General features: G+C 45.7%; 1 long non-coding RNA gene, 2 other non-coding genes and 1 pseudogene across 7 annotated transcripts; 1 reads left to right on the top strand and 3 right to left on the bottom strand.

Moving 5' to 3' along the window:
- Window positions 1–31,344: 31,344 nt before the first annotated feature.
- Window positions 31,345–112,409, bottom strand: LOC144819034 (uncharacterized). Of its 5 annotated transcripts, none has more exons than XR_013607203.1 (8): window positions 112,170–112,409; window positions 111,240–111,305; window positions 50,302–50,412; window positions 49,799–49,938; window positions 44,250–44,360; window positions 43,748–43,887; window positions 40,632–40,690; window positions 31,345–32,266 (listed from the first exon to the last, which is right to left on the bottom strand). It is a non-coding gene; the product is annotated as an uncharacterized LOC144819034 (long non-coding RNA). The 5 variants fall into 5 exon arrangements; XR_013607202.1 differs by having other exon boundaries at window positions 40,636–40,690; window positions 112,170–112,408; XR_013607206.1 differs by lacking the exon at window positions 43,748–43,887 and having other exon boundaries at window positions 112,170–112,408.
- LOC144819153 (egl nine homolog 1-like) lies at window positions 87,438–88,288 on the top strand (annotated as a pseudogene).
- On the bottom strand, window positions 106,009–106,128 carry LOC144820602 (small nucleolar RNA SNORA26). Its single transcript, XR_013607881.1, has one exon. It is a non-coding gene; the product is annotated as a small nucleolar RNA SNORA26 (small nucleolar RNA).
- Window positions 112,410–112,623: 214 nt separating the features above from the next.
- On the bottom strand, window positions 112,624–112,743 carry LOC144820603 (small nucleolar RNA SNORA26). The gene has a single exon (XR_013607882.1). It is a non-coding gene; the product is annotated as a small nucleolar RNA SNORA26 (small nucleolar RNA).
- Window positions 112,744–144,179: the final 31,436 nt, after the last annotated feature.

A 144,179-nucleotide genomic window follows, 5' to 3' on the forward strand; every position in this document is an offset into this window, starting at 1 on the left:
TCTTGAAAGTTTAGGGGTGATTCTTCAAGCAGGGGCTGAGAAAAACGGGGCTCCCAAAACAGGTTTTCCCCATGTTAATTTTCATAGGAATTTTGGAACAGGCTACAGCCTACTGCCTGAACTGCTGAACGGAATTATACCAAATTCGGCAAAAAGGTAGCTCTTGGTTCAGACAGCGCCCTTTTTAGGTCTCGGCTAGCCGCGCGAAGCGCGTCTCCGCCGAGCCCCTTTTGTCGGCATGTGTGCTTCCCAGGAGACAGTCCTGGCCGCGCGCATCGCCTTGGAGGCGATTTGAAAGTGACACGCGCACGCGAACGAGCGCTGCGGCCAGGCGCTGGCTCCTGGGAAGCACACACGCATGCGCATACACACACAAGCGGCCACGCACATATATACAGAGAGACACCCCCCCCCCACATACACATACGCGCATACAAGCTGCATTCATGGACTGGGGGGTCTCGTTTAACAAGCACCCTTCTCTCCCTGCTCCCCGAACACCAGCCCAGCTCCCTCCCAAGCTCCGGCTGCGGCTTTACCTTTCCAGCGGCGCCGAGCCGGATGCGCGCTCAGATGTGAAGGAACAGATCCCACGGAAATGGAACCGGGAGAGCGAGCGAGCTCCGCCGGGAGGCTCACATCGAGAGGCGCGGGGAGTGGGGCAGCTGCAGTGCGCTTCCACGACTGCAGGGGTGCACCACCGAGCGGCTTGCCGAGAAAAGCGGTGGGAGGCAGGGGCCGAGCTTGCGGGAGGAGGTAAGGGGAGGAGGGAGGAGAAACGAGAGCGCGCTCGAGGGCCTGACTGACAGAAGCACGAGGAGGCAGGACTTCTCACGAAAAACAGAATTGAGCTCTAGTTGACACCCCCGGGGTACCAAAGAGTTGTCGGCGTGAAGGAGTAGAAACGTCTCGCCCTGTGGGCATTGAATTCATGAAACCTTGAGGTAAAGAGACACAATAAGGAAGGAAGTTAAGGGTACATTCAGTCTTATACCAATTTGGTGTGGTGACATTACACCCTCAATTTGTGATGCCATGAGGTGTTGATTGTAGCTGGTGCACCCCTACCAGACCTATAGGAATATCACAGATAAGAACAATCAGCTAATTGTCTGCGTTCTTCCCCAGTTTCGAGGTGAACAAAATCAGGCTGTGCGCTTGAGTACACAGTCTGCACTAGAAGTTTTATGCCATAAATTGTGCGACCAAAACCTACGGTGTACAGTTAGCACCCCATTTATAATCCCAATTTACGCCTGAATCGGGATTTGTGTGGAGCTTGGACTGAGCCCTCAGTGGGTACGTCTCTCCGGAAAAATATTGCACTTACCATTTTAAAAAGGATTGTAAAGTAATTTTATGACATTGTAGTATGTAATGGGCATGGTAATATAACGTTAATACTTATTGATGGAGCGCACCTTGGTGCTCGCTAGATTAATACAGCACCAGACTAAAACCAAATAAAACAAACGGAACTCGATAAAAGAAACAAAACGGGTGAAGACGGAGCTCAAGGGGGTAACTGCCATGATTTGATGTGGTCCTAATTTATTCCATGAGGCCAAGAGCCACACTTTGATGTACAGAGAAGTCAACAAAATTGATTTCCGCCCACAGTGTACACTGACATCATTGCAATATGGCCCCTTATGTAGGAGCTGCCTGCCCAGGGAAACATAAGCACCTTAACCTTTACAAGATCTGTGGATCATTGTGAACCATTGTGAATCCAGTTTAGCAATGGCTCTTGTAGACAAAGAAAAACTGGAACTAAAAAGTAGTAAGTGAGTAGTGAGTGCAGAGTAGTGAGTGCAGAGTGAGTGTGCAGAGTAGTGAGTGCAGAGTAGTGAGTAGTGAGTGCAGAGTAGTGAGTGCAGAGTAGTGAGTAGTGAGTGCCGAGTAGTGAGTGCCGAGTAGTGAGTGCAGAGTGGTGAGTAGTGAGTGCAGAGTAGTGAGTAGTGAGTGCAGAGTAGTGAGTAGTGAGTGCAGAGTAGGTAGTAGTGAGTGCAGAGTAGTGAGTAGTGAGTGCAGAGTGGTGAGTAGTGAGTGCAGAGTAGTGAGTGCAGAGTAGTGAGTGCAGAGTAGTGAGTAGTGAGTGCAGAGTAGTGCGTGCAGAGTAGTGAGTGCTGAGTGCAGAGTGAGTGTGCAGAGTAGTGAGTGCAGAGCGGTGAGTAGTGAGTGCAGAGCAGTGAGTAGTGAGTGCAGAGTAGTGAGTAGTGAGTAGTGAGTGCAGAGTAGTGTGTAGTGAGTGCAGAGTAGTGAGTAGTGAGTGCAGAGTGGTGAGTAGTGAGTGCAGAGTAGTGAGTGCAGAGTAGTGAGTGCAGAGTAGTGAGTGCAGAGTAGTGAGTAGTGAGTGCAGAGTAGTGCGTGCAGAGTAGTGAGATCTGAGTGCAGAGTGAGTGTGCAGAGTAGTGAGTGCAGAGTAGTGAGTAGTGAGTGCAGAGTAGTGAGTGCCGAGTAGTGAGTGCCGAGTAGTGAGTGCAGAGTAGTGAGTGCAGAGTAGTGAGTGCAGAGTAGTGAGTGCCGAGTAGTGAGTGCAGAGTGGTGAGTAGTGAGTGCAGAGTAGTGAGTAGTGAGTGCAGAGCGGTGAGTAGTGAGTGCAGAGCAGTGAGTAGTGAGTGCAGAGCAGTGAGTAGTGAGTGCAGAGTAGTGAGTAGTGAGTGCAGAGTAGTGAGTAGTGAGTGCAGAGTAGTGAGTAGTGAGTGCAGAGTGGTGAGTAGTGAGTGCAGAGTAGTGAGTGCAGAGTATTGAGTGCAGAGTAGTGAGTGCAGAGTAGTGAGTAGTGAGTGCAGAGTAGTGAGTGCAGAGTAGTGAGTGCTGAGTGCAGAGTGAGTGTGCAGAGTAGTGAGTGCAGAGTAGTGAGTGCCGAGTAGTGAGTGCAGAGTAGTGAGTAGTGAGTGCAGAGTAGTGAGTGCCGAGTAGTGAGTGCAGAGTGGTGAGTGCAGAGTAGTGAGTAGTGAGTGCAGCGCGGTGAGTAGTGAGTGCAGAGCAGTGAGTAGTGAGTGCAGAGCAGTGAGTAGTGAGTGCAGAGTAGTGAGTAGTGAGTGCAGAGTAGTGAGTAGTGAGTGCAGAGTAGTGAGTAGTGAGTGCAGAGTAGTGAGTAGTGAGTGCAGAGTGGTGAGTACTGAGTGCAGAGTACTGAGTGCAGAGTAGTGAGTGCAGAGTAGTGAGTAGTGAGTGCAGAGTAGTGCGTGCAGAGTAGTGAGTGCAGAGTGAGTGTGCAGAGTAGTGAGTAGTGAGTGCAGAGTAGTGAGTAGTGAGTGCTGAGTAGTGAGTGCAGAGTAGTGAGTAGTGAGTGCAGAGTAGTGAGTAGACTAGTGAGTAGAGTAGTGAGTAGAGTAGTGAGTAGTGAGTAGAGTAGTGAGTAAAGTAGTGAGTAGTGAGTGCAGAGTAGAGTAGTGAGTAGAGTAGTGAGTAGAGTAGTGAGTAGAGTAGTGAGTGCAGAGTAGTGAGTAGAGTAGTGAGTAGAGAGTGCAGAGTAGTGAGTAGTGAGTAATGAGTGCAGAGTAGTGAGTAGTCAGTAGAGTAGTGAGTAGAGTAGTGAGTAGTGAGTAAAGTAGTGAGTAGAGTAGTGAGTAATGAGTGCAGAGTAGTGAGTGCAGAGTAGTGAGTACAGAGTAGTGAGTAAAGTAGTGAGTAGAGTAGTGAGTGCAGAGTAGTGAGTAGTGAGTGCAGAGTAGTGAGTAGTGAGTAATAAGTGCAGAGTAGTGAGTAGTGAGTGCAGAGTAGTGAGTAGTGAGTAGTGAGTAATGAGTGCAGAGTAGTGAGTGCAGAGTAGTGAGTGCAGAGTAGTGAGTGCAGAGTAGTGAGTGCAGAGTAGTGAGTGCAGAGTAGTGAGTAGTGAGTGCCGAGTAGTGAGTGCAGAGTGGTGAGTAGTGAGTGCAGAGTAGTGAGTAGTGAGTGCAGAGTAGTGAGTAGTGAGTGCAGAGTAGTGAGTAGTGAGTGCAGAGTGGTGAGTAGTGAGTGCAGAGTAGTGAGTGCAGAGTAGTGAGTGCAGAGTAGTGAGTAGTGAGTGCAGAGTAGTGCGTGCAGAGTAGTGCGTGCAGAGTGCAGAGTGAGTGTGCAGAGTAGTGAGTGCAGAGCGGTGAGTAGTGAGTGCAGAGCAGTGAGTAGTGAGTGCAGAGTAGTGAGTAGTGAGTAGTGAGTGCAGAGTAGTGAGTAGTGAGTGCAGAGTAGTGTGTAGTGAGTGCAGAGTAGTGAGTAGTGAGTGCAGAGTGGTGAGTAGTGAGTGCAGAGTAGTGAGTGCAGAGTAGTGAGTGCAGAGTAGTGAGTGCAGAGTAGTGAGTAGTGAGTGCAGAGTAGTGCGTGCAGAGTAGTGAGATCTGAGTGCAGAGTGAGTGTGCAGAGTAGTGAGTGCAGAGTAGTGAGTAGTGAGTGCAGAGTAGTGAGTGCCGAGTAGTGAGTGCAGAGTAGTGAGTAGTGAGTGCAGAGTAGTGAGTGCCGAGTAGTGAGTGCCGAGTGGTGAGTAGTGAGTGCAGAGTAGTGAGTAGTGAGTGCAGAGCGGTGAGTAGTGAGTGCAGAGCAGTGAGTAGTGAGTGCAGAGCAGTGAGTAGTGAGTGCAGAGTAGTGAGTAGTGAGTGCAGAGTAGTGAGTAGTGAGTGCAGAGTGGTGAGTAGTGAGTGCAGAGTAGTGAGTGCAGAGTATTGAGTGCAGAGTAGTGAGTAGTGAGTGCAGAGTAGTGAGTGCAGAGTAGTGAGTGCTGAGTGCAGAGTAGTGAGTGCTGAGTGCAGAGTGAGTGTGCAGAGTAGTGAGTGCAGAGTAGTGAGTGCAGAGTAGTGAGTGCCGAGTAGTGAGTGCAGAGTAGTGAGTAGTGAGTGCAGAGTAGTGAGTGCCGAGTAGTGAGTGCAGAGTGGTGAGTGCAGAGTAGTGAGTAGTGAGTGCATCGCGGTGAGTAGTGAGTGCAGAGCAGTGAGTAGTGAGTGCAGAGCAGTGAGTAGTGAGTGCAAAGTAGTGAGTAGTGAGTGCAGAGTAGTGAGTAGTGAGTGCAGAGTAGTGAGTAGTGAGTGCAGAGTGGTGAGTAGTGAGTGCAGAGTACTGAGTGCAGAGTAGTGAGTGCAGAGTAGTGAGTGCAGAGTAGTGAGTGCAGAGTAGTGCGTGCAGAGTAGTGAGTGCAGAGTGAGTGTGCAGAGTAGTGAGTAGTGAGTGCAGAGTAGTGAGTAGTGAGTAGTGAGTGCTGAGTAGTGAGTGCAGAGTAGTGAGTAGTGAGTGCAGAGTAGTGAGTAGAGTAGTGAGTAGAGTAGTGAGTAGAGTAGTGAGTAGTGAGTAGAGTAGTGAGTAGAGTAGTGAGTGCAGAGTAGAGTAGTGAGTAGTGAGTAGAGTAGTGAGTAGAGTAGTGAGTAGAGTAGTGAGTGCAGAGTAGTGAGTAGAGTAGTGAGTAGAGAGTGCAGAGTAGTGAGTAGTGAGTAATGAGTGCAGAGTAGTGAGTAGTGAGTAGAGTAGTGAGTAGAGTAGTGAGTAGTGAGTAAAGTAGTGAGTAGAGTGCAGAGTAGTGATTGGATGACAAGCGCATTAAATTGATTCTACAGACACCAGTGCCACGCACCCAAAAACAGGTGCGAGCCTTTTTAGGTATGGCCAGCTATTGTCGACATTGGATTGCTAACTTCTCCTTGATTTCAAAACCCTTATTGGCCCTGACCCACAAGGACACTCCCGAACCCCTTCAGTGGTTGCCAGAACATGAACAAAGCTTCCTTGCCATTCGGCAAGCTCTCTGCTCTGCTCCTGCTTTAGGCCTACCAGACTATTCTAAGTCTTTCCTACTCTATGTTCATGAGTCTGACGGGAGTGCTCTTGGGGTTCTATGCCAGCAGTTTGGTGACCACAAAAGACCATGCGCATATTTCTCTGCCACCTTGGATACTGTAGCCAAGGCTTTACCTTCCTGTATACGTTCTGTTGCAGCAACTGCCTTAGCACTACAACGTGCAGAAAGCATAATAATGGGACATGAAGTTGATGTCTATGTTCCACATGCCGTAGAGCTGATACTGAATAAGACACGCACGCAGCACCTCACAAATGCCAGGCTCACGCAGTATGAGATCTGTTTATTCGCAGCACATGTGACACTTCACAAATGCAATGTGCTTAACCCTGCCACTCGGTTACCTGTCCCCACTGATGATTTAGTGGATTCAGACCATGATTGTATTCTGTTAACTGAAGAACAAACGAAGGGTAGAATTGACATGACTGATACACCCTATGCAGATGCTGAAGGAGAACTGTGGGTGGATGGGTCCTGCCTTAGAACAGAGGATGGAAATACATCAGCAGCCTATGCAGTTGTAACAAATAGAACTGTAGTTGAGTCCTGTAAGATACCTGAGTTGTCTGCACAAGCAGCAGAAATTGTGGCACTCACACGAGCTTGTGAATTATCTGAAGGAAGGTGTGTTAACATATATACAGACAGCCAATATGCCTTTAATGTGGCACATTCCTTTGGAAGACTCTGGAAGGAAAGAGGTTTTATTACCTCACAAGGCACAAAGATACAGCATGGAGTGCTGATCACTAAATTACTTAATTCCTTGGCACTTCCAAAGAAATTGGCCATAGTTAAATGCAGTGCTCATAAGAAAGTTACAGACAAGGTAGGCCAGGGAAATGCATTTGCTGACATTACAGCAAAACAGACAGCAAGAAATAATTCAGCACTAGTACTAACAGTCCAAGAATTACCTGATGAAGTGAAGTCATTAGATCTAACAAGTGAAGGTATAAGACTAATGCAACAAGGAGCAACAGCAGAAGAACAGATGGGTTGGTTAAAGAACGGGTCATTTGTTCAAGGATGTTGGATGAATGATGCCAAAGATAAATATATGTTACCAGACAGGATGGTCTACTCTATGTGTTTGGCCATGCATGGCCCGGCACATATATGCAGGGATGCGATTGTAAATTGCATGGATAAATTCTGGGTGAACAAGAACATAAGAAAGATAGCACAGGAGATATGTCAAACATGTATGGTATGTGCACAGTACAATGTGGGTAAGGCTGCTCCAGTACCCAAGGGACACTTTCAGAAGCCAACAATGCCATTTGAAGCCCTGCAAATAGACTATGTGGAGATGCCCCCTACAAATAAGTATAGGTATATCCTGGTGGTAGTGTGCATGTATTCAAAATGGGTAGAGGCATACCCGGTAAAATGCAATGATGCCATCTCAACAGCCAAGTGCCTGATAAAGGAGCTGATCCCACGTTTTGGGGTCCCAAAAACAATATTTTCAGACAATGGCAGTCACTTCTGTAATGAACTAATAAAACTGACATGCAAAGCCTTGGGAATACAGCAGAAGCTACACTGTGCCTACCATCCAGAGGCCGCTGGCGCAGTGGAAAGAAAAAATGGCGTGCTCAAGGCCAAAATAGCTAAAATATGTGCGGACACAAAATTGACCTGGATGGATGCCTTACCTATTGCCCTGATGAGCATGAGGAGCACACCAGATGCCAAGACCAAACTCAGTGCACACGAGATTGTCACTGGGTTGCCGATGGTAGCTTGGGGAGTTCCAGACAAAAATGCTCTGCCTATGATGACGAATGAACTGTTGAATGATTACTGCATGTCACTTACACGTACTCTTGCTTCTATCAACCAGCACGTGAAGGGAGCACTTCCAGAGCCGCTGCAGGTCGAGGGGCACAAGTTCAAGCCTGGAGACTGGGTGCTCATCAAAGCATTCCAGAGGTCCAACTGCCTCCAAGCTCGCTGGAAGGGCCCGCAGCAGGTGCTGCTCGCTACAAAGACAGCAGTGAAGTGCACCAACTACAAATCCTGGATTCACGCCAGTCATATAAAGAGGGCACCCACTGAGACGGCATCCAGTCAAGACACAGGTCAGCAACACACGCCAATACCAGAACCAGTCAAAGAGGAAAAAAGGTATAATTTGAGGTCTACAAAGAAGAAGGAGATGAAATGTCAGTGATTCCAGTACCTGATCTCCTACAGGAAGTGGGTGAAGTACTACTACTAGATATCATCCTAACAGATATTTTAACAACAATTTTTGACTTTGAGAATAGCAGTGAAGAAGATAACGAAAATGCACTCATACACCTTCAGGAAGTATTTGATCAGCTAGAATATCAATTAATGCGGGATCTAAATAGAATAGCATTACAAGAAGCTTTGAGTAGAGTACTTTCAGACTAAAAAGGATACACGCTACCACCAGGGGTAATAGCTCTTTTAAGTGTGCCAGTCCAGCATTGAGTAGATGAACTGATCCAGGAGGTATTTGCGAGTCCTCCTGTCGCTGCAAAGTGCCCGTGCCACTGCAGTAAATAGTAGATGAACTGATCCAGGAGGAATTTGCGAGTCCTCCTGTCACTGCGAGCACCCGTGCTGCTGCAGCAACCAGCAAAGAACTTTTTCCAGGTCGTCAAGACAGCTAGCTTTAGAAAATTACCTGTGGGGTGAGGTATAGTGGACACTCCTGTGAAATTAAGTGTGGCTGCACTACCAACTGATATATATGATCAAAGGGTCGTGCATTACAAAAATTACATGCATATCTTTGGGAGGCGAGAAGTACCAAGAAATTTTCAGAGACCATCTGAAATATTAACGAATAGTTGTTCGCAATATATTCTGTACTACAGCCTCACCTTATATGTGTTCATGCTTTTTGTGTGTTTAGCTTATATTATAGTAAAAATTCACAGTGATAATTCACAACAGTGTCATCAATAGCTCTACATCCAATTAACAAAAGTATAAGAATAGATAGGTATGGATAGGGAAAATACAGCTCTAAAAATGAAGAAAAAATGGTACAAGTCTAAAATGTGTATACCTGGGGTAATATTCTGTCTGTTATTGCTAGCATTAATTACTGTATATCTATTAGATGTGTTCTATCCCATGGAAAATTGATCCCAGCACCAACAACACCTGCTACAATACCTGCATACACTTTGTCACCTGAAGAAATAGCCCACAGAGAAGATATGCACCACAATACCTTTGTGACTTTGTTGCATCATACCAATAAAATATTACCAAGGGGAGATTGCTGGATATGTTTGCAATTCCCAGCTTCGGTAGACCAAAGTTTGCCCCTGGTTCAAGTCCCACTGCCTTTCGCAGCATCCTGTTATGCTATTTACGTAACAATAGTAAAGATAGAGATAATAGCAGTTTTACAGAATTTAAAGAAAAGCACCTCTGGTGGTGCAGGGGCAACTACGGCTCCGCCTGCAGGAACATTATATAACAAATATATGGCAGAGATTCTGACACTGGGAAATTGCACGGAGGTAGTAGAGCAGAATGCAACATTTCCCCTGTCTGACATCTTTACCCCGATCTTTCCAACTCAGAATACAAGCATTGGGATAGCAGGCCCATCAAAAGAGGCAAATAAGAATATACCATTTTTGAAGTTAAAATTAAGAAAACACAACGCAATAGGGAGTATTTGTATTAAGAGTAACGGGACCTATCAGGTGGGCAATAGTACAAATTGCAATATGACATTTGAAATGACGGCCGGAAATATTAGCATTCCACTTTACGTAGGTGACTCAATTTATTTCATTTGTGGAGATAAGGCTTATACATGGCTTCCAACAAGTTGGAGTGGTTGTTGTCACCTAGGTTTTGTATTACCTGCTATAGCGATAAAAGACACAAAGGAAGTACGAAGGGACATGCAAAGACATGCACCACGGCGAGGCAGAAGGAGTGTGGATCAAAGAGATACAGCAGCAGAAATAGCAGGTGATATATTTAAAGGAATAATACCATGGATTGGTCCATCTATCAACTCAGGGGATATACGTAGATTAGCCAGACTACTCGAAGCAACAATAAACGAAACTACAAGTGTACTTGAAAATATTACAGTAGAGCTTCAAGCTGTGAGATTAGTTTCATTACAAAATAGAATGATTCTTGACATGATGCTAGCAGAAAGGGGAGGAGTCTGTGCAGTTATAGGGGCGTCCTGCTGTACCTATGTCCCTGACTCCTCTGTTACTGTCAGGGAAGCAATAAAAAGATTACATCATATAGGTGTAGAAGCACATAAGGAGTCTGGTACATGGGATATAGGAGGTTCACTTTGGAGTTGGTTGAGCGCATGGGGTTGGAAGATAGGAATGGTGTTCATAACAATTTTCCTACTAATAATAGGCTGTTGTCTATTAATTAATGGCCTGCCAATGTGCTGTCAACTATTGGGACAGCTGACTAAATGCCAAGCGAGGAAATTAAAGGAAAAAGAAAGAATGCTGATGCAAACAGCCACTACTGAGTTAATGAACATAGACATTTCTGACATTGATAAGAATGAACAATATAATTATTAGACTGTGATATGCTGCGTGACGAAATTATTTTAAACTGAGGTTCAAAGGGTCGATTTGTAAAAGATGAAAAATAAGTTGGCCCTTTGTTGAATGAAAATATTAAATTGAACCGTGGTTTATATTAATTTCTGTTCTTTAACCTGCTTGCTAAAAAATAAGCCCACTAGTCATAATGAAATGTTGCTCCATGATGCACAGCTGGTGCACAGAGAGTTAAATTAAGTTGTCTGAAATTCAGCTAAAGCCAGAAAAGAATAGCTGGTGAACGTGTGCGTGCCCATTTTGCTGTAGCTCCAAGTTGTTTAATGAATCACTAGCTTTTCACCCATGTACAGAGCCAGTTCAGTCAGTTCAGCGAGACCTTTCTAAGAATCGCTCGCTGACCCAGGACGTGCCAAGTTTGTTCTGCCCCTCGCCCGGTTAAGTGAAAGGGCAGTGTTTGCTCAGCATAGATAGCATAGATAGCAAGTGCGTCATTTGTATGGAAAAGCAGAAAACACGGGCCTCTGCTGATAGTAGATCAACATTGCACATTGACATTTCAAGATAACCGGCCAAGGCAAGGCTGAAAGTCAGGAGGCGGTAGTTTAAAGATTAACCTATAGCTGCATGGTCAGATGTGTTGCAAATAATGTAAATTGTGAACGTAGACATATTTTTTAAATGCACCTTGATACTGTAATGTACACGTGAACCTAATTCTAGCATGGTCACACCATGATGTCATTGTTAATCATTAATGTATCCAGGTTCTGAAAACTGTATATAAGAACTGGCTTGCTTACTGAAAAACCAGATCACTTTGCACTCCTGCAAATTGTCTCAAGCTGCAGCTGTATTGGCAATAAAGCCACTTTCTTTTGAAACCTTGTATGTGCCCTTCTTCTTGTCCCTATTAATGAATTTGTTTGCTTTAACAGTAGTGAGTAGAGTAGTGAGTAGAGTAGTGAGTAGAGTAGTGAGTGCAGAGTAGTGAGTAGAGTAGTGAGTAGAGAGTGCAGAGTAGTGAGTAGTGAGTAATGAGTGCAGAGTAGTGAGTAGTGAGTAGAGTAGTGAGTAGAGTAGTGAGTAGTGAGTAAAGTAGTGAGTAGAGTAGTGAGTAATGAGTGCAGAGTAGTGAGTGCAGAGTAGTGAGTACAGAGTAGTGAGTAAAGTAGTGAGTAGAGTAGTGAGTGCAGAGTAGTGAGTAGTGAGTGCAGAGTAGTGAGTAGTGAGTAATAAGTGCAGAGTAGTGAGTAGTGAGTGCAGAGTAGTGAGTAGTGAGTAATGAGTGCAGAGTAGTGAGTAGTGAGTGCAGAGTAGTGAGTGCAGAGTAGTGAGTGCAGAGTAGTGAGTGCAGAGTAGTGAGTGCAGAGTAGTGAGTAGTGAGTAGAGAGTAGTGAGTAGAGTAGTGAGTAGTGAGTGCAGAGTAGTGAGTAGTGAGTGGTGAGTAGTGAGTGCAGAGTAGTGAATGGCTGGCCCTGTTTCTAGCTCAAGCGGCACCGGCACCTGTAGTCTAAAGATAATACCTCTGCCTCAAGTGAAGTACTCTGGTACCCAAGGATGACTAGCAAACAATATTATTCACAACGTTGCTTACTATTCAGCAACATTTGACAGTTTGCAAATCATCTTTATAAAACAATTCAGAGTTTGATAACAAATTAATGCAACACATTGTAATATACAATGCCACTAGCTCAAACTTTAATGCTGCGAGACCTATTGCATTGTAAATGCTTGTTTTAAATGGTGTCAATCTGTTCAGTAGTTCCTGAGAAATTAAAAAAATAAAAATCGATATCTGAGCACTGAGGAGTCGCCGTAAATCCTCCTGAGCACAAGCTTCATTCTTATTGGCTGCCAACACTCTAAAACAGAGTGTGTTGGCAGCTATTTTGTGACTTCGTAGAACCGAGTCAAATCAAAAAGGTTGCAAAACACCCTGACCCCTCAGGATTTTTTTTTTTTTTTTTTTTGGCTGAAGTCGCGCTGGGTCCGTGAATCCCAGCGAGAACTTTTTTCTTAAAATGAAGCGCGATCTCCCGTACATTGTTTTCCTTAAGCCCTGGGTGGGCTAGGTCCCGGGGACAATGTGTTGTTTATAGCGTGGACCACGGGCAGCCCCGGGGACCGCCACCTTCCTGGGGCATTATCGATAATGTGTGGGGGGCATGCAGCCCCACCTCAGCACCGGGTACTGCCACTTCCCCTGGGGCTTTATTTTTATAAGGACGGGGGGCCTCGGGGGGCCTCGCGGGCCCTCCCAAGCCCTGGGGACCACCACCTCCCCGGAGCTTTATTAAAATAGAGTGTGGGGCCTTGCAGGGCTTTGATAAATAGTCTGGGGGGCTCGAGCCCCCCATACTTCCCCAGGGACCACCACCTCCCTGGGGGCATTGACTTTCTAAATACGGGGTCCGTTGTGGACCCTTGGACCACCACCTCCCTTGCCTATTTTCACGAAGGGAGGAGGCCATGCGGCCCCCCTCCTGGATGGCTTTGGGGACCGCCACCCCCAGGGATGGCTCCTGCAATGTCCCAGGGTGCACACCCTTGGGACATTGCCGTTTGCTATGACAGGGCGGGAGCACGGCTCCCGCTCTGTGATAGCAAACTCTGCTTTGCTTTGTTGAAGCGAGAGCAGGAAATCGTCTCTCGCTTCAACAAAGGAAAGCAGAATTGCTTTTGGGCAAGGGCAGCACGCTTGCCCAAAAGCAATGCCGGTTCCCGCAGGAGTCGGTGAGCCAGCTGGGACCGTGGGGGCATTGGTGCTCCCCCCATGGTCCCATCAAAAAGGCCAGACCCCAGGGGATGGGGTCACCGGGGCCATTATTGGTCTGAGGAGGGGGGCACTAGGTCCCCCTCTTTTTAAAAAACTAAAAATAGTGGCATGCTCCGGGGAATAGGGTCCCCGGGGCAAATACTAAATAATGGAATTGGGACTTTTTTTTTCTTCCGAGTATGGAGTCGTGACCTCAACGCAGTTCTCGCAGCGGCCCCCCGTGTAACGTCGCTTTGGATTCGCGAATTCACCTTAAATAAATAATTAAGTAGTATATAATTTAGAAGGTAGTGTTTTATTTGTGAAGTTGTTTTAAAGAGTTACTAGGATTGCATTTATTTAATGACAAGATTACAATGTTTGGAGTGGGTAAAAATATATAAAATTAAAAATTAATAGTTTAAACTTGAAAATTGGTTTGTGTTGTAGTACATTGAACTATTGCTTTTGCAGATTTGCGTCGGGTGCACAAATCCACCAAACATTAAACAAAAATATGTATGTGTAAAACAAAATTATATTCCCCACTATGTTATAGGGTGTCTCTAAAAAGAGCCCATGTTTTCAATATGAGGTTGTTGTAGCCACATGTAAGTGCGAATGCACAGCTTTAGGTTGATGAGAAAGACTGTTTCCTTGATCTGTGAAGTGTACTCCATCACTTTTGTAGATTTCATCCATATCAAAACATAGATTGTTGTTATAGTTGGAGCCCATCCTATGGTCTCTGAAGTAAGCAGAAACAACGTTTTTTACATTTTTTCTAGCTTTCTCAATCTGTGGACAGAATTGATTTGACCACTTCCATTTATGTCTTTGGTGTATATTAGAGTATACTAAGACAGTTTGAGGTAAAAGCCACATCCATTGTGCAAAGGTGTCCTTCATTAGCATTTCCAGACCTACCCCAATCAATGTGCCTAGGTCATTGCCACCACAGTGCACAATCATGAGGTCAGGGGGTTGGAGATGCAAAAAGGTTTTAACCAAAGGAATCAATTTGTGCCACTTTAATCCTCTCTGTGCAATCCATTTAATATCCACATTTTACAAAGCTAGGTCTTTGACAATACCTCTGCATTCAGCATACCTTTTGCACCAGAAAACATAGCTGTGCCCAACAATTAATGCTGTAAGCATCTTGAAGGGATGTCTGGAAGTAATGAAAGGATGTCTGTAGCTGAGGTAGTCAGTTGGTAGAACGAGAGGTATCTAAAATGTTGGACAAGATGCTGTTTTTTGAAAAGTAGAGAACTGCATGGCTGTTTAAGACCATTGTACATTCAAAAATAGGGTGCATGTGACTTTCTTTAAAAAGCATGTTTCTTATTTGTTAGTAATAAGTGTATGAAAGTTACAGTAGATAGTATAAGGTCATATTTTGCAAACATCAACCACACCTGCTGTTTGCATTTGTAACCTTGTGTGCTGAACTTGAAAATATGGTGAACTTGTGACCTATCAGTTCAGTTGAATGTTCCATGAACTGTTACTATGGAAATTGGCATTAAGCAGAATGGGGGAAAGGTTGAAAAATAACTGTGGAATTAAAATGCGAAATTGTAATTTATATATAAGTGATATCTTATTAAAGTAAGATTTCCCAACTCAGTACTATCTTTAGAAGTGGTGTGTTCTTAAAAAATAGTGGTATTTTTATTTGTAATATATTTTTGAACTCCCGTATGGATTCACGGCTCCATTGCGTTGGTGCACGGTGGAGTCACAACTCCAAAAAATTCCAGAACCAGTTTGGGCACTTTTAGAAGTCAGTTGGTAAGGGTTAATATGTCTAACCAATAGAGATGTGTTTTATAATTTTAAATACTATAGAAAGCTATATGATTTGTTACTTACATGTCTTTGTGTGGAGAAATAGAGGGAAAGTTTGCCCTTACTGGTATAACCTCGCTGAAAGTAGTGCATTACATTGATCGTGTGCATAAGAAAATCATTTATGAGTTTGTGATGTTTCTAAATTCTACACATCAATTTGGAAGGTGAGTTATACATGTGTGAGGTGTATTATGTATTAGGTTTATTTTTAATTATTATTAAATGTAGAGATGTGCATTATAATTTGTTTTATTATAGTTAAATGTTGTTTGAAATAGATTCTGCATACTAATATGTGTATATTGGAAGATGGATTAGTGTTTATGGTAGTTTGTTTTAGTGTGTGAATATGTACATTTGTAATATACCGCATAATTTTAGCTGTTGCTTTAAAATTGGAGGTGGGGTCTGTCCAGTTTTAAGGTGTGCATGGACTTCTGTCTCAAGGATGTCTCTACTTGTATATGTATTTTCATATGTGTTATACATTTGACGGTGCACGATGTATAACAGAGCGGTGTTGTTGCTTTTTATGTGGTAGGCTGAAGACTGTGAGTAGTAGTGGAATGGTGAAGATGCAGCATAATAGTGTGGTTTGAAAGATGTTGACTTAAGGTATTATTGATTTGGCTTCTTTTTTTAAGTTTCTAGAGCGGTACAGTTGAACTATGCCACATAGTTTTGGGTGTTAGCTTGAAATTGGAAGTTTGTTCTGTGAATTTTTAAGGTTTGGATAGTGTTAAGGTACAGACATATTCATGTATGCTTTTAGGAATATGGTGTGACTTTTAGTAAAGACATGTGAAGGGTTCCTGCTTTGTATTTGGGTAGGTGTAATGTTATAAGTAGTTGTAGAATGGTAAAGCAGCAGCCTGAAAGTGAGGTTTGAGATGTTTGTAGAGATGTTATTTATTAGAGTAATTTGTATGATGTGAGGAAAGTTATATTTCTTATATACCGCATACTTTCAGTGTCTGTTTGAAAATTGAAGTGTAGTCTGTGAAGTTTTGAGCTGGGAATGGTGTTGTGACTGAGATATGTATCTACATACACATATATTCTGGTATGTGTTATGTGTCTGAAGATGATAGATGTAAAAAATACAGGTATACATTTATCTTTGTATTACTTTTATATATGATGCTGCTAGCAAAAGGTACATAGATATGCATACATCATTTTAGAAATATGGGGAGACTTTCATCAAAGATAAGTGAATGGGTTGTTTTGCTGTTCCCTATGCTTGATACCTGTTTAGTACTAGAATAGTGAAGCAGTAGTAGTAGAAAAGTGATATTTAAGATATGTTGGGAGAGGAATTACGGTACTTTATAAGAGCCTGTGTAAAAGTTCACTTGAAATTTGCCGCATTCATTTAGGTGTGTTTGAAATGTTAAGTGTACTCTGTCAAGTTTTCAGGCCTTTATCGTCTTGTGAGTGTGGTTATGTTTGTACTTGCACATGTATTCTAATATGTGTAATGCTTTTGGAAATAGGTATAGATAGAAGAATGCAAACACAAGGAGATGATGGACGGCGCACTGAAACTTTTCAGACACTCACCCGCAGTCACAGATCTGGGTTGAATCCATCATCATTCTTTAGCTCACTTCGCCACCTCAGTTCAGACCCAGCTATATGCAAATCAGTCTTGACCATGTGCCTCATGGGAACAGTCTAGCCCGAGCTGCCAAGCTAGGTCTTCCCTGAACCAGAAACAAGCATCCTGGTTTCTGGATAACATCCTTCATCAGCCAGGCTAGCTTAAATCCAGTGGCAAAGTGAGCAAGGGAGCCACGTCTGGGCATACCCTGCCAACTTAGTGTAAACAAAGCAAACACAAGGAGATGGGACGGAGCACTGACCCCACGTCTTGGCATACCCATGCTTGTTTCTGGTCCAGGGAAAGACATGGCTTGGCAGTTCAGCTGGACTGTTCCCATGAGGCACAGGGTCAAGACTGATTTGCAGATAGCTGTGTCTGAACTAGGGTGGTGAAGTGAGCTAAAGAACGGTGATGGATTCAACCCAGATCTTTGACTGGACGTGAGTGTCTGAAAAGTTTCAGGGCTACATCCATCATCTCCTCGTGTTTGCTTTGTTCACCCTAAATTGGCAGGGTATGCAATCACCAATGCATTAGCTATACACTGGTTCAATCACCCAGGCAATACCCTTGCACTCCTCCAATTCCTTTTCAGGATCTATGCACTCCTCCAATCATTTATCCAGTATGCATGCACTTATAAAATCATCCACTCGCTTGTACTCCAGTAATACCCCAGATATTACCCCTGCAGTCATGCAATCACCCAGGCACTAGTTATGTACTACTCCTGCATCATTCAATCATGCACGCTGTATCTATGCACTCATGTAATAACAGAGGCACTATCCTTGCAGTTGTAGAATTATCTAGGTCCTACTCTTGCATATCAAACTGCGAGACCACATCTCAACTGCCTTGAAAGCCCTGCATTGGTTACTGGTTGCCAGACGATCCACATTCAAGCTACTTTGTATCACCCACAAAGCAATAAATGGAATTGGACCGCTCTTCATCAGGAATAAAATCACCAAACACATTCAAAAAAGGAACTTCCGCTCTAAAGGGGCATCTTGCCTCAAAATCCCAAGATACAAGAAAAAAAAACATGGGTCGCACATCCTTCTCTGTTCAAGCAGCCAAACTGTGGAACTCTTTACGCCCCAACATAAGATCCACCAACAATCACCTTATTTTCAGAAAACTACTCAAGAATTGGCTCATTCCCACATAAGCACTATACACAAACAGAAATTTACAGCATATCCCCCTGTATGTAAGCATTTATTTTCACTGTAGATATGTACCTATCTTTGTGTATTGCTTAATATAAACACGTTGAATAATTATGTTGTTAAAAAAAAACATCTTTGGTCTACATGTATTGCCTTTATTGTGCATTCCACGTACTTGGATCTGTGTGTCTGTGTGTCTGTTACTGTTCTCCTGAAAAGGCATATCCAATGCACTAACCTATTGCTCATACTATACCTCTATCAATATCTTTAATCTACATAAACTTACCTCCTTTATGCATCTATATACTTTCAATGTACTTATAGAGCTATATATTTATCACTTTCTTTTAATTTTGACATTTCCAATGCACTACCCCATTTCTCAGCCTATACTTCTCTCAATATATCTTCTAGCCCAACTTTCTGACTCATCTCAAACTTCTTTTTACTACTCTTTCCAATGCACTACCCTATCTCTCACCCTATAGATCTATCAATATATCCTCTACATCCCCTCTCTCATTTATCCTAAACCCCATACTACTACTATGATCCCCAAAATAACCCTTTCTAGACTATCTCCTACTCTATCCCTCCTTGCATCATCTGACACCTCTTTTACTATACCAATCCCCCAAAACAAACCTTTATAAACTCTTCCCTCTGACTCTACCCCTACAAAAACCCTTTTTACTCATCCAAAAGCCTCCTCCTACTGCTATGACCTAAAACCTAAAAAATAAATAAAAAAATAAAAAGAAATCCTTCCCTCTTCTATCCCTCCACTATCCTTTTCACCACTAATCATTTATGAGTTACAGAGTAGCGTGCTACTCACCAATTAAGCGTGTCAAACCCCATCAGGTTTACAACTGCTATATAAATGCATTTCCCTTTTCTACCCTCCACAACCCTTCTCAATCCAAATAACTGACTAACATATCCACCACTCAAATTCATTTCATGTTTCACCATACTAATTCAACACTAATCCTTATGGGTTTCCAGAGTAGCGTGCTACTCGCCAAAAAAGCGTTTCAAAACCCCATTGGGGTAGCAAGCGCTATATAAATACAAACTTGTTTCCCTCTTCTATCCCGCCACATACCCTTCTCTATCCAAATAACTGAATAACATATCCCCCACTCAAATTACTTCATATTTCACTATACTAATTTTCAACACTAATCCTTTAGTGTGCTACTCGCCAGAAAAGCGCTTCAACGCCCATCAGGGGTAACAGGTGCTATATGAATGGAAACCTTTCTTCCCCTTCTATCCCTCTGCTATCCTTCTCACTACAAATAACTGACCAATATCAACCACTCAAATTACTTCCATATTTCACCATACTAATTCACCACTAATCCTTTATGGGTTTCCGGAGTAGAGTGCTTCAACACCTCATCAGGGGTAACAAGTGCTATATAAATACAAACCTTTTTTCCTCTTCGATCCTTCTGCTATCCTACTGAATCCAAATAACTGACTAACCTATCCACCACTTAAAATTTACTTGCATGTTTCACTATACTAATTCAACACTAATCGTCTATGGGTCCCGGAGTAGCGTGCTACTCGCCGAAAAAGCGCTTTGACTCCTTGTCAGGGGTAGTAAGCGCTATACAAATGTAATTACAATACAATACAATACTGTTGCACTCATCTATTCACCGAGGCACTAGTCAATGAGTCATCTGTCCCTTTAGGTGCTATTCATACACTTATCCTTGCACTCAATGTTTGTGTGCACTCATGGAATTAGCCAATCACGATCTATCTTCTCCTACAATTATCCAGTGACTGTCCTTGCATGCATATAATCACCCAAGCACTACCCATGAACTTATGCAATCACTGAGGCAGATTTATTACGTTTCAGTTGCAAGTTTACTATATTTCAGAAATATTGTATACATATTTATTTTAGATATGATTTGAAAACTTGGAGACATATGTATGCAAGCTTTTAACAATATGGAGAGACATATTTGAGTCATTTAATAGTCTGCTGTTTTATATTTGGCTCGGCCCAACACTCATGTAGTTTTAAAACACCTTAGTACTACCCATGAATTCTTCCAATGATCCAGGCAGTACATATACACTGATGCACTCATCCAGACATTGCCCCTGCAATCATGCAATCACCCAAAGATGTAGCCACTGCTCATGCACTTATATAATCACTCAGGCACTAACAGTGTGCTCTTTCAATCACAGAGGCACTAGCCTTGTACTTATGTAATCACTCAGCCAGTACTCATGGTATTATGAAATCACCCAAGAAGTACCCATGCAGTTATAAAATCACTAGTCATGTAAATCACCAGATATTACTCAGTGTAGTCATGCAGTCACCCAGGTGTTACCTATGTACTGCTTTAATCCCCCAGAGGTTATTTCTGTACTCATGCATTTACCAATGTATTAGCTATACAGTGCTTCAATCACCCAGGCACTATCCTTGCACTCTTTGTATCACAGAGGCACTATTCGTGTACTTATGTAATCACTCAGGCAGTACTCATGCACTTATAAAATCACCCACGCACTACCTTTGCACTCCTGTAATCACTCAGGCAGTACCTTAGTATTTCTATAATCACCCGGGAAGTACTCATGGACTTATAAATTCACCCACTCACTTCCTATGTACTCTAGTAATCCCCCAAATATTACCCCTGCTCGGACAAGACCGAGGTCATGACCTTTGGCAACCTTTCTCCGGAATGGTCCTCCATCTGGTGGCCCACTGCAATGGGCCCACACCCCACTCCGGTTGCCAAGGTCAGAAACCTCGGTATTATGTTCGATGAGAAGCTGCTATTTAAACACCACGTTAATATGGTGGTCTCATCGTCCTTCTTTACCCTCAGGAAAATCAAAAAGCTGTTGCCATATCTCCCTTCAGGGGCAGGGAAAACCTTGATCACCACTCTCGTTTTCTCTAAATTGGATTACGGCAACGCCCTCTTCCTCGGCACGCAAGAACAGATCCTAACTAAACTACAATCGGTGCAAAATGCAGCGGCCAGAGTTTTGTTAGACATTCCTAGTCGCCGCCCTACCTCGTTGGCCATACGTCACCTGCATTGGCTAAGAGTCAAAAGCCGGATAAAGTTTAAAGCATTATGCATCGCCTATAAGGCCATACATGACTCAGGACCTAGGTTCCTCAAGGACGCCTTCCGGATCTATTCTCCTCAAAGACCCCTTCGTTCAGCTTGCACCCACCTCCTTCCTGTCCCACGTACCAGAACCACCAGCTGGGGTGACAGACGCTTTTTAGTGGCAACCCCCAGGTTGTGGAATACTCTTCCTCTGTACATCAAAACTAGCCCTACTCATCATTTTTCGTAAACTCCTGAAAACCTGGTTATTTAACCAATGATACATTGGGTAGCTCTCCGCCTTGGCAGTCTGATATGCGCCGACACACCCCTAGGTATTTGTGCACAATAAAAATCTCAAAAACATAAACATAAACATAAACATATACAATCACATAGGCATTAGTTATGTACTACCTCTACAGTTATAGATTCATGCAGTCTCTACCTATGCACTCATGTAATAGCCCAAGCACTATCCTTGCAGTCATAGAATCACCCTGGTCCTACTGTTGCACTCATCTATTGTAGGTACGTGTGATCAGTCCTAACTTTGTGTGGGAAATGTCAGGTAGCATGATCTGAAAGTGTGTAACTAACTATTGTGCTTCTGTCTATCTTTCATCTAGGAGACTCAGCGTATCCCAACCAGCCATGGTTGTTGGCACCCCTGAGGAACCCTTCTATGTCAGGGGAAGTCCGCTTCAATGAGGCCCAAGGAAGAACACTGCGGCAGTGGAGCGGGCTTTAATGCTCCTGAAAGCCAGATTCAGATGTCAGGACTGGACTGGAAGAGCCCTCATCTACTCACCCAGTGTAAGTACGGTGAGAGATGTAATTACTGACTATTATTGCAACTCTTGAAGTGATGTTGTGAGGAGGATTTTAATGCCACATACTAGGAATATATGAGTCTGGAAATATCTGGGGAAAGGTGTTTGTATTGTAAGTGTAGATTTGTTCAGCTGTAAATGTTGATTTGGACTGTGTTCTCTAGTGTGATGTGTGTCCTACAAATGTTTTTCTTAGCTAATTTCTCTCTGTTAGTTTGTTGTAGGTACCTTCACCATGTCATCTTCATTTGAACATTTCAGAGTTGTGAAATTAGCAGGTTTATGATGCGGGTCCGACGTACGAAGTGGACATGGATTGGTCCTGGAAATGTCTGCCACAAAGTTTGGAAATACAAAGCTGGTACCAAGACAGCTTGCACAGCGATAAAATGGGAGTTACTTGCCTTCCACTGTACTTTTTCCTTGTGGTGCGTTGGTCCAAATGCGATATGTGTGCCGTTATGTGATCCAACACAATGTTGTGCCCAACTGATGTGATCAAGCCTTCTCATTACCTAATATCTAATTGTATATGAACTGTGTGTAGCTGTTGATGTGTCTCCTCATTGTAGGCCAAAGTGCTTGTAGCACATCACTGGTATGTGTTTGGGATATTTCACCAGATGCAAGCAACACTGGATTGAAATGACCCTGTGTTCAGAAACTATTTTACTGACGTGTTTGTTTGTATATTTGATGTAGGGTCCTTTTTTGAGGTGGGCAATATGGTTCCAGCTGATGATGTAGACCTATTATATTGCTTGGATCCAACTGATGATGTAGACCTATTTTATTGTTGCCTATTGTGAAGTATATTATAAGATGTGTCCCCTTCTTCCGTGTTGCATAAGTCTGCAAGTTATTATGTGATCACTGACACAGTCACGTCTTATTTGCTACATGTATGAAATCATGTTAGCCTATGGTGAGAACAATGGAATAAATATGTTTTCAGCCCAGAAACTTGTATGTGTGTGTTGTTGTGACATGGTAGTGATCCTGAGTAGAACACTGTTTACATACAACATATCGATGCTTCCAGATGTCCCTGGTTTTGACACTGCCAATTTCACATGGTAGTACATTCATATTGTTATATGTGAAAATTAGAAAAGGAGACAATGCTTTGGTGACATGTATTTTTAATGAAGTGAACAAGGATATGGTCAAGAAATTAACTTTACATTCACGAGTGCAAACAAAAAGTGAAGTCTTCAGTCATGGTGGATAAAATCATTGCAGTAGAATCCAAACGGTCAGGGGTCGAATGCCCAACATACTCCACCCATCACAGGCCTCTAAAAAGCATAAAAATGATTAATGACTTAAATAATCTACTCAACATATTTGTAATGCTCTTGACCCATAATCTGATTTCAAATGATGTGATCGTGGGCAAATGCTTTAATTCATTGAGCCGCCATTTTTTTCATTATCACATATGAGAGCACCTTCAAATGTGCGAGTTTAGCATGTCTGCTGTACAAAAACCTATTTTGTTTGATTTAATAGACTAAACTTTTTTCCATATATAATACAAATCAAGCCACATATAAGATACGCATGACCACTGACTTTCATCTTAGTGCATTAACACCTTTTTCATCAGGGCAGGGGCAGGAATGTTTCTCATGAAGTGGTAGCACACTGCCATTTGTAATCAGTAGATTGTACATCGAAATGGCCACAAATTTTCCCACTGACATGTGGCTTTACTGATAAAACTATACAGTGTACGTGGGGAAACATGGCGGCAGACGCTTGAGCTGCTGCGGCGCTCTGTTCATGGACTCCCGTCCGGTGCTTTTAAGTGGGAAACATGGCGGCAGCCGCTTGAGCTGCTGCGGCGCTCTGTTCATGGACTCCCGTCCGGTGCTTTTAAAACGTTACCGGGCTGAATGGAAATGCGGTTTTCCGATGTAAGGTTATTCTGTAGCATTAAACGCTGCTGAGTTCAACAAAACGAGCTCACCTTCGGAAAAAAATCGGCGTTTATTTTCTCCCACTTGCTCGTTCGCTCGCCATTACCCCATGTGTTTGGAGGGGGTGTGGCTATTCGGGAAGGCTGCTGCGGCGGTGATCATTCCGGCTGCTGTGGGCTCGGTGTGTCGGCAGAAGAGTTTGGATGTACGCCGGGGGTCTCCCCAGGTATCAGTCAGTTTTTCGGTGTGGAGCCTGGCCGCCCTGGAGCTCCGACGGGGACACCGGACTCGAAGCCTTCTCCCTGGACATCGTGGTGCCGCTGCGCGCCCCGTTTTGGAGGTGGAGGCGACTGGAAATTCTGCCAGGAGTACACTAGAGGTGGAGGTGCTGACGACGGAGCAGGAACAGGAACAGTGCGAAGGAGGTGGAGGCAGCAGCGATGGTGGTAATGGGGTAGAGGGAGTATACAACCTGAGAGGAAATAGATATAAAGTTTGCAAAGGTGAGGCCAGAAAAGTGAAGAATAAACAAACTCTGCCTCAAGTCACTAGGTTATCTGGTGATGTTGATTTAAGCTTGCCCACTGTTTCATGTTTGGGTGAGGTGGGGTCGTAACTAATTTGGTCGAATCTGTGGGGGCCAGTAACACTATTTTTGATAACGCCAGCACGAACAGCAAAAAGAAGATTTCCTCATACTTGACAGGCCAGGTTAAGGCGAAACGCGCCTATACATGTAAATCATCTAAGGGGTCTAAGGCCAAAAACTCCAGCTCTGTCTCAAAAATAACTCTGTCATTGAGGTCTTTTTTTAAGGTGATTCCGCAAGTGGTATTATTATCAGATAAGAGTCCTCCCCCTGATAACTTGGGAAAGTCACCAGCAGTGGCTGTAGGTCCTGAGAGGGCAACGAACATTGAGGTCTTGCCTAATAATAATAATACCCTAATGGATATGGCTACAGGCGGTGTAGAAAGCTCAGTGGACTTGGGAGTTAAGGTGGATGTTGGATTAGATCAAGTCAGAGTTGAAGTTGGAGTCAGAGTTGAAGTTGGAGTCGGAGTTATAGAGAGTGCTGCCGGTGATACTCTTGTTTGTACATCGGCTACACCAGGTCATCCCCCACCTCTCGCTTTGGTCCTGGCTCCCCCATTGGCTCCTCCTTTTTTGTTGGCCCCCTCATCTGTAACATCCGGTTCAAATTTACAAGACACTATGCAGGGAGCTACATCAGCCACATCGGTTACACCAGTACCCCCGTCTAGTGGCACTAATGCAGACCTGGTTGCCACTTTGCAGGCTTCTTTTCAGGGAATGTTTACATCTCTGTCGGCTGATATCAAAAAAGGGTTTGAGACTTCAGCAGCAAATCAGGCAGACATCAGGTGTTTTTGTGAATACCTGGATACAAAATTAAGTGATCTCACACTTAGAACAGAGGTACTTGAAGACAGGGTCACAGGCATGTCTTTACATCTTGATGAAGTAAAAGGGAACATCACCACGCTTAGGAAAGACAATCAAATCTTAGCAGAAAGAATGGAGACGCTGCAGAATAATGCCCGAAGGAATAATCTTCGTATCTTGAATATTCCTGAGGACAAAGAAGGTTCGGACATTAAGCAGTATGTCATCTCGCTGTTGAAAGAAGCGTTGCGATTGGACCAGTCAGAGGAAGAATTAGCCTTAGACATCCAACGCATTCATAGAGAGCCTTTCAGAAAGAATCCCTAAAGATCCAAGCCCAGAAAAGTCTTGGTTAACTTTCATACATATTCCCTTAAGGAAACTATCTTAAACCTGGCCTTAAAACAGAAATCTGTTAGTGCGAAGGGATTCAACTTTCAAATTCGATCTGATTTGTCCAGGGCTACTCTGGATAAGCAATGGGAGTTTGGGAAAAGGCTCGAGGCTTTTAGAAGTTACAGTGCAGTGGCTCAACTAGTCTTTCCAGCAGCATTGAGAGTTATGTATAACAACAGCATGCATAACATTAGATCAGTGCAGGCAGCGGACGAGCTACTGCTGACCATGGGCAAAGAAAAAGGAGGGTCCAGCTAGGCTAAGCTTCCCTGAGTGGCTAGCTAATAATATTTGGGAAACTAAAAAATATAAAGAAAGAGATTACGCGGAATATATGTGTATAAGGATAGAGGGAGAATGCGAAAAAAAAGGGCTTAATCTGTTTGAATTAAATTAAAGCAACATATATCACAGAACACAATAACTCATAATACACAATATCTATTACACAACATGTACGGATAGTATAGGGCACATAGGATAGATTTACTTTTTTTTTCATTCTCTCTTATGACATTTTTCTTCCCTCCCGGTCATAGTAATGGCGGGAGACCTTGATAGAGTGCTATCTTCTGGTTTTTCCAGATACATAGAGCAAGGGTTTCCCACGGGGGTGGGGGGTTAGGCAGGGACACAGGGGATGGGGGGACGGGTTGCAGGGGAATTGTTTTTTAAAAGTCCACATTTTCGCTTTAATTTTGCGTTATGCTTATTATTGTTTTTGTTGATGTCTAAAGGGCATCTGACTGTCCAAACTTTCTTTCTGGTTGGAGGCCTATTGCAGATTTGTTTTATTAAACTTGAGGGTACTGCTAAAGTAGGGAGGGGGGAATATCAGTATAATGAGTAAATTGGCTATTCTCTCCTGGAATACTAATGGTTTGCGAACCAGTCCAAGGAAAAATAATATTATGCAATATCTCCATGATGCAATTGCACAGATTATAGTTATCCAGGAGACACATTTGGCTGAGTCTGAAATGCTCTCCCTAGCCAAAAAGAATAGATGGATTGATTTTAGCATAACAACTTCGCAAACGATGCACACTAGAGGAGTGGCAATCCTTTTTAAAAAATCTATTAAAGCGAGATTGGTTTCTAAGTTGGTAGACTCTGCTGGCCGGTGGGTAATAGCATCAGTCATAATATCGGGGTCTCCAATCACTATAGTGGGATACTATGGTCCTAATCAGGACGACCCATCGGCTCTGAAGACTCTCTTTTCACATCTGTATCTATTCCCTGAACCGGTTATCTTAGCAGCCGATTTTAACATAGTTTTGGATCCTTTAATAGATAAATCACCCTCTAATAGAGCTAAAGCCTTATCTAAAACTAGGTCATACCTGCAAGACAGCATGAAGCAGTTAGGGTACAATGATATCTGGAGATCACTGCATGGACAGTAAAGAGGAGTCACATTTCGCAACTACAGATACCATCACCAGTCTCGAATTGATTTTATTCTGATTAGTCAATCATTAGTTAACTTGGTTAAATCAGTCTCCCATCTACCATTTCATCTATCAGACCATGCGGCTATTCTTCTAGATTTGGAAGGGTTTCCTAAGAATAGATCAAATAATTGGTCTTTTGATCGTTCATTGCTCTCCTTGCCAAATATCATCGACGCCCTCAATGTGGAGGTGCAGTTCTTTATGGAAGCAAACTTGGGTTCGGCCTCTCCAGGCGTTATATGGGATGCGCTTAAAGCATTCTTAAGGGGTTACATAACTAATAAAGCTTCACATAAGAATAAGATCTTTAGGGAAGCAGTGGCCTCCTTAGAACTGGGGATGACTAGAATTCAAACAGAAATTGCTAGGCATCCGGACACCCTCTCGGCCACAGTACATGAGTGGCAGAATAAAGTGACCTCCTTAAAAGGCGAGCTAAGCTCAGTTTTAAATGCCAGGGTTTTAGAAAGATGGGAAGCCAGCAAGTTGGCACATTTTGAATATGGCGAGGAGGCCGGAAAGTTGTTAGCCTGGAAGAAGAAGTCAGAGCAAGTTCGTAATAATATTAACTCAATTACGTCCGGGGGTGTAACATTCTCAACCGATGTTGACATTAGGAGAGCGCTTCGAGATTTCTTTAGTGAAATATACTGTGAAGATAAGAACATTGAGTCAAAACAGGTTGAAGATTGGCTGGCGGGGGTCTCTCTTCCGACACTGTCACCAGAACAAAGCATCATACTAGAAGATCCTATCTCTCAAGAGGAAGTCAGGATGGCAGTGGCTAGTAGTAAAAAAGGGAGAGCATCAGGGCCAGACGGTTTGCCATCGGAAATTTATAAAGCCCTGATTCCAACAATCGTCCCTTTCTTAACCGAATTGTTTAATAAGATCCTCCAGGAAGGGATGCCCCCCCTACTTCATGGGATAGTGCCTCAATTACACTGATATTAAAACCAGGAAAATCAGCAACTAATTGCGGGTCTTATAGACCAATTTCTATCTTAAACACAGATTATAACATTTTCACATCTGTGTTGGGAAATAGATTGGGGGCAGTTGCAACAAACATCTTGCATGTAGATCAAAAGGGGTTTGTAAGGGGGCGTCAGTTATACGAGTTGACCTACGATCTCATAGGTGCCATCGATATGGCGACATCAGCGTCACTCCCCCTTGCAGTCCTGACTTTGGATACCACCAACACCTTCGATAGGGTTAACTGGGTCTACCTATCGGAGGTCTTGGGAAAATTTAACATCGGCAAAAAATTTAGGCGCGCAGTCAAACTCCTGTATAGAAACCCGTCAGCTTCTATACTTGTCAATGGAGAACTATCAGACCCATTCAACATCACTCGTGGTACCCGTCAAGGCTGCCCCCTCTCTCCCCTTCTGTTCGATCTGTATATAGAGCCTTCTGCTCAACGGTTTCGGGACAATTGTAACATCAACCCTTTTATGTTTGAAGGTTGGGAGAGGAAGGTAGCCTTATACGCGGATGACGTTCTCATTTTTTCATCGGAATTACATTCGGCATTTCCGGCTGTAATTGCGTTGGCTGAGGAGTTTGGATCCGTGTCTGGCTATGAAGTCAATGCGGCCAAGACGGATATAATGGTCTGGAGTGACCCTGTGCCTGTGGCAGGGGTACAGTTAAGTCCAGTCCTACGTTACTGGGGTCTTAATATTTATAAGGATATAAACGAGATAGTTCCATCAAATTTCTCGCTTATTGCTAAGGAGTGTCGTAGACTTATGAAATCATGGTCTGCACTTCCGTTATCTTTATTAGGCATTTCTTCCGAAGGTTACATTTCTATTTAATACCATCCCCCTCTTTTTTGAACCTACAATGATAGCCAAACTCCAAAGTGACATATGCTCCTTTATTTGGAATAACCGTAGTCCTAGAATCGCTTGGAAGAAGATCAGGCGCCGAAGAGAGAAGGGCGGCTTGGCAGCGCCTGACCTACAGCTCTATGGGTGGGCCTTTCAGTTGTCCCATGCCAGGATGCTGTTAACATCGCCGTTAGATTCGGGGTGTGGGCACATGTTTGCAGCATTGCTTAGAGGGGAAAAGGTTGCTGATCATGAATTTTTGTTTAAGTTTGGGGATCCCAAGTTTTTAAAACAAGTAAAACTGAAGGTGTTGAGAGATTTATCTAAAACATGGGCTAAAATCAGGCGTTCAATTAAAAATGATTATTATTCTTGCAAGGCTCCATTATGGAATTCACCTGGATCACCGAGCTGGCTCTTGGATAGTCTTGCAGCGCCGTTGCATGAGGCAGGATTGGTGGTATGGGGGGATCTTTTTGTTGATGGTAGCTTACTCCCGTGGGAGGTATTGAGTTCAAAAATAGGGGCTGGGTTTTCCAGGTTTAAATACCTACAAATACAAAGCTGGGCACACTGACAGATTTCTGTTAAAGGCAGATTTCAGTTAGGGGGTGATAGTAAAATAGTGTCCCTCTTAATAGATAAGCCTCCAACCAAGAAAGAGGTCTCACTTTGGTACAATCTTTTACTTGATGAAATCGAGGGTGAATTCCAGTTGCCCGACTTGCTGTGGACCACACATATTACCAACATGTGGTTTGAGTCCTTTAAGATCATGTGGAATATTGTGAAACCATCTTGGCTACGCCGGAACCACCTGGTAAATTTACCGAATCGGTAAATTTACCGATTCTGTAAAATACCGAATCAGTAATTTTACCGATTCGGAATATTCCTGATGTAGGTAGCACTGTTTCCAGTGCTACAGGCCTTTTAGATTCGGTATTTTACCGCCCAATCCAATTGGGTGGTGAAATACCGAATCCAGGTGTGCATGCACATCTGTGCATGCACACCTGTGCCATACAGACATGCCCTTAGGGCAATTCTGTGTGCCACATGGCACACATGCCCGTCTTTGGGGTGCTAGAGGGTGTCAAAGTGACACCCCCTGCACCCTTGCAAAAATCGGTATTTACCGATTCGGTAAATACCGAATCGGTAATGCCCATTGATTCCTATGGGCTTCAATGCCCATAGGAATCAATGGGCATTACCGATTCGGTATTTACCGAATCGGTAAATACCGAATCCTTCCGATTCGGTAATTGTAGAAATACAGGGCCAGATGTAGGTCGGTCACGGCCGAAAATCGGTATTTTCGTCCGTTACCGAGCGGTATGTAAGAATTGGTATGTAGGGGCCAGATTTTACAGATTCTGTATATTTACCGATTCGGTAAATTTACAGAATCTGTAAAATACCGAATCGGTATTTTTACCGATTCGGTACCTTCCAGATGTAGGTGGGACTCTTCTGAGTCCCAAAGGCCCTACAAATTCGGTATTTTAACACACAATCCAATTGGGTGTTAAAATACCGAATTCAGGTGTGCATGCACATGTGTGCATGCACACCTAGCCATGTGACTGACAGACATGCCCTTAGGGCCACATGGCACATATGCCACATGGCGCATATGCCTATTTTTGGGGTGCCAGAGGGTGTCAAAGTGACACCCCCTGCACCCTTGCCAAATTCGGTATTTACCGATTCTGTAATTACAGAATCAGTATTGCCCATTGATTCCTATGGGCTTCAAGGCCCATAGGAATCAATGGGCAATACCGATTCTGTAATTACAGAATCGGTAAATACCGAATCTTAACGATTCGGTATTTACAGAATCTGTAATACCTACATCTCCCCCCTTCATATTTACCTACTCTTAAATACCGAATCGGTAAAATTCGGTATTTAAGAGTCGGTAAATATGAATTACCTACATCTGGCCCACAATTACCTACATCTGCCCTCCTCATTTTTACCACTTCTTAAATACCGATTCGGTATGAATCGGTATTTAAGAAGTGGTAAAAAAGATTTACCTACATCGGGCCCTAAGTTAGACTGTTGGTCCAATTTTAGACCTAAAGTCTAACTTTACTGCCAGTAAAGATAGACTTTTGGTCTAAGTTTGGACCACAAGTCTAAGTTAGACCTAAAGTCTAACTTTACTGCTACTAAGGTTAGACTTTTGGCTTAAGTTTAGACCAAAAGTCTAACTTAGATCAAAAGTCTAACTTTAGTAGTAGTATAGTTAGACTTTAGGTCTAAGTTTTCTTTTGTGACTCAGGCCCAAAGTTTGGAAATACAGTTTCTGCAAATGTGTGCCGTTTGCACATCACCAAGTAAAGTGTTCTGGCTTCTTTTGCTCCTATTTAACTCTTTGTTTGCATCACATTCAAGTACAAAATAAAATTGCTTTTGTAATTCCTGATAGATTTTGAAATATTTGTAACATTAATTTACCTGCTAGTTATTTAAATGTTATGTGTTAGAGAAAAATAACTGACATCTTCCAACAGCTTACTTGATGACAACCTCTAACTCTAGTAAGAGAGAAAAATAAACCTAATTTTCCAAGAAGTGATTAGTTAAAAGACAAACTGACATTTGACCTTTCCTTGAACAGACAGCAAATGTGTCAAGATAAAAACAAGATTTAATAGCCTTTTTATTGCTCATTCACTTTCTGAATAAACAGAACACGTGTTCCTTTCCAGCCTAAGTTTACTGGCCAGATGGGACTAGTAGGTGCTAAAAATAGGACGAGTAGACTTTGAGGCCTGCGTCAGGTGTGGAAAAGTAGGCAGGAATAGTTCAACAAAGTGACTGTGTAGCACACCCAGGAGGACATTAGGGTCGAGATCTCTAACTGGCTGTGGTATCAGTCTTGCCATTCTGAGCTCCTGGGTTTTTGCATGGTTGAGCTCTCTGTCGGACAGAAGGGGGATATGGAGCTGCTGAGACAGGGGGCCTGCACAGGGTGGTGTTTATGTCCCGCAGCACCCTAACTAGGGAGTCCACCTTGGTGTGGATGCCGGCTAATGTAGATAGCAGCAATTTCCTGGTATGTGTCGTTCTGCAGCGCCTTCATTTCACAGATTTTAGCTAATACCTGGCCCATGACACTTTGAGAGTCCTGATAGACTTCCAGGACTTGGGTGGTGGCAGCCTAGGTGTCTGTGGCCCCCAGTGGGATCACTCTGTGGGCTAACCCCATAGCACTTTGCACAGAATGCACCCTCCCACTGGGTCCTGGTTCCTCTTTGACTAGAGTGCCGTTAGCCATCCCAGATTCCAGGACTGGGGGAGCACAGGATAGAATTGACTGTGCTAGGCAGACAGGTTGGGGTAGCAGTGGTTGAGAGATGTTGCAGCAGTGGTGATAGGGGTTATAGTGGGCACAGTGAGACCCACTATTGGCGTCTGCCCAGGCTGACCAGGTGGGCCAGAACCGTCATTCACGTTGACCTCTTCAGAAGCATTGTCATCGCTGAGGGCTTCATCCTGGGGTGCAGAGGAACTCTGTTCGGTTTCCAACCTCTGTGCAGGTGCAGTGGTGGATCGACCTGTTTAGAGATAGAAAACATTGTTAATGGTAGAAGTGAGGTAACTACATCCACATTGTTTGTGTCGAAGTAAATGAGGACCTAGAATTGAACCAAATAGATAGAGATTAGTATTGTCATATATTTGCATGGAGTTGAAGTTGGTAATTAGACATTTGTTGACATTCAATAGATGTAGTAGATTTAATCGACTCATTAGATGTGAAGATGTGTAGCATTTTGGCTTTAGTGATAGACATGAAATCTCCAAATCTCTGCTACAAACACATGACGTGTAGTTGTCCATTCCAAGGCCTAGTTATGTCTAAGTCAAAAAAAGAGAGAAGACCCCACGCTTTTTACAATAGAATTCAAGCCAAGGAGATTCCTGATATTTTGCATATTGTAATACTGGAAATCCGAATGAATTTATGTAAATGCTTTTGAATCTGACAATCTGTAGCAACAAGAGTTGTTTCATTTTAGGGGTTTTTTCTCATTTTTTGCCTTAAAATATTTTCCTTGTGATGGGTTGTAGGAACTTGTTGATAATTTAGAAATTGTTTTTTCTTCATCCTTGATATGTTGTATAAATGTGAAAATGTTTTAGGTTTCTTTTTAATTTATTGTACAATATGAGATGTTTTTATTTTACATGTTTTCAGTAGATTCCAATTGATTCTATACTGAAATTTTAACCAATATGTTTTCTAATAAAAAGATTGTGAACGTTATGAATTAGTTTGTGACCAGTGATTTGAACAATTAATATAGTATATTTTGCGAGTGAATGAGATGGCATCCCTTTTAACGAAACTCTTCCAGGGATAGCCCTTTGACTTTTCTAGTTATGTCTAATACAGGCAAACACCCAGCTTGGCTGTATATTTAGCATTGCTTATCATGTGAGAAGTGCAGAGTCAAGGGGTCACCTGGCACTACTAATGAGTTGAGTCTCCTTTATGGATGACATATATTAGGGGTATACCCTTGTTATGGTGTCACTCAAGCTATCATGCTATCAATAGTTTGCTTGATGGTGTAGTGGACCCATCAACTCAAAGTATTCAGACATATATCTGAGTGGAGCATTGTCTGTAAATTGCACAGTCCATGATGAGTGTAGATCAGTTGTATTATGGTAGATAAGTGATAAGGGTCAAAAGGAGTGTAGTATCTTGTTCAGAGTTACAAACACAAGGCCGCATGGTGGTTGTAGTCACTTCAATATCACTTTAACAACACTTGACAAATGGTAACCTGCATAATGAAAGAACTTCAGTAGTGATATGACAGACAAGTGAGAAGGGGCAAAAGGATCTTGGTTAGAGTTGGAGTGACAAGGCCTCATGGTAGTTGCAGTCACTTCAATGTCACTTTAGCAACACTTGACTAATGGTAACCTACATGACTAGTGTAGAAGTTGTAAGATGGCAGACAAGTGTGAAGGGGCAAAAGAAGTGTAGCATCTATGTTAGAGTTGGAGTGAGATGGCCTCATGGTAGTTGTAGTCACTTCAATCTCACTTTACCAACACTTGACGAACAGTTAGTGTACCATGGCTGTTAGCATCATCTATTTGGGATGGACCACAGATTTACATTTTAACACATTTCACGGGTCCTGGATTGATATTATGATAGTAATGTGCTTACCGGCAGCATCGCAACATGTGGCCGGTCATGGAGTTGGATACATGTGGGCTTATATGCAGCAATACACATTGCCACAGACAAACCAACATCTCAGATACTTTGAGTATTGCATGTTAGGAACATAGACAAAGAACAGAATAGCAAAAGCAGAGTTGAGAGCAAACTGGAAATGGTGCTATTGTGGCTGTTACTTGAAGTGTAGCTCACCTGACTCCACTCCCCCCTAGTTTACTGTCAAGCCCTCATTACGCAGGATGGCCAAGACCTTCTCCTCCCAGGGTAAGAGTTGTAAGAGTACGTAGGATGGGCCACCTCCAGGTGTTGACTCTTGTACCTGGTACATACCCCCAACCTGAGGTCATTCCACCTCTTCCTAAAGTCGCCCTGTGTGTGCAGGGTGTTACCGAAAGCATTCACTCGGTTCACTATACTGTCCCACATTTCGGTTTTCCTCCTGGGAGGAGCCTGCTCCAATAATTGTGTGGCTCTACTCTAATGATTTCATCCACCATGATGGTCAACTCTTGCTCAATGAAGCTTGTTTTATTTTTCCCCGGCATGGGGAAAACATAAAATGTGAGTGCGTATATGAATGAAAAACCAACAAGTTATAGAAGAAAAAAGGTGCTAAACAAAATATTCGAGGTGGTAGAAAGTGCTAAATGGAAAGACGAAACAATGGTGCCTTATCTCAAAAAGGCAGAAAACACTTATGCCTGTCTTGTGGGCTACGGATTGGAAGCAAAAATGCTGGTCATGGATGGGGTGTTTTATAGTGTGATTTGTAGGCGTGTTCACTTGTCAAGGCACATCAGGTGTATAGTTTTTTTTTAAATCCGTGCAATCGGCATTGCTGTGTAGTATTTTTTGGCGCATATCGTGTTGGTCAACCGCTATTGGGTAACTTTCATTTGGTGACCACTGCAGGGAGAGTGCGAGTACAAATGTGTAGTTGGAATACGCTTGGAAGGTGGACTTCGGACCTGGAGGCATTTGTAGGCATACCACCGACATGGGAGACCGAATCATTCCTGCTGGGTGGAATGCCATGGCAACGGTTGGTGTTTCAGACAGCAAAACTCATAATGCAGTGGGCGGTTGATCGCCGGTGCAACCATATCGTAGATGACATGGATGCGGTTCTCGGGCGCAGTCCGACCACCAAACTCGTAATCAGCACTCTAATCTTAACTGCAGTATGCATCTTTGTACACTACGTTCCAAAGCTAATAACTTATAGGTGTGGGACATTTAAAGTTTACTAGATCAGGAAAGGTCCCGGTTTGTGTGAAAAGATATCTATTCATAAAATCATGAAAAAATACTCTAACAAAGTAGGAATACTGCTTTGTTTGCTCGAGCCACTCTGCCCCTAAATTCCACCAAATGGTTCATAATATTTCCTGCCCTTAAACGCAACCACTTTAGTTTTAGATACATTAACTTTCAAGAAATTCTCATTGGCATATAAATCTAGAGTACTGAGATTGCGCTGCAGCCCTATATAGATTTAAAAAAATGTTTAAAACACGTCATCAGTATGCATCAATATGTGAACACGTTTAGAAGAACGTTTGTGCGGGTAGTTTTGTGGCTGAAGAAAGAGGGCAGGTAAATCAGAAGGGAACTGAGAAAACAACAAAGGTGCCATTAAACATTTCAGTTTCAACCCATTTCTTATTTGTACTTTTAGGGTTCAGCCTCTACTCTAACCCAGCAAAATTCGACCTCAAGTAGATTTACGCAAATTAATTATTAGTGGGATACCTAGTTTTGTCGGTTTACTACACAAGGCAGGCCTGTGCACACGAACTAAAGCAGTTGAGAAATCTATTTAAAAAATACATGTTAAGGATTTGAGATTTAAAAGCACGTATTTGTCAGTTACATTTTGCACAGTCGCTATGTAACACACTTCTTGCGAAGATTCTTCCTGTCACATCAGGCATAGGCCCTGAAATTCTGGCTTGCTCTTTGTCTTTCTATGTCCCTACTCGCACTCTTCGCTCCCAGGGCCAGGCCTTGGCTGTAGTCCCCAGATACAGGCTTTGCCGTATGGGGGCACGTTCCTTCGGTGTTAAAGCGGCATCAGCTTGGAACTCTCTCCCGGTAGAAATCCGCCAGTTGGAGGATCTCATGGCTTTTCGGAAAGCCTTGAAAACATTCTTGTTTTAGTTCTCTTCTTTAGCCCCAGCCTGTGTGATGTACTTTTAATTTAGAGTGGTCTTTCCTGGTTTCCCTTCCTGCTGTGTTATGTTTTTATATGCACTTCCTTGTCAAATGCGCCAGGACGCTCCTTAGCTGGAGTAGCTGTGCGCACAATAAAAAGCAATAACATAACAATAACATAACATAACATCTAGCAATGCTATTTGCCTTAGTTGCCTCAATCTCTATCAGATCCATTCTTGTGTGTTAGAACTACAATACTCCCTAGCCAGGATTTTAGGATTTCACCTGTTTTATAACAGAAAAACAAATAATGAAAACAAAAACTATCCCAACGCATCCTGGTCATATTTTAGCACTGGTACTGGCACCTGATCAGGGTCCAATGCTCCAGACTATCTAGCTTTACATACATAATTTCCTATTTGTTTACTTGTTGGAGGAGAAATATCATCTGATTTATAGACCTCCACCTACATAGGGGGAAAAAAAGGTGTTTTTGAGTAGAAGCGGGATTTGCAGAGTACAATTTAGTCATGGTGGGCCAGATGTAGGTAATCTCGATTTACCTACTCTTAAATACCGAATCATACCGATTCGGTATTTAAGAGTAGGTAAATGGGATGTAGGTAATTTCACTTTTGAAATTACCGAATCGGAATGATTCGGCTCAAAGCCCATAGGAATCAATGCCAATTACCGAATCGGTAAATACCGATTTGGTAAAATTACCGAATTTGCAAGGGGGACAGGGTGTCACTTTGACACCCTGTTGCACCCCTCAATTGTGCATGGGTGCACTTGTTGCTGACATATATGCCCTTAGGGCATGTATGTCTGCAACATGGCACATATTTTAAAGCAAAAAAAATGCTTTTTGAAGGGTTTTCATTATTTACCACCAACTTCTAGTTGGTGGTAAATAACGAATTCTTAATCCCTTGTAGCACTGATTACAGTGCTACCTACATGTTAAATTACAGATTCTGTAAAATTACCGATTCTGTAATTTAACATGCCCCTACATCTCACTATCCAAATACCCGTCGGAAACGGCCGAAAATCTGTATTTTCGGCCGTTTCCGACCGGTATTTGCCTACCTACATCAGGTCCTTTGCAGGAATTAGGTAGTATGACACGGTAACTGGAGTTTTTTCTGAAGCACATTTCTCCAAATTGGTTTGGATTTTTCTTGAGGACAGCCTGCTGGAGAACGTGCCAATTTGTGTCAAATATTTCTACCATCCGATATCTTCTCCTTTTCTTCCTAAGCTGGATCTCTTTTTCCGAAAAGTACAAAACTGCAGAAATTGTTGCCATATGCTGTGATGTATTTTTGCAGATAACTTGGCATCAAAAGAGTCTCTTAAAGGTTTTGCCTTCCCTTTGATTGGATGGCTTATTGTTTTTACTTCTTTTACAGAATAAAAGATCCAATTTTCAAAGGCAAGAATTATCTCATCCTCCTGCAAAGGTCTACATTTTGAACAATTTGTTTATTGAAAGAAATTATATTAGAAGCATTCCAGTGCATTCGGCCCAGCTTTAATCCTAGTTCCAAGTGCCCAGTTAAAAATGTGCTGCAATTGACAATTGATTGTTACTTGAAGAATAACATGGTCACTAACATCAGGGAAATGCATTTTTACTTCAGTCATTAGAAAGTACAAACTAGAATCGTAAACTATCAAATCTATTATTGATGCCCAGTAATATCCTTGTCTGTCTGGACTACCGGTTCCAACTCTACCACTTACCAAATGCCCTTTTATTGTTCTTAAATATTCAAGTAGTATTTTGCCTACCTTATCTGCCTTGATATGTCCTGCTTACATAGACATTAAAATATTATATTACAAATTTTAATTCTGCCAAACTTTCAGATAGTCTTATCTGTCTGTCCATCTATCTTTGCAGCTCTATCTATCTATCTATCTATCTATCTATCTATCTATCTATCTATCTATCTATCTATCTGTCTGTGCAAGCCTCTCTAAGACTCTGTCTGTGCAAGCCCACCTGCCAGTCTGTGCAAGCCCATCTTTCAGTCTGTGCAAGCATCTGTGTCTGTCTGTGCAAGCCTCTGCCAGTCTGTCGGTCTGCGCAAGCTTGTTAGTCTGTCAGTCTGTGCAAACCTATGTCTGTTTACTTGTATGTTTATCTGTGCAAGCCTCTGTGTCTGTCTGTCTGTGCAAGCCCCTTTGTCTGTCTGGTTGTGCAAGTCTCATCTGTATGCTAAGTATCTATTTCTGGCTGTGCATGCCTCTTTTTCTGTCTGTCCAAGCTACTCTGTCTAGCTGTGCACCACTGTCTGTACAAGCTCTCTACCAGTCTGTGGTAGTCTCTCTGCCTGTGCAAACCTCATTTTTTGTCTGTCTGTGCAAGCCTCTCTGTCCGTCTGTTTGTAAGAATGTTATCCAAAAATATTGCAAACAAGTGTTAAAGACAAGAGGCTAGCAGCCAATGGCCAACCAATTGGCTTTTTTTCAGGTCTGATGTTAGCCAAGACCTGTTGATGTTTCAGCAGCTATGTGTATCACATTGTTAGAGTTGGAAAATGGCCCTCTCTGAGGGGTCACCCCAAACCTTTTGCATTCCTCCTCCTCTTTTTGATGAACTCTTGTTGTTGGCATTCGGACTCTGCACACTTTACCGCTGCTAACCAGTGCGAAAGTGCTTTACCCTAAACATGCTGACATTGGTGTGTTCCTGATTTGGCATATTTGTTGTACTGGTAAGTCCCTTGAAAGTGGTATACCATATACACAGAGTCTGTAATTCAAATGCTACTAGTGTGCTGCAGCACCGATTGTACCACCCACAGAAGCCTCCTTTCAAACCTGTCTCAGGCATGGCACTGCAGTGCCTGTGTGCAGTGCAGTGCAGTTTACTGTCACTTTGACTTGGCATTTAAACTGCTTGCTAAGCCTTAAACTCCACTTTTATTACATATACGTCACCCCTAAGTTAGGTTCTAAGTAACCCTAAGGGCAATTTGCTATCTGAACAAAACGAAGACATGTACCTTTGTGTACTAGTGGTGACAAATAACCAATTTCATTTTTCACTACTGTGAGGTCTACCCCTTTCATAGGCCAGAATTGAAAATTCCTTAATATACTTTTAAGCTATTATTTTCAGAGAGGAGTAGCTTTTTCATGTTTGACAGGTTTGGAATGAATGGTAATGATAAATCCTTCTTACTGGTGAAGTTGAATTTAACATTACTGTTTTAGAAATGCCACTTTTAGAAAGTGAATATTTCACTGTACTTACTGCCCTGTGTGCCTGACAGTCTGTCTATAACACACGTCTGGGCCGGTTGACAGCTACACCTTGTACATTCCTTCTAGACAGCTACAAACACAGGAAAGGCTGGGTCTGACAGAGAACTCATCTGCATTCTGATAGACTTGCTGGGCAGGAAGAGGGGAGATGTGGCTCACTTGCATCTGAATAGGCTGTGTCCTTTCCTCATACAAAGCACTGATTAACCCCAAAGGTTAGCCTGGCAGACAGGACTGGGTTGAAAGGGGTCCTTGTGCACTTTGGAGACTTTCTCTGAAGTCACTCCCTACAATAAAGGCATTTTTAAGTATAAGAAGTGGGGCTCTGGCCCTACCAAATGAGACACTTCTAGATCTTGAACTGAACCCTGGCAGGACTTCTGTGCTGCTTAAAGTACTCAACTGGACTGCTTTTTGGAAAAGACTACCATTATGCTTGTTGCCCTGCTGCATGCTGCTCCCTGCATCTGCTGGAAGGACAACTGGACTCCGACTTCTCTTCAAATGATCCCCAAGGGCTTGCTGGCTTGCCTCCTGTTTTCTGAAGTCTCAGGGACACAACAGACTTCCTGCAATTTTGATGGTGCTGCTGGAATCTGCTGTCTGTGAGTCCTGCCCTTGCCGGAGGTGCCCTCTCCAAGTTTTGAGCCGTAGAAGTGGGTTCTGCAGCTGCTTTCTTCAAACCGATGCATCATCACCACTGCACCAATCGGAACCGACACACAGCCCTTCAATACTGATGCAAAGGTTGTTCGACTACAGCAGTTCTACAGCCTGCGCAGCCTGACAACGACGCTCTGTGTGGGTAGAAGACAATGCATTGCCTTCACTTCAGCGAAGCTCGACCATGACGCAGCAACCAACTGAGTGGAAACGATTGACGCATCGAGCCCTTAGCATCAACGCTTTGCTCCTTCAAAGGTACTTTCTTGGCTGGCCTTGCTGGCGTCCTGTAGCCAGCCTGCTCTCCATCGACAATGTTGTGAAATACTGCATAAGCATCCACTACAGGGAAATATTGAGAAGCACCACCACTTTTATGTAGGAAGAGAAATCTACTCATCAGAAGTCCAAAGATACACTCTATTACTGCCCTTGTTCATCCGTGAGCAACATTATATTTTCTTTAATTAGGTGTTGAGGCATTTTAGATACGGTGTCACTATTGAAGTAAAGAAAGCACATGCACTGTGGCCTACCACAAGCATAATGTTACAGTTAAAATCAGTGCAAGTACAGATTTACATTAATAATCTCTACATTAAAGTAAATACCTACTATGGAGTCATCTCCAAAGTCTCCTCTAGAAAATCAGTTCCATTGGTCATACTGCCTGAAAATGTAAGAATCGTGTGAATATAGGAAGCACTTAGTAGACAAAATAAAACATGTGTACCAACCACACAGCCTATAAATTGGGAACATTTTGCAACCAAAACAAATCTATTTTTTTGTTGTGAGTCTTGTGGATTATTTGGAAATACAATGTGTTTATGTGAAGCAGCATTATATCAAGGAGATTATGGAAAACCAGGAAAGTGAGCTATAGTACACACCTCCTGCTGTGGCTACTCAATCCGGATAGCTGCCTGGTGATAAAAGATGAAGGTGACAAACAACTTGGACATGTGGTGGGATAGACAGACATCTGTGTGTGTTCCTAGACAACACTGCGTCTAAATATGTAATAAGGTCCTAAATAACATTGCTCCTCAGTTGATATTTATCATATACCGCCTCTACTCTTCTGAAATAAAGGTACTCTAACAATCTGTACCTGTCAATGGGCCTGATTACAACTTTGGTAGTGTGAGAGCAGGGCAACACGCCACTGCCCCACTCCCACATCACCAAAACTGACTGCCGACTTCCCGCCGAACTACAAGTTATAATCCGGGCGGGCGGTCCTGCAGTGGCGGGCCAACGGCGGTGCCTTTCAAAAGCTCATATGAGAGACTTACAAAAGTTAGTGCCATGGGCGCACAACAGCGCGTTCCAGTACAGCATGGACAGTGAAGTCCATGCCGTGCTGGGACAGTGGGTGCTTACAGACAGTGGGGAACACCGTGTGCCCCCCCTGCATGCTTCCCTAGCCCTTGAGGGAACAGGGGCCCTGTAGGGCCCCCTATGTTTCCTCACTGCCAGCATTTTCATGCCATGAGAACTGCTGATGAAGAGGAAACCCGTAATATGCTTGGTGGTACAGGGGTACTTACAAGGCTTCCCATTGAAATATTTAGGGAGTCCAAATACCCATTCAGACAATCGAATAATCATGAGGCTCAGAACAGATATGTAGATATTAGGTAGAGACTAAACTAATGAAAAATGGACTGTAGAGATGTATGAAGAGATATGCTCGGTTTTTCCTAATGTTCCTTTTGTTTTATATTGTGACTGTTGTGATTACCATAATTATCACTTTCTTACACAAGTTTGAGGGACATATAGCACGTATTAAATAGCTGTTATGTTGGAAAAAACTATGTAGATCTACTTTTTCTAGAAGGCAGGATGGAGATCTATATGAATGTACAATGCTCCTGCTGCAGATAAACATTACTGGATCTGGCTCATAACACACCTTTACAACAAGTTAGACTCATGCAGATAAGAGGATTGAGAGACACCTGCCATGTCTCCTTTTCTCCAAAGAGGTTACACTATGTATTATTCCTCTTGGTGCTTATGAGATCTACTCAGGCCAATGCAATTTATACAACACAGTAATGATTTATTGATATTGGTATTGGTATTGCCAAGAGAGGTTCAACAGATGGAATACTTGCTTTATAATTTGTTAAATGTAGGCGTCTTTAATGGACTGAAGAGTGGTGTTGCTGCTAGCTTGCAGGATCCCCAAACTACATTATGCATTTTATCATGTAATCTTCACTGGTCCACAAGTCACCAGTTTATAAAGATTTGAGTTAGGATGTGATAGAATTTTACTTCGGTTTGTGACCGCAACTACGGTCGCTAAACATTTATCAGTTACAATCCCCCAGTTGTAATAGTAACTAATTCACAAAGGAGAAAGACTGCTTTTAAAAATATGCCTCCTGTTTGGGAATAGAACTGCAGAGAGAGGTGTTGTTTCTTGCAGGCCTATGTCCCTGCCTTTGTAGCTAATCACAACAGTTTGTACATCGCAACCCGCTTGATTAAGATCGTTTTGCAACCCCAGCGAATGGAATATTTGTGAACTACCGACTAGTACATAAGTCACATTGTAAATTGCATTCTAATTTACAAACCAGTCAGTCTGCAAACTGCACATCCCTGGTTTTAGAATGAAAATATTACATCACGACTTTAGAACTTACGACTTTACAGGGTTCAGAACTGACTCCCGAGTACGTCAAACTTTAATCTATGATGGATCTGAATTGCTCCAGGAGAAAGCTTTTCATGGAATACTCAGTGGCGTGTATCTCTGCTTTAATTAGGAGTGTATCACTATGGGAAATACCACCCCCACGTTAAGACCATTTCTCGCAAAATTGTGCATTTTGGTGAGTTAATTTACCTGAGATGGACATGTTAGGATGAACGTTTTTTTTTTTGTATACACAAGAATTATGGGTTTGCTTACAAATGAACCACACTTCTTCAAAGTAGTGCCAATTATGCTCTGATAGTCTAATGGTATCCACGGCAACCAAGGCCAGGGTGCTTAAAGGGTATATGACACCTACCCACCAAGGTGTCAATACGTCCTTGGATTCAGCCGAATCCAGGTCACATGTAAAAATACAAAATACCCAAGGTACACCAAAGTTAATATTTTTACAAAGGGGGGCGTATAGATGTTGTTGCACACAGATCAATGATTTTTTAACGCCCTGTATTCAAAAACAAAAGACTGTAGGAAATAGAATCAATTGAATAGTCCAATCAAAGCTTCTGTCTTGAAGTTAATTATTTATTTTCCACAGGTTCATAATAATCCAAGTGACAGCCGACGCGCATTTCGCCCACAGGGCTTTCTCAAGGCTGCAAGGAAGATATACATACATGTCCATCAGACACTGTATATGTTTCGATCTCATAGAAACATTAAACCGCATAATGTCATGCAAAATCCCTTGTGAAGGTAACAAATCAACTGAGTTGTTACTCATAAGACAAAATATATTTTATATATAAATGTACATAACACCCTTGTGGACAGTGTCTCCCAGAGACCGACTGTTTGTGTTGGTGGAAAGAACAAAGTTATAGTGGAATAGCCTAATAGGTTTTTTACACAGTAAAACGAAACAGAAAAAGCAATGTTTAAAATCTATAAAGTGACTCATTGTGTTAGGCTTTCTAACCTACGTTTAAAAGACACCATGTCCGTCACCTCGTGCAATTTATATGCGTGCAATCTAGTGATGTTTCTCACCTTAGTTTTATATCTTAAAACCTGGAAATAGTTCCCTTGGTTGTTGTGTTCCTTGATATTATTAAGTAATCCAATTTCACGCAAGTGTTGTGGCACACTTATAAATCAGTGTGTATCTGTTCAGGCTTTAAGAATGTATTCTGTAAGAGATGGTAATGCCATGTTATTTGTCCTATTGGATCAGTGATGATCATAGATATGTTTAATGTCATTTGACCATTTGGGCTATCTCTTTATTCATTTGATGTTGACCCTTAGGTCCATGAGAAGTGTTACGTATTCTAAGCCACAAAAAAACTATTGTACCATATATTAATACATTGTAAAAAGTCCATAATCAAGTTGGCGAGCATTGACTTGTGGTGTATACATTGATATTTAATCATTTAGTTAAAAACATTTAAAAAAAACATTGTTTATGCCAAAATGAAAAAAAAGGACTCCTCTTTATACTTGCAACGTACTAGTACTAGTACCCTGTTTAATTTGAGAAAATCCTTACCGAAAAATCATTTGTTGTGGTCACGAAAGAAAATGTCCAATCAGGCTTGTTGGCCAAACTTCCTCATCATAATCGTAATGGATTGGGCGGGATTGTGATAGATCCCAGAGTCTGCCGGCCGATGTTCAAATTGCAGCCAGCAGGTTTTATTCACGGATAGGGAGAAAGAGTAAAAAAATATGCGTTAGCTCAGTTAGAGCCTGTTTGCACCTGAAGATACCCTTAAGAGTCAAATGGAGTAACAGCATGTATGTGCTGTCTCACATGTTTTAAAAAATAACGTATCGAGTCACCCTTCGGTGAACTCGTGATTTCGTAGCTTCATAGCAATCTCACCTTAAACTTGTCAGTTGTTATCCATGGACTGTCCTCGAGTCGTTCGTTCGCGTACTGCAATCGGGCCTCGTGTTTCCCGGCGGTTTGTTTTAAAGTCACAGTGCCCTTGTTTGTTTTAAAAACAAAGAGCGGACTTACAATGAGTATTTGTTGCGCGTCTATGAGCCATGAAATGGAGTGGCCATTTGTAAATATTTTCGTAACCATACCGCCTAGGGTGCAATTGTCATGTACTACTCGCAATTCGTACGATCCCTACTGTTTTTTGTGGATTTGAAGACAGTTTAAGTAACTCATATTTGAAACCAGTCGGATACCGAAAAAAAGGAGGAATAGAAAGTTTGTTTTTTCTACATAGTACTTTCTAAGTTATCATTCAGTTACCAAGACTCCTGTCCTTTATTCCATTAAAAATGACAAGTCCCTACCCTATGTGTATCCATATTCCTATATATAGGGAATTGAAAAGAAAAGAGAAATTTATTTAAATATTATGTCCATGATGGGACCGACTGAGTAGGATGTGGTCAATTTAAAGCTATTCCACCAACGTAACTCGCGGATCCATAGGATCCCTTGTCCACTTATACAGTCTAAATAGGAGAGAATTATTCTACAAATTACAGAGATTGAGGGGAAAGATAAGGAAACAGAGACATTTTACAAACATTGTATGAATTTACCTTTGTGCATCATTTGAATTCTTATCAGCGTTTCATATATACATTTCAGATCACATATTATCACATCAGGTTATACATTCTAGCCCATGCTACTGGGTACATGAAGGACTTAATTTTTTACAGCTGTGCATCCGCTTTCAACCACTGATCACTTACAAATTAGTTGACTTTACGTTTGTGAGACTGTGCCAGTTATAGAAATTCATGAAGGTCCTTTGTGATGTTAATGCCATGTCCCACCGCACGTAACCTAATAATCCAAAGGCTTTCTGTCTTGCGTAGACATGATGCTTGGTCCCCACCTCTTGGCCCCATATTAATGCTTTTTATGCCGTGCATTCCAAGCTTATGTAAGTCATTAGGATTATGCATACAATTGAAATGTTTTGCCAGTGGGTATCGTGCATTGTTGTTTTTGATGGCACGGATGTGTTCCTGAATTCTATCTTTGAGGGGTCTGATGGTACTCCCTATGTAGATCTTTCCGCACATACACACAATACAGTAAATTACAAACTTCGCATTGCAATTTATGAAGCTATTGATGTGGTATGTCTTTTCTGTGTTGTACTTGAACTCAGTTTTTTTGTGTAGCCCATAGCAACATATGTTGCAATTGCCACAGCGGTAGAAACCCTTTTGTGTTCCTCGTAACCAGTTCTCTTTCCTTAATGGTGGCACAAAACTCGGGCACAGGTGTTGTCTAAGTGTTTTGCCTCTAGCATGTGTAATAATTGGTTTTTTGCCAATTACAGTATTAAGATCTGGGTCATGGGTCAGAAGATGCCAATGTTTCTTCAATATTTTGAACACATCCGTACTGGCACAGGAATATGGTGCAATAAAATTCAATTTACTGAATTTATTACTTTTTGTTTTGCCATTATGGCTGGTCAGTAGAGTGGATCTTTTAATTTGATTTACTTTTTGTCTTGCTCCTTTAATGCTGGCTGGAGAGTAGCCTCTCTTCGTGAATCTACGTTCTACATTATCAAGTTCTCCAACTAGAGCTGACACCACACTACAATTACGTTTGATGCGTAGCATCTCGCCAAATGGTATCGCATTTATTTGTGATGGTGGATGTGCACTCTTCGCATGCAATGTGGCATTGCATGCTGTTTGTTGCCTGTATGGTAAGGTCATCAACCGTGTTTTGTCCACCATCATTGTGAGATCTAAAAAGTTGATCTTTTTGGTGCTTGACTCCATAGTAAAGGCTAGGTTATAACTGTTGTCATTAACAAATGTATGGAATAGGTCTAATTCCTGTTTGGATCCTGCCCAAAAGAGCAGAATATCATCGATATATCTTCCAAAGTAAAGAATATGTTCCAAAAGATGTTCCGGGCAGTTGCGCCAAATGTGTATCAATTCAAATAGTCCCATGTATAGATTGGCATAGGATGGGGAAAATTTAGCCCCCATCGCCACACCTCTTTTTTGGCGAAACCACTGACCATTGTGTAGGAAGATATTGTTATTGAGGACCAGATTTATCAAGTCGAGTAGCATGACTGTATGCTCATAGCATTCAATTGGACGACTGTCCAGAAAGTGTTCAATTGCATTGAGACCCATTTCCCCTGGTATGCAAGTGCATAATGAACACACGTCCATTGTAACCAATAGATGACCTTCTGTCCATTCGACATCAGATATCTTGCTTAGGACATCACAGGTATCCTTTATGTAGGAGGGCAGGTTTACTACATGTGGTTGCAGATACATTTGTATGGATTCCGATATTTGTTCTGTCGGTGAATTTATTCCAGAAATTATTGGTCTTCCGGGAGGAAATCTGCCCTGCTTATGTACTTTGGGAAGTACATATATACATGGGTTGGTAGGTGTGTCATTAAAAAGGTATCTAAATTCAGTTTCTGAAATGAGTCCTTTCCCTTTCCAATGCTTTAGTCGTGTTTCGATTAGTGTGATTGTTAGCCTCATTGGATTACCAGGTAGTGGTGTGTATGTAGTTTGGTCAGCTAGTTGCCTGTCTATCTCTTGGATATAGTCCACCTTATTCATGAGAACTATGTTACCTCCCTTGTCAGCCTCACGTATGACAAGGGAGGTGTTGCTGACTAGTTTTTTCAAGGCACCACACTCATCTTGGGAAAGGTTGTACTTGTCTCTACGATATCTGATCTTAAATTTGTCTTCCAAATGATATAAGTCTTCATGTACTAATTCCTGAAAAAGATCTATGGAGTTATTGCTAGGTAGTTGTGGTGTAAATTTGGACTTAGGTCGTAGCCCACTATCTGTCCCATCAAATGTATCAAGATTGAGTTCTGATGCGAGGCTTTCCAATGACAAGGATGTATCCTGATCCCCCATAGTCATCAGTAGGTGTACTGCTTTGATATCTTTAATTGAGTGTGTTTGTCCTAGTGTGTCTAGGTCTGTGTTGTTCAGACAAATCTGTTTTTTTTCCTTAAAGAATTTATGCAGTTTCAATTTTCTTGTAAATTTAAAACAACTCACATGAAATGATGTAAAGTCGGGATAAGCATATGGACAAAACCCAAGGCCTCTGCTTAGAAGATTTATTTCAGTTTTGGACAAATCATAGTCAGACAAATTGATCACATTGACATTATCTTGGTCATTTTCAACATAGGTACAATCTATGGTTGCTGGTTGCGTGTTACTGATCTTGTTGTCATTCCCACCTTTGTGTTTGGATCCCTTTCTACATTTGCCCCTCCTTGTTTTTTTGTGAATCGCTCCTTTTGTAAGGCTTGCTTGTTCCCTTTGTGGAACCTCTGTAGCTCTAAAAAAAAATGGATCCGTACTAGTGCTTGTAGTTGGTTCTGATATACCCAAGGATTCTGCACTTGTTATGCTACTCATACTTGATGCCTCTGATATACTTGGGGTCTTGGTGGTCATTGATCTTGCATCTTTGTTCCCATGTCCTGTCGTCTTGACATTATCAAATTTTCGAGCAAAGGTATAGACCCTGCCATTCTGATAGTCCCTCTCATCTCTACGTATTTTTTGTAACTTTTTCTCTTTAAGATAGAGCTGATGTTATTGTATCTCATCTTTTAGTATGGTCAGATTTTTCTGTACTACATCTGGAAGATTCATTTCCTCAATTTCTTTTTCTAATACAGAGATATCTATTAGTAGTTTTTCTCTCTTTAACTCTGCATCCCTTATCAAAATGTCTATCATACCTACAGATGAGTTGAGTAGTAATTTCTCCCATTCTTTGAGGTGACCTTTATCCAGGTCCTCAAAGGAGGGAAAAATTAGGATACGCAGCCCTCTGGGTATTTGTTCCTTAGTTATGTATTTGCGAAGGACAGTGGCATCCCACCAACGGGAGAGCTCCTGCTTCTTTAGCCTCTCCAGACGTATAAATTTTTGTTTTAGTCCTTCTTTCCCTGAGTTAGTAGCACTATTGTTGGTGTTAGTGGGATTTGTATTAAACAAATCGTCCATAAGTGCATTTCTGATGTCATCAAAAGCAGCCATAATAACAATTGATTTGTGTCAAAGAAAAAGTTTTTTGTATCCCTGATTGACTGGACTAGGATTTATATGCTGATTCACTAATCCTAACTATATACTCAACAATTTTTATAAATAGGAGATTCACAATTTATCCATCTCTTAAGATGTTTGTATAGAACAATACCAATATCACAGTTAAGGCAAGTGACAGAGTGCTGGTTCAGCAAAATTAGAATTGTATACACAAGAATTATGGGTTTGCTTACAAATGAACCGCACTTCTTCAAAGTAGTGCCAATTATGCTCTGATAGTCTAATGGTATCCACGGCAACCAAGGCCAGGGTGCTTAAAGGGTATATGACACCTACCCACCAAGGTGTCAATACGTCCTTGGATTCAGCCGAATCCAGGTCACATGTAAAAATACAAAATACCCAAGCTACACCAAAGTTAATATTTTTACAAAGGGGGGTGTATAGATGTTGTTGCACACCGATCAATGATTTTTTTAACGCCCTGTATTCAAAAACAAAAGACTGTAGGAAATAGAATAAATTGAATAGTCCAATCAAAGCTTCTGTCTTGAAGTTAATTATTTATTTTCCACAGGTTCATAATAATCCAAGTGACAGCCGACGCGCATTTCGCCCACAGGGCTTTCTCAAGGCTGCAAGGAAGATATACATACATGTCCATCAGACACTGTATATGTTTCGATCTCATAGAAACATTAAAACGCATAATGTCATGCAAAATCCCTTGTGAAGGTAACAAATCAACTGAGTTGTTACTCATAAGACAAAATATGTTTTATATATAAATGTACATAACACCCTTGTGGACAGTGTCTCCCAGAGACCGACTGTTTGTGTTGGTGGAAAGAACAAAGTTATAGTGGAATAGCCTAATAGGTTTTTTACACAGTAAAACGAAACAGAAAAAGCAATGTTTAAAATCTATAAAGTGACTCATTGTGTTAGGCTTTCTAACCTATGTTTAAAAGACACCATGTCCGTCACCTCGTGCAATTTATATGCGCGCAATCTAGTGATGTTTCTCACCTTAGTTTTATATCTTAAAACCTGGAAATAGTTCCCTTGGTTGTTGTGTTCCTTGATATTATTAAGTAATCCAATTTCACGCAAGTGTTGTGGCACACTTATAAATCAGTGTGTATCTGTTCAGGCTTCAAGAAAGTATTCTGTAAGAGATGGTAATGCCATGTTATTTGTCCTATTGGATCAGTGATGATCATAGATATGTTTAATGTCATTTGACCATTTGGGCTATCTCTTTATTCATTTGATGTTGACCCTTAGGTCCATGAGAAGTGTTACGTATTCTAAGCCACAAAAACACTATTGTACCATATATTAATACATTGTAAAAAGTCCATAATCAAGTTGGCGAGCATTGACTTGTGTTGTATACATTGATATTTAATCATTTAGTTAAAAACATTTAAAAAAAAACATTGTTTATGCCAAAATGAAAAAAAAGGACTCCTCTTTATACTTGCAACGTACTAGTACTAGTACCCTGTTTAATTTGAGAAAATCCTTACCGAAAAATCATTTGTTGTGGTCACGAAAGAAAATGTCCAATCAGGCTTGTTGGCCAAACTTCCTCATCATAATCGTAACGGATTGGGCGGGATTGTGATAGATCCCAGAGTCTGCCGGCCATTGTTCAAAGTGCAGCCAGCAGGTTTTATTCACGGATAGGGAGAAAGAGTAAAAAAATATGCGTTAGCTCAGTTAGAGCCTGTTTGCACCTGAAGATACCCTTACGAGTCAAATGGAGTAACAGCATGTATGTGCTGTCTCACATGTTTTAAAAAATAACGTATCGAGTCACCCTTCGGTGAACTCGTGATTTCGTAGCTTCATAGCAATCTCACCTTAAACTTGTCAGTTGTTATCCATGGACTGTCCTCGAGTCGTTCGTTCGCGTACTGCAATCGGGCCTCGCGTTTCCCGGCGGTTTGTTTTAAAGTCACAGTGCCCTTGTTTGCTTTAAAAACAAAGAGCGGACTTACAATGAGTATTTGTTGCGCGTCTATGAGCCATGAAATGGAGTGGCCATTTGTAAATATTTTCGTAACCATACCGCCTAGGGTGCAATTGTCATGTACTACTCGCAATTCGTACGATCCCTACTGTTTTTTGTGGATTTGAAGACAGTTTAAGTAACTCATATTTGAAACCAGTCGGATACCGAAAAAAAGGAGGAATAGAAAGTTTGTTTTTTCTACATAGTACTTTCTAAGTTATCATTCAGTTACCAAGACTCCTGTCCTTTATTCCATTAAAAATGACAAGTCCCTACCCTATGTGTATCCATATTCCTATATATAGGGAATTGAAAAGAAAAGAGAAATTTATTTAAATATTATGTCCATGATGGGACCGACTGAGTAGGATGTGGTCAATTTAAAGCTATTCCACCAACGTAACTCGCGGATCCATAGGATCCCTTGTCCACTTATACAGTCTAAATAGGAGAGAATTATTCTACAAATTACAGAGATTGAGGGGAAAGATAAGGAAACAGAGACATTTTACAAACATTGTATGAATTTACCTTTGTGCATCATTTGAATTCTTATCAGCGTTTCATATATACATTTCAGATCACATATCATCACATTCTAGCCCATGCTACTGGGTACATGAAGGACTTAATTTTTTACAGCTGTGCATCCGCTTTCAACCACTGATCACTTACAAATTAGTTGACTTTACGTTTGTGAGACTGTGCCAGTTATAGAAATTCATGAAGGTCCTTTGTGATGTTAATGCCATGTTCCACCGCACGTAACCTAATAATCCAAAGGCTTTCTGTCTTGCGTAGACATGATGCTTGGTCCCCACCTCTTGGCCCCATATTAATGCTTTCTATGCCGTGCATTCCAAGCTTATGTAAGTCATTAGGATTATGCATACAATTGAAATGTTTTGCCAGTGGGCATCGTGCATTGTTGTTTTTGATGGCACGGATGTGTTCCTGAATTCTATCTTTGAGGGGTCTGATGGTACTCCCTATGTAGATCTTTCCGCACATACACACAATACAGTAAATTACAAACTTTGCATTGCAATTTATGAAGCTATTGATGTGGTATGTCTTTTCTGTGTTGTACTTGAACTCAGTTTTTTTGTGTAGCCCATAGCAACATATGTTGCAATTGCCACAGCGGTAGAAACCCTTTTGTGTTCCTCGTAACCAGTTCTCTTTCCTTAATGGTGGCACAAAACTCGGGCACAGGTGTTGTCTAAGTGTTTTGCCTCTAGCATGTGTAATAATTGGTTTTTTGCCAATTACAGTATTAAGATCTGGGTCATGGGTCAGAAGATGCCAATGTTTCTTCAATATTTTGAACACATCCGTACTGGCAAAGGAATATGGTGCAATAAAATTCAATTTACTGAATTTATTACTTTTTGTTTTGCCATTATGGCTGGTCAGTAGAGTGGATCTTTTAATTTGATTTACTTTTTGTCTTGCTCCTTTAATGCTGGCTGGAGAGTAGCCTCTCTTCGTGAATCTACGTTCTACATTATCAAGTTCTCCATCTAGAGCTGACACCACACTACAATTACGTTTGATGCGTAGCATCTCGCCAAATGGTATCGCATTTATTTGTGATGGTGGATGTGCACTCTTCGCATGCAATGTGGCATTGCATGCTGTTTGTTTCCTGTATGGTAAGGTCATCAACCGTGTTTTGTCCACCATAATTGTGAGATCTAAAAAGTTGATCTTTTTGGTGCTTGACTCCATAGTAAAGGCTAGGTTATAACTGTTGTAATTAACAAATGTATGGAATAGGTCTAATTCCTGTTTGGATCCTCCCAAAAGAGCAGAATATCATCGATATATCTTCCAAAGTAAAGAATATGTTCCAAAAGATGTTCCGGGCAGTTGCGCCAAATGTGTATCAATTCAAATAGTCCCATGTATAGATTGGCATAGGATGGGGAAAATTTAGCCCCCATCGCCACACCTCTTTTTTGGCGAAACCACTGACCATTGTGTAGGAAGATATTGTTATTGAGGACCAGATTTATCAAGTCGAGTAGCATGACTGTATGCTCGGTCGCTAAACATTTATCAGTTACAATCCCCCAGTTGTAATAGTAACTAATTCACAAAGGAGAAAGACTGCTTTTAAAAATATGCCTCCTGTTTGGGAATAGAACTGCAGAGAGAGGTGTTGTTTCTTGCAGGCCTATGTCCCTGCCTTTGTAGCCAATCACAACAGTTTGTACATCGCAACCCGCTTGATTAAGATCGTTTTGCAACCCCAGCGAATGGAATATTTGTGAACTACCGACTAGTACATAAGTCACATTGTAAATTGCATTCTCATTTACAAACCAGTCAGTCTGCAAACTGCACATCCCTGGTTTTAGAATGAAAATATTACATCACGACTTTAGAACTTACGACTTTACAGGGTTCAGAACTGACTCCCGAGTACGTCAAACTTTAATCTATGATGGATCTGAATTGCTCCAGGAGAAAGCTTTTCATGGAATACTCAGTGGCGTGTATCTCTGCTTTAATTAGGAGTGCATCACTATGGGAAATACCACCCCCACGTTAAGACCATTTCTCGCAAAATTGTGCATTTTGGTGGGTTAATTTACCTGAGATGGACATGTTAGGATGCACGGTTTCCCACTTGTCCAGCTGCAATTTTAGATTTATCGATAAAACCAGTCCTTGTGTTTTTTATGACTGAAAAAGCTGTGTGATTTTACATGTGATTTGTGTATGGAGTTCAATCGTTGTTTTGCAGTAGGTGCAATGTCACTGAATGACAGCCTTATTACCGAGAGAATCTTTTCTTCTGTGTACTGAGGCATGCGAGTTTAAACTATGTACTTCGTCACATTATCCTTGAATATCCTCTCGTAAATGTGTGCTACAGTTACTGATCACGGTAAAGAGAAATGGACGCGGCCATTATTGGTTTTCCTCAGCTTTCCCCGAACCGCTGAGGAAAAGTCAGTTATTTTGCTTTTCTTTTAATGTAGCTTAGAATCAACCATAAATACATATACGTGCTCCCTTTCAGAAAGATCAAGTCTCTATGACTACCCAACACCCCTAAGTTGTGAAAGGACACACGAAAAAGCGAATTTATGGGGATGCTGTGCTATTCTTTGTAAGGTCTTGCATACCTTTGATACATATGGGAAAGCATTTTGTTTAAACCTGATGATAGTATAAATTGGAATTAAGGACTGATTGTTTTCTTTGAAGTTACCATCAGGATTTCGATTTCAATTAGTGTTGATATTTCATGAACTAGTCACATGTTTCAAATGATCATTGTAGACAATTTCATCCATCCTTATGTGTTCAGTTAGAAAGGTCTGGTAAAGGAAGCGGCTTTAACCAAGTCACTTCACAGCAATCTCTAAGCCAGGCCAGGGCGTGGAGCATTTTCCTAATTTATCGGGCTGAAAATCTTCCACCAGAAAAAGCTTCCTCCTGGCTTCTACGGTGGGCAAATTGTATGGCAGTTACAGGATGATGCTTTACTATGGGTTCATGGGAAGGGGTCAAATAAAATTGGTGTCAGCCACAAGTCTGGAGAAGGTGGGCAGGTAATCTGCCAACACCAGATTGTGCGGTTATTTCTTCAGTCTGCTGGGGAGCTGATGAGGTGTGAGAAATTGGGTTGTCGTTTGACTGGAGTGTGAACCTTAGTCAGGCAACATCCACAATCCCTTGCTGGGTGAACCACAAACAGTCAGTAAATTAACCTGTGATTTACCCGCAGTAGCTTGGCACAAAAATAAGTTAGGCTTAATTTAGAAGCAATGTGTAAAGTATTTATGCAGCACACAAACATTAAAGAAGTGAAAACACAATCGAAGAAAAATCCCACACCAATTTACAAACATTTGGTATATTTTATTAAATTATTTTACACCAAAGCAACAAAAACTCTGTTCAGTAGAACCGGAGTTATGAATTTCTAAAGTTTTTAGGAAAATCTAGTGAGTTAAAGATCAAAGCTCGAACTGCGGACATCTAGTTGCCCGAAACCAGATCAAAGTAAAAAAATATGACCTACTGCGATGGATGGAAGTTCGAATACAAGAAGTGGATTGGGCCCGGTCAGCACTGACCTTGGGACATTGAAGAATATTTAGAGAAAATCTTTCTGAGAAGGTAAAGTTCAGTGGGGCAAGGCAGCAGGTGGTGTCAGAGAAGGGAGCGCCATTGCCGAATCACCTTGGGCCGAAGTCTCAATGAAGGTTTCTACATTCGGACTTAGTCTCTTTTTTGAAGTAAAACATCTCTAGTGAGATGAGGTGCAGGGCTATACCCGGAGACAGCTCCATGAGGCCGGATACCCCTTTGGCGAAGAGCCGCTCATCGGATTTGCTGCTGTGGAGAAGAACATAGCGATACAAAAGGGGATGATGGACGGAGCGTTTGAGCAAATCAAACACTCACCCCCAGTCAACTGATCTGGGTTTAATCCATCACCATTCTTTTGCCCACTCCGCCACCCCATGTCAGATATAGCTATATGCAAATCAGTCTGACCCTGTGCCTCATGGGAACAGTCCAGCCCGAACTGCCAAGCCATGTCTTCTATGGACCGGAAAAAAGCATCCTGGGACCGGTTTCGGATTCATAATCCTCATCAGCCAGGCTGTCTTGAATCCAGTGGCCAAGTGAGCAAGGGACTCACGTCTGAGCATACCCTGCCACACTTAGGGCAAGCAAAGCGATACAAAAGGGGATGATGGACGGAGCGTTTGAGCAAATCAAACACTCACCCCCAGTCAACTGATCTGGGTTTAATCCATCACCATTCTTTAGCCCACTCAGCCACCCCATTTCAGACATAGCTATATGCAAATCAGTCTGACCCTGTGCCTCATGGGAACAGTCCAGCCCGAACTGCCAAGCCATGTCTTCCATGGACCGGAAACAAGCATCCTGGGACCGGTTTCGAATTCATAATCCTCATCAGCCAGGCTATCTTGACTCCAGTGGCCAAGTGAGCAAGGGACTCACGTCTGAGCATACCCTGCCACACTTAGGGCAAACAAAGCGATACAAAAGGGGATGATGGACGGAGCATTTGAGCAAATCAAACACTCACCCCCAGTCAACTGATCTGGGTTTAATCCATCACCATTCTTTAGCCCACTCAGCCACCCCATTTCAGACATAGCTATATGCAAATCAGTCTAACCCTGTGCCTCATGGGAACAGTCCAGCCCGAACTGCCAAGCCATGTCTTCCATGGACCGGAAACAAGCATCCTGGGACCGGTTTAGGATTCATAATCCTCATCAGCCAGGCTATCTTAAATCCAGTGGCCAAGTGAGCAAGGGACTCACGTCTGAGCATACCCTGCCACACTTAGGGCAAAGCGATACAAAAGGGGATGATGGACGGAGCGTTTGAGCAAATCAAACACTCACCCCCAGTCAACTGATCTGGGTTTAATCTATCACCATTCTTTAGCCCACTCAGCCACCCCATTTCAGACATAGCTATATGCAAATCAGTCTGACCCTGTGCCTCATGGGAACAGTCCAGCCCGAACTGCCAAGCCATGTCTTCCATGGACCCAAGAGGCATGCGGTGTTGGAAGACCGCAGTCCCAAACTAAGGGACGAGAAGATCTTTTTACCGTACTGCTCGTACCTCTTGGATTCCCTGTCCGGCGGAGCTGACGGGAATGCGGTCTGGGAATTGGATGCCTGGATGACCAGGCTCACGGGGGTGGGATGGGTGGACAGGAAACATGGGTCGCCCGAAGTCAGGCGAAGTGTCTATACCACTGGCCTCCCCAAGTTAACCTGCCCAGTCCTCATGAGACTGGCATTCACGTGCCAGAGGGTCCTCAGACCCCTCCCAATCCTCATCACCCATCCCCTGGTACTCAGGGTTATCAAAAGATGGGGCCGGTTCGTGAAAAGTAAACTCTCCGAACGGCGTCTGAAGCGGCGCCCAGCGGCGTTGCACCGGCGCCGGAACCGGGTCGAGGGAGGTGTCGGGGACGGCGCCGCCCGAGGACGGCGCCGGTGGTGACACCTGAGGAGACGGTGCCGGGGAGGTCGTTAAGTCCACCAGCGGCGACCCGGATCCGGAACCGGATCCAGCGGGGCCCTGAGGCGCCGGGCCCTGCGGCACCGGCTGCGTCGGAGCCGAAGCACCCGACGGCCTCGGGGCCGGAGCACCCGACCCGCGAGGATCCCCAGACGGTTCCGCTGGGCCCTAAGGCGCCGCGGAGCCCGTCGGAGGAGAGAGGGACCTCATGGCCATGAGGAACCGCTCGATCTCCTCCGGCGTCCCGTTAGGCCCAGGGACCGAAGGGTATGAAACTGGACGCGGCGCCTGCGACTCCGATGGAGCCGCGTGGGCGGTGCCACCCGAACCCCCGGCCGCGTCGCGCGAGCGTCGGGGGGTCGGAAGAGCGATGACGTCTCTTCGACTTCTTGTGCTTACCTGACGACTTAGACCCTGAGAAGTGATGTCGACTACCGGAGCTATGATGGCTCTGCTCCATCGACCGGTCCCTCGACCTCCGTCCGGACCGGGACCTCTCTTGGCGCAGGGCCGACTGCCGGAGTTCGAGTCGCTTACGGGACCGCTCCCGTCTAGCTTTCGAAGTGAGGGCCCGGCAGTCGGAACAGGCCTTGTCGTCGTGGTCGACGCCGAGACAGTGGAGACACCGAGGGTGAGGGTCCGTTACCAACATCAGTCGGTCGCAATCCTCACAGGGCTTGAAACCAGGCATCCCTACCGGCACCGAGTAGGAGTCGAAGACTCGAAAAATGAGATCAAAAAGAGTTAGTCAAAAAGTGACCAAGGTACCACTTTTTCCGGATCTGCGCTGCTGGCGCGGAAAAAAGAAGAACTGACGTCAGCACGCGGAGGCGGCGTCTAAGTACTCCGACGACATTATCACGGCGCCCACAACGCCGACGACGGACGCGGAGCTGCAGACGACGCCTACCGACGCGCAAGGGTACTGCTACGCAAAAAAATTCCGGATCCAGTCTGACGCCTGGGGATATTCTAAGGTAAGGAATCTAATACTAAGGTGTCTCTTTCAGATACCACAACCAAGGGTCCAGGACTGATGTTGATACCACTTGGGGGGTTCATGACTCACTCAGGCTGAGTCCTGGTGGAGGTTCAAGATTGTGAGAGCTGTTTATGTCCCTGCAGCTATAAACAGGAGGCCAGAACACTAGCGTTTGGAGTCACTCTGGTAGTCTCGGGTTCAGGTGAAAATGCATAGCTCAACAACAGGGCTGGGTTCTAGGCATGCTCTAGGCAGCAAAGCAGTCTTGCAGATTGCACAGTAGGGAGTCCTTCCGTAGGTCTAGGAGTGAACTGAGGGGTTGGTGTCTAAGGTCTTATTTTTATTCCCTGATGCCCTCCTTCTGGAAGGTGAGAGAAGCTTCTAGACAGCAGCTTTGAAGTGCATGGAATTTCCTGACTCCCCTGCCCTGGTTCCAAGCTGGCAAAAGTGACAATGTGGAGAGGATAGGTCTTTATGCAAAGACAGATCACTCCCTATTCAGTTGCAAGAGGGGATGTGCTCAGATCCACCCCTCCATCCTGCCAGCAGATGCCCCATTCAGGTACACCTAGTCCCACTAATGACTGTCTGGGAGGAATTCACAGTCTGTCAGTTCCACCAAGTCATGTGACTCAAGACAGGTTGCAGACACAAAAGGGCTAAAGGCTGAAAAATACCAACATTCTAAAAGTAGCATTTTCCAAATTTTAATATAAAATCTGACTTCACCATTAAATAGGAGATTTCATTACAATTCCAAAGACACCAAGCATGACACAGCTACCTGCTCCCAATTGGAAATTACGGCTTATTAAATGTAATAAGGAGTCTCCAATGTCATCCTTTGAGATGGGTAGGCCACACAGTAGTGAAAAACGAAATTAGAAGTTTTTCATTACCAAGACATGTAAAACTTAAAAGTAAATGTCACACCTTTTAATTAAAATGCACCCTGCCCTATGGGCTACCTAGGGACAATCGGAGGGGTGACATATGTAAGAAAAGGTGAGTTTAAGGCTTGGCAAGGGAGTCTTCTTGCTAAGTCGACATGGCAGTTTAAAACTGCGTTCAGGCTGCAGTGGCACTTCTAGAACATGTTTTAAGGTGCTACTTAAGTAGGTGGCACAATAAGTGCTGCAGACCCACTGTTAGAATTTAGTTTACAGGCCCTGGGTATATGGTATACCACTCGACAAGGGGCTTATAAGTAAATGGAATATGTAGATTGGGTATATGCCAATTTAAACATGCTTTAGGGTAGTGAGCACAAGCACTTTAGCACAGGTTAGCAGTAATAAAGTATGTAGAATCCTAAAATAGGTCCAGCAAAATGGAGGAGAGTTCATCAGGGTCACATTTCACATGGACACCGGGGTAGTAGCTCTACTTGATCACAGAGTGGACAAGTTTCAGAGACGTATGTTGTCTCTCATTGACCAAGTGTGCCTCAAAGTAAGGATCTCTGTACAAATTCAGGCAGATAAGATGGCAACTTTGTGGGTGGTTCCTTGGGCCAGATTACATATGGGAATTCTGGACCAGTATGTACTATCAGCCTGGAGACCAAAGGCCTCATTGCCATGGCAGTCGGGCAAGCGTTTTTCTACTGCGGCTTCTGCTGTGGCCCAGAAAAGGGCAACAGCACAAGCCGCAGTAGAAAAAGGCATGTTTTCAAACATCCATGCACCGTATGCTATGCACCATGTGGTGCCTAGCACACGGAGCATGGTTGTGGTGGGGGGGGGCACAACACATGCCCCCCCAGCTACTGAGCAGTGGCCCACAGGGGATGGGGCCCTGCTTGGGGCCCAAAATTCCATTTCCATCTGCCTTTACATGGTGGTGAGAATGCCATGTAAAGGCTGAGGGAATGGGACATCATAATCCCTATGGCAGTGCCTGAACAGGACCCACCTCCATTGTAGGGATCACAATCCAACCGCTGCCCTGATGGGCTTTTTGAGCCTGTCGGACGTGGTGGTCTTCCCCCCCACCACTGCACCCTGACCGCCAGTATTGTAACCCAGTGGTTAGATCACCGCCCCGGATGTCAGGCGGACCACCACCGAAGGCCTGTTGGTGGCGGTCTGATCTGACATCATGAGGGCCGAAGTTCCCAGACCCATCGAGATAGGAGATCAGCATGAATTCCCAAATTCACATGAAGCTGTGTTGGTGGTTGTATCCCTTACCTCTCAGAAAAAGTACCTCTGTTGTCACCACATGCAAGCCACTACTGGTGGTGAGCCACTTTACAGGACTGTTTTTTGCAGGGTTATTGATCTCTACAAGTTCAGAAAGGCTCCTGGAATTGCAAAGAACTAGGGTTAGTGGCAAACAGAAGATCTCATCTGGGCTTTGCTTCAAACATTCAGAATCCAGCAGTGCAGCTCAAGATGGTGAATAGGACAGTCAAGTCATAGCACCAAACGGGAATAACACGCTTCCGACACTGCAAAAAAACGTTGATGTCATACGCACTAGGGCCCTCGTGGTTATGGGGCTTTAGGTCCCAGCATTCAACTGAATCAGCCCTGATATTCACCTCTGAAACACTAAGGGTTGCAATGGACCAGGGAAAAAAGGCGGTTCTGGTGCTTCTAGACCTGTCCGCTGCATTTGATACGGTCTCACATACCATCCTGGTGGACCGACTAGCCGTGGCAGGGATAGCTGGGAACGTATTAGGGTGGCTAAAAAGCTTTTTAGCCGAAAGGCGACAAGTGGTCACCTTAGGCCGGTTCAGATCCGATTAAAAAACGCTTACTTCGGGAGTGCCTCAGGGCTCGTGTTTGAGCCCGACACTCTTTAATGTATATCTGGCCCCCCTGATTGCACTTATATCATCCTATGACATTTACACCATATCATATGCGGATGATACGCAGCTCATCCTGGTGATGGAGGATGACACCGGAGAAGCTGAAAGGAAGCTTAAGAACTGCCTCAAAGCCACATTCCAATGGATGAGTGCAAATCATCTTAAATGCAATACAGGGAAGACAGAGATCCTGCCTTTTGGGAAAGAGAATCTGTTTAACGCCCCCATGGTGGCCGGAGGACGTGGATGTCCCCCCAAACACCGTTACGTCAGCTCGAAATTTAGGGATCAGATTTGACTCTTCGCTGACTTTTAAACACCAGGCAGTAGCGGTGGCCGGAACATGTTTCGGCCTCATCAAAATACTTAGAAACATTTTTGACCTCATACCATTCCAGGCCCGGAAAATGGCTGCAGTAGCACTTATTACATCCCGCCTCGACTACTGCAACAGCCTATATGCAGGGACAAATAAAACAATCTGCCATAAATTACAAATGGTACAACATGCCGCGGCAAGACTGGTGTTGGGCTGGAACAGAAGAACTTCAGCCACAGCAGCAATGGACATACTACATTGGCTGCCGATCCAGAAACGGGTCCTTTTCAAAGTCCTCCTAATAACCTTTAGGGCCTTTCATGGGAAAGGACCCAGCTACATCCAGAGCATGTTTAAACACTACTCTCCCCTGCGCACCCTTAGATCTCAAAAAGCCAACCTCCTGACCATTTCTAACTTCAGATTAAAAACCAGAGGAAGAAAGGCCCTGGCAGTTCTGGGGTCTAAGGCCTGGAACATTCTTCCGCCGCCCCTTCGCCAAACAGAAAGAGAAACAGATTTCAGAAATGCCCTAAAAACCTGGATATTTAATCTATCAAGCACCATGTGCAAATCCCTAATCTGATACAGCAGTCCCCTTTCCCCAGCCAGATCCTCACCTGACTCTGCCTATCTTTTTTCAAAGCGCTAAGATGCTCCATGGAGTGCAAACTGCGCTATAGAAAAACCCATTACATTTACATTACATTTACCCTGAACAGGAACTTGTAGGGAGGTATTACGGTGTGATTATGGGAAGAATGATGCAATACAGTGTGCGAGTGAATGCTGGAGAATAAAGTAATGCTCAACCGCAGCTCCTGTGTGGCATAATCTATTTGCATGCTCCAGGGCTAGGAAAGACTCCAACTGGTGACGAATAGGGGATAGGTGCCCTTTAAAAACAAGACTACTCTCCCTGAGTTTGCAATGGCACAGCAAACTGCTTGCATGTGCCACGTGTGCCCAAAGTCGATGCAACAAAATTTGCGACCAACACATGTGGAGGCAAACCCCTGCTCCAGCCCATTTATTTCCACAGAAGAATCTGAAGGCCCTGCAGAGGAGCATGTTTAGATGCCCGCCAAAACCGCAAGTGAGGTAGTCAGCAGACGATGCACCACACCCCAAATACAGAGCAAGTAGTCAGACGAAGCAAGAAATAACTAATGTCAATAAGGTACAGGACAGAGAACGTACTCACTGTCAAGGGTGATTGAAGCATACTGGGACGCATGCTTCAAAAGCGACTTCTGCTTGCAGAAGTTGCTGTAGCTAACATGCACCGTGATCGCCTGAATGTCATGTGAAGACACAATGGTGAAGGAAGGGAGCGTGAAATACGATGCAGCTGTGTTCCTGAAGCCACCACCGCTTTTCGATGCTTCTAAAAAGCAGTTCATTGGTGCCAGGCGGTCTGCATGGATCGAAACATTCAACAACTTCATGAATGTGCTACAGGAAGAAGATGGCGGGATCAAATATTTGAAAACCTTGCAGGTGATGGAGTGAAAGTAGTAAAGAAAATTTCACAGACTGATGCACATTGTACCGAAAAGTAAAAGAGGAGCTTAAAGCTAAGTTCAATCCAAAGCTGAAAGTTGATAATGAAAAGTGCATCTTCAACAAAGCACGACAACAGGTTGGTAAAACAATGGATATGTTTGTTTAAAGACTTGATGCACTCATTAAGCATTGCAAGTTCTGAGACTTCATTGGCAAAAAAGTCATGCGCCTCAGTCATAGATGGCTTACTTTCAGATTATTTTAGAAAGCGCATGTTAAAAGAAACAATCTAGAGAAAATGCTTATGCCTGCATGAGAAGAGCGAGCAGACCGACAAGCTGCGGACATGAAAGCAGCAACAGCACAAAAGGAACAAGCATTGACTGTGAAAAGCAAGCACTAATAAGATGCACATAACTCAACATCTTCAAAGAAATCAAAGCAATTTTTCCAATGTGGGTTTTCGTTTCCCTATGAAGGTAAGTGTCCAGCATTATGACGAGTTTCAAGTGCATCACGATGGAAAGAAAAGATGGACATTAGAACATTCCAGAAGCACTCTCGCCATGCCCACAAAACCAAAAAGCAACTTCAGCTATGACAGGTAGAAACCAAACAAAATCAATAGTCATCAAGTTTCTGTAGTAGGGGATCTCTGTTATAGTCATAATCTAGTGAATAGTCCCGCCCATGTGTGTGGACCCCGGAGCAATCAAAAATAATCTCTTACAGTGTCAAAAAAATGCAGAAAAGCATAGACACTTAAGAGAGAATTTAAAGACAGATAATGCAGCCTAAAAAGGCTACACTGTCCAGTACTTCAACTAGAAATTCCACCATAAAATCCACAAAACAGCAAAAGCCTGTACAGATTTCCCTTGCTTTACCAGCAAAATCCCTCAGGAATGATAGAGAGAAGAACCTGGACAGACAAGCCCCATAGGCTGCCATTATGTGGCTCAAAACAGGATACTGTGCCTTTAAGAGAATCTTCCAGAACCTTCTCCCAGTATCCCAGAATGCATAGCAGGTCCAACTTAGTTTCAGTTCTTTTTTCCGGCTCCTGCAAGCAGGACCCTGGAGCATTGAGCTCTCCCTTTTTAAGGTGGTTTAGTGTTTTTTCATTGAAATTTCATTTTTGAGTACTTTTAAAGTACTGTGTGACTTTTCTTCTTGGTGTTTGCACTCTTTTTTTGTCGAATATGCCTTCTTTATTCAACAAATGCCCTGAGTGCTCCAGGAAGATGGCTAAGTCAGACCCTCATGAGGTGTGTATCCTCTGCCTGCCCTCTTCCCATGTTCCAGAGAAGTGTGAGATCTGTAAAGGCTTCTCTGGCAGGACCCTGAAAGACAGGAGGAAGATCAGACTTCAGGGCCTCGAGGAGAGGAGGCTGAAGGCTCAAGGTGGGTCTGCTGGGGCTTCATCTGCCCATGCTGAGGCCTCTGGGGGGCTCCCCAGGGGCAGGAAGTCCAGCAAGAGGCCTATTTCTCCGTCTGGATCGGTGGCTCCGACCACGACGTCGAGAGGAAGGTCCACGGCCAGTTCCCAGTCTCCCCAGGGCTCTGGGTCGAGAAAACGTCGCCCGTCGACATCGAGGAGCTTACACCGGCCGCCGTCGAACCCAGTGACGGTTTCTTCGGCGTCGAGTGGACGGCGTCGACGGACCAGGTGTCGCACTCGCCGTCGAGGCGACACCGCCGTTCAGGACATCATCGTCGTCGAGGGGATCCTCGTCGTCGAGGCCGCCGTCGAAGCGGAAGAGATCGCCGTCGAGGCAGAAAGGGTCTCCGGCGAAGACGAAGTCGACGTCGAGGCGATCGAGGTCGCCGTCGAGGCGGTCGAAGAGGTCGCCGTCGAGGCGGTCAAAGAGGTCGCCGTCGAGGCGGTCAAAGAGGTCGCCGTCGAGGCGGTCAAAGAGGTCGCCGTCGAGGCGGTCAAAGAGGTCGCCGTCGAGGCGGTCAAAGAGGTCGCCGTCGAGGCGGTCAAAGAAGTCGCCGTCGAGGCGGTCGACGCCGAGACACAAGCGTTCGTCGTCGAGGTTTCGAGGATCGTCTATCTGGTCAGGATCGACGTCGAGGCATAGAAGCCGATCGACGCCGAGGCATGTACACCGGTCGGCGCCGAAGGGCCGCTCGACGTCGAGGGGACCACGTTCGACGTCTGAACACAGGTCTTCGACGTCAGAGGGTCATAAGGACAGGCCGAAGACTGTGGGGGGCTCCCCTCAGTCAGGACGGGATGATGGCTCACCGGGAACGGCGTACTCAGAGGTGTATACCCCATAGAAGACTATTACACCTCCTCCTCCTTTGCCTAGGGGTCCCCCTCCGAGGGCTCCGACTCCTCCTCCATTGCCTCCTCTGCCTGCTCGTCCTTCCGGACCGCAGGCCCCGGTACCGGGTGTTCCTCTTCCGGTTCCGCCGAGATCGGTGTCGATGCCCAAATTCCCGACACCTCCGAAGAAGACTCCTAAGTCGAAGGTTCCTCCCAAGACGTCCGAGCCGGGGAAGCCGGCGGAGCGTCCCAGACCCAGGAGATCGAGGTCTCGCTCAGGGAGGAGAGATAGATCTAGGAGTGGACACGGATCCTCCTCGAGATCCAGACATCGCCATAGGAGGCATAGGTCCAGGTCTCGTTCGGCCTCTGGGACCCGTTCGTATTCACCTACGTTGTCGGATTCACCGGAGACGAGGGTGTCTCCGATAGATGACATTGGCACGTTCCAGGAGGTTCTCCTGAGAGGGGCTGCGAAGTTGGGAATCAAGGTTACGGCCCCGACGCCCTCAACTTTTGTGATCTTTGAGACGCTGCATACGAAACACCTGTCTCGCCCCCTACTACCTTTGGTGCCAGAACTGGTTGAGCCGGCTGAACAGCTCTTCCTTGCGCCGGCGGTGGTGAAAGCTGCCCCTTCCAGGCTCATCAAGAAATACAGGGCACCAGAGTCGGACCCGGCTTTCTTGCGGAAGGACCCGGTACCGGATTCGGTGATTGTGACGGCGGCTCGGAAGCTACATGCCACCTCTCCGGCCTCCACTGTGCCTCCGGATAAGGAGAGCCGCTGGATTGACTCTGCTGGACGGAAGGCGTGTGGGAATTCCTCCACGACAATGAAGGCTTCCAGTGACTCGGCGTTGTTGGGACGTTACGACCGTGCACTGTGGGACTCCATGGAGCAGTTTGCGGACCTCGTTCCGCGCGACAGGAGGGAGGACTTCATGGAGATTGTCCAGGAAGGGATGCTGGTTTCCAACCAGGCCATCAGCGCCGCGGCGGATATCTCCCTGCTGGCAGCGCATGGATACTGCCACGGTATCAATCAGAGACGCCATGCGTGGCTCCGGCTGACGTCGCTCAAGCCTGAGGCGCAACAACGAGTGGCCAATCTGTCGTTTTCTGGCGACACCCTCTTCGGGAAACACGCAGATGATCAAATGGCCAGGATGAAGGCCGAGGCGGAAACCCTGACGGCGGTGGGCTTGGAGAAGCCCAAAGAAAAGAAACCCTACCGTCAGTTCCAAAGGCGGTTCGGGTCGCAGGGTCGAGGAAGGGGACAGTCTTCTGGACAACATCAGCAGCAGCAGCAGTACAGAAGGCCCTTCCAGAAACGCCAGAGGGGTAGAGGTGGACAGCAGTCCTCTCCCGCGAACAAGGGCCCGGCCGGGTCTCGACCCTGAACGGTTACTTCCCCTTCGTCCGTTACCCGCTCCGGTGGGGGGAAGCGTTCAATTTTTTCTGGCAGAGTGAAGAAAAATTACTCAGGACAAGTGGGTGCTGAATATTGTTTGCAATGGATACAGTCTTCGGTTCATCAGCCCTCCTCCATCGATTCCTCCGGTCAGCTCGCAGTATCAACTGCGCGAGCTCCAGGCGGAGGCCGACATCCTTCTAAGGAAAAGGGCGATAGAAGATGTACCTCTGTCTCAAAGAGGAAGAGGTCTGTACTCCCGGTTCTTCCTGGTCCGAAAAAAGGACAAGAACGAGTTCAGGCCCATTCTGGACTTGCGACAGGCAAACAAATGGATTCGCAGAGAAAAGTTTCGCATGCTGTCGTTGCATCAGATTTATCCTCAGCTGCAGCGGGGAGACTGGCTTTGCGCCATAGACCTACAGGATGCGTACTTCCATGTGCCCATTGCACACAAACACCGGAAGTTCCTGCGATTTCAAGTCGGCACCAATCACTATCAGTACACGGTACTTCCGTTCAGGCTGAAGTCTGCGCCCCGGACGTTCTCGAAGTGCATGGCAGTGGTAGCGGCACACCTGCGGAAGAACAAGGTGTTTGTCTACCCATGCCTGGACGATTGGTTGATCAAGGCCTCCTCCTTCTCGGAAGCTCAAGCACACTTCCAGAAGACGTGCGTTCTCTTGAACAAGCTGGGGTTGCACATCAACATGTCCAAGTCTGTCCCTACTCCGGTCCAGTGCATCCAGTACTTGGGAGCCTCCATCGATACGCTGTCAGCAAGCGTGTCTCCTTCGGAAGAGCGACGTTTATCACTCCTTCGGAAGGCTCGGGCTCTCCTGTCCGCTCCATCCACGACAGTGAGGACGGTGTCTTCGCTGCTGGGATCGATGGCTTCTTGCATCTTCCGGACGCCACATGCACGGCTGCATATGAGACCGCTGCAGGAGTGCTTGGAAGATCAGTGGGACCAGAGGAGAGGCTCTTGGGACGACAAGATACGACTGTCTCTGCATGCTCTTCAGTCTCTGCAGTGGTGGTGTTCAGCGGAGAATCTCCTCAGAGGGGTTCCCTTCCACAAGGACATTCCCACTCAGACTATTGTGACGGATGCTTCTCTCCTGGGATGGGGAGCGCACTCCGGGGATCTGCAGATTCAAGGGACGTGGTCCCCGTCAGAGTCCACGTACCACATCAATTTCCTGGAACTCAGGGCTGTTCATTTGGCGCTGAAGGCTTTTCAACCGTCCTTCCGGACCAACTCTCTGCTTGTACAGACGGACAATACGACCACGATGTATTACCTCAACAAGCAAGGGGGCTCGAGATCACGCACTCTGTCTCAGGAGGCGCAGGCGATCTGGCGTTGGCTTCTGGCTCGAGGACTCTCGATAACGGCCACCCATCTTCCAGGTGTGCAGAATGTTCAGGCAGACGAGCTGAGCAGACTGATTCAGGAAAATCACGAGTGGGTCATAAACGACGAAGTACTAGGAGAAGTCTTCGCAAGGTGGGGCACTCCAGACGTAGATCTGTTTGCCACCGCCGAAAACAGCAAATACCGAGACTTCGCATCCAGGTACTACCAGCCGGGGACGCTGGGGAACGCGTTATGGATCAACTGGTCGAACAGCTTCCTGTACGCTTTTCCACCCATTCCCCTGATTCCAGCGGTTCTCATCAAGCTCTCCCAGTCCAGGGCGAAGATGATTCTGATTGCCCCGGAATGGCCCAGACAGTGGTGGTTCACGGACCTGCTTCACAGGTCTCTCCTTCCTCACATGAAGCTGCCATGCAGGCCGGACCTTCTCACGAAGTTCGGGGGGCGGATGGTGCACCCCAACCTCTCGTCTTTGAGTTTGGTGGCATGGCTCCTGAAATAGTGCAATATGGCCATTTGAATCTCCCAGCGGATTGTATGGACATACTGAAGGAGGCGAAGCGACCTTCCACTCGGACTTCTTATGCTTACAAGTGGAAGAGGTTTTGCATCTGGTGCAAGTCTAAGAACTATGACCCTACGACATGCAAGGAAGATGTCATCCTTCCATATCTACTACATCTGGCGCAGTCTGGCCTTAACGTTCATTCCATTAAGGTTCATCTGGCTGCTTTGACTGCCTACAGGAAATGCCCTTCACAGACTTCCTTTTTTCAGATCCCTGTGATCAAAGATTTTTTGGAAGGCTTGAAGAAAGTGTTCCCTCCTGTCAGGCTTCCTTCGCCTTCATGGGACTTGAATGTGGTGCTGTCCAGATTGATGAAGGAGCCTTTTGAACCTATTGATAAGGCTTCGTTGCAGCACCTGTCCTGGAAGGCGGCGTTCCTCGTGGCCATTACATCGGCCCGCAGGGTGAGTGAAATTCAGGCGTTGTGTTGCCAAGAACCTTATACTGTATTTCATGCTGCTAAGGTTGTTATGCGTACTCACCCTAAGTTCCTTCCCAAGGTTGTTTCTGATTTTCATATTAATCAGACTATATCTTTACCTACGTTCTTTCAGAATCCTTCCTCTCCAGCGGAAAGGTCTTTACATTCCCTGGATGTTCGGAGGGTGCTGAAATTTTATCTGGATAAAACCAGGGATATTCGTAGGTCAGACCAATTGTTCATCAATTATGGATCTGTCAGGACGGGTCTTGCGACCTCTAAGCAGTCTATCTCTAGGTGGATTGTGTCCTGCATACAGCTGTGTTACCAAAAAGCTAATAAGACCTTAGGAGGTAAGCCTAAGGCTCATTCCACCAGGGGCAAGGCTGCCACGACAGCATTGCTCCGTAATGTTCCGATCGCAGAAATCTGCAAGGCGGCCACTTGGAAGTCGGTTCATACCTTTGCTAAGCATTACTGCCTGGACACTGATGCCAGGGCAGACGCTCAGGTTGGGCAGGCTTCGCTGCAAAATCTGTTCGCACAGTAGTGGCGTTAATTCTCTTTTCTCCACCGCCGCTTTGGTGTGGGGATGGGCTTGCCATTCTATTCACTAGATTATGCCTATACACAGAGATCCCCTACTACAGAAGGAGTAGTTTCTGTCCTGTAACTCCAGTTCTGTAGTAGGGGTATCTCTGTTATAGTCATAAGCGCCCTCCCTCCTCCCCGGTGGAGAGAGACATGTTCCTTATGGAATGCTACAGATCTGGCTTGTTACGCCTTCAAAAAGAACTGAAACTAAGTTGGACCTGCTATGCATTCTGGGATACTGGGAGAAGGTTCTGGAAGATTCTCTTAAAGGCACAGTATCCTGTTTTGAGCCACATAATGGCAGCCTATGGGGCTTGTCTGTCCAGGTTCTTCTCTCTATCATTCCTGAGGGATTTTGCTGGTAAAGCAAGGGAAATCTTTACAGGCTTTTGCTGTTTTGTGGATTTTATGGTGGAATTTCTAGTTGAAGTACTGGACAGTGTAGCCTTTTTAGGCTGCATTATCTGTCTTTAAATTCTCTCTTAAGTGTCTATGCTTTTCTGCATTTTTTGACACTGTAAGAGATTATTTTTGATTGCTCCGGGGTCCACGCACATGGGCGGGACTATTCACTAGATTATGACTATAACAGAGATACCCCTACTACAGAACTGGAGTTACAGGACAGAAACTACTCCTTATCGTACACAGGTACTTTAACGTCACTATTGAGTACCAGCGAAGAAGATGGGGGTGCGCTACTACTAAAGGACGGTGTGCCTATGTGGCGTTAGCTGCCTGTAAAGATCACAGTTTACAGAAAACACACCAAGGAAAGCAACAAACTTTGTTTGGACCATGTCCCAAAATCACATTGAAGGTGAATGGTCACCCGATAAGTTTCCTTACAGACAGTGGTGCGTCAATTCATATCATGCATGTGGAAAGGTTCAACAGCCTTGTGCCCTGCCTCCCTCCATTAGGCACCAAGATATATTCCAAGGCCACCTCTAAACTATTACAATCGCAAAGGTTGTTCAGAGATGATGCAAAACAAAATGACATCAATGCAGGCCACCATTCATGTTCTACAAGGGACCGTGTCTAGTGCATGCTTGTTCAGTTTTACTTCCGCTTCTGACATGAGGCCAATGTCCCTCAACTACATCCTCTGTACTCAGTCTGAGAACACAAGTCAATTTCCGTCGCTATTCCATGGCCTGGAAAACACAAGAAAATGAAAGTGCAGCTTCATATAAATATATAAATGAAGACAATCACTTTGTTGCCCCAACCCCCTCCCCAATATGTTACCATGCTGAGATCCTTTCTAGGCATTGCCAGCTGTTGCTCAAGATACACTTGGAACTTTGCTACAGGGATTGCCCCATTAAGAGACTAGACACAAAAAATTTCCAATTTCAGTGGTCTCCCGAATGTGACCAGATTTTCAAAGAAATGAAACATGCAAATGAGAATGCAACTGAAATGGCCTACTTGGACTACATACCGAAATACAAGTTGATGCAACAATGGTGGGGCTGGTAGCTATTCTTGATCACCACAACGGCCACCAAATGCTCAGAGACACACTTTGGCCTATACCAGTCAAAGCCTGTCGGAAACAGAAAGCACCTACATTAGGGTGACCAAATGGCATGGGTGCAAATTCAGGATGGTGAGTGTAAAAATTCAGGACAGCAGGTCAAAATTCAGGGCAGAAGGTGAAAATTCAGGACAAAACTTCGGGACAAAAGGTAAGTTTTACAGACATATCAGAGAAAGTGGTGCGATAGTATAAAAGTATGTAAATAGACAACCAAAATAAGTTTTAGATTACGTTGAGACAATCGTTTTTTCGGTGTACGTGCAGCTTTGAGCAACTGTACATGTCTTTTTGTGGCATTTCATATGATAATCTATTTATATGGTTACTGCACTGGGTGTACAGTCGGATATTTTGTTTACAACTCACGGTCCTGAGCAGGCATGTTTGGTGAGAAAAGTGGTCAGGAAGATCTGCTTGGAGAGACTTTGTTACTAGCATTTCACATCTGAATGCTATTGTGAGATGTAAAGCGGCACACATAGGTGAACTAAAGGGAGGATTGCTGTGATAAAATCACTATAGGGAACGCATTATGGCTGTTTCTGTAAGTGAAACTTCAAATATGGAATCTGACTTTGCTTATGGGGGCTTCGCAGAGAGTTGCACAAGCTGACGGAAGTCAAAAAGGTGCTTTTCCCTGCAGGCTTTTTTCAAGCATGTACTGTAAATACAATATTGCATAGGTTTTTTTGAACGCCTTGCCTATTGCTACAAACAGGGCTTTAAGTGGGAAAAAAAACTGGGGGTGCTCTAAAAAGGGCGTGGCACATTTCTTAAAGGTGTGTGGCCTATCCGAGTAGGGGCGTGGTCTAAATCAAGAAAACTAGCATTGTGTGCTTAAGAAAATCATAAAGTTGCATCCAGTCACAGAATCACCCAAAGTAGCGTTTTCCCATATATCACAACTGTAAAACACCTTCTTATTACACTACAATGGATTAGTTGGGGCAACTAATGTGTAACTAGAGATAGGGTCAGCAGATCGTACTTAGGTCTCATCAGAGAGGTATAGCTTGGTTCCTATGACAATTGAGCGTGGTACCCACAACTGGGCGTAGCCGCTGCATTTAGGGAGTCAGCCGCAACAACTAACAAGGTGATGGGAATAATTCTAACAGCAATTGCTCTCAAGATTCGGACTCATGAATCCACTGAAAGCCAATGCCATCCCTCAATCCCTGCATTAATGCACAGGATGGAAAGTGCCAACAGGCCCAGAAATCAGGTGAGAAAGAGAATCCCTCTGTCTTTAGAGAACCAGGGAATGGGAGCAGAAGAGCAATGGCGAACTGGAGCCCACCTCTTTTGCACAGCTCTGTTTCAAGAGACCGCATACTCTGTCTTGGTGTTACAAGGGGAGGAAAGCTGACTGGCTGTAGGACTGAGGGCATGTGCTGTACAGATAATACTGGGCATATAACAAGGAATAGATTCCTTATGAAACAGGCCGTACTGGTTTCAGCAGTGAGTGGTACAACATTGACCCAGGGGCGTGCCAGGAATCTGACTGAAGGACCCGGCGGACTGCTGCAAACACATTTGTAAGACACACCAAACAAAGTAGGCAAGAAGCAGCACTACAAAGGGGCATGGCAGGAGAGGTGCTAACGGTGACCCAAGAAATAGAGAGGGCGACAATGAGCAACTGCGAGGGCTGCCAACCAGATTTGAACTGAATTATAAACTGGAAAGCGAAGCCAGCTATTGGGCTAAAGTCCTGAAGTCTTGAATATGAATCTCCCCACAGTGGTGTAACAAAGGCCCCCCGCAGCCCCCACGCCTCAGTGCTCCCCAAGCTCCTGAGTGTGGTCAGAGGGGGCCCCCTCCAGGTACTTTGCAGGGGGGCCCCAACAAATTTCGTTACGCCATTGACACGCAAGTAGCAACAGGGCGACCTGTAAAGAGAAGGCAGGCCCGCCGGTAGCGCGTGTGATCATAATCTTCCCCCCGTGCAAACTCCGGTTACCGGTTACCTTAGGATGTGAAGGGGGCTCTGAGGTCCGCTCTGATCTCCAGTGAAGCCGCTTTCGCGGGTGGGACGCACCTCGGCCTCAGGTTTAGGCAGCTCCTTTCCTCGATGACGAGTGCGAGGGAACCCCGGTTGCAAGGGAACCCCGGTTGCTAGGGGACGCCTCCCGACTCTCCATACACGACATAGCTCCGCCCGACGAACCTCCAGGTTGCTGGGGGAAATCCTCGTTGTGGTGACCAATCCGAGCCCGGCTTGGAAATGACGATCCCGGGCCGGTGGTGAATACTGGCAGGGTGTTTTCAAGGCTCCTTCTCAGAGCGGCAAACCCGGCTTGGGCACACAACACAGCTCGAGGGGCGGCGTGGAGTCAATGCGCACACAGCGCTCGGGGGCCAAGCAGGCGCTCCAAAGTTCCTCAGCGGTGCGTTAATCTGCACACACGGAGCGCGAGGGACTCAATCCTGGGGCAGATCACGTTTGAGGCAGAGCAGGCCTCATGACCTTACGCCCCAGCTGTGTGCCGATGAGCACACAGACAGATTTCACATGGGGGCAGCTTCACGAAGGCACAGCACAGAGACCCACACAGCAGCTGGAAGGGTGGGTGCTTCAGAACTTTTGTATCCCTGAGTTTTCAGCTCTTCTTAGGCCCTTGGAGACAGGCAGGCTTCAGAGGGGCAAAGCACACAGCACAGCTCCTCTTAAAGTTAGGGGGACACAGCAGACAGTCCCTTCCTCCGCAAACACAGCAACTGTAGGCGAACATGTCATACAACATTCCCCATGTTATCCTATGGGCAACATAGCCTTTCAATAGTGAAAAACTAAATTGACAGTATTTCACTGTCAAGACATGTGACCCACACTAGTAACACCAAACAAAAACCGGGACGTCTGCTCACCCTACCCTTGACCTTTGAGGCCCGAAAATAGAGCCCCCTAGAGCCCCCTTTCGAGCCCCCCCCAAATAAACTGGGGGGCTCAGCCCCAACAGCCCCCCCCCCCTTGAAGCCCTGGCTACAAACGTAATATACAACTCAAGCACAGCTCATGGCACTATGAGGCTCTCCCTAAAAACGTACCCCTAAAGAAAAGCATGCACAATTTTACAATTACTAGTGTAACCATTCAAGTAGCAGTTTGGTGTCACTTAAAATGTCATATGCATGATGTATAGATCCCACACATACACACACAGCAAATACAGAATATTAACACATAGGCAAGGGAGTTGCCAGAAAATGTAAACACCTCCCACTTTGAACTAAAGCTCTCACGGCACCATGAAAGCAAAGTAAGTCCTCACAACCCTTCCCAGAAGAGCTCGCTCGTCCAATGATCTAGCCATTCATCCTTCCATCAAACCCTTGATATCATATTTACATTCTGTCATCTATTAATTCTTTCATCCATCATTCAGTCTTTCACCATTCATTCAGTCCTTCCATCTGTGCCCATCCATTTCCAAACCTTTTCATCCATTTGAAAACCTATCCATCGTCTATCCTTCCATCCATCCATCCTTTCACTCATCCATCCCTTCATCCATCCATTCACTCATCCAACCATTTACCATTTCACCCAAGCATCCTTTCACTCATCCATCCACTCTTCCACCCATCCACTCATCCATCCAACCATTCACTCATCCATCCAACCATTCACCCATCCATCCAACCATTTACCCTTTCACCCATCCAGCCTGTAAGACAATAAGAAATTTACATTTGTCAGGTGTCAAGCTCTGTGAAATGTGCATAATGGGGTTCACGTGTGAATTTGGACGACCCCAGTACATCATTCACTGGGAAAAAACATAAACGATAAAGTTCATTTGTAAAACGCACCTTCATTCCGAAAGGTTAGTTGGCGCTGTATACCCGATATGTATAGTTAGACTCCTTACGCAAATTAATTATCATAATTTTATCGATCAAATGAAGATGGAAGGCTGATACAGCAGCATGAGATTAGGGTACCTTACACTTTTACACGCGTTCACTGAAAAACGATTGCATCCTGTTATGTTGAATAAACCGAATTGCATAAACATGCGTAAAAATTCAGACACAAATTAAACACATCCGGGGTGTCTTTGGGTTCTTGTGCAAGAGCTAGGAACCCCAAAAGTTACAGTGGAGTGGGGCATGCTTCCTCACCTTTCCAGGAAAGAAGAGGGTGGTCCTTGCCTTTTATGCACAGCCAGATGCGGAGTGTTCGCCTCTCTGATTTGAGCGAGCTGGCTGGAGAGAAGGGACTAGCGTGCCTCTTTGGGAACTCGACTCACGGATAAACAGCCCTTCAGGAGCCTTCGCTGCTCTGCTTTTTTTTTATTTTAGACAATACCGTGTGATAAACTAGCCTTGAAATAATTGAACTTATATTTGAAACACATTACACACTCCATTCATTTTCAAATGTGGCACATCGTGCTAGCTGTCATCATGTGCCAAAAGAAGAGAGAGAGACGGACTCCGGGCCCTGTGGCCAGCAGCATATTTCTGATAGGATTTTTGGGAATGCCCTTCACCAGCTGTTAATATTGCCGGTGGCCGCTACTGCGCAGGAGGCGGCCCACCACATACTGTGACACCCAAACTTGGCCCATTGTCATTCTGTATGTGGCAATCAGCAGCATACAGAATGACAATGGGCAGGGTGGAGCTGCTCCTGTGCTTCACAGATGAGTGCCCCATCAGAGATCTGAGGCCTCTCACAGGGAACAGCTCTGTTCCCTGCCAGGCCCACAATTACGGACAAAAGGTGTCCGTAAAAGGGATCCTCACGGACAACGGACGTGAGGTCCAATTTACGGACGGTCCGTGAAATTTACGGACGGTTGGTCACCCTAACCTACATGTATTTCTCTGTGGAAAACGATTCACCATCATCACAGACCACCAGGCATTAATCAAGGTCTTTGGAAACCTGAATACTAAGATGCCCTGTTACAGCAAAAGGTGGGGTTAAGACTTCAAGAGTACGACTGAGATTGTACACCAACCTGGGAAGGATCAAAACCTTGCAGATTTCTTTTCAAGAGTGCTGCTACAATGTCACAGTCCAACAACCAGGACTGGTGAGAGATATCTCAATTTTATTGTGAAGACCCCAGAAATTATTCCAAGTATCAATTTACTAACCTCCTGTTTAACTACAGGAAAACAACAAGCTTCATGACCCTACTGGGTCTGGACTGGTGCCCTCTGCTGACCTCTGTGGGAGTGAGTCCTCACCCCCAAGTGTTATCAAACCCTTGGTTAGAATCAGAGTTCACTTCTCCCTGCATAACGGACGGTTTTAACAGATCTGAGGCAGAACCCAACTGAAAACCTCAAGACTGCTAACACCCAGCTCGTAATTTCCGACGTGTTGGTTTGGAAGTATCCGTTGGATACTTCCAAACCAACACGTCGGAAATTACGAGCCGGGTGTTAGCAGTCTTGAGGAGAGCGCCGTGCTGACTTAATTATAGACACGGACATTTCCATTTGCCGAACAGAAGATTTTATCATGACTGCAGGTGACAAGCTTGCACCTGTAATTTAGGACTGTTGTGCATCTAACCGTCTTGATAAAGACCCGCCGCGACCAATAAGTTGGCGCTGATAGGGTCGAAACGTCAACACTTCCTACAGGCCCCTTAACTCCAGAACTCCGATGAAATAAAAGAAATCAAAAAGAGTTCAAGAAGTTGATATCAGTTGATGGCCTTTGTGAAACAATAATTTTGTATTTGCTGTATACTTGTATAGATTGCGTAATTGAATGCATTGATTGTGTATATATTGTGTTGTGTTTTGATCACTGTTTTCTTTTGCACTTTATTGGAGATATTGAGTCCTTGTACAGACAAAATTATCTTTGTAAGAGTGTGATTCATTTAATATAAAGAAAATATCGAGTCACTTGCAGGTTATTCTTTCATTGATTGCAAGAATTCTCTTCGTTTTTCTTTCAGAGGGGGTTCAGTTGTTTAGTTACCTAGAGGGTATTGGATCTTGGTTTACAAGACCATGTTGAAAATAAGTTGAAAATAAGTTTTGTTCGTACCCAACAGAACCAATTTCTTTTGAACTAACTGCTAGAGAGGCCGGCCTCAAAGCTGAGGGCCCGTGTTTGAGCCTTGGCAAGGATGCTCAACATCCTGTGATTCTGGGCAAACTTTATTCTCCCTACATCTAATAAAATGAATGTGTCCGTCTAATGCAACTGGTGCTCGTGTAAAGCACTCTGACACCTTCAGGTCGAGTTTGCACCATATAAAACTAAAAAAGAAGTTGTAGGATATTGGTGATGATCGTAATGCTCACAGGGGGATTTCTTGTAGCCATTTCCTGAGTAGAATTGTATTTGCTCATAAACATGAACCTTTTGTAACTGAAACAATAATCCTGTGATGTATAGAACTAGGTTAGTTGGGCCTAGACTCAAAACGTGTGTTTTGGGACATCCAACATTCCTTAAATGTCTATATTTCTTATTGACACCCTATGCATGAAAATATGCATTGGTTCTTTATTATGACATTCCGCCCCAAGAAGCCTTTAGTTACTTTTTAAGGCTTTGCCTTCTCCCTCACTGCAGGCAATTCACTCACACCGTCCCCTAATCTGCCTCAGCGCTATGACTATCATGTAGATTATCTCAGGGATAGAGGTAACATGGCCCTATAGAACAGGGGAACCCTCCCTTGGTGTTAAGGCCACAATTTTAAGTTTTTCTAAAACTCTCACTTCAGGAGTATGTTCAGAACAAGGAATGCCAAGCAGGGTTAAAAAAATATGGCTCTCGCTTAACATTTCCTCCAGCCTACGGCATATACAAAACACTGTAGGCACTATATGAAAGAAGTCGGCTATCAGGCAAGCATGGATCGCTAACTATGGTGACCTTTGGTGTCCAGATGTGCTTTATGGCTTGCTGCCAACCTTTAAATGAGGCCCTTAGGCCTCTCCTTACCCGGTGTAACTCTGCAACCGGGAATATGCCATAAAACGTTTGTGATTGCCAATACATTTGTTAGTTGGATTCCACACACTTTGTAATGTATCATTGTTCTGAAAATCCAAGCATGAAAGGAGATTTGTGAGCACATAATTGCACCACAGTGGTGGCATTTTAAATCAGTCCATTTGCACTCCTGTATTTAACCTGAAAGAGCAAATGTTTTGTGAATCGACCCTGGCATAGTGTGCATAACTCTGATCCACATGAACATATATGTGTGTATTTTACATATCATGAAAGATATGCAAACGAGTAATGAAAACAAATGCAAATTAGCTAACATTTGCGAGTGATTTTTGAGGTAAGGGTACTTTATAACTGAAAGACAAAATAATTTGGCTATTTTCACGCAAAGATTTGCAAATAAGCTTCATGTCAAGTAATATGCTTCTGCTATTCACAAGTAAAGTTACAGTGTAATATGAATTCTTTGCATATCGTTATTTTTGAAACACAAGGAGATGACGGACGGAGCGCTGAAACTTTTCAGACACTCACCCACCAGTCACAGATCTGGGTTGAATCCATCATCATGCTTTAGCTCAGGGTCAAGACCAATTTGCATTGGCTGGGTCCAAACTGGAATAGCAAAGTGAGCAACAAAACGATGGATTTAGGCCCAGATCTCTGTACTGGGGTGACTGTATGACATTGTTCTGCATTCTGTCCATCAATTGTTCTTTTTGCATTTGTCACCCCGAGTGGGACGGGTGTGCCCAGACGTGGATCCCCTGCTCTCCATGCCACTGGAGTCAAGCTATCCTGGTTGATGAGCGCTGAAACCCCAAAACCGGTCCTAGGATGCTTGTTTCCCGTCCAAGGAGGACCTGGCCAGGCAGTTCGGCCTGACTGTTCCCATTGGGCGCAGGGTCAAGACTGATTTGCATATGGCTGGGTCCAAACTGGAAAGGCATGTTGAGCAAAAAAACGATGGATTTAGGACCTGATCGCTGTACTCGATTGAATGTATGACATTGTTCTGCATTCTGTTCAATTGTTCTTTTTGCATTTAGTCATTTTTCAGAAATGCCATTTAATTAGAAAATCCGTAGGTCTGAAAACTTTCCAGGGACTTAGAGACATAAAAAGCACATGAAATCAGATCGAATTTGACAGAAAAAATATTTTTCTTTCACAATACAAATATTTTTTCAAAGGAAAAATGAATATAGTAAATCAATGAAAGCTTTAGTACGAAATAAAATAGAAATCAAAAGACTGTGGAAGCCGATAAGAGTATATTTTGCGGACACCGTCTTAAGAGTAAGAGGTTGATCAGCATGCGAAAGGATTTCTGACTAATGCAGCTATAGGCGGATTAGATAAATCTCAGGTTACCTGCTACTTACATTAAGTGCAGACATAACCTCTTCCTGCCCTGGAGCTTGTATCAGGTCTCCTGCATGATAAGAGAATTTTCTTCGTATGTTGTCATTTGTAATGAGCGTTGCTTTCGTGGCTGCAGTACTTTACCTCAATAAGGGCAGAGGTTAGGGTTTTTTTTCTCCTTGTCAAGTTTTTGTTGCTTCACCTTTGTTAACAAAACAAGACACTTTCAGCAGGTTCTAAAAGTTGTTGAAACCATCAGATGGATTTAGATGGTAATTATGTCGTTCTAACAAAATGTAATCAAAAGTTTCACGTGTATTGTTAGGTGAAAATGGTAGAACGAATCTAGTGGTTTTATTTTATTTATACCTGAAATGTTATCCTATATAGGGAACACAAAAGTACATGTAATAAAAAAGGTAGGCATATATTGTGTAAGCACTCTTTACATGCATTTGACTTGTTACCTTGTAGATGTGTAGGCTGAAGAATGGTCGTATGGGAAAGTGAATATATTTAAAAGCAATGCTGGCTAAGATCAGCGAACACTACCCTACCTACACCATCACAAAGGAAATAATCCTTTTTTAGGGCTCGCCTGCTGATGCGCTTCAGCGCATAGCTGGCGAAGCTCTATAGGGGCTTATCCAGTGTTTATCCACTGGCGATTCCACTGGCGATTCCTTCAAGTGCATGTGCTTTTTAGGTCATTGCGCTTGCGCAAGCCCTAAAAAGCGCGTGCACAATGCCACCAGCCGCCTGCCTGCCTGCCTCGCATTACCACATCAAAGGCAGCCCTCCGAGCGCATTTCTCACCCCCTAATTATTCACGGCCGGCCGGCAGGCACATCAAAGGCTGCTGCTGCCGTGACTCGCATTTCTCCTCCCTCCTCCCCTATCACTGCCCAGGCCGGCCGTACTTTCTCTTTACAAGGGCGCCCATTCCTGAATCACTTGAAATCTCTCCACATTATTTGCATTTTGTTAATTAAAAAAATTAACTTCAACACAGCGTTGCACATTTTTCTCGACTTCGGAAGGATGAGTCCCAATCTCATTTGTACAAAGTGTTGTAATGGGATTATTGGAGAGTTAGAGAAACGTGCTCACAAGTTACATTTTTATGCAAATCATCTGAGTAAATAAACAATAGCATGGTGCCGTTTGCGTCCTTGACTTGATCTGGTTTTTATTTTTATTTTGCTATTATTCTCACAAAGGCTAAGAAGGTCTGCCTACTTTAGTATTAAGTGCTATACGTCGCATAAGCAACAGCTAACCATTCACTCACCCACGCAACGCCACTCACCCATGCAACGCCACTCACCCACGCAACGCCACTCACCCACGCAACGCCACTCACACACGCAACGCCACTCACACACGCAACGCCACTCACACACGTAACGCCACTCACACACGCAACGCCACACACACGCAACGCCACACACACACGCCACTCACACACGCAACGCCACTCAACCACGCAACGCCACTCAACCACGCAACGCCACTCACACACGCAACGCCACTCACCCACGCAACGCCACTCAGCCACGCAACGCCACTCACACACGCAACGCCACTCACACACGCAACGCCACTCACACACGCAACACCACTCACACACGCAACGCCACACACACACGCAACGCCACACACACACGCAACGCCACACACACACGCAACGCCACTCACACACGCAACGCCACTCACACACGCAACGCCACTCACACACGCAACGCCACTCACACACGCAACGCCACTCACACACGCAACGCCACTCACACACGCAACGCCACTCACCCACGCAACGCCACTCACCCACGCAACGCCACTCACCCACGCAACGCCACTCACCCACGCAACGCCACTCACCCACGCAACGCCACACACACACGCAACGCCACACACACACGCAACGCCACACACACGCAACGCCACTCACACACGCAACGCCACACACACGCAACGCCACTCACACACGCAACGCCACACACACACGCAACGCCACTCACACACGCAACGCCACTCACACACGCAACGCCACTCACACACGCAACGCCACTCAGCCACGCAACGCCACTCAGCCACGCAACGCCACACACACACGCAACGCCACTCACCCACGCAACGCCACTCACCCACGCAACGCCACTCACCCACGCAACGCCACACACACACGCAACGCCACTCACACACGCAACGCCACACACACACGCAACGCCACACACACACGCAACGCCACACACACACGCAACGCCACTCACACATGCAACGCCACTCACACATGCAACGCCACTCAACCACGCAACGCCACTCACACACGCAACGCCACTCAACCACGCAACGCCACTCACCCACGCAACGCCACTCAGCCACGCAACGCCACTCAGCCACGCAACGCCACTCAGCCACGCAACGCCACTCAGCCACGCAACGCCACTCAGCCACGCAACGCCACTCACACACGCAACGCCACTCACACACGCAACGCCACTCACACACGCAACGCCACTCACACACGCAACGCCACTCACACACGCCACTCACCCACGCAACGCCACTCACCCACGCAACGCCACTCAGCCACGCAACGCCACACACACATGCAACGCCACTCACACATGCAACGCCACTCACACATGCAACGCCACTCACACATGCAACGCCACTCACACATGCAACGCCACTCACACACATGCAACGCCACTCACACATGCAACGCCACTCACACATGCAACGCCACTCACACATGCAACGCCACTCACACACGCAACGCCACTCACACACGCAACGCCACTCACCCACGCAACGCCACTCACCCACGCAACGCCACTCACCCACGCAACGCCACTCACCCACGCAACGCCACTCACCCACGCAACGCCACTCACCCACGCAACGCCACACACACACGCAACGCCACTCACACACGCAACGCCACTCACGCAACGCCACTCACCCACGCAACGCCACTCACCCACGCAACGCCACTCACCCACGCAACGCCACTCACCCACGCAACGCCACTCACCCACGCAACGCCACTCACCCACGCAACGCCACACACCCACGCAACGCCACTCACCCACGCAACGCCACACACACACGCAACGCCACACACACACGCAACGCCACACACACACGCAACGCCGCTCAGCCACGCAACGCCGCTCAGCCACGCAACGCCGCTCATCCACGCAACGCCGCTCACCCACGCAACGCCACTCACCCACGCAACGCCACTCACCCACGCAACGCCACTCACCCACGCAACGCCACTCATCCACGCAACGCCACTCATCCACGCAACGCCACTCATCTATATGCAAAACGAAAAATGTCAAACTCTTCTATTGCGAGACCTATTGCATTTTCAATGCTTGTTTTTCTTCAAGCTCTTCTAGAGCACACACATATTCTGTTTCTGCATTAACATGTGAGGTCTGCACCAATAGAAGATGGTGCAAGGGATCCATCTCTGGTCATTCACAGGAAGGCCTGAAAAAGTGTCCTCTATTCTGTATCAAAAAAAGGACAAAAGAGTGCATCACATGTACGTATTGATCCAGGATATAGAATGCATACAATTGATCTTGCACCACAAAAATAAAATGGAATCAGAATTGCTTTTATACATGTTAAGATTTGTATATATAAATATATTAATTTATACAAATCTTTACATACAAGTAGACACATTAGAAGCTTCCTAGAACTTGATAGCAGCATCCCAGCATATAAGTCATTCTCTTAATACAGACCCGCCAGCATTTCGTGACTTCAAAAATATCGCAAAATCAACTGACACTGTAATATTGACTTTTTTTAATCTATTGATATTTTATATTGTTCACGTGTTTGCATTCTCTCCGAATATTTGGGGGTGTCATTAAATAGCAGACCTAAGCTGTATATTGACCAGAAGAAGTCAATCAATTTTTGCCAATCTTGATGTATCCAGATTGAGCAGGTACGAAATATGAAAACCCAATTAACTTTGAGCATACTGGTCGATAAGCGGATATTGTTTAAGACAATCTTATTTTGCTACTTTATATATTAGTGACATTTTAATATGAATATAATTTTTTTTATGTATTTATTACTGTGCACTTGAATGGTCAGATGACGGAATAAAGTTAAGTTAAATTGAAATCAAGCTGACTAGCGCAATGGCCGCAATATTTACTATTTAGGCCGCAAAACAAGGTCTCTCGAAAAACAACAAGCATTGGCATAGCCAATAGGTCTCACCTTTGGGACCTTATAAGTGTTTAGTTATCCAGCACAATATCCTTGGTGCAACAACATCAACTGTTGCAAGGCTAAACACTTATAAGGTCCCAAAGGCGAGACCTATTGACTATGCCAATGCTTGTTTAAACCTCTAACTAGCTAACTTCCAGAAAACGAGTTTTGAGGGGTTAGAGTTTAAAAGAGTAGGTTTCATAAGACTACCTAGAATATATTCTCCCTTCTTATGTGATATCTGCACACTTGAGGAGAGACATTAAAACAACAGCGCACAAGACCACTCACTACGAGTCAACAAGAGGGAGGCATTGGAGCATTGCTCAAACCAACATCAGCCCTTTGTTCAGTGGTTGGTGTATTTTTACTCTCTAGAAACTGTAGCGGGGCGTGGGGGGCACAGCCCTGCACTCAGCAACACTTTTAACAAATAGTTTCAAAGCAAACAGTTCTTGGCTTTACTCCGTGCTGAAGTGTCACTAGAGAGAGTGATGTTAGCATACCCAATCATACATCCTGAGAAAAGGTCTCTGGAGAGGGGGGGAGGTGAGTTCCTCACCAGAGCCTTTCACACCCAGGCTCCCCCTCAGAGCAGGGTTTGCAGAGTGGGTATATGGTCACAAAACTCAAGTAAGTACCCTGTATACAATTCTAAGAAAATGAGCGAATCTTGCATCATAGTGTACCATACAAAATCTGCACCTTTTTAAAATGTGATAACATGAGGCTTAGTGATTCTCTAGTATCTTTAACAGAGTGCCTTTACTCTGTGTCGAGGTGTCACTATACTGGCTGCTGTTAGCAAACTGGATCATACACTCTGTTCATTCAGAGGAAATGCCGTTGTAGATGAATGAGTAGCTCACTAAATCCTTCCATACCCAGCTTTTAACCTCAGAGTTCTCAGCAGAGAGGTCTTTTGGTCATAAAACTGAAGCATTCACCATGTATGAAGTTGTGTAAAAGAGATAGTCTTTCGTTCAGTTGTATCATAAAGTCTCTCAGGACCTGCGTGCCCCCCCACCACATAAAATGCAGGAAACTGAGGAAGATCACTGTCTACAAAACTCTACATGGTTTCCTGTCATAAGTCAGACCAATCACCTCTGAAGGCCTGGAACAGGAGCTAAACATCTCCATAGCCAGACATGATGGTCCTTTCGCTTATTCTTAAGAAGGCTTTCAAGCCTTGATAAATGCAGCTTTCTATACTGTAGCCCCACTTAAAGTTAAAATCTCTAACAGCTGTAAACCCACAGCACAGACAAGAAGGGACATGGAAGGCTAACCCAGGCACTGAGGAAAAAGTGAAACATTAAAACTGGCCCTGAACCCTAGTGATGATTTTTTTGCAAAATTAGTTTAAGCTCATGCTTCAATCAGGAATGTTCCCCACCTCCTAGAAAGAAGCAATAGTCACGCCGCTACTGGAGAAACCGAATGCAGATCCTGATGACCGTAAAAAATTCCAGCCCATATCCCGGTTGCCAACCCCTGCCAAGATTCAAGAAAGGTTTATCAACAAGGAATTAGTCCAATTCATTGATACCCAAGGTTACCTCGCCCATTTCAAAATGGGTTTTGAAGTGTCCCCAGTACAGTCTGCCCTTATTGTGGCAGCAGACAGTATCTTACATAAGGTTGATTAGGGTGGGCGGCTATCTTGGTAATGCTGATTTGTACACAGCATTTGATAGTCTCGTTCATGCATTGTCTAATGTCTGCAGCAAGCTGGTGTCAGTGGTACAGCCCTGAAGCTTCTTCACTCCTTTCAAATAGAGTACAAATTATCAGCTGTGGTTGTTTCAAGGCAAAAGCTTTCTGCCTTCCCTGTGGGGTGCCTCGGAGCTCGTCCTTAAGACCTACCATCTTTAATGTGTATGTGGCCACTCTGGCAAAATCAGTGCGTTCTTTTGGGTTCCGAGTGCTATTGTGTCTATTTACAACAACTTGACCTGTGTGGTGGTGAAGTTCTAGCAGTGTATATCCAGCATTAATAGTTGGATGAGAGAACTCCTTAAAACTTAACCTGGACAAAACTACGGTGTTGTTCGGAACTCAGGATTCCATCTGGTCCAATATCTGGTGGTCGGAGGCTAGAGGACCACTTCCCCTTCCAGTCAAGTCAGCCCAAAAATCGTGGTGTCATCTTTGATAATACTCCAAGTTTTGATACACAGGTCAGTCGCACTACTAGCACTTGGTTCCTCTTTATATGGACTGAGAAATATTTTCCCTTACATTCCTTTTAAATTGTGACATTCAGTCATTATTGGTCGTCACCTCAGGTTTTGATTATTGCAACGCAGGTTATCTGATCATCAATGGCTTCTCCCTCAACAAACTGCTCAGAATGTGGCTGCCCGCTTCATTCGTAACATCGCCAAATATTTTTCGGTCAGAGAAGGGATTCATTCCCTTTACTGGCTCACTGTTGGAGAGCAATTACCTTCAAAGCTTTCGACATGGCCTTTTCAGACCCACAACAGAAAGGCCCTAGCCAACTGAAATTGCTTTTTCACCGGTACACTTCATGTAGGCCTCTTAGATCCACTCAGTAAGGAGGCAATGATTACTAGATTTCAGAACGCTTTCTGGCTAGGGCATTCCATTTTATTTGCAGCTGCAAACTGTAAAACACCTTGCCAGCTCATATCTCCGAAGTATATTCCTTTGTGGCATTACAAAACACACCTGACAACTTGGCTCTTCTCATAGATTTCTTCATTAACAGCTGTCCTGCCCTGGTCTGGATTGAGAATACCTTGCCCTAGCACTTTGACACCTTTGGGTTTAGTGCGCTTTATAGATTATTTTCCTTTTATTTCATACAATAGAGAACATGCAGCATGTTCTAATGTGATTCCCCCAAAAAAGACAGCCTACTGAGTCTTTACTCTGCTGAGCAGTCACAAGAGTGGAGACTTAGAAAACCTAATCATTCACCCTTTTCACCAATGAGAATAGCTGCTGTAGATGGGAGAGTTCCTCACTAAAGCCTTTCACACCCAGCCTTTACCCTGTTGAGTGGTCTCAGCAGAAAGTGAATGGAGTCTTAAATTCTAAGCATTCACCCTGTATGGATTAATAAGAAAAGGAGGCAGTCCTTCATCGAAATCCTCCATAGAGAATGTCCACGTTGTTAAACTGATGAAACAGGGACTAGTATTTTTTGTATCGTCCACAGAGAGCCTTTATGGTGAGGTGTCACTCAAGTGGCTGCCGTTAGCAAACCCAATCATACACTGTTCATTCAGAGAAAAGGTGTTTGTATATGAGTTCCTAGCGAAAGCCTTTATAGGTCTCACGCCTAGCGCTGCGCTGCACAGCAGTGCTCGCGCAACACGAGGACATTTAGTAGGTGAAAAAACAGGGATATGAAGCTAACCTAGGAATCTCACACGCATGTGCGTTTCCTTCTGTGCTACCCCATTGGCCTTTGCGTGCGTTTTATTCTAAAACACTGCAAGTAATTGGCCAGGGGCGGGCGCATAGCTCCGCCCATGGCCTATTGGTGTCTATTACACGCTTGGTGCGCGTAATAGCCACCAATGGGCCATGGGGTTTCAATTATCGTGCCCAGATACGGGAACGATAATTGAAACCACGTGTGTGGCTGTGGTGCGCATGCACCACTTGTATTCTATAACCGGATGGAAAACAGAACTAGAATCGCTGCTCTTTGCTCTCCAGTTGAGTTATGTCGGCATACCCCTCGAGGATCAATGGTAACTGACTAATTAATGCTCGAGCAGTGTGGCTTGTCAGGTGGATTGTGTGTGAACTGTATCCACATCAAGAAGCTTCAAGGCCAAAGACACTGTTTAGGGGGGAGCCTCCAAGAGATCAGAGGGTACTTGTGTACTTCTGAAAGGATTTCAATGCCACCTTCCTAACGATTGTCGAACACCTGGGGAGGGGAATTGAGATTCTCAGGCAGGCAGGCAGGCGAGGCAGAGAGGAGGCCAAAGGTTGTCATTGGCGCGGCCCAACCTCCATCTCCATTCAGCCACCGGACAGGACAAGCGAAAGTCGGGAACAGACCCCCTCCTTCCCACGCAGAAGGCAGTCGCGGCCCTGCCGAGGACTCTAGCCTTTGGCGTACGTGCGAGGGTGCGAACGAGCAGCTGGGGCAGAGTGTAGGCCAGCAAAGGCTCCTGTCGTAGCTCCTGGCGGCCATGCAGGATTGATCCAGCCTGGCTCTGGCTGATATGGCCTCGGGCGGGTTCAGCGAGCGGCAGTACTGTGAGCTATGCGGTAAACTCGAACAGCTGCTGCACTGTGGCCGCTGCCTGAGCTCTTTCTACTGCAGCAAGGAGCACCAGCGTCAGGACTGGAAGAAACTCAAGCTGGTGTGTAAAGGGGGCGAGCAGCCTGGTGGCAACACTGCCACTCCCACCTCTAGCACCGGGGGTGCTGCCATTCCAGTGAATGAGGGTTCAGTCATTGGGGCCTTTAACACTACTAAACGCGGGGGCCTGGACCACCCCTACCACTGCTGCCTCCGCCAGCCCAGGTGGCAATGATGCCGCGCCGGATGTCACCTCCCAGCAACCCCTTGAGCCAAGGCCGCTGGCCGTCAAGGACTACACTGAGAGCTCAGGGCGGTTCATGACTGCAGCCGTCAGCAGGGGCTCGCAGGGCACTGAATGGGCAGAGCCGGGGCCCGCCATCTTCGCAGCGACTGGCTGGAGAGTACATGCTGCCAGGCATGGAGAAGCACGGCATCTGCGTGATTAATTACTTCCTGGGCCGGGTGGCAGGCGAGGGCGCTGCATGTGAGGTGCACGTGCTGAGAGGCACGGGTCGCTTCACAGACTGTCGTGCCTCCTTCACTTATTTTCTGAGCCTTCCAGTCACTTGCCTTGTAGGCCCGAGTATTGACAGCAGGTATCGTGTGAACCATTCTTTCCTGAAAGCCTTCTGCTCCATATGCCTACCCTCTCCGGCAGATATTTTCTACTCCCAGAGTCTGCATCTCGTCCTTTCCACTGCTCTTTGTTTTGTATCTTTGGCCGCCCCTCTTTTGTACCACGTACCTATCTCTCCGAAAGGCAAGTAGTTCTGAACTTGTAATAAGGTTCCTTGGCAATCCAAAGTATGACCAAACCAGTACTTCGCATTGAAATGGCTAGAATGGATCAATATTGTTCACGGACGCATAATTAGTATTTTTTTTTAAACACTAATTGATACGCAGTGGTTGAAGGGGGGGGGTGTGAGAAGAGTAGGGGGAACTGTGGGCAGAGGGCGAAAATAACCCGTGGATTGGGTCAGTGGGCGGAGTCAGAGGTGCAGCAGAAAGAGCAAAATATCCCAATTTTATGTATTTGTTTCCCATTTCACTAACAGGTTACAGCTTATTACGTTATTTAATTTAACCAATGGATACACATGTTTATATAAGGTTTGATGTGTTATTGACATTAAAATACATTTCCAAAGTGGGATACATTTCAAATCACAGAAAGATTCAAATATCCTGAAAAGTGGAATCTCAAGCCATTTGTCTCCCAACCATGAAGTTTCTGTCATCTGCACTTCTCCCTTTTTCCACAAGAGCAGTTCAAACATGGAAGGGCAAAATATCCTAGTTGTAACTGCAATCACTGGTGCACCTAGAGGAGAAACTGCCCTCCCTATTCTTTCTGTAAATGCAGTCACAGAAGTGCATCTATACGATAAACTGCCTTCCTTTTTAGGTCAAGCCTACAGCAGCGCATGCGCTGTGGCTCGACTTTTAGAAAGGGGCTTTTCAAAGTTCTACCCTGGCCTAAAGCTTGCCTGCATGTGTACACCCGCATCGAACACCCGCTTCTCCACCTCCCCCACCACGTCTCGCGGTCAATGCTTGTAACACCCGCTTCTCGCCCTCCCCATCTCGCGGCCGATGCTTGTTTTCCCAGCTTCTCCCCCTGCCCCACCAAATCTCGCAGCCAATGTTTTTCCCGAGCTTAGCTTGGACTTGTGATCCATTTCCAACGTTCCTGCTATAGCACTTCTGAAATGAACTGGACTGAATCTGCCTGGAATAAGATCATAACCCACATAACGACATGATCAACGCTCTCACGCGGGCCCCCACCTGGCAATGGATGCGACTGGTCTCACCAAGACCCCGCTAGTATTCTGAAACTAACCAATTGTCCGAATGAAAAGCTAAGCAATAGAGGTCCCGCCACAGTTAGCATCAAAATACAATAAACCGCCAACATACAAATGAGCCACATGGATGCTTCTGTTTGACAAGTGAATTCCCGCTGCCTCTTGCAACACCGCTGAGAAAAACAATATCACAACTCCCCCTATATCACAAGGATAATTGAGTTTGCCAAGTACCGACTTGCACCTGTAGATATCCCCACGTCCCACCTACATAAGGGGTTGAACCCGGGACACCCTGGCCGCAGTCGATCACGCCATAACTTGAGCCACACTCCTACTCCCAAGGGAGGGCCCTCCTTCCCATGAGTCCTCTGCCCCCACTTGCTGCGTGCACACACAACACCAACCTCCCCCCTACATATTGTGTCTGCTCGCGGCCAATGCTTGTTTTGAGGAACACTTTAGCCAAGGCAGCCTTCTTTCTCTGCCCCCGGTGCTCGCTGCTGCCAGGCTGGTTCCACTTGCAAGACAAAGAATGAGACTGTTGAGTAAACACAGCCCTGCCATGCATTTGAATCAAGAGGCACAGCAAAACATCACATTTCTGATGACCGCTTAATGAGGGGAGAAATGTTAGCAATTTCAAATAACCATTTAGAGTATAATGCGAAAGAGCATGCACGTGTCCTTTCTGCTGCTTGTTTCACTTTGTTTTTAAGGTCTGTAGCTCATGGCCTAAACGAGTGCAAGTCAGGTCTACTAGTTTGGGATTGTACACGGGCAAGGTTAGAGATTGTTAAAATAACTAGCTGCGCCCGCAAAATACAATACTTAGGGTGACCATATTCTATTTTTATTTTGTGCCATCGATGTGCCCAACTTTTAATCCAGCCCTTTTCCTGGGCATTTTAAACTTGCAATAAACAGAGTATAAGATGGGCTGTTGCAAATCTTATACAAAAAAGGTTTAATATTTAAAAAAACGTTTCCATCTGGGTTTCGGTAACGTCACCGGCCGGGGAATTTGAAGGCCTCAGAGTCGCTGGGCATCTAAAAAGCAGCCCGCGATAGGCAGCGCATGCAACACCCATGCAAGCGAAACAAAATACCAAAATGGCTTCAATGTGACTGGGGCCAGACAGGCCCCCTCCCTCACACCCTGCAACCGGAGAGCGAACGCTGCTGCGCCCAGAGGCTTGTTACAGAATATAGCGCCAGAATGGTTGACTTTTTAGAAAGTCGATTTTAACTAGTTGTGCTCCTAGTCCCCGCTTACCAACTAAACCTCACGGATTGATCTTGGGCAAATGTGCTTCATTTCACCCTCTCACCCTTCTACTCCCCCCCCCCCCCCTCCTCCTGGTGAGCCTCATTCAGGCTCCTTTGTTTGCAACAAGATCAAAAATCCAAGATAGCAGAAGTGGAGATATGAATTTTTAAAGATAATATCCCCAAACAGTTCTTAGAAGTCTACAGTGCTGGAGTGTTACTTGGTCACACTAGATGGAGCCAAATCAAGGCAGCCTCGATGGAGCATGGGTCTATACAGTTTGAAAACCGGTCCTGCTGAAGTTCTAAAGTCTCAAGTTGAGCCAAAACTTCCGTTCGCAGGGAAAGTACACCGGGAGCACAGTGAGTGGCGTGAAAAGAGCCACGGGCACTGTGGACAGATGGGCTGGGGCCTCCCGGTCACGAGCGGCGATGCTGCTGTGCAAAGGCAAACTTGCACCTGCTCATGCTGACCCTGCGAGCAAGCAAAGTGGCCAGTTTGCACTCACAAGGAGCCCAAAAGCTGGAGTTAAAGGGGCTGCCCCGCACACCCTGCAACCGGAGAGCGAACGCCGCTGCACCCAGAGGCTTGTTACAGAATATAGCGCCAGAATGGTCGACTTTTTAGAAAGTCGATGTTAACTGGTTGTGCTCCTAGTCCCCGCTTACCAACTAAACGTCATGGAGTGTTCTTGGGCAAATGTGCTTCAGTTCGCCCTCTCACCCTTCTCCCCGCTCCCTCCTGGTCAGCCTCATTCAGGCTCCTTTGTTTGCACTACACCCTCCCTTCTCGTTTCCACAGCCCACATTTACTCAGTTACCTGTGATTCTTGTGGCTCCTTCACAGGAAAGGGTATGTATGCCTTGTCCTCTAGGTTCTATCCCAGCGGCTGCCCCATCGCACGGTGTGATCTTAGGCTGCACCCTCCTTGCAGAACAGAGTCCTAACATTGGCATCAGCTGAGCTCTATTGCTCTGTGAGAGCACAATAGTTTTAAACAACCATTGGCATAGCCAATAGCTCTCGCCTAAGTGTTTAGCCATGCAATAGTTGATGTTGTTGCACCAAGGACATTGTGCTGCATAACTAAATACTTATAAGGTCCCAAAGGCGAGACCTATTGGCTATGCCAATGCTTGTTGTAAATGCCTTCAAAGTGCATCTGAAGGACAAACTGCCCTTTTCTTTTTGGGTCGAGCCAGAGTGCATGTGCTGCTCTGCGGGACTTGTTATGGTGGAGTAACAAATAGAAGCCCTGCCCACTCTCCACCCATATTGGTCATTGGCTTGTGTCACTGTCTGGCCATAGTAGCGACTGGCCCCTTTACTTCAGTTGTTACACGGTACGCGTTATTTAGACTTTGAGCACTATTTTCTTTAATGAAGTTCTACTTCAGACAGGACATAATTTGGTGCCTTTACGCACCCACATGTTGTCCGTGCCTTTCTCTCCCCTTCCGCCCACCCTCCCGTTGTCCATGCCTTCTCCCCAACGCCCCAAACCGGTCCGTGCTTTCTCCCCACCCTCCCTCCTGTTGTCCATGCCTTTCCCCCCCCCCCCCCCTGTTCTTTATGATGCCAACCATTTGCAATGCAATAGGTCTTCCATAAATGCGAGACCTGTTGCGTTGCAAATGCTTGTCATCCAGCTTTTAACCTGCGGAGGTCTTGCAGAGGGCAATGTTGACTTACAGCTCAATACAGGGTGAGTGTTTCAGTGTTAAGACAAGGAGCCAGTAATTCAGCAAACTGTATTAGAGCAAACCTGCAGTCTTAAAACATTATAACAGAACGCCTTGTGTTCCTCAAACCTTCTACACAAACCTGTGCTGAGGATTCACTAGAGAGGATGCTCTTACCATACACAATCCTACACCTTGTTCACCCAGAAAGAAGGCCTGTGCAGATGGGTGAATTTCTTTCGAGACTTTTTTTACACCCAGCTTCCACCGTGTAAGAAAACAAGCAAATCTTTTATTGCAGAGAACCGTATAGAGAGATTATGGTGGAGTAACCGTCTTAGTGAAAACTTTTTTACACATTTTTGACTCCGTTTAGACTTTCTAAGAGGATCAGACAGTTTTTGCATTCAAACACTAGTATCTGGACCACAGTGTAGGAAAGTGGCTTGAGGTGTAAGTGATGGGATTATTCCTTGTGTATACAAAGTACAGCCAGAAGATCCTGCTGTTTAACTATTTTAGCATATTGGTGCAGTTTGTGCATAATGAACAAGTTACTTACCTTCGGTAACTATATATCTATAAGAAACAGTAGTTAGTATTAGATTCCTTACCTTAGAATATCCCCAGGCGTCAGTCTGGATCCGGAAACTTTTGCGTAGCAGTACCCCTGCGCGTCGGTAGGCGTCGTCTGCAGGCGTCCCCTGCGGCTCCGCGTCGTCGGCGTCGTGCGCCGTGATGACGTCGCTGGAGTATATAGACGCCGCCTCCGCGCGCTGACGTCAGTTCTTTGCACACAGCTTTTCCGCGCTAGAACACGCAGAGCCATGTGAGAACCAACACTGGTGCCATGTGAAACTAGGGCCCTGAAAGGGATGTCCTTAACCCTAGGTATCAGTTCGCAGAACGGGGAGGATGGGCGGGGCGGTAAGGAATCTAATACTAACTACTGTTTCTTACAGATATATCGTTACCGAAGGTAAGTAACTTGTTCATCTGAAAGAAACAGGTTAGTATTAGATTCCTTACCTTAGAATAGATACCCCAGCAATACCAACCCCGGTGGTGGGTCTGCGAACCAATACAATCCTACACCAGAAAATCCTGGAGGACCGAACGGCCAAAGAAGCCGTCCCTCCGGACTTGACTGTCCAGGCAGTAATGCCTCGCAAAGGTGTGCAGCGAGGCCCACGTAGCCGCCTGGCAAATGTCCTGAAAAGGGACTCCCCGGCCCAGGGCAGTAGTAGCCGCCGTGGCCCGAGTGGAATGGGCCCTCAGCCCAACAGGAGGCTCCTTCCGAGCCAAAGAGTAGCATGCTTTGATGCACAGGACGACCCACCAAGAGATGGTTCGTTTCTGTACCGCCCTTCCCTTCTTCTCACCCACGTAGCCAACAAACAGTTGGTCATCCACCCGGGACTGGCGTGTGCGATCCATATAAAATGAAAGCGCACGTTTTGGGTCCAGACGATGGAGCCGCTCTTCATCTTTTGAAGGATGCGGAGGCGGGAAGAAGGAGGGTAAGGTGATGGACTGCCCAATGTGAAAAGCAGAAACCACTTTGGGCAGGAAAGAAGGTCTAGTCCTAAGAACCACCTTGTCAGGATGAACGGACAAGAAAGAAGGTTTAACAGAAAGAGCCTGGAGCTCACTCACTCTCCTGGCAGAGGTGATGGCAACCAGGAAGGCCGTCTTTAAAGTGAGAAGACGGAGAGGACAGGAATGAAACGGCTCAAAGGGAGCACACATCAAGAATGTCAGAACCAGGTTCAAGTCCCACTGAGGCATCACGAACGGAGCAGGTGGATACATGTGCGTGATGCCTTTCAAGAATCTCAGTACAATAGGGGACTTGCATAAAGATGGCTGATCAGGTAGCCTTAAGAAGGCGGAAAGGGCAGAAAGATAGCCCTTGATAGTGCCCAGAGCAGAGCCCTGCTGGGCAAGGGAAAGAAGGAAGAGGAGAACCTCGGAAAGAGGGGCAGAAAGGGGATCCACAGCCTTTGCTGTGCACCATGCCACAAATCTGTTCCACCGGCAGGCGTATACCGACTTTGTGGAGGGATGCCTGGCTGCCAGAATCACATCACAGACTTCAGGAGGCAAGTCAAATGGCCTCAACTGTCGCCGCTCAATCTCCAAGCATGGAGGTGGAGACTGGACAGGTTCGGGTGGAGGACCGTCCCCTGCTGCTGCGACAGAAGGTCCTCCTGAAGGGGCAGGCGGATCGAGGGACCGACTGACATGCTGAGTAGCTCGGGATACCAGTACCTTCGAGCCCAGTCCGGAGCCACAAGGATAACTTGGGCCCGGTCGCGCCTGATCTTCTTCAGCACTCTGGGCAGAAGTGGTATAGGCGGAAAGGCGTACAACAGACCGCAACTCCACTCGCGCCGAAAGGCGTCGCCGAGCGAGTGCCGTCTTGGAAACTCCAACGCGCAGAACTGATGACATTGCGCGTTCTCTTCTGTGGCGAATAGATCTAACCAAGGCTCTCCCCATTGCAGAAAGAGGCCTCTCGCCACGTCCGAGTTCAGACGCCATTCGTGATCCACCGAGCACCGACGGCTGAGTTCGTCCGCCGTGGCGTTCAGAGAACCTGCCAGGTGTTGAACCGTCAGAGTCACGCCCTGACGTTCCAGCCATTGCCAGAGACGCAGGGCCTCCTGGCAAAGGGTCCACGACCCCACACCGCCCTGTTTGTTGCAGTACCACATGGCGGTGGTGTTGTCCGTGAACACCTGCACTACACTCCCGTTGACAAAGGGGAGGAATGCCTTCAGTGCTAGGCGAATCGCCCGCAGCTCCAACATGTTGATATGGAGCCGGGACTCCGCCGGAGACCAGATGCCTCTGATCTCCGCCTCTCCCAAGTGGCCACCCCAGCCCTGGAGGGACGCGTCCGTCACAACCACGTGCTCCGGTTGGGGAAGGGAGAGGGATCTGCCTCTGACCCAATCGCGGTCCGTAAGCCACCACTGCAACTGTCTCGCAGTGCCCTCCGAGATCAGGACATGGTCGGAAAGATTGCCCTGATGCTGGGCCCACTGAAACTTCAGGTCCCACTGCAGAGCCCGAAACCCGGGATAACGGCTGAAAGATGGGAATCAAGGCCTGGATATCCCGGACCCGCCGTTCCGGAGGATAAACCCGAAACTGCGCCGAGTCGAGAACCGCTCCGATGAAAAGGAGCTTTTGAGAGGGACACAGGTGTGATTTCGGCACATTGATGGAAAACCCCAGCTCGTGCAGGAGGTCTGCCGTCATCTGGAGGTGGTGGACGACTGTGTGGGGCGAGCCCGCCTTCAACAACCAGTCGTCGAGGTAGGGGAAGACTAAAACCCCTAACCGGCGCAGATGAGCTGCGACCACCGCCATCACCTTCGTGAACACCCGTGGGGCGCTGGTAAGGCCGATAAACTGAAAGTGCTCGTGGCCTACCGTGAACCGCAGGTAACGCCGGTGGGCCGGCAGGACGGGGATGTGAAAATACGCATCCTGCAAGTCCAACGCTACCATCCAGTCTTGCGGGTCTAGAGCAGCCAAGACCTGAGCCAAAGTCAACATCTTGAACTTCTCCTTCCGGAGGAAGCCGTTGACGTTCCGTAGGTCCAAGATAGGACGTAGGCCCCCGTTTGTCCTTCTTGGGCACCAGAAAGTAGTGGGAGTAGCAACCACACCCTACTTCTGGCCCAGGAACGCGCTCGATGGCCCCCTTGGCCAAGAGGGCCGTAACTTCCTCCTGCAGAAGTGTCAAGTGGTCCCCCGACACACGGTGGTTCTGCGGTGGCATGGCTGGAGGAGAGGTCTCGAAGGGGAGGGAGTAGCCCCTTCGGACGAGCTGCAGCACCCACCTGTCCGATGTGATAGTGCGCCAGCGGGAGTGGTGATGGCGAACCCTGCCACCCACTGGCGTCACATGGGCCTGAAAGCTCGGACTAGGAGGATTTGGAGGCTGCTGCGGGGGGAGGTGTGGACTGACCTCGCCGCTGTCCCCGACCGCCACCACGGCGGAATCCACGGCCGCCACCGCGCTGAGGAGCGTTCTGTGGTGCGTGGCTGGCAGCACGTGTGGGACTGCCCCTTCCGTGGCCACGAAAGGAGCGAAACGAACCCGTTTGCTGGCGCTGGGTCGAGAGACCCAAGGACTTGTCCGTGACCCTGGAGTCCTTGAAGCGCTCAAGCGCGTTGTCCGCTTTGTCGCCGAACAGGCAACTGCCATCGAATGGCATGTCCATCAGGGCATTCTGGACATCCGGCGAGAAGTTGGCGGATCTCAGCCAAGCATGGCGACGAATCGCCACCGTCGTGGACATCGCCCTTCCCAGCGAGTCGGTCGTGTCAAGACCACACCGTATGGAATACCTCGCCGCGTCCCGGCCTTCAACCAAGGCCTGGTTGAGCTTGTCCCGCACCTCCTGCGGGCATTGCGGCAGACACTCCGCGACCGTATCCCACAAAGAGTGGGTGTAGCGGCCTAAGAGGCATGCGGTATTGCAAGACCGCAGTCCTGCACTCAGAGACGAGAAGACCTTTTTGCCAAACTGGTCATATCGCTTAGATTCCCGATCGGGCGGAGCCGTCCGGAATGCGGACTGGGAAGTGGAGGCCTGGATCACCAGACTCTCAGGGGAGGGATGGGTGGAGAGGAAGGCAGGGTCGTCCGAACACGGACGGTGACGCCTGGCAACGTTTCGGTCAACAGGTGGACCGGAAGCGGGCCTGGACCAGGTGCCCAAAAGGACATCCGTCAAGGCATCATTAAACGGCAGCAGAGGCTCCTGTGGGCATGACTGCGGTTTGAATACCTCGGTGAGGATGTTAGGCTTCACCTTAGCGACGGGGAGCTCAAGGCTCAAGGCCTTGGCAGCCCTCATCAGTACCACCGAATAGGCAGCCCCAGCCTCCGACGCCACAGTGGGAGGCGAGACAAACCCAGGGTTAGGCGATTCGTCCAGACCACTGGCATCACCTAAATCACCAACCCAGTCCACATCGTACTGGCATGCTCGTGACAAAGGGTCCTCAGAACCCTCCCAACCCTCTCCATAATCGTCCTCATCGCCATAGTTAGAGTCAACGACATAGACCGGCTCCTCGGAGCCAAGGGGCCCCAACGGCGCCGGACTCTGCGTCGGATGATGCCGGTCCGACTCCGCGTCAGGAGTCAGAGAGGGAATGGGGGTGGCACCGCGCGGCGCCGGAGCCCCGACACCGGCCGGAACCGACGGCGGAGTCACGGCAAGCGCGGAGGCGGTACCACGGGCTGCCCCGATGGAATCGGCGCCGGAGAGGCCAGTTGACCAGCCGGCGACGACCCTGAAGGGCCCAGCGGCGCCGGAGCCGCCGGCGGCGTCAGGGCCGGAGCACCCGGCGGCGTCGGGGCAGGTGCACCCGAACCGCTCAGGCCCCCAGACGGGACCGACTGGCCCGCAGGCGCCGTAGGAGACATCGCCCTCATAGCCATGAGGAACTCCTCAATCTCCTCGCGCGGCACACCTTCCCCAGGGAAGGGCGGTTATGGGGCAGTCGGCGACCCACACGGGGGTGGGGCCACCCGAACCCCCGGCCGCATCACGCAGGCGTCGGGGGTACGGTGACGACGCCCCGACTTCTTGTGTCGCTAACCGGAGGAATGGTGACGACTCCCGGAGCACTCATGGCGGCTCCGCGATCGCTCTCTCGACCGCTCCCTCGACCTCCAGCCGGACCAGGACCGCTCTCGACGCGGGGCCGACACCCGGAGCTCGAGCAGCTTGCGGGACCGCTCCCGCCTAGCCTTACTCGTCAAGGCCCGGCAGTCGACGCAGGACTCCACGTCGTGGTCCGCGCCCAGACACCGGAGGCAGAGTCGATGGTGGTCGGTGACCGACATCATGCAGTCGCACCCGTCGCAACTTTTAAAACCGGGCATCCTACCGGCACCTGAAAGAGTTAGATGTAACAAAAACTTGGTCAAAAGACCGGAGTACTGCTCTTCGGATCTGCGCTAACTGGCGCGGAAAAAAGAAGAACTGACGTCAGCGCGCGGAGGCGGCGTCTATATACTCCAGCGACGTCATCACGGCGCACGACGCCGACGACGCGGAGCCGCAGGGGACGCCTGCAGACGACGCCTACCGACGCGCAGGGGTACTGCTACACAAAAGTTTCCAGATCCAGACTGACGCCTGGGGATATTCTAAGGTAAGGAATCTAATACTAACCTGTTTCTTACAGATGTTATGTACAATGTATTGTGAAATATTCCGATTTGTTTACTGACAACTATGTTAGAAATGGGGGTCTCTAGTAGGCAAAGGAATGCATCCTGTCCAGGTTTGGACCACCACCCTAGTGAGAGCAAGTCAGATACACACCCTAAATAAACCTGGGCGGTGGCACCCTCTGGTAGCTTGACATATAGGGCCAGATGAAGGTAATTTTATTTTACCACTTCTTAAATACCGAATCGGTATTTAAGAAATGGTAAAATAGAGTGGGGGAGATGAAGGTATTTCAGATTCAGTAAATACCGAATCGTTAAGATTCGGTATTTACCGATTCTGATTCGGTATTGCCCATTGATTCCTATGGGCTCTGAAGCCCATAGGAATCAATGGGCACTACCGAATCTGTAATTACAGATTCGGTAAATACCGATTTTAGCAAGGGTGCAGGGGGTGTCACTTTGACACCCTCTAGCACCCAAAAAATAGGCATGTGCGCCATGTGGCAAACAGACATGCCCTAAGGGCATGTCTGTGTGTCACATGGCACAGGTGTTCATGCACACCTGGATTCGGTATTTTACCACCCAATTGGATTGGGTGGTAAAATACCGATTCTTAAAGCCCTGTGGCACTATGACATGTGCCAGCTACATCTGCATTTACAGAATCGGTATTTTACAGAGTCTGTATTTACCGATTCGGTAATTTTACCTAATCGGTAAAAACAGAATCGGTAAAATACCGATTCTGTAAATGCATGCCCTACATCTCAAAATCCAATTACCGGTCGGTAACGGCCGAATTCGGCCGTTACCGACCGGTAATTGGCCACCTACATCTGGCCCATAGTAACTTAAGAGGCCATGTGTAAGGTATTTGTGCAACACATTAATTTCAGTAACTGTGAAAACTCCACAAAAAGACTCAACCGCCATTTAGAGAGGAAAAAATGATATTCATCTGATTAAAACGAGAACAAGACCAACACATCAAAAATCGAAGATTGGAGCATGGGTCATTACAGTTTTAAAACCGGTCCTGCTGAAGTTTTACAGTCTCAAGCCAAGACTTCTGTTCGCGGGGAGCACAGTGAGTGGCACGAAAAGTCACGGCATCGTAGGCAGATGGGCTGGGGCCTCACGGTCACGAGCAGCGATGATGCTGTGCAGAGAGGCAAACTTGCACCTGCTCATGCGGATCCTGCGAGCAAGCAAAGTGACCAGTTTGCACTCACAAGGAGCCCAAAAGCTTGAGTTAAAGGGGCTGAAGTGCAGGAAATTCACTTCTGAGGCCCAGGACTGGAGGGAACACCTCAGGCAGTTAGTCCAGCAGCACCAGCAGTTGCAGAAGTCTTTTGTAACCATGAGACTTCAAAGAACAGAGGCACAGATGGTTAAAGTAAGAAAATGCCAGCTTTCTAAAAGTGGGATTTTCTAGCCTGCAATTTAAAAAACTTTACTAAAAGATGTTTTTAACTTGTGAGTCCAGAGACACCAAACTCCCATTTTATATCTCCTACAAATGGGAAATTACACTTTAAAAAATGCTTTACTACAATTCCCATTTTAACCTATGAGAGAGATCGGCCTTGCAGTACTGAAAAGATTCCACTGTTTTCACTACCAAGACATGTAAAATGTACATGCTCTACCTTTAAAATATACTGCGTCCTGCCCATGGGGCTACCTAAGGGTCACCTCTAGGGGTGACTTGCATATAATAACAAGCACTGGCATTGCCAATAGGTTTCGCATTTGGAAAGTTGGAGCTATTGGTTTTGTAAATGACATTTTATATTTATAGATTGTTATTGACAATGCCAATAACGATATATAAATATTAAATGTAATTTACAAAACCAATAGCTCCAACTTTCCTACTGCGAGACCTATTGGCAACGCCAGTGCTTGTTTGCTGAAGAGGGGAGATGCGTGGGCAGAGAGGAGCCTGTGTGAACATGCGGCGGAGATCAAAGAAAACGCTAACACCCATATGGAGAGGAAGGGGGGTGGGCTGCCTGGTGAGTTGAATGCGTGTGGCAACCAAGGGAGAGCGCGGCGCACGCTGGAGAGGGAGGGGGTGGGCTGCCTGGCGAGTTCAATGCGTGTGGCAACAGGGGTAGCAAATGGAAGCACTTTTGTGGCAACAGTGGTAGCAAATGGAAGCCCTTCATACTGTTCAGCTCAATTAAAGAAGCACCCAAACCCTGAGTGAGCTGTTCCGCCTGGCACTGGAAAACAGAGAGATGCATATGTCGAGGCATAATGCTGAAAAAACAATCTGCCGAAGGTCACACCGAGTGCCAGCTCCTTCATTGGGAATTCAGGACAAAAATGCAAAAAGTGCGAAAAATACGAAGGCCCTGGTCCGAGCTCTGCACGGCATGTCGGCCTTTCATCCAGACGAGGGTGATAAATGACGTCTCATTAAATTGGGTAATGGCAGGAACATCTTTGTTACAGCGGAAGAAACCACAGCCACAGGCTCACCAGCTAGAGATCACGTAATGAACACAATTTCATCCTCACAGAGGATGAGATTAGAACTTGATGTCACAATATTGCTTCTGGTCTCGGATTTGCCAAAACACCCTAATCATTCGAGTGGAAATGATTAATAAAAATATAGTAACACGAACATAAGTTCTCAGAAGAACATCACAATTCCAGCGTGGCAACGGGTCTTCGTTATAGTTAGTTTGACAAAACAAAACGTAAAGTTTAAAAAAATAATAGTTAAACGTAAACTGTCAGCGAGGAAAGTAAATACTTTGAAGAAGGGCAGACAAAAACATTTTCCGCCCAGAGGACATAAGTTACTAAAATATAAAAGTCTGAAATAACTTGAGTGCTGGTAAAGACCAGACAGAGCTTGATTACGTTTGGAAGGTAAATTACTTTTTGAGGGCCGAAGTAGCTCCGTCGGTTTCAAATGCCAGAAATAAAATGAATATTTTTGAAGGCCAGTGGTAACTTGTTTACTTCTGGTTGGCTCGGTGAGTTAAAGCAAAGATAACAGGGGTACTCCGAATTTTGTTTACGGTCAAGAGGTGGGAGTAGTAAGTAGCAAAACAAAGCAGGAAAAAACCTCTTTCAATGACCTAAAACTAGTCAACAATATTGGCAACCAACTCGATTATTTATACAAAGGGTGCATCTGGTGACGCAATAGACTTGTCTCATATTTATAGTTTTTTTATTTAATCTTCATTATGCAAAAAAATGTTACATATTTTTAGATTTTTCAACAGTTTTCATTTACATGACATACATAAATAATACATTTAAATAACGATTCACATCCAATTGTTCAAGTGCATGATATTTACTAAAATAGATGTTCTAAATAGAACCCCTTATCAGCAAGTGTGAGCATTCATTCTAACATACATACACACCCTTTCTCACATGCAAACAGTGACAAATTACATAAAATTTGCAGGCTTTATAATTGAGTGTTATTGTTGTCCAATACAAGACTCCTCGTAATGTAGTCACAGTCTGTCAGAAATCATGAAACAGTACTTGTAGAATCGTTGTGATCTATCTTTGTATTATTTTCCACCTTTAGTTTTTATATGATTTCAATTTATCATATCCGAGGGTCTTTGTATGCGTACAGCCTATGTACGTTTCGGTGATATTAAATTCTGAATCACCTTCTTCAGGGCCAATCTGGACTAAACCAATGTGTGCAATAGTCATAACCTGCGGGGTTCTCTTTGGTCTTAATATTTGAGGCAATATAGTAGAAGGAAGTTTTGTGGCATTGATGGGGCACCTATTTTTATCAGTTGATGGAAGTTCTTAGAATGGCATGATCATATAGCTGTGCAGTTTATTAACATTCAGGTCGGTGGTGATAATTAGTGCCTAATCCGAGTTCAAGGAGTTTTCCTCTTGTATCCAAAGAGGCAGGGTTCTCTGTGTAAGTGGCAGAGACACGGCGTTCGGCACCCTGTTTGGGATGGGACAGTATCCCTGATTCAAACCAAACTGCGACATATGTCCCCCCTGGAGGTACGGCAAAATTACAAAAAGAATACAGAAAATTACACAGAAAGCTTCCTTCTACTATATTGCCTCAAATATTAAGACCAAAGAGAACCCCGCAGGTTATGACTATTGCACACATTGGTTTAGTCCAGATTGGCCCTGAAGGTGATTCAGAATTTAATATCACCGAAACGTACATAGGCTGTACGCATACAAAGACCCTCGGATATGATAACGCATACAAAGACCCTCGGATATGATAAATTGAAATCATATAAAAACTAAAGGTGGAAAATAATACAAAGATAGATCACAACGATTCTACAAGTACTGTTTCATGATTTCTGACAGACTGACTACATTACGAGGAGTCTTGTATTGGACAATAACACTCCATTATAAAGCCTGCAAATTTTTATGTATTTTGTCACTGTTGTTTGCATGTGAGAAAGGGTGTGTATGTATGTTAGAATGAATGCTCACACTTGCTGATAAGGGGTTCTATCTAGAACATCTATTTTAGTATATATCATGCACTTGAACAATTGGATGTGAATCGTTATTTAAATGTATTATTTATGTATGTCATGTAAATGAAAACTGTTGAAAAATCTAAAAATATATATAAAAGAAATTTTTTTGCATAATGAAGATTAAATAAAAAAACAATAAATATGAGACAAGTCTATTGTGTCACCAGATGCACCCTTTGTATAAATAATCGAGTTGGTTGCCAATATTGTTGACTAGTTTTAGGTCATTGAAAGAGGTTTTTTCCTGCTTTGTTTTGCTACTGGCTCGGTGAGTTAAGCAATAGATTAGGGCATTTGGTGCGACCTGCAGGCCCGGGTCCGAGCTCTGCACGGCCCGTCGGCCTTTCAACCAGACGTGAAAGAAGTGTAATTAGGGGGAGAAGTGAGGCCTAGGGGAGAGTGGTGGTGAGAGGGGAGAGTTGAGGAGAGTCAGGCCTGGAGAGAGTGAGGAGAGGGGTGAGTGCGGAGAGGGGAGAGAGGCGAGAAAGAGGTGAGTGAGGAGAGAGAGAGAGGGATTGGAGAGGGAGTGTAGTGGTGAGTGGTGAGAGGGTAGAGTGTTGAGTGGTAAGAGGGGAGAGGAGAGGGGTGGGTGAGGAGAGGAGTAAGGAGAGAGTGGGATTTGAGAGAGGGAGGGTAGAGTGGTGGGAGGGGATAAAGGGGAGAGAGTGAGGGGTGAGTGGGAAGAGAGGGAGGAGGGGAGGTTGAGGAGAGAGGGAAGATGGGAGGGGGAGAGGGGCTCACTTGCAACAGAAGAGCTACCTTACTCACTGGCACCAGAAATGGAACATTATTTAGATACGGCAGAAATTGCATATATGATCACATGCACAAGAAATGTCACTCTGCTCACATGCATCAACAAGAAACATACAAAGTAATGCTAAATGTATGCATTAAGGTGGTGAAAACATTAATAAACTGGCTTGTTATGTCGCTACCAAAATAGTGAGACACCATTGTTTCACTACAAAAAGATATAGGTGACACTACCATTTTCTTTACTCTCGAGTGAAGAAGAAAATGAAAAAGTAGATTTTACAAGTTGCCATAACCAATTTGCCTACTGTTCCTGTGTGATCAATAGTGCTCTAAGCATGCTACAGTGCCACCATGCCAAATGAACTGCACCCAAGAACTAAAGTGAACTAAAAAAAAAACGAAAAAGGAACCACCTACTTGACACACAACTATCGTCGTATGCCTGGTGCAAGGAGGGGGAGGGAGTTAAAGCACGGCAGGACTGTCGAGTCATGGCCTGCGGCCGTCAAAAAGTGAAGTGATTAATTAGGGGAGGAGAACTTTGCAGAGGCCGGCCCAGCGGGGGAAGCCTGTGGGAGGGAAGCTGATGCCTTTGATGTGGGGAGGGAGATGCGCGTGCTTGTGTGGTCACATGCACTGTGAAGAAACTGCAGTGGTTTCACGAGTCGGATCAAGCCCTTGAATTTTCACCTATTACATTCGCAAGCGAATGATAATAGGCGAAACCTAAAAAGGTTTGAGCATGGCACAGTCTACTTGCAAGGTCAAAATTGCAGTCCAAAAATGCACTCACAAGCTCTGCAATGGCAGGCTTGAGCCATGTTTAAAGGGCTACGGAGTAGGTGGAACAATCTGAGTTGTAGGATCACTGGTGGCATTTAATTTACAGGGCCTGGGGGCATATAGTGCTCTTTACGGGGGGCTTCTAGTCAATTAAATATGTCAGCTGTGGATAAGCCATTGTTACGATTTTTAAAGAGCAGAGCATATGCACGTTATTACTGGTTAGCAGTGGTAAATTGCCCAGAATGCTAAAGCCAGCAAAACAGGAAATCAGGAGAAACTAAGCCATGGATGCCAGGTTTAACACAGAAAGAAATTAATAGGATTTGGTTATAACAAGGCCTCTGGAGCTATTTAAGAATCCAAAAAAATAACAGAACAGGAGGAATAAGCAAAGCCAATTAGAAGACGTCTTCACAAAATGGTTAAAAACAAAATAGAAATGTATAAGCACACCCAATGTTTTATTTGAAAATAATTACCTCATGTACTATTTCTCAAGCAGGTTTCATTTGTAACAAAGATGTATCCCTATTACAAACGTCTAGTACAGAGACATTTTGAATTTGGAAAATTTGTTTCGTTTTTGCAATCAATACATATGCACACCCATATGAAGAGCATGAAGGTTTACCAACAGGCAAAAAAGGATTAGAGACTAGAAACAGAAGATACGAATGAAATCTTAAAACAGCAGTAAGGTGGACCCTCTAAGGTACGGCAGAGGGACCCTGTGAGCAGTCCCTTCTAGGATTTCTGAGATACGGGTTTCCTAGGTGGCGGCTTTGCAACTTGAAGCTTTAAAAAGTGAATGGGCTGCATATTTGGAAATTAAATCAGTTCCGATGCTTTTTGCTGCAGTGCTCTGTACACTCACTGGAGCACTTTGCTCCCGCTATCTTGCCCAGCAGGATGCTTATTTTGTGTGACTATTCCTGCCTTGCAGATGCGCTTGTTTGCAGTGCACTCAGTCCTGATGCTCTTCAGTGCAGTGTTTTGTGCAGTCACTGCGCTCTATACCAAATGCCACTACACTGAGGAATGCGTTTGCTGCACCGTGCCCAATGCCACTTCACTATGCAATGTACATGAGGTACCTCACTCCAGTGTACTTTGTCAAGGTTTACAAAAGTTTTATATAGTGCTAGCTTGACCCGTGGGTATCAGAGCGCTTTACATACACACACAATAAAGAGGTAAGTAAAACAGAAGAATACAACATGAAAAAAAATAGGTGGGGAGGGAGAGAAAATTATTGTGCTTGCCTTCACTCAGCCACGATTAATATTCAATATATATTTTCTACAATCCGGTTTGCGTCAATTACTTTCGATGCAAATTCTATTTGAATTGAACGCTTAAAAAGTAAAGTCGGAAAAGGATAACTACGCAAGAACAACATTAGCATAAGACTCTGAGCCCTTATTAGCACTTAGATTGAATTATTGTACCCCACGACAGGATCCGGAGAGGCGTGCGAATCACCATCTCCAGGTTTTAGTGAGAAATGCTCTTTCCCCCTGTGTTGGCCATTACAAAGCACATTAAGCTTTGAATGCGCACTAAAAAGGGAGTCGCATAGATTCGATGAAACAAGCACATTATAAACATATACAATTAAAACAACTTAAGCACGAAGAAAAAGCTGCAAGTAAAATTGTGCTTAGTCTAGTTCAGTACAAGAATCTCGAGGGGTGTTCACCACAAAAGAAACGTTTGAAACTAACCAAACTAAGCCTTTCCCGCCCTCGTGGAAGTCTGCTGATGAGGGAGCCAATGCAGTGTGCTCAGCTCCGATACTCTGCATGTAGTGCGTTATTCTGCACTGTGCCCAGTCACACTACGCTGTGCAATCTCACCCAAGAGGACTGTGTCCGGTGTACTATGCGGCAGTGCCCTCCATTCTCAAGGCTAACTCTAAAGCAGAGTTTATTCTGGTGAGTGTCGTTCCAAAGTGAAATAATATCATAAGCTTCCATCAGTGTGTGTCAACTTCAAACAGCTCCCCAGTTCATCCTTGGTCTCTTTTTCGCACACATTAGCTCGATCTTACTTACATTCTCCTCACTCTCTCCCTTTCTTTTGACTACTTGGCAGTCCGATATTAGTCAGGCTTCTTAAATTGTATTCATCATACACATGACCTCCATGTGACCAGTCTTACATACCTCTTATAACAAGCAAACTGGCAATAATGCAGAAAGTCCTCAACACTGCCATACTTAAAGGTACATACAATACTCAAACCTACTGCACACATTGAGAGGGTTAACACTGGCCTCCTACCTTGGGGAACGTGCAGTGTTTCTCTCAATGCCCTTGAGTTCTGTGTAAAAAGCACTACATTTACAAACGTTTACACTTTGCAACCACAAGCTGTATTGCAAAATATAAATCTGGAGGACAATTCTGCTTTACCATCGTGCAGGAGGGAAAATCTTGGCTGGGTTTTATTAAACTTGAAAAGATCCCTCTTTCAGGTTAACGCAGCTGCTGGAGAGCCATGCTCCGGTCAAAAATGTCCATTTAGCGCAAGATAGCTCAATGGGTTCACAAGTTGTTGCCGATATCCTTGCATTGCTGGCAGGTCACAAGTTATGAGCCGTGTAAAAGGGCTGTGTTAGTGTGGTCTCAGTTTAAAAAAAAAATCTCCTTTTACCCAGCGTGGCATGAATCCAACTTCCAGTGCTATAAAGTGGGTTTTAAAGGACTATGACTTAATATGCGACAATTAATGCAATTTATTGTCTACCAATAATTATTTGCGTACATTGCATATAGGTCTATATATCATTTTGACTGAGCCAGAGAAACTTCTACAAAGGTTACACTGCAGCCGTTTTATCGATGCTCTACTTGACCAGCTTGGTATGGAGGCAAAGCTGTGCTGCATTTACCCTGCTATACCATCACTTCCACACCAAACGCAACTTACTTCCTTAAAGTGAGCCAGATTACACAATGCTGTAAATGAGCCTATTTGTGTCTAAGCTTCCCAGCTAGGTTCCTGCTACAAACAACTTTACTCCAAATCTCCATGCAGTCCAAATGAAAAATTGCAAAGCATGCACAAGTGCTGAAAACATCACAAGCGACGGGGATCCTAAATTTGAATGCAACTAGTCAAGCAATACAAACGCTACTCAACTGTAGGACCTTGTCGGCTCTTGAGTGCTATTCATGTTAATGACGTCACACAAATGTGCTGTTGCACCTTCCATCTTTAGGGAAGTTAGAACACAAACCACATTAGCAGCCACTGAAAGTGCCCTTGTACCATCCATGATCAATGCTTAACTGAACGTCGCTGCTTTTACCTAGTCTAGTACACCCGAATCAGTCAGGGTTTACCCCTTTACAGTAAAGTCTCTGATTTTACTGTTCATATGCAAAGACCAAGATAATGGACAAGGCAAGCTTTAGGTACATGACAAGCAGATACATGACAAGCAGATACATGACAAGCAGATACATGACAAGCAGAGCCACATGCATTTTGGCACGGGATGGCTGAACCTGCAAGGTATGAATGGGGACAGGGGCATTTTGGCAGGTTTGTTGGCTAAGCCCAACAGTTCCATAATGAGTTTGCTTCCTTGGTGTGGTTATACTTAAAGGAGTAGTCTCTAGGTATCGATTATTTAATTGAGGAGAAAAAGCGCCGGGATACTGAGTAGCTGAGCGCTTCACAAATGTAGTGTAACATAACAAACTGCCGGTTCCGAGTGCTTATTTGTTGGGCTATAACTGGTACGCCGTAAAAGGAAACGTCTCGGAATGAGAGCAAAGCATGCATATAAAGTACATTACATAACTATTCTGGCACACAGATAGCCATACATTCCTGGGTGGAGCAAGAGGTGTTAAAAGCTACACCACGTGTGTACTGGGCACTGGGTCTGCTCAAATGTAGTTTTCCAAAAAACACAAGTGCCTAAACTTCAGCATGTTGAAAAGACCTGTAGTTAGTTGAACTAGGATAAGAAAAAGCACACTGACAAAACTTCTTTAATATTTTTTATTGACAAAGACAGATGGTACACTTACATGTGCGTTCAAAGCCCCAACTTACACCATAAAGAGAAACTGCTTCCGTCATACATTCACTGCAATAACCTAATCAATAATCCCAGTAAAAAATACCTGAAGAACAAGCAAACTAGTAGTCAACTGAGCATGGTTTGTCCTTTTATGCAGCAAGTTGGAAACTTGCTACGAACGCAAAGCTGTGTTGAGTGCGCTTGAGAAAATGTGTGGGGATTGGGTGCCTGCCTCTACAACGAAGCCATGACCACTCATGGTTAAAAAAAAAAGTTCACAAATAGTGTGCTAGTCACTTAAGCTGCTGTCGGGGAAGGTTCGGGCGGATTCCAGTGAGCAGAGAATAAAAAATGGGGGTGGGGTCCCAAAACACACCTCCCCAAGGGATTTTAGATAGGACTACATCCCAAACTGGTGAATGAATTACAGTTTGCCAGAAAGCTATAGCTTGATCCAAAAAGTGATGTTTGTAATTTGGTATAAGTTCAGTGGTTTCGGAGGTAAAATAAAAAAGTGTATGTATGCCTAGGGATGCAGGTCTGCACGTCACCAGCAATACCATGAGTAACCACACCCTAAGAATAAAGTTGCAGCTACTAGTATGTGTAGCGACTTCCAGTGGGGAAGAAAATGTGGGGCAATTTTAGCATGCACAGGAATACTCCACTGCATGGCCCTTGTGTTAATCTTTTACAGATCCAGAACCCAATTAAAAACAAATTGAAATTAGACCCACGCAGCCAGACTCCAAAAGCCACACCCCATTCACACACCCACACAGGTCTACTCGGACAGCTATACGGCCAGTCACATTCACCCATATAGCCCCTCATGCACCCAGTTCCTCACTGATGACCTTAACTGGTCTGTCAAAAGGACTCATTCTTGGATACATTCTGTCCATGTTAAGTGCAAGTTAACAGAGAAACCTGATTTATTAACACGTTTCCTGGTTTTCCGTAGCTGCAGACAACATTGGGTTAACCACTGCCGATTGCCGTTGGCAAATGTTGGATAAAACAGTATGTGGGAAAAGTAACACAACTGAAAAGCAGACTTGTAATTTTCCATATTTCACAACAAAATATAATTTAAAAAAAGCATAAACAGCAGATTGCTGAAAGCTTTCAGGAGCTTCTGTGAGGATCTGCTGGGGAGTGGGAGACCGAGCCACGCAATAAATCTGTGAAGACCAGAAGATTGGCTTCTTCACAGGAAACCTGGAATGGGTTAAAGTGATAATTTATAAGTGGTATCACAAATAAGATTAAAGGAATTGTGATTTTTGTTAAGTACAGGCATATTAAGGTTGGACAGCAGAGAATTTACAGACCTGCTAATCAGGTTTTACTATTTAAAAATAGTAAAGAAAATATGCAACTTCTAGACACTATTTGAACAAAATGCAAGGGAGGTTAGCTGAGAAAACTAATTAAAATAGTGCGCAGCAAAGAAGAATTGCTACTGAAAATAGCTTAAGCCAGTATAAATGAATTTGAAATTAGAGGCAAGTGCTTGCAGTATGTAATTTAATAGTATGTAATTTGCACCTATGCAGTCATGCACATACACATCCAGTAGCACTCCCACAAAAGCACTCTAGACAGTGACTGACTTTCACACCCATCACCTATACGTCCAACTTGCATAGTCATCCAGGCACCCACACTGTCACACTTAGACAACTATATAGCCACTAATGTAATGCCAGCACAGGGAAAAAGGACAAAAGGCACAATTGCATAAAGACCGTGCATTCGTGCCTTTTCACTTTTGGCGAAGTGTGGCACAGCAAAGTAAGTGTTGCTGTAATACACTACTTAATTCCTGCAACTGAGGGCCCGAGTTCCTAGCTCAAACAATTCAAAAGTCTGAAAAAACAGTAACACCTGTCGCCATGCAGTGGAAGGCCCATGCATGGCTTGACACCTTTCTGTTCCTTAAGCTTCATTTGGATGTTAAAGTTAACTAATGAGGCACAACTAGTGTCCAGACTTTACTAAACCCTGCCGCACAATTAATGGCCCTTTAAACAGGTAAGCTAATTTTATGATTTAGGTAGTGGCAAAGTAGTAAAGTGGATTCAGGGACCCCCACAAAAGAATATAGGGATATTACCTACCATGAGTGGTTAAGGCACTGGTGTGCTGCAATGTCTGAAGCACTATGGCCACTGGAATTATGCAGCAGGTGGACAAAATGTTCTAGCAAGAAAAGGCAAATATGAAGCATTTTGCTGGGACAATATGCAACAAAATTGATCAGCTAACCGTTGCAAAGGGCCTTTATCTGCGCAGCAACACTTACTGCTGCATTTGTAACCTTTAAACCATTTGAGATGGAAAACCTTGTTAAAATCTGCAGATCCATATAATGCAAGAAATTAGGTATATTTCCAGTAACCCCTATACTCAATTTGAAACATGTGCTTACAATAATAATTGTAAATAGAACCCCAATATAGTGCATATTCTGGCCAACGATACTCCTCAGCAGTTCTTCCCCAAGGACAACTAATCAGAAATGTAGAACATGGTACCCTTTGTAACTAAGTACTCAAACGCCCCCAACAGTAGAGCACAAGATGCTGCTCTCACACCAATATTCGACAACTGCAAAGCAGCTTGCCTTACATGCATGTAATTATCTTCCAATAGGATCTTTCTGGTCACTGGTCAACAGCGTTCGCAGACTCGTGCCTAGAAAAAAAGAATATTGTCAAGTTAGTGGAGTTATTCTTACAAAAAGCAATCCAAGGACCGGTTTAACATTTACTAGAAAGCATCAAGCGATTCCCGCAAGTACCATTTCAACAGCATTACAGAATAAAATAACCTGTTCTGAGAAACATCAGAATATGCCCATAAGTTACAAAAACTCCACTCCGACAAATGCCAGAGGTTTAAAAAAAAAAAAAAAAAAGACTTAAAAATGCGTTCACTTAAAGTGAACGAACCTGAACCACCGTCAAAGTACATGTCATGGTGCTGTGCCTTTCTTCCGTGATATTAAGTCAATTAGGTCAGCTACACGGTGCCCTCGCTATACACGAAATAGCTTAGCCATGTAATCGGGTGTTTTCGCAAAGCATTGAACTAGGAAAGAAATGTGCCTCACAACAAGATTCGGAGTAAAGATTGGAGCTTCCTTCCACATTTTAGCGAGAGATGCTCTCCCCCCCGGAAATGGCCACTACAAAGCATGACACGCTTTGAGTGGGCAAAGCTAGAGAGGGGTTAAAACTAGCAAAACTAAATAGAAGAGGAGCACAGATACCATACTCTTAATAGGGAGACATAAAATAAAGTTACACTCTGCAATCCAAGTCCACCCACAGCACTGATTAAACTGCAAAGACCGTGCACACATTTACTACACCGCTTGCTACAATCATGGATATCCAATTAAAAGTAAATCCGTTACCAAGTATAATAAGTCGGAACAAGGAAATTACGGATTTTAAAGTTGCCAGTTAGACGCTCAAGTTCAGATGCCACTCGCTGTGATAATTATGTAATGCCCCAAAATACAACAAACCGCTATAAAATGCTAGAAATGCATACCTTATAGTCCAAAGCAAAAGGAAACCCGCACCTATGGAAACAATATAACGAATTAGTGAACACATACTTTTTCAGCGTTTGCAGAAAGATGATCAGTGACCATTTTTCTTCATTATTTATTTTAAAATGTGCATATAGCGCTAGCTTGACCCGTGGAAATCTGAGCGCTTTACATACACACACTAAAGAGGTAAGGCAGCAAAACAGAAAAATACAACATGGAAAATAACTATACCGTGCCTGGGAGGGAGAGAAAACAATTATAGTGCTTGCCTTCACTCAGCTACGATCAATATTGTGTGTAATTTATATATATATATATTTTATACAACCCTGTTCGCGTCAATTACTTTCGATACAAATTCTTTTTGAGTTGAAAGCCTAGAAAGTAAAGTCGTCATGGGACAACTATACTCAAGAACATTAGCACAAGACTGAGCCCTTAGCACTGAATTAATGTACCCCACGACAGGATCCGGAGAGGCGTGCGAATCACCATCTCCAGGTTTTAGTGAGAAATGCTCTTTCCCCCTGTGTTGGCCATTACAAAGCACATTAAGCTTTGAATGCGCACTAATAAGGGAGTCACTAGATTCGATGAAACGCGCACATTATAAAAATAAACGTATACAATTAAAACAACTTAAGCGCGAAGAACAAGCTGCAAGCAAAATGGTGCTCAGTCTAGTTGTTCAGTACAAACATCTCGAGAGGTGTTCACCACGAAAGAAACGTTTTAAACCAGCCTAACCAAGCTAAACCTTTCCCGCCCTCGTGGGACAGACTGCTGATGAGCGAGCCAGTGAAACCATCGACCTTACCTCCTTAATTGTCTACGATATAAAAGAAGGACCAGGCTTCCGCCTGCGTGTTATAAACTCCCTGTCCTATCGCGAGAGCAACATCGGCAAGTTGAGTGACTAGTTTCACATTAGAGGAATGTCCCATAGCACCAACAACATAACACCATGTGACAAAAACGTCACATCCTCCTGGTGGACAAGCGTTCGTATGTTACGGAGGCTCTTTTTTTTTTAATTAACTCTACTCCAATGTTGCTTTTTAGTATGTTTCTATGAGCTGGCAGTGTGCAAGGAGGTATACTGTCATGGCGTTGGTATTATCTGTAGCGAAGGTATAAAGCTGGTTCTTACGACCACATGCATCAACCTATTTAGGAAGTGCAAACGGTGCGAATCGGTAAATTCGGCCGTTTGCGATTCCTAAATAAGTTTTTGGGATGCATCATACATTTTTGTGAAAATTGCTATTTTTAACGATTTCCAAAAATGCGATTGCTGTTAAGGAATCGCAAATTTGCGATTCCTTAAAAGCAATGCATGATTGTTTATCAAATTGCGAATTAGCAATTAGGGGGTGCAAATTACCACGAGGTTGAACCTCGTGGTAATTTGCGAAAAAGTTATGGAAATGCTCAAAAATGCATTTTTTAAGCTTTCATGTTACAGACACACATGTCCTTAGGACATGTGTGTGTGAAACATGCACTTTAAAATACATTTCAGGGGTGCAGACCCCCCTCTGCACCCTTGCAATGCATCAACAAATTGCGAATTGCAAAAAAAAAATGCAAAACGGCATTGATTCCTATGGGCCTTTAGGCCCATAGGAATCAATGTAATGCCATTCCTTAATTGCGATTCGCAATTAAGGAATCGCAAATATCGAAAATTAAGAAATCCTTAAAAAAATTAGGATTTGTTGATGCATAGGATTTTGCAATTCCTAAATTGCGATTCCTTAATTTTCGCAATTTAGGAAATGCAAAATCTACAATGATGCATGTGGCCGTTAGCGTTCTGTGAAATTCAGAGTAGTGCAGCAAAATTGCGTAAAGAAGGATTTGGGTGAAATGCAAGTTTTGTCATTGGGTACACTAATTCTGTGGTACCAGCTGTACAATGTTCAAGTCTGCTCTTTTTATTTAGCAACTTATTACATTTTGGAAATCGTAATCTTGGTTCATGATTATGCACCATAAGCGAACATAAGCATTTTAACCCTAACAAATTGTGTCTGGTTACACCTGACATGGAGGAAAATTCTGGTCAGTGGCTAAAAATTCACGACCAAGGGTCAAAATTAAGGACAAAAGTTAACGACACAAATGGAAATTGACACAGATGAGATTGTTGCACTTCTGTACAGGGTAACAAGTGAAAGTTGAGCGTGTTGGTAACACTGCTCAGTCTTTAGGTCTCGCGCTGCTTAGGAGGGCCTTTAGCCGTTGCTCTGCTCATTTTCAAGCACACACATGCTTGTGGCAGCATCCACCTTGCGGGAGCGAGCAGGGGGGCGCCACAAGCACGAGTGTGCGCTTGAAAATGAGCAGACTGCGCACGCACCACTCCCGGGCTCACCTCCTGCTCCCACTCTCACCCAAATTCCTTGTTTACTTTTTCGCTGTGCTATTTAACCCCTTAACCGTTGCGTAAAATCCGCCACGGTGCGGGCGTTCTATTGCGCGGGTGGGGCCGCGTCAGCCAACGGACGTGTGTAGCACTACCGAGGAAGAGCTCGTGACGGCCTTTGGCCGACGCACGCACTCAACGGGTTAATATAAGAACTGATGCTTTGTCCAATACGTGCCAGCAGAGTGCGCTGATTGATAGCTGGTGACTTCACCGGCAGCTCCAGGTTAAAAGTACACCATTGTCCTAATTCATCAGTGTAAACCTCCGTTTTCCCGAAGAGGCCCACTAGTGACAGTGTGTAAATCAAACCGTCTTGTTTCTTTGTGTTTGCCACTTCCGAAAATCCACACGTTTCGGAGCCATAGCAAAAAAGCCTTGCTTATGGAGTACAGTACATCATCGAAACATTGCGTATCACCAATCATCGATATATACAAGGCTAGAGCGGTACCTGCATCGCTATATGGAGCAGAGTTATGGGGTTTGGGCTGCATGGAGTCTCTGTCTAAAGCAGAGAACAAATTTATCAAAGACTTAATGGCAGTCCCGATGAGTACCCCGACTGTACCGATGCTTATGGATGCAGGTTGTAAACCAATTAAAGACCTGGCCCGCCTTCGGCCCCTTCTACTGTGGGCCCGACTCTGGAAAGTCCCGGAACTAAAATCCTATGCAGACGGGCTAGCAGAGATAATGCATTCGGTTGGCTGGTCAAAGATTAAGTGGCTCAGGGACATTAAATATCTGCTTGGGGAACTAGGTCTGGACAACTGTTGGCTTACTCATTCAGCCCCCCCAAAGGAGATCCTGAAGAAAATATACTGGGGTTGGGTGTTTACAAAACTCATGAGCAACCAACACCACTGCAATTCCACCGCAGTATATTTAAGGATTAAAGATGTCACAACCTTTGAACCCTTTTTGGATATCATTACCATTCCAATGGACCGGGCTCTGTACATCAAGTTCAGACTAGGAACTTTACCCCTAGCTGACCTCCTTTCCAGATGGAACTCGCAAAAGCAGGTATCACGCTTCTGTGCTCTCTGTTCTGACTGTTGTGAAACTGTGGCGCATTTTCTCCTTGATTGTCCAGATTATGCGCGCCCAAGATCTTTCTGGCTTAAACCGCTTTGCAATGAGATGGGTATCCGCAAGCATTCTGAGGCTTTACGCATTTTACTGACTAACACTGCCCCCCCTATTGTTTGTGCTGTGTCTAAATTTTTAAAATGGGCCTGGTTGATACGTCTTAAAAGACTGTCCTTATCGATTTAATGCTTTTTTAAAAATAATCTTTTTATTCTGTTTTTACTATTGATGTTATGTACAGTCTATGAGTTTCTGATATGTCGTCTTTTATATATTTTTGTGTAATGCTTTTATGATATACGCATATCGAAATAAAGCTATCAATCAATCTTACTGAATGACAGACTCACACACTCTCACTGACTGACAGACTCACTGACTGACAGACTCTCTCACTCTCACTGAAAGACTCACTCTCACTGACAGACAGACTCTCTCACTCTCACTGAAAGACTCACTCTCACTGACAGACAGACTCTCACCGACTGACAGATTCTCACTGACAGACTCACTCACTGACAGACTCTCTCACTGGACTGCGAAGCGTGGCTAGGTTACGACTTGCGCAAGCCAATATTCAAGTAATAGATTTCACAACAAATTGCTCCAGGGAACAAAAAGACAATGGCCACCCACGTCCCAAAAAATTCCCTGTGTGGAACACAGTGAATAAACAGTAAACAGATGTTGTAGAAAAAGGGGTCAGGCAGATCAGGTCGATTACCCCTTTTCAAGGTTTGCCCGGCGTTAGCCGCTTCTCACCCAACTCACGGTTACCAAATAAGGAGGCAGGCGCTGGAGACTGGAAGGCAGGAAACAGGAGTTTATTTCCGACGGAGCAGAACACATCAGATCGGACAACGAGGTATTGTTTCAAGGTGCTCTAACCACATCTCTGAGGCCTGGCCTCTTATACACAGTTTTATGGCTTTATTACATTTGTGACATCCGTGGTATTGCTTTGAAGTACGGAAAAGGCATCTTTGGAATCCCCGGTTCAGGCCCGTTCCCAAACATATCTACAGTAGGAGCCCCCACCCCTAATCTCAGCATGATGGCTATCGCGCAGCTGGACATTCCGCTGGGAACAGAAATGCGGGCGATCGGTCGGATCTAGGGGTGTGAGGGCATTGATTAATCCCCGCTCCTTTGAAGTGAAGCGAGGTCCTACTGTAGGGGCAATAAACTGCATCTGTTGGGCTAAGTGATGGCCTGGGATCAGGCCGGTCAATCGGACAAGGAGGAAGAGGTTATCAAAGGGCCTGTTTTATGAATGAGATGAAAGAGTGTGGGGGTTCAGCACGGGATGTGGCTCGGAGGCAGGGTCGCGCTGAAGGTGCGTTTAGGGCCCAAGCAGGAGAGACCGGGGGCTGTTAGGGCGCGGGGGGGAATGCTTGCGAGGCCGGGGAGTGAGGGGGAGAGACGCGCTGGCTATCGGCAGTAGGCAGAGAGGCCATGGCGCCTAAAATGGCTGCTGTGCATATTTGTGCGTGAGTCTGAGGAAATGGACAAGATGGCGCAGATGATGTTCAGTTCACAAACTAGATTTCAACAGTCCTCCCTTTTAACATGTCTCGCCAACTTGTCAATTCGGATCTATCCCCATAAGGCCACGTATTTCCACCTCATAGAGGGGACTCATGTGCTCAGTTCCGAAGTCCAAAGTCTTAGGGCACATGCAGTTGGCAATGAGTGAACACAAAGGTGGCAAGCATTGAATACCTAGGCAACACCCACACAGTACCACGACCGGTATCAATATAAATGTAAACAACCTCCATCCCCAGTCCTACACCTGCATTTCAACTCGTTCCTTGGCAGGGATGTCCATATGGAAGGAGGGACCAGAGGTCAAAGGACAAAAGGGAGCGGATGTTCTTCCGGTTTTGTTCAGCCAGAACCCATGGTAGAAGTGTGACACTGTTTGACCAGAAGTGGCGTTGTCCTTGTAGCTCTCTTGCAAGAGGATCAACCAGGCAAGGCAGGAGCCGTGAACTGAGAAAGGGGAAGGGATGAAAGGGATGGAGTGTCCGGTGGCATGCGGGAGCAACCCGCAGATCCAGCAGTTTGTGGCGTTGGCGGCAAGGTTGTGTTGGTGCAACAGTTGCACGAAGGAATTGTTCCAGAACTCCTTACGCCTTTCTCGGAGCTGAGGCGAAAGGGAGATCAGGTGATGCTCTTTCATAGTGGTTGGCTGTGCAGTGGTCAGCAATATCTGATGAGCGGGTGCGCTCTCTTCCACGATCCAGAAGGAAGTCATGAGGAGGAGGCAAAAGAGGAGGACAATGAAAAGGGCAATTGTCTTCGATTTGTGTATACTGTCAGTCTTTGGGTTCCGGTAGTGGGTATTTCCGGGTGCTTCCATCATCTTCTTATCTGGCGCTTCCATCATCTTCGAGGTGCTCGGTAGTGGGCAGAACCGCAGACTTCGTTTAGCTTCTCTCCGGGTAACCCTTGGTTGTGTTTAGGCTACCGTTCTGAGATTCAACTTAGTCTGTGGTCTACTTAGCCGAAGCTCCCTCCTTTCGACGCAGGAAATACCCTTCCCTGGATGGCACAGTGGGATCAGAGAATTTTGCAAGTTCGAGTGCCTCGGTATCAGGATAACAGTTCAGTGATGGCCGGTCTCTGTTCAGCAGTTCTTCTTGGGTGCTGACGTTTTCTGTCGTGGCCAGGGTCGAGGAGACCTTCTTACAGTGGTGTGCGTGCAGCCAGTGTCGTTTCCCCTCCACTCGAAGAGCCGTCTGGGTGGTGATCAGTACTTGCCAGGGGCCCGTCCACCGGGGTTCCAGACTCTTTGCCCGTTGGAAATTTCGGATCAGCACATAATCCCCCGGTTGGATATCGTGACCCGGACCCCTGGAAGCATCGGGGATGGCCTGCTGCACCTGCTGATGAATGACAGACAACGTTTTAGTCAATTTGCACAAGTAATCAGACAGTAGGACGTCCGGGACGTCGTGAATGGAGGTCGGTTTAGGGGCAGTCCAGAGGTTCATCGGTCGCCCAAATACAACCTCGTAGGGGGTCAAATGGTGCTTAGTGGGAGTGGAGCGCATCGATAGCAATACCAGTGGGAGGGCATCTGGCCATTTAAGTCCTGTGGTGGCCACTATCTTCGACAGTTTTAGTTTCAGTGTGGCGTTGTGTCGCTCAACTAGGCCAGCAGATTGGGGGTGAAAGACTGCATGAAACCTCTGTTTTACACCCAACCCTTTCAAGATTAGTTGGATAACTTCAGCTATGAAGTGGGGGCCGTTGTCGCTCCATAGAATTCGACAAAGACCGTAGCGAGGGAAAAACTCTTTCAGTAGTACCTTGGCAGTGGTCATGGCAGTGTTATCACGGGTTGGATAGGCTTCTACCCATTTGCTGAAGGCACACACAATGACTAATACATACTTCAGGCTTTGGCATCTTTCTAGTTGGATGTAGTCCATCTGGAGGACCTCAAAAGGATGGTCGGGGACCCCAAACCCTCCCCGGGGTACCACAGTTCCTTTCCCAGGGTTGTGTTGCAGGCAGATAAGGCATTGCTGGACCAGGCGTCTGGCTGAGTCGGGGATTTTGTCGTTGTGCCAGACCTTGGAGATGAGTTCGATCATGGGGGCAGATCCTATGTGTGCAGGGGAGTGAGACATAGTCAGTATGGGGATCAGGTATGAATTGGGTAGCAACCATTTGTTAGTGTCCTTTGTCCGCCAGCAGCCTTCATCGTCTTTCAATCCCACCCGTGTCCATTCAGTCAATTCGTGTGGTGAGCTGGCCATCTGGATGTCCCTAATCGTTTCCCTAGTGTCAGTCCATTTTTCTGCTTGTGACCTGGTCACATACATGCGTGTCGTCGTCCTATTCTCAGCTGTGGTTCGGGCAGTGATGTCGGCCAGCGCGTTTCCCTGTCCGACTAAGTCTGTCACCTTCCTGTGTGCCTGGCATTTGATTACAGCTAATCGTTTGGGGAGGAGAACTGCTTCAATCAGGGCGGAGACTAGATCTCCGTGGAGGATGGGCGTGCCGTGGGACGTCAGGAATCCCCTTTCTCTCCACAAGAGTCCAAAATGGTGAACCACTCCGAAGGCGTACTGGCTGTCCGTGTAAATGTTTGCCGCAGTCCCTGACGCTATAATACATGCTCGTGTGAGGGCAATCAGTTCTGCCGCCTGTGAGGATCGTTGCGTGATGCGGGCGGTTTCAACTATAGTTCGGGCTGTGGTAACTGCATAGGCAGCTGAGGTGGTGCCGTCGGGGAGTTTTATGCAAGAGCCGTCTACCCATAGCTCTCCGTCAGGGTCTGTGAAGGCGGTGTCTCGGAGGTTAACTCTACTCCTAGTCTGTTCGTCTGTGAGGGTCACACAGTCATGTATAGGGGGGACATTTGGGTCGTTTTCGGGCAGAGGCAACAAGGTGGCTGGGTTCAGTGTGGTGCATCTTTTCAGCGTGATGTGGGGTCCAAGCAGAGTCAGTTCGTATCCGGTCAGTCGTGTGCTAGTCAGGTGTTGCGTCTTAGTCTGGTTTAGGAGGGTGTCAACAGCATGGGGCACTAATACCGTGAGGGAATTCGAGAGTACGATCCCCTCACTTTGTCGGATAGAGACAGCAGCGGCAGCTACGGCTCGAAGGCAGGCAGGCAAGGCTCTCGCTACGGGGTCAAGGGTGGCAGAGAAATAGGCACATGGTCGTTGCTTGGGGCCAATAGTTTGAGTCAGGACAGACAAAGCGCACCCCTCCCTTTCGTGAGTGTAGAGAGAGAAGGGCTTGGTGTAATCGGGGGTTCCTAGGACTGGCGCAGAACAAAGGGCGTCTCGAAGTTCTTTGAAGGAAGATTGGCATTCGGGGGTCCAAGGGAGTGGGAAGGGGACATCTTTGGCTATTAGGGAAAGTAGTGGCTTTACAATGAGGCTGAAATTTGGCAACCACTGCCGGCAGAAGGAGGTGAGGCCTACCAGGGAGCGGACTTGTTTCTGGGTCTTTGGGACAGGGGTTTCTAGAATGGCCTGAATTCGATCGGGTGTAAGCTTTCTCCCGTCTTTGGACAAGAGGTGGCCTAGGTAGGTGACCTGGGGTTGGCAGAATTGCAACTTCTTCTTGGAGACCTTGTGGCCATTTTCCGCAAGGAAGTGCAAGAGTTGGATGGTGGCTGTGACTGCAAGTGGAGTGGTGTCGGCCGCCAAAAGGATGTCATCGACGTACTGTATCAACACCACTCCCTCCGGTAGTTGAACGGCGTCCAGCTGCCTCTTGAGGGCCTGGCTATAGATGCTGGGACTTTCTGTGTAACCTTGGGGAGCTCTACAAAATCTATATGAGCGGGATTTTAACGTGAAGCCGAAAAGGTAGCGGCTGTCTGGGTGGATGGGGATGGAGAAGAAAGCGTTCTTGAGGTCTATTACAGTGAAGGTGGTGGCTGTGGAAGGAATCAGGGTCAGAATGGTGGCGATATCTGAGACTACGGGGTACTGAGGTACAACTACCTTGTTGACCTCTCGAAGGTCGATGATGAAGCGGTACGCTTTCTCATCTCCCTCGCCCTGCTTCTTCACAATGGGTAGGATAGGGCTGTTGCAAATATTGCTGACTACTTCTTCTACCACTCCTGCCTCTACCAGGGACTGGATTATCATTACCAATGCCTTCTCACCTTCGGGCGATATCCGATACTGTGGGAGTTTTGGGAGTATCGCATCTTGGCGAACAGTTATGCGCACGGGGTCGATCATCATTCGTCCTACGTCAGCGTCAGTTTTAGCCCACAGATACAGAGGTAGAGAGTCAAATAAGGATGCGTCAGCGTCAGAGATGGAGAACATGTGTCGTGCGGGATGAGGTCTGAGCAGAGTCGGGTTATCGTACAGAATGACTCGAACTCCGTCCTGTGAACACCTGATAGTAGCTCGGAAATGCTTCAGTAAGTCAAGTCCCATAATGGCATCGGGGGTGTTGGAGGAAAGCAGAAACGTCGTGTCAGTGGGGTTACTGTCCAAGTCGAAGGAAACCGGTGCGGATAAGGGGTTAGTGGAGGGCGTTCCATCAAAGCCTATTGATGTTATGTGTGAGCCAGACAAGGGTGCCCTTGGAATCAGTCGTTTAGATAACGCACTACGTGTCGCGCCAGTGTCTACCAGGAATGGAGACTTCGTACTTAGGACCTTAGCGGTGACATAAGGACCTTGCTGGTCAACATAGAGCTCGACTGGATCCCTTCCTTGCCCTTGGCAGTCCTATGCAAAGTCGCGGGCATTGTCGCAGTCAGACTGTTGGCACTGATTCTGCCGGGGACGGTCAAACGTGTTCGGTCTGCCAGGTCTGTCATTGTTGGTGTCGTGGGTGTGCCCTCGTCCCTGCCCTCTAGTCCTGGGGCCATTCGTCATGTCCCTTGTCTCTTTATTTTTAATCATTTCCAGAAGAACCGGACATTGAGACTTCCAATGGCCAAATCCTTTGCAAAACGCACACTGGTTCTCATCGAGGTCTGTTCATGGAGTGCCGGGTGTGGGTGTGCGGTCTCTAGGGGGTGGATTTCTAGGGGCATTCGACTGGTACTTTCCTCTATACTGTTCCCTTCCTGTCGTCACTCCTTGCAATTGAGCAATCATCACTCGTTCTTTCAAGTCCTTTTTCTTTTTCTCAGTCGCCCTATCGTTCTCGTTCTTTTGGTGTTCGTAGTACTGAGCCATCTGAAGGATAGCTGCAGGTTTGGAGGCCCCCCAACTACTCTCGCTCGTCTGTAACTTTTGGGAGACCTCTTGCGATAGACCCTTTACGTAGTTTTGCACGAATAGGTGTTGTCCGGTTGCAGTGGTCATGTCTTGGCCACTGTAGTCGGAGAACACCGTCTCAAATCGGGAGAAATATTCTGATACGTCTTCCTGGGGTTTCTGACGGCAAGCCGTGACTATCGACCAGTCTACCTTCTTCTCTGGGATCAATGTCTTTAGCTTCTGAACTATTTTGTCCGGGAGTTCCAGTATGTCTTTTACAGGTTTCTTTCCGGGCTCTCGCTGTCTATCTAGTTCACTGAGTTGATTCCAGGTATGTCCGAACAGATCTGTGTGGTCGGTTTTCCGGATTTGCTTCCACACGTCAGCCGGCAGACATAACCCGAAAAACAAGTCAATGTCCGCTAGAGTCATTATTGTTGAACCCAAGGCTGTACCTAGTTCGGTATAAAATGCTGTCGGGTTCTTTCTTAAATCGGGCAGGGTTTGCCTAAAAGTTAAAATATCTTGCCGATCCCATGGTTGATAAACCCAGTTGTACACGACCCTCCCCTTCGCATCTGCGTGGTTGATATCGTCGTTTGTTCCCTGATCTCGCGGGGGAACCCAGTAGGGGGCGGCTTCTCTGATAGGTATCATAGTGTTGGCTACTTCTGATGAGGACCCAGTCGTTTCAGGGACTGTAATCTTAACTTCCGGTTTCTGTTCCGTGAGGTGGCGGAAGACCTCAAGCGTTTGCATGAAGAGGTCCGTCACGTCGTGCTCAGCCTCGTCTCCAACATTGACTTTTCTATATAAAGCTGTCAGTTTAGCAGGACCCTGATTCTGATACCTATCCTCATATGCGTTCAGGGTGTGGTAGCTAAACCGTAAAATGAAATGCCGTCTGTGGCTACCGGCATGTGAATTGTGCATATCTATCGTGTATTCTTCGCTCTCCTTCCGTTCTACCAGTGTCTTTACTATCTTGTCAATTCCATCCCGCTCATCTTTGCTCAATCTATTCAGTCTGGCTGGTGGCTGCTTGCTAGTCTCGAGTTCATCTGATGTCGTTACTAATGCAGCTGGTGCGGAGGCCGTGAGGGCTGGGGTGCTAGCTCCAAGGTCATTCTCATTTGCACTCGGAGCTGGCAGGTGCTGTACTAGAGGTTGGGAGGGGGCATAGGGGGGGGGGCATGTAGATGATCGGAGGACCTAGCAGTAACTCATCGTTCGCCCGTTGTTTGGCGGGCAGCTCAGGGTAGAGCGTAGAGGGGGTCCTAACAGGGCATTGGCCTGCCGACTCAGATTCCTGCTTTTGTCTGCCCTCCTCTCTTTCTTTTATTTCTTCTTCTAGTTTCTTAGCGGTCAGGTGGGCTGCCTTTCGTAACTCTTTTCCTATTCTTGCTTCTTCTCTTTTCTTTCGTTGATCTGCTTCTTTGCGCCACATGCCGAAACTATCAAGCATAGTGGGCGTTGTTTTATTGTTACAAAGGGCTGTTTCCAGCACGCTTATTTTTGCGTCATCGAAGGATCCTATCAGTGGCCACTGACTTTCCTGATCCTTTTTAGTATATTTATGCCATAACTTACTATAAGCTACGGCGACTAGTCCATACTTTAAAAACATATCCTTATTAGGGGTGCCCTCCAGAGGAGCCGGATGATCCACCTCTAATAAGCGGTCCGGGCTGAACCAACTACTGAACAATGGGGAGAAGATAGGCATGACGGGTTACAATGGGGACAAAAGTCTGCACTACCTATCCTTCACTACTTTGCGAAGACTAGACAGAATATTTCTATTCTACAGTATTCGCAAATAGGGAATACCCAAAGAGAGAACCAATTCCAAACAGTCAATGTTCGGACAAACAATCAATCAATCAAATGAGGAATAAAATAGGCGCGACGGGTTACAACGGGGGCAAAAGCCTGCGCTACCTACCCTTTCACTGCTTACAAAGACTAGACAGAATATCTCTATTCCACGTTATTTGTAAGCAGAGAATACCTCCAAAGAACCAATATCGAACAATCAATGTCCGTTCAATCAAACAATCAGTGGCGAGAAAGAAATAGGCACGACGGGTTACAACGGGGGCAAAAGCCTGCGTTACCTATTCTTCACTATCTGCAAAGGAGGACAGAATACTTTTATCCTTCCCCGTTTGTAGACAGAGAATTCTCGAGAAAGCAATCCTCGAACAAACAATGTTCGGGCAAACAATCAATCAGTGGGGGAGAAAGATAGGCACGAAGGATTACAACGGGGGCAAAGGCCTGCGTTACCTACCCTTCACTACCTGCAAAGGAAGAGAGAATACTTTCTATTCCACTCCGTTTGCAGACAGAGAATCTCCAACAATTCGGAGAGTAATACTAGTATTTTCCAATCAATCAATCAAATATTCCACAGTTTGTCGTGTTACACGACCTTACCCGGACCGCATGGACAGTTTCCTGTCTTCCGATTCCAGCGCCCGATCGTCCTCTATCTTCTGTCGCGGCACTCCTGATGGTTCCCAGTCAGGACCGTAGATCACTCGAGAGAGGTCTGCTCGGAACCAGTGAAGTTCGGATGATTGGCTGCCAGACGAGGGTCTATCGGGCAGGTGCACTTCCCGATCGTTGCAGTCGTTCACTCCGTCGTCAGGACCTCTCCCACTGGATCTACGTGTCGCTGATGGGCCCCACGTTTGGAACGCCAATTGTAGAAAAAGGGGTCAGGCAGATCAGGTCGATTACCCCTTTTCAAGGTTTGCCCGGCGTTAGCCGCTTCTCACCCAACTCACGGTTACCAAATAAAGAGGCAGGCGCTGGAGACGGGAAGGCAGGAAACAGGAGTTTATTTCCGACGGAGCAGAACACATCAGATCGGACAACGAGGTATCGTTTCGAGGTGCTCTAACCGCATCTCTGAGGCCTGGCCTCTTATACACAGTTTTATGGCTTTATTACATTTGTGACATCCGTGGTATTGCTTTGAAGTACGGAAAAGGCATCTTTGGAATCCCCGGTTCAGGCCCGTTCCCACACATATCTACAGTAGGAGTCCCCACCCCTAATCTCAGCATGATGGCTATCGCGCAGCTGGACATTCCGCTGGGAACAGAAATGCGGGCGATCGGTCAGATCTAGGGGTGTGAGGGCATTGATTAATCCCCGCTCCTTTCAAGTGAGGCGAGGTCCTACTGTAGGGGCAATAAACTGCATCTGTTGGGCTAAGTGATGGCCTGGGATCAGGCCGGTCAATCGGACAAGGAGGAAGAGGTTATCAAAGGGCCTGTTTTATGAATGAGATGAAAGAGTGTGGGGGTTCAGCACGGGATGTGGCTCGGAGGCAGGGTCGCGCTGGAGGTGCGTTTAGGGCCCAAGCAGGAGAGACCGGGGGCTGTTAGGGCGCGGGGGGGAATGCTTGCGAGGCCGGGGAGTGAGGGGGAGAGACGCGCTGGCTATCGGCAGTAGGCAGAGAGGCCATGGCGCCTAAAATGGCTGCTGTGCATATTTGTGCGTGAGTCTGAGGAAATGGACAAGATGGCGCAGATGATGTTCAGTTCACAAACTAGATTTCAACAATGTATGTTCCCAAGCACAACACAAATAAAAAGTTAGAATAAATCAATTCAGAAAATAAACAGTCCGAGTGTGTATCTTTTTTTTGGGGATTCCAAAAATAAATTATTTTATTTTATTTTTTCTTCAAAATTGCAGAGATTTCAAACAGTGATTCAAAGATAGTATTCAATAGTTCCTACAATAGGAGTCTCAAGGTTGTAACAACAGACCATCCAGATACAACAGTTGATTATTATAAAGCTATATACCTGAAAGAAATTCGTTTTCCTCATATAAGTCACGTATCCTTCAGTTGTTTGTCCTAATATATGGCCAGATTTCTGAAAAGAAAAAAGGAAAAAAGAGAATACAATAACGATTTCTGCACCACAAAATGCACTCCTACATATCAGATAGTCTTATTACGGATTATACAACCTAGTAGCTGAGAGGATTGCATACGACTAAAAAAGGGGTTCCTCATAAACAGATGAAATATTCATCTCACTCTACCACCAGTTCATATTAAAGCAATTATAGGGAAGCGAGAGAGACATAAAACAATTCATAACATATGTCACAAAAACTATCCGGGCCTAATCATTGTAGTATAAGCTCACTCGGGCCAGCAGTCAAGTTACCTCAGAGAGACTATAAGTCAGGTCCAGGCCAAAAAGAAATATATTAAACTCTGAAAACAAAACGACAATATTTAGTCAATCAGAATAAGACAAGGTTATTAATCACAATTCTAGAAGGCAAAATCCTAATATTATGCATGTTGCATAGTCATACGTTATACTCAGTCCCGCATATTTAGCGCGGTTTTTACTTCCGGATTTAAGAAACCGATCATTTTAAATAACAGTATATAAGGTATCAGTAGTCTGTTAGATCAAATATGAGGTATAAAAGTTCCTTACTCAAATGTAAATAATATAAGAATGCCCTTATAAGTTATGCAGTAGAGGGGGCGTGGTTTGGCGCGCAATGGAGGCAGCCGTGGCAGGGTAGCGCTCCGATCCGCGCTCCCCTTCCCCGGGCCGATTCTCCGACCCAGACATCCTGACAAGGCTGTAGCTACAGACGGAACCGGAGGAGAAGCTTGCCCGCCTGACATCTAATTTTGGGACTGACAGCTTGTTGGGCTCCGCACCGGCGCAGTCGAAGAGATCGGGGCCGCCCCGGACGCTGCTGTCCCGGCGGGCCCGCCTACGCGAGGCCGCGGTTCCACCCGGGCTGCTGGGCCTGAAGCGGCGGCCGGCACGCCGCCTTGTCGAAACCAGCGGCGGCTGTGGATGGCAACTGAGAGGCTTCCCCCAGCCCGCTGATTGCATTGCTGAGGTGGCCCCCCCCTGCACGGCTATACCCCGGCTGGACCGCGTCCCTGGGAGACCCTGCCGGAGGATTGACGGAACGGGGCGGACCCACGTACCGAGCGGCGCCGGACCCTGTGGTTGCTGTGGCGGGGGAGAGAGAAGGTGAGCCGCGCTCGGACACTGCGCTGCTGGCTGTGCGGGGAGAGGGCCCAGAAGTGCCGGAGAGCGGATCGCAGTCATTAGCGCCCCGCCAGACTTTGTGCCAGGGGGAAAGCACACCACATTGAAGGCTGCGGCCACTCTGTTCACCGCCGCCCCGAAATGCCCGGCAGCGCGAGGCCGCGGCTTCTGCCTGCATACTAGGCCTCGAGCTATGGCCTGCATAGCACATAGTTGGGATTCGCGCCGTCCACGGGGAAGGGCACGGTGACTCCCCCTGCACCCCCAGGAGCAGCGCCCTTGCACCGGAAGCCACAAGGCGCTGAGCGGCTGCTGTGCTCTGGCATCGTGAGAGACTGCCGCGGTGCTGTGGTGACAGGACGATTACGACCGCCGAACAGAGGCCGCGAGTTGCCGCGCTCAAAGGAAACTGCAGGGGTGAAGAACATGGTAGGCCACAGCAGGCTCTTGCAACGGCGGCTGGGCTGCGCATGAGGCCGGGTACGCGGTTATATCACCAACACCACCTCCCCCATAGCAACAGGGCCAACAGCGGAGCGGGGGCACCTGCAGGCTCCGGAGTTGTGCGGACTCGCCGCTGGCCCCTGGGAGTGGAGACGCCGCGAATCCGGAGCGGCACCTGGCTGAGCGACGGCACACGAGAGCAGGGCCCACAACACTAACGACACCGGGACCCTGAGTGATGGACGGTTGGGGGGACGACAGCTCCTGTGACACACCAGGATATACCCAGCCCTAATCCATATCCTGTTCTGGAGAGAGGGACTCCACGTGCTTGACGGTTGGCGAGGCCTCCCCCCAACGGCTGATGCCCCCCAGCACTGACTACCCTCCGACCGTTGCAGAGGAACTCGGAGAGACCAGGCGTGGTGAGACAAGCCCCCCTTGGGAGATAAACACGGCGTGCCCCCCGGCTAGACATTCGCTCCCCAGGGAGCGCTGCACTGGCGGAGAGGAGCGGCGAGCACCAGACGGAGGAGACACGTATCGAGGCGCCTACACCCCGGCCGGCTCAACAGAGCCTCCTCTGTGAGCCGTGATCACTCACACACACCGCCTGCCCATGTCTGGAGGGGTGAGGACGCGTACTGGAACCGGCAACACATCTACAAAAGGGAAACAGGCCAAATCGCCACCCACAATGGATACCGATGTGAAATCCAAATTGGACAGTGTCTTAGCTGTGATGGAACGCTTGGAGGAGTCCCTCCAACAGCCACACACCTCCCTAGAAAACAAGATCGACAGTGTGGCAATCGATCTGACCCATCTCAAGGCCGATCACAAGAAATTGCAAGACCGCACCACCACGCTGGAAACCACAGTGACTGATCTGGGACCCCGCGTCAATCAAGCGGACAAACATATACGCGACCTCCTCAACAGGGTTGAATTCCTGGAGGAGCGCGCTGAGGACGCAGAAGGGCGGGCGCGAAGAAACAACATCAGACTGGTTGGCATACCGGAAAAATGGGAGGGGACCGACCCTACGCGCCACGTGGAGGACTGGCTGAGAGACCTCTTACCGGAGGGAACACTATCGCAGCACTTTGTGGTGGAGCGGGCCCACAGGGTACCCACGAGACCCCTCCCCCCGGGATCTAACCCCAGACCGCTGATCTTTCACATCCTTAACTATAGAGACCGCGACGCCATCCTGCGCGAATCCAGGAAATTAGGAGTTGTTCGAATAGACAATGCCACGGTAATGTTTTTCCCGGATTACACCATCCAGGTACAAAGACAGAGACACTCCTTTCTAGCGGTGAAACGCAGGCTGCGACAAGCGGGCCTCAAGTACTCACTCCTCTTTCCCGCGCATCTATGAGTGGTGGCGCAGGATAACACACACTTTTTCACCAGCCCTGAGGAGGTTGAAGCCTGGCTGGATGGCGGAGTGGTGGGGGCACCTCGACAAGCGCGGGGCACTGCTACGATGACACGCTCCCGGGGATCGAGACGAAGACGCAGGCGCAAATCACCTGCGCCTCACAACTTGCAGGAAACGGCGACCCACTCCCCGCCAGCGGACCTAGTCTTGCAGGAGCAACAAGATGAGCTTCGCAGGGTCACGGAAATTAGCAGCTCTCCGGCGCCGTACTCTGCCCCGCACGCCAGTCCGCGCACTTTTCCCAGCGACGACGAAGCAATCTACGGCATACCGGACTCTCAACAATCCGCAGACCTACCCAATGTCACACCGCAAACAGTGGATCTACTTGGCTGAGGGGAACCCCCTTGGGATCTTCGGAACATTCACGCTGTGATGACTATTGCGTGCTCACGCCCCCTGCCCGACATGGGGCATGGATTATTTGGGCGGCGGAGGCCGAGGGGGGATCCCCCCCTTACTCTACATGGGATGGAACCGGTGAAACGCAGTGAGTACCACCTTACAGACATTGCAAATGCTAGACCTGTGTCATTGTGGCGCCTTCCCGCCCCCTACCGTACTTGCTGCTGGGCTAACGATCCCCGGCCCGACCTTGCCCGAGGTGTGCGTCCTCGCACGGACTTCCTTTCCAATCATTGCAACGGACTGTTAGATATGGCCCATAACCTTACGGCCCGGGATGGGACACCACTTTGAGAACAATACTGTTGTGTAGCTACTGTGCCAATTGTCCACCACCCCCTAGAACTGTGTAGTTAGAAGCTTATTTTAACCCACTTGAGTGTTTGGACGGCAGCATGTTGCGCAGCCGACCTTTTGGTATTTTTTATTGTTTTGCCTCTTTTAGGATCCATGTTTTCCCTTTTACCCTCACCCCTTGGGAACTGTCTGGGTTGTTCCTTAATGTGAAAGCAGCTGTGTCCGGTCTGGAAAAGGGGAGGGTGCCGGGAGATCAATGGGGGGCCACACTCAAGGGATTGGGACTGGATGACAAAGGTGACTCCTACACAAGTGACGATAATGGCTGAAATTAGGATATGTACATGGAATGTCAGGGGCATGCATACACCAGCGAGACGTTACCAGATTTACTCTTATTTGAAGCGCCATAAATTTCACGTAGCACTATTACAGGAAACACATCTAAACAAAGCGGAGGTGTGCGCTCTACACCGCAGATGGCGCGGGCAACTCTATGCCACTGAGTATTCCTCCTTCGCCCGCGGGGCGCTCCTGTGGGTCCGGCCTGGAACCCCATGGGCAGTCACAGACACACATGTAGACCCGGACGGCAGGTACGTGATAGCCCGAGGTAGACTGGATGGACAGCCAATAGTATTGGCTTCGCTGTATTCCCCAAACACTGACCAGGGTAGTTTCTTTACCTGCCTCTCGGCGGTGTTGGCGACCTGGCATGGGGTCCCGTGGATCCTGGGGGGTGACTACAACTGCGTCCTAGATGCGACTCTAGACAGATCTTCCCCACCCCCGACTAGTGCACCGACACACGTCGCCACAAAAGCATTAATCAGCTGGGCTACACAGTGGAACCTACACGATGCATGGAGGACACGTAACCCAACAACACGGACGTATTCCTACTGGTCGGGCGCGCATGCTCTACATGTACGTTTAGACAGGTTCATGGTGACCGCTGACCTCCTCCTACTGGTTGCAGACACACAATATATGGGCCGCACACATTCGGACTACAAACCGCACACTCTGACCATCGCATGGGAGCGTCCACACCAGCCCATCCCCACCTGGCGACTCCAGCCGGACCTCTTGCTAGACGCGGCTTTCCGCGACTCCCTCCTCACACAAACTGCCCAATACCTTGAAGACAATGCTGATACGGCGTCCTCCCCCCAGAAGGAATGGGACGCATTCAAGGTGGTAATCCGGGGACACTGCTTAGGCACACAGGGCCACATGCGACGACAACTGGAGGGTGACCTGATGCGATTAGAAACTGAACTGCTGGACCACAAGCGAGACGCGGTGGGAGGCGCAAGCGACCCCCTGACGGAAGCAAAAACAGAACATGAACGCCTCCTAGAACGTTTGCGTAGTCTCAACTTTGCTGCACACTCTGCCCGCACACATTGCCAGGGCGCAGACCTGGCAAACTGTTAGCCTGGCTGATTGTACGGGAAGACCGCATGACCCCAATATCGGCGATACAAGTAGAAGGGAGGGGGTTACTCTACACACAACGCCAAATACATGAAGCGTTCATAACTCACTACGCAGATTTATATCGCTCCCGGCTCTGCGACCCACAACCTGACATAGCTGAATATCTCTCACCCCTGCAGCTGCCTAATTTGACGGCTACACAACAGGACGACCTCGGAGCACCACTTGCTCCTGAGGAACTCCGTGACGCCATCTTCAACCTGTCAAACGGCAAATCTCCTGGCCCAGACGGCTTACCCGCTGAATTTTATAAGGCTGGCTCGGACATACTCATCCCCCAGCTGTTAAAGATGTATGCTGCAGCTGCGGAAGACTTCTTCCTCCCCCCCACGCTCAATGAGGCTAACCTCATTTCCTTACTCAAGCCCGGCAGAGATGGCGAGCAATTGGGCTCTTACCGTCCCCTGGCCCTCCTCAATACTGATTATAAAATCCTTGCTTCCACCCTGGCCCGGAGACTGGCCCCCCCTGGTTCCAACCCTGGTATATCATGATCAAAATGGATTCGTACCAACGCGTCACACCTCCTATATCATCCGCCGCCTATTCCGTATACAGGAGTACGCAACACACCACTGGCCACGCGCTGGGTGCCTGGTGTTGGACCTAGAGAAAGCATTTGACTTGGTGGAATGGCCATACCTACGGGCGGTCATGGACAAACTTGAATTGGGGGATAGCTACGAGACCATGGTTGGCTTATTGTACCGTAGACCCACAGTTCGTGTCTGCACTGGCACGTTGCTTTCCGATTCTATCCGCGTACGGAGAGGTACCAGACAGGGCTGCCCCCTGTCACCCCTGCTGTTTTCCTTGGCCATGGAACCCCTAGCCACGATCCTCCGGACCCGAGGTGCGGAGTGGGGAATACCGATGGCGGATGGCCTCCACATGATATCGTTGTACGCGGATGATCTCCTCCTCTATGTCAGAGACTTGACCAATGTCCCGGAATCCCTCGCCGAAATTTTCTGCACCTTTGAGGAGATGTAGGGCTTGAGAGTCAACTGGGCTAAATCTGGGGCCTATTCCTTTGACCCGGACATACCTGAGAGCGACGTATACATCGGTGGCGAAAGGCTACAATGGTATCCCACGACGTTCAGGTACCTAGGAATCCACATCTACCGTAACCCTACGGATATCTTGGAGGGGAACCTGATGCGAGCGCTCGCATCCATCCGGGCACAAATTGGATTTTGGAGGACTTTGCCCCTGAATGTGCCCAGCAGAGTAACACTGGCAAAAATGATAGTCCTACCGAGACTCTTGTATTACTTTGCCAATATCCCGTCCTATGTCCCCAACTGGGTATTCCGGGACCTCGAGGTCCTACTCCGCGGCTTAATCTGGAATACGGGCCGACCGCGTGTGGCGTTGACAAAGTTGTACATGCCCACTGACTCGGGGGGTCTAGCGGTTCCCAACATGGAGCTATATTATCTAGCGGCACAGATGCAGTGGGTGTCGGGATGGCTAAGCGGTAAAAACCTAGGGGACGCCGCCACGGACGTCACCACCTGGTCTCAGTTACAAGTGTGCACCCTGTTTCATCCGCTGACCCGGGCTCCTCGTCCCCCGCAGATGTACCTAGCAGTGGCGCACAGGTGTTTTCTGTGATGCCTACGACTTACCCGAGCGATGATACCGTATGCCCCGATACTCCCTCTGCTGGGCACCCCCATAGCAACTGGAGTACTGACGGACGGAATGCTGGAGAGCTGGTCCAACGCGGGCGTGGAAACGCTAGGAGACCTATACACTGACGGTGCTCTCCTCCCTTTTGCGAACCTCGCGGAAGATACGACCCTCCCGAATGGACAATTCCTATTGCACATGTCCCTCATCCGCACGTTGGCTGCCGCCTGGGGTGACATGTCCGAGGAGCTACCGACACACTACTTCATGCAGTACCTCCATGTTATGGGCAATGGTTCCCACATAGTGCATTGGCTAGCGCAGGCCCTCCTGATTCACATACAACCCTCTACCTCGCAGTTGAGAGAGAAGTGGGCGGCAGACAGAGGGAGGGATTGGACGGACAAGGAGTGGGCGATGGTGCTGACTGGGCCGGTTAACATCCCGCGCAACCCCCGATTCAAAGTCATACAACTCTACATATTACACCGTGCCTAGCTCACACCGGACAAGATAAACAGATACTTTTCAGTCACAGATACTGCCTGCAGACGCTGCTCCCTGGTAGGTGCAGACCTCTTACACATGCTTTGGCTGTGCCCCAACATCCAGCAATATTGGGATGAGGTAACAGCGCTGCTTACACACTGCACCAACGAACATGTGCCGAGAACTTGGGAAGCCTGCATCCTAGGACTATACAAACGCACAAAGCTAAACAAGGTGCCGGCCCGGTTCTGGGACCTCGGGCTGATCACGGCCAAACGACTGCTCACCAAGCGGTGGAAGGCCAACACACCCCCACATATACGGCACTGGTCCATGTCCCTCACCAACTGGGCACGAGCGGAAAGCACAGTCTTACGACGGGAAGAGACGGCAGGACTTAGGAAATTCCCCATTGCACAATACTGGGATGACATCCTTCAATCCTTCCAACAGAAATGCCTGGAACAGGGGATCACTTGAAGGGATCCGTATCCGACCTTCACACATACGCAAGGGACACTGCGGAGTGCTCCCCCGTCCCCTCCCTTCCCCCCCCTCTGGCAGGGTAATACAAGCCGGGGCCCACGCCACTATATCTCTGCCATACTGCGAACAATACACTGCGCCTCGTCTGCGCACCACCCACACTCCGGAATGCCTAAAACACGTGCCCTACTGTCAGCGATAAAGCGCTCTTTGCCCCACCCCCAACTCCGCATATCAGGCCCTCACTATGCAACCTGGACGTGGCCGCCCCACTGGCTGCACTTTAAAGACGTCATCAATGTGCCCCTGTGGAGGAACCCCCCGTACGCAAACAAGCTAATTACATGATGCATCCTACTCCCCGACCGCTGGACCTACACTGACGCTGCAACACTGCCCCCCTTTCCCTCAAACGCATAGATACACCCACCCACATTTTGTCCCCCTTTGCACATACCCCCCATGTTATGGTTTAGATGCTTATTGATGCGCTGGTTCTGTTCCCTGACCAGGATCTCTCATTTTGTTAATGAAGACATTGTACGCGTTTCACAAATAACTTTGGACACCATATTCTGGCCAACATGTCAGGCCCCCTCCTTCCCAGAGCCAATAAAACACAGCAACACAAGAACACGGCCAGAGGGGAATGACTGCCGCGCGCACTACTTGAGGACGGGCAGATGGATCCGGGTTGTGTTTCACAATACCGGCTATCTCGCTCGAACCACCGCTACTGAGAGACGCCACATACACAGGACCACTAAGAGTAACAGCCATGACCATGGCGGTTCCTGCTGAACGCTGCCGCCAACACAAGCTTCTCCTACTAGGAATAGTAAGCTGCATAGACGCTCGTCCATTAACGCACTTGCGGTATTGCATAGAACTACTCTTCAACTTCAATGCCCCACATCCCCATTGGAAAAGAAACTTACTGACACACTCACCCATAATATTCACTCATGGGAGCGGGCTGTTATCCGACTGACAATAATGACGAAACACCACCGTTGCTCTACAAACAGACAAAACCTTACAGGCCTGTTTACTCATTGAGATATGTGGTTTACTGAATGTAAGTGCTGCAAAAAACTTTACACCGCTGAACCTCAGGGTTGTCGGCCATACGGCTGTGTTCACCTGACAATATTTTATATGGTTATTGATCCACGCGGCTGGCCCCGAGGGGTTGTAAGCTGTAAGCTGTGTAAGACGCATTTTGTACAATAAAGGTCTTTAAAAAATTTTTTTTAAAAATTATAAGTTACGCAGTAGAGTAATACATGCACCCAGTATATTTATACGGCGCATTAAACTCATAACAAATTACAGTCACAATAAAAAACGACAAATTCAAGAGAACGAAAATAAAAGCAAGGGTCGGAGATTTAACCCAACGTCAATCGCTGGCTCATTCACTACTAATTGTGCAGCAGAATAGTATATGCACCCATTATATTAAAAGGGCGCATCTAACTTGTAAAAAACACAGTCACAGTTTAAAAATGGCAAGTCGATGGACTGGTAAAAATACCTAAGGTCAAAGGTTTAGCCCAACTTCAAACTCTATCTCATTTAGGCAAACGATCTTACCTCGGAGAGTACTCCCATCGTCTTCTTCAGTATTCAAAAAGTAAGTCACCGAGTTTGTAAACTCGCGGGTTAAAATAGTCGACACCGTTATCTGATTTCCGGTTAGAAAATAACGACGGACTGTATATTCACACGCTATCTAGAATAGGCGCCATTTTGGAGTGGTATAGCACCTCACTATATTAAGTCTAATATGCCGGCCATCCCACATACTCAACAATAGATTCAAGGGAAAGTTCTCCACCGCCAGGGTACATCCAAAATATAAAATATAAATCCAAATCAAGACCTCGTGGGCAACTCCCCAAGCGACATATATTCGGTCAGCACAAAAAACGAGTAGTCGATTATTAACGACAATAGACGCCATTTTCAAATGATATAGTGCCATAATATTTACAAAAATAACATATACAAACAATCACGTAGTTATAAGTAGATATGACGAAACAGTCCTAATATTCAAGACAGCAAAATGGCAAATGTTGGACTCTTATCGTATTATTTTGTTGCCTGCTATTTTAAATTTAACGCGATTCACTTACTTAATTGCTGCTCCTTCCTGCCTAGCCCCACCTCCGGCTTCCTTCCCCAGTCCACCATGGGTGTTAGTCCCGATTGAGTGGAGGGAAGATAGGTATTTCCGGTTGGTTGGCGTTCTAGTGCACAGGCTGGCCTCACCATAAATGTACACACAAAGCGGAGCGCGCAGCTGACGCGCCGAAGGCGCGCCAAAGGCAAGACCGTCTGCGCCCATGCGCGCCAGTACGTCGCCAGAAGCCAGGAACCCTGGCCAAATTCCCAGAAATGCCATTTCTTACTCTCCTGTGATTTATACTAGACAAGAGCTTTTGAAACTTCAACCGAAAGCCCCCCTTATCTGTCTATCAGGACCCTGTTCAGATGTTGAAGGTCCTTTTTCTTGCTGGACTTGTCAAATTGAAGCATCAATAGCTTTAGTGAACCGACCTGCTAATCCACCCAGGACTATCAGTGAGAAGGGTTGGGAAAATATACTATGCAATGTCTGCTCCATGCCTAAACATTCTGTGGAGGTATGGGACCTTATATCCTCTATTCAACCAGAGCAAGGTTTCCTTACCGAAACCTGGCTGAAATCTCACCTGGTGCCGGCCATTGCATTGGTGATTCCCGAAGGATATAAAATGATTAGATTGGACAGACCCGTGAAAACAGGGGGCAGTATCGCAATTGTTCATAAAGACAAAATCAGTATCACTGTCTTGGAACAACGAAGTGACGCCTACATAGAAATAATGTTTTTTAGAGTAGATGCCCCCTCTCATACCAGCTGGAAAGGAGCACTTGTTTATCGTCCCCCCGGACCTATTAACAACTTTTCCGTACAACTGATTGAATTATTGGCTCCCTATATGAGTGCAGGAAAAAATTTCCTATTATTAGGGGATTTTAATGTCTGACGGCATTGAGGGAGCACTATCTAAATATAATTCAGCTATTAAAAGAGCCATTGATCACATTGCCCCTGTTAAATCCGGCGTGAGTCGCCTTAACCGTCCACAGACAGCCTGGTTCACAGATGACCTGCGAACTCAAAAACAACATTATAGAAAGATGGAAAAAGTTTGGCGTACTACACACAAAGAAATAGATAAAAATCAGTATTACTGCGTCCTGACCAGCTATCATAAAAACATTAAAATTGCACGTAAATTGCATATTGCATCTCTGCTAGCACAAGCTGGGAATTCTTCAAGGGTATTGTATAAAATTCTTCAATCTTTTGTTAATCCAAAGGCATGTGAGAGTCTTGAGACTCCTTCTCAACAGTTGTGTGATGACATTGCCGCATATTTCTCGCAAAAGATCGAGCTTATTTATGGCAAAATCACGACAGCGGGCAATTTTCAGCAAAGGTATATGCACTCTGATAGAACTGAACCGGCTAACCCTACACTCCTCACTAAATTTCCAGCCATCTTGGTGACCGAGGTTGAGACCCTTATCCATCAAATAAAATCTGGATCTCCTTCTGATCTCATTCCTGCTACGGTTATTCCATCTCTGACCAAACAGCTCGCTCCGGAGGTACAATTTCTTAATAATCTCTCTATTACAGAGGGTAAAGTCCCACAAGAGAGGAAAATCGCTCAGGTCAGACCTATCCGCAAGAATGTTAAAACACCATGGACAGATCTCTCCAATCTTCGACACATTTAGCTTCTTCCATTTCTGAGCAAACTTATGGAGAAACATGTTAACAACCATCTTTCTAACTTTGTCGAATAGACTGGGTGTTTAGATCCTTCCCAGTCTGGTTTCAGTCCCAGACACAGCACCGAATCTGCTTTACTGACTGTTACAGACATTATTAGAATGTCCCTGGATAAGGGCCATTCTATGATTCTGGTGCTGTTAGACCTTTCCGCAATGTTTGACACAATATCCCATAGTGTCTTGCTCAGAAGAATGGAAGAGGCGGGGCTAAGAGATCTGGCTTTGGCTTGGATGAGGAGCTTTCTGACGGATCAGTTTCAAAGCGTTAACATGGATGCATTTCGTTCGGCTCCTCTGGAATTTACCTTGGGAGTACAGCAGGGCTCACTTTTGAGCCCTATCCTGTTTAATATCTATGTTGCTCCCTTGGCCAATCTCCTGAGCAAATATGGGTTTATCCCTGTATCATATGCCGATGACACGCAGCTTCTCTTCCCATTTGACAAACTTACAGCTCCAGTTCAGTTGGCCTTCTCTAATGGGTTGAGAGCTATATCCCATTGGATGGTAGATAACTTTCTGCAGTGTAATGTGGAAAAGACGGAGGTAATGCTCTTTGGAGAAGCCCGCCTGCTAGGGACCCCTGACTGGTGGCCATCTGAGTTGGTCTCGATCCTGCTCCTAAACTCATAGTAAAAAATCTTTGTATCCGTTTGGACCGATCACTTAACCTAAAAGAACATGTTGCCCAGACAATCGGCTCATGTTTCCATGTAATAGGTTTACTGCATCAAGTCTTCCCTATGCTTCTTGATTCGACCCGCAGAATCGTGGTCCAAGCATTAGTATTAAGTCGCCTGGACTATTGCAATGGCCTGCTGATATCGGCCAATGAAAGCTCATTAAATAGACTGTGGGTGGTCCAGAATACGGTCCTGAACGCTCATTCCATTGGCTTCCAATTCGCCAGCGAATCAAGTTTAAAACCTGTTGTACTATTCATAAAGCAATATACAATCTAGGCCCTCTATACCTTGCAGAGAAATTTGTACCTTATGTTCCGTCTAGATCCCTCCGCTCTAGCAGTAAACACCTCCTGGAAGTACCCTGTGTAAAAAAAGCCAGGCTAGGAGGAAATGCCTTCTCCCATCTGGGCCCTCGCCTATGGAATGACCTTCCGCTCTCCCTCAGACAGTGTTCTGAACATCTTACATTCAGAAAATTGTTAAAAACGTTCTTGTTTTGTGATGTTTAATTTTGCTAAGGAACCACTGCCTCTTTCATAAGTCCGTTTAAGCGCAGAGATACCCCTTCGGAGTTCGATTCTAGCACTATATAAACAGATACATAAATAAAATAAATAAATGAAGTAAGAATTAAACCGAGCATCCAAGCTCTGCCGCAAGTAAAAAACATAGCCGCCTTCTTGTAGTGTAGCCAACTGTCCTATATAGTAACTATCAGTAATTATGTGATATTCAACTAATATTTAGCCCATATCTTATCGCATTACAATTTGTGTCACCGTAAGCAAATTGCATAGTCGCCTTCTTGAAATGTAGCTAACTGTCAAATACAGTCACTATCAGTAATTATATGGAGTTCAACTAATATTAGTCCATATCATATTGGGTACAGTTTGCATCATAACTTTGAGTTGCATTCAGCAGCAAAAATTCTTAAAAGTAACATTGTCTACTACGCAGAATGGAAATAACATTGATCCCAATGCATACTTGATACCCAATTAGTGTTCGGGGTATCCAACATTTAAGCTTCTGTCAAGAGATAAGCAGTTATCAGTTTTAGGGAGGGAAGATATAAGAATTAAGGGGGGTAAAGATACAGATTTACACCACCGTGCGAAGCACCAATCATCAGTGAATTAAATGATGTTGGTAGATGGAAGTATGTGAAAAATAGTGATTCAGGTATATGTGAAAGGTACTGATTCGGATATAGATATGTCCTCACATATAAGTAAAAGCAATGATGTAATGAAAAATGTCCATCAGTTCATAAAAGACAAATGATAAGATCACAGTATCATTAATAAGCATTTACATCACATTTGTAGATTTTGGCCACATCAATATGGACATAATAACAACCGTACAGCATGTCTTGTAACATCAGAAAGTCATAGTTACTCCATTACATAGAGAGCACTCCAAGCACATATATTTCATTCATACATTTAAAAAATAGTGCAGTTCCTGATCTATATTAATTCCACACTCCACTGCTTGGAGCCTCAAGATCCATCGTGCTTCACACTGTTTCAATTTATGCTCTCTATCCCCACCCTTGGGATCACTGTGTACAACTTCAATGCCATGAAATTGAAATCCTAGTTTCACCTTTTGATCGGGGCTGACTCCTGCATGACATCCTATTGGATATCTTGTGTCTAGGTTTTTTAAGGCACTAAAATGCTCAGCCATTCTTTCCTTTAGTGGGCGGATAGTACTGCCCACATAGAATTTTTTGCATTTGCATTCAATCACATAGACTACATATTTAATCAGGCAGTCTATGTGTTCATAAATCTGAAAGGTACGAGAACCATTGTACTAAACTTCCGTTACTCCTTTCTTTGCCAGTCTACACATACTGCAGTTCTCACATACATAGGATCAAATACTTAGTTCTCTAAGCCAAGTTGTTTTCACACTTGGCTGTATTGGATAACTAGGACTTATAAGGCTCTGGATAGGTTTACCCCTTCTGTATATAATACTAGGAGATTTAGAGATGTATTGTGCCAAAGCTGTATCCGCCATAAGTAGAGGCCAATTCTGTTGGAGTATCATAAACAGTTTATGGGACCAGGGATGATAATTAGTCACCAAACAAACTTCAGTATTCTAACCCTTTGCTCTTTTGGAGACAGATTTCAATTTTCCTGGACGTTTCAGTTTTAGAGTTCTTCCTTTAGCTTTTCGTATTGTTTCTCTCGAATATCCCTGCATATAGAATCTCTTTTCAATATCTCTCACATTAGTTAAAAAGTCCTCGTCCCTACTGCAGTTTCTGCGGGCCCTCAACATTTCGCCATAAGGGATAGTATTGATCTGGCTTCTCGGGTGGGCACTGCTAGCGTGCAATAAAGCATTGCACGCTGTTGTTTTTCTGTACATTCTGCTCTGTATTTTCCCTTCACAGTGAAATAGTCCTAAATCAAGATAGACAATGCTATTTGGGTCTGATGTTATTGTGAATGTCATATTGCTCTGATTATTGTTTATATGGCCAAAGAAATCTGACAAGTCCTCATTAGTTCCTGTCCAAATTAGCAAACAATCATCAATATAGCGACCATAATATAGAATGTATTCCTGCCATTTCACTCCTGATGCGCCCCAGATATGGCCCGCCTCAAACCATCCCATAAAGAGACAGGCAAAAGGCAGAGCAGATCTGGAACCCATCGCGGTACCATAGATCTGTAAGTATCAATCACTGTTAAAGAGGAAAGCATTGTTATTGAAAATAAGTCTTGACATTTCAATAAGCATCTCAGAATTTTCCAGTAATTCAACTGGACGTTGAAATAGGTAATACTTCAAGGCCTCTATCCCATGTTCATGTAAGATATTTGTATACAACAAACTCACATCCATTGTAACAAATCTCATACCCTGATCCCATGTTAAATCATTCAAAATATTAAGTGCATGTTTGCTGTCTCTTATATAGAACGACAGATTTGTTACAGACATCTGTAGGAATTTATCCACAAATTCAGCTATCTTTTCTGTTGGTCCCCCAATCCCCGATATTATCGGTCTACCTGGGTGGGTAATCAGATCTTTGTGGAGTTTTGGGAGCGTATACACTCAAGGATAACGTGGTTTATCTGTCTTCAAATATAGGAACTCTTCATTAGATAGAAGGCCATGTTCACGCCATCTGAGGAGCTCAGTATTGATTGTTCTTACAATTGCAAACATTGGATTATTATCAAGCTTCCTATAGCAGGTCTGGTTATTCAGCTGTGACATAATCTCTGCATCATATTTCAGTTCGTCCATTACAGCCATGTTGCCCCCTTTGTCAGCTTTCCTCACTATAAGATCAGGATCTTTAGATAAATTATTGAGGGACTGTCGTTCTTTAAAAGTCAAATTGTGTGATTTTGGCATATAGTTGTTTTTAATCATGTATTTGTCCCACTTATCTGTCTCCATAGTCACCACCTTATGAAAGAGATCAATATTATTACCACTCATAAGCTGTGGGGTCCAACGTGACTTGTTTTTAAGGCCACTGTCAATACTCAAATTGGTACAGTGTTCCAGATCAGCAACCACTTCAGAAACATTAATAGGTGCACTAGCATCCTCATTCAATGATAACAAAGTTTTAACATTATATGCATCATGAATAGACATATCCCCAGTAATCACTTCACAAGATTTCGATACAACAGGTTTTGGTTTGCTCTCAAAAAACTTTTTTAATTTCAAGTGTCTCACACGTTTATATATATCAATCTTAACATCTGTTACATAATACATCAATGTTGGACAATAATTAATTCCTTTTTGGAGGTGCATAGTCCGTTCCTTTGATAGTGTTTTGCTTGACAGATTAACCACCTGTATTTCTCCTACCTCCTCACTATTTGCTGTCTGTTCTTGTTCCATGAACTTGTTTGTACCCTCTCTGTTTCTTTGGTTTCTTCTTCCTCCCCTTTTGCCTCTCTTTGTTTTCCCTTTATATCTTGTTTTGTTCTCATCTCTTTCCCTTTGTTGCCCATTCTTATCCGTTGCACTTCCCGTAAAAAAGAATTGTCAGGTAATGCTGCGAGGGTGCTAGCACTAGTACATTCATCCCCACTGCTAGATAGATTGCTGGATGAACCAGCACTGGTACAGCTCGGTGTTGATGTTTTGTTATCTAGTCTAGGTTGATCTTTCTTAACAATGTCATCGAATCTTTTCGCAAAGGTAAAGATCCTACCATTGGCATAATCAATTTCATCCCGCCTTAGCTTCTGGGCCTTCCGTTGTTTTATATCATCCTCATATCTGGTTAAGATCTCTTCTAAGGTAACATTTTTCTTTGTAGGTTCAGCCTTGTTGAGATCACCAATTTCCTTTTCTAGTATATCCACTTCCATGGCTGTTTTGGTCACTTTGCGGTCTGCATTCTCAATTAAAATATTCATAAGTCTAAGACTATTATCATTTAGTTATTTTTCCCAGGCTAGAAGTAAATCTGCCTCTAAGTCATCATAAGTGGAGAGTATTTGTGATCGCAACCCCCGCAGCACCCTATTGAGTTTGATATATTGTTTAAGGGTTGCACCGTCCCACCATTTTGAGATTTCAAACTTCCTAAGTCTTTCCAATCATACGAATTTAGCTTTAAGGCCCTCATTAATCCTTGGGGCTCCTTGAGTCACTGCCTATTCACAGGTAAGCCTGCATGTAAATTCTTAAAACGATCCTCTGCGACCTTCTCACGATCTAGCCTAGAACTCATTATTCTATCGATTATAACCAGATAGTACAATTGGCATGCAGCAAAACCCAAAATATCAATGAACTGCGAAGCGTGGCTAGGTCACACCTTGCGCAAGCCAATATTCAAGTAACAGATTTCATAACAAATTGCTCCAGGGAACAAAAAGGCAACGGCCACCCAAGTCCCCAAAAATCCTCTGTGTGGAACACAGTGAATAAACAATAAACAGATTATTGTTCCCGAGCACAACACAAATAGTCGCCTTCTTGTAGTGCAGACGACTGTCATATATAGTCACTATTAGTAATTATGTGATATTCAACTAATATTTAGCCCATATCTTATCGCAGTACAATTTGTGTCTTCGTTACATAGAGAGCACTCCAAGCCCATATATTTCATTCATACATTTAAAAAATGGTGCAGTTCCTGAGCTATATTAATTCCACACTCCACTGCTCAGAGCTTCAAGATGTATTTGAAAAATATCCCAGGAAACCATCCTTTTAACTTGTTTTACAATGTATTTATGTTGGTGATTTCTCAGGTGAGACGCTTCGCATGAAGCTGCTAGACCACTTCAGAGGGTGCGGCTGAAGACCTACTATCATCATCAATAAACCTTTATTTGATAATTCCCAGTGGTTGCTACTGCTAATGGAAAGCCAAAACCAACATCATTGCACGGTTTGAAAAGGGATAGTGTGGAGCTGGCGATGATGTTGGTTTTGGCTTTCTATTAGCAGTAGCAACCA

Source organism: Lissotriton helveticus, chromosome 2_1 (assembly GCF_964261635.1).
Source record: "Lissotriton helveticus chromosome 2_1, aLisHel1.1, whole genome shotgun sequence".
Lineage (NCBI taxonomy): Eukaryota > Metazoa > Chordata > Amphibia > Caudata > Salamandridae > Lissotriton > Lissotriton helveticus.